Here is a 124,491-nt window from a genome sequence, read left to right on the forward strand (position 1 = left end):
ATTTTTATCCTCCTTTTACAAGTGAGGAAACTGAGGCACCAAAGGATTCTGTAAAGCCAATATTGCCATTCAGATCCACATGTCTTTATAGCCAGTGCTTTAACCACTGTGCTCTGCTCGTGGGTGACCAATGGCCTTGTTGGTGTGGCCACCATGTAGCACCTCTGTGCCCAGCACTGCCCTGGCATTGGGTCACACCGGGGACAGAGGTGGACAGAGTTGCTGCCTTTGCAGGGCTTATGCCCAAGACCAGCAAGACACAAACCAGAAGCCATCGAGCAGTCATCTTTGTTCTACATAGATTTAAAACGAAGTGATTGGCTCGATTCTGATAGGGCAGCAACTTCAGAGTGGGTGCTGCGGGGGGGTGCTCTCTGAGGAGGTGACATTTCAGCTCAGATCTGAGTGACAGAGAAGGGATGAGGGGAAAGAGCACTGCAGGCAGAAGCAGCAGCTGAGCAAAGGCCCTGTGGCTGGAACCAGGAATGAAGAAGGTGAAGGAGAGGGCTGCGAAGGTAACCCACGTCCCGCCATTTGTCCGTCTGCACGTTCTGCTCAGCACCTGAGCTCTGCGAGGGAGTGTGAGCTGTCTGAGCGACTGACAAACAAGGAAACAAAGCTACCCAGCAAGCCGGCAGTGCCCGTGGGCCTGTGCAAATATCCTGCCCAAGGCCAGGAGAGCACAGAGCCTGCAGAGCTCCTTCTATCTCAAGAGGCAGCCGCGCACAAGGTGCATGGCACTGCAGGTCCAAGAGGGGCTCGCTCTCTGGCCAGAGGGCATCCCTCCGCCAGACACCTGTGGGGGCTCCTGCTGAGCCCACTCCCAGGCCCGGGACTGGCCCGGCTCCTGCCACTCCCCAGCACCCCACCCAGGCCTCTGGTTGGCCCCCAGCAAGTGGCCCTTCCTGTCCAACTTTCTTCTGGTGGGTGGCATTGCCAGCCTCCTGGAAATTCAGGCCCCGGGACCCAGAAGGTCCGGCATGCTCCCTGCTCAGCGCCCTGACCCAGCATCCGGCTTGCACAATTATCCCCCACAAGCAGAGCCACTCAGGCCAACAGGGGCAGGCAGGATGGCACTGGTGCCCCCGATGGCCAGAAGGGGCCAGGGAGTCACCCCCCAGCTACTGTTTTCCTCACCATGAACACCAGGACTTGTTGTGGGAACAGTCTCCAGGCATGAATGAGGCCCCTGTGCCCACCTGCTCACCATCCCCCCTCAAGCTCTGTGGGCATAGGCCACGGGCCTGGGGGTCCCAGTACCAACACAGATGCCCCGTGCTGATCAGACACACATATGCTGCCCTCTCATCAAACAGGCAGGGTGGCACAGCGGGCTGGGCTCTGACCCTGACCTGAGTTAGGAGACCCCCCGTTGTCAGGTTCGACTCTTGTGGACAGACCTAAAACACGGTAAGGAAAAGTGCATCAATATGGGACGCCACTCTGGGGAACCCCTCGCTTGTGTCTTAGAAAACTAAACAAATACCTTCCCTGAGACCCACTAATTCCTCTCTTAAGAATTTACCTGAAAGAAGTAAAAACATATATCCAAAAAAAAAAGGAATTTGTATAAAAACAATCACATAGCTCCACGCGGAAGTCAGGAACATCTGTTGCGGTTCAACAGATCGGCGTGTGGACATGAGAGAGGGGCTCCCGGCTTACCCCACAGCGTGGGTGAGCCTTCGAAGGATGCAGACACAAAGACCACAAGCTGCAGGCTCCCACTGCCACAGAATTCCATGACAAACCATGGCTGCTGATACGGGAGCAGTGGCCGCGCCCACCAGGGGCTTAGGCTGTGCAGGGATTGACTCCCCCATAAGGGAGGAAATGTGCTGTGTTTCTGAGGTGGACACGTTTGTCAAATTCCCAGCGCACCCCGCAGGCACAATGGGTGCTCTTCCACCCCACACGCGCCGGTGTTGGAGACCCCTGCCCGCAGTCTCGTCGGGGGAGGCTCTGAGCTTGGCCCGGCATCAGGAGACAAAGGCAATCTCACAAAACCCTACAAAAGCAGGCATTGGTGACAACCGTGCAGTAAAATAAAAAATAAATAGCCAAAGGAACCCACTCAACAGGAAATTTAAATTTCCAACTTTGGAAGCTCTCCATATGTAGCTTAGGAACGGACCGGAGTGAGACCACCAGGATCATGCGCGGTGGGGACGCAGCCACGCCCGGCTCAGGGCGACAAGCCAGCTCCACTTAGCAGCAAACAAGCACAACTGAAAACACACGAAGGTTTACAGCTGAAGAAACTGGGAACATATAACAAAAGGACCCCAAAAAAGCTAAAGGGAGGAGTTTCATAAAACCAAACAGAAATTAGTGAAATGAAAAATAACAAATAGCACAACCAATCAGTGAGACAAAAGCTAGATCTTTGGAGAAAAAAGTTTTATTTTTTTTTTAAGATTTCTTCTTCTTCTTTTTTTTTTAATTCATTTCCACCTGCAACGTGGGGCTTGAACTCATGACCCTGAGATTAAGAGTTGCACACTCCTCCGAATGAGCCGGCCAGGCGCCCCTTAAAAGAGATGTTTCTAGCAGTAAAACAGACAGATCTTTGACAAGTCGGGTCAGACCCAAAAGGTCTGAAAAGGGCAATAAAAGCAAAACAAAGAGATCAAGATTATAAAAGAACAGTATGCACAGCATTTTCCCAATAAATGGGGAAAATACAGTGGAAATGGACATTTTTCTAGGAAAATATAAGTACTCATATCGACTCAAAAAAAGTAAAATACCATAGAAGAATGTAGAAGCTTTGAAGTTTGCACAACGAGAACGTTTTCACGTGTTACATCTGTGGGAAGGGGAGAGTGTGGATGAGGGAGTGTGGGCCGTGACCTTCTCCTGAACGGACGAGTCAGCACACACTAGGAGCTTCTCCCTCCCTGTTGATTCAGGGTCACATACTACGATGAATCTGCACTCTGGCCCCACCCCACCCCACCCCCCGGTCCAGCAGAGTGAGGGGTCCGCACGGCCAGGACGGACAGCCGGGCCAGGAAGCAAGCTGGGTCTTGTCAGCTGCGTGCGCTCACTGAGTCCTGGGCGCTGGGGCTCAAGTTATTCAGGGTTTCAGAGGAAAGAAGGATTTGTAATAAAGACATGAACAGAGGTGCTATTTATAACCAAGAAAACTGGAATCAACCCAAATCGCCCCCACAGGGACCGGCCTGGCAGATCCACAGAGGAGGGGAAGGAGATGCTGGCCACGTGACGCGTGGGGAGGGGGAGCTCAGTGGCGACAGGAGCTCCATGCGTGGGGGGAGCCAAATATAATGCAGTTTGCACACAGCGACCATAATTACGGGACACTGCGGGCTCGCACTGACTTACAGGTGTCAGGCCAAGGCTGAGCGGAAAACAGCCAGAGCAGCCCCAGGGGCAGCCCTTGGCCCACAGGGACCTTGTCCCCTCATCGCTTGGCCAACATGGACACGGAGCTCTGACGCAGAGTCAGGGGGTATGGGAGGCCGGTGGTCTGCCCTGGGCACCCCCAGCAGGGCCAGTGGGCAGGCCAGCAAGCCGTTCGCGCAGAGTGCCATCGGCCAGGGCTCCAAACGATGGAAACAGACTTAAAGATCTTGAGCCTTGGCCCAGGGAGGCAACGGCCACCTCTGAGCTCCCTGCCACCTCCACTGGCAATGGGGGTGGCGGGTCCGCAGGAGCAGGAGGGGAGGTAAGACTTGAAGCTCCCCTGAGGAGTCCTCCCCCAATACACATCCTGCTGGAACTGCCCCTCCTCTGAGGTGCTCCCCACGCTCGGAGTTCCAGCTCTGCCCATCTCCCCACAGGTACTCCCAGCTTCTGGACCCACGTCCTTCCAAGGGCCCTGAGGGCAGTGGTGGTGAAGGGGTGGCAGGAGGACCCCCGCCAAGGTGTCTCGGCCTCTGCTAGCTGCTGCCTGCAGTCAGCCTCCCCGTGGGTTTGTCGGACGCTTCCCACATGGACACGGCCCTCCTGTCCCAGTCCCCAGGCCCTGCCCCAGCTGCACCCCCCCAACCCACAGGTCCCACACAGCACTGCTGCAAAAGGAGGGACTCCCTGGAGGGTAGGACCTGAGCCAGGGGTGACCATCCTATGGGCCACCCCACCTGCCGTCACCCGCAAGCCAGCGGCCGTCGGAACACCCTGACTCCTGGGCCTGGTGGGCCTGGTCAGCCCCAGCCCCCACCACTCAGGCCCCCATCAGAGTACCTGTAGCCAGGGCTCTCTGCCAGGCCGTTGACCTCTGCGGGACCCAGGGCCTCCTGCAGGACCCAGGGCCTCCTGAACGCTCCCCCCCCCTTCCCTAACCCTCCCCTGCCTGAGAGAAACCGACAGGCGGAGGTCCCAGCCTGGAAACTGCACATACTACCCACTTCACGGTGTTGATATTAAGACTAATAACGGGGAGGGGGGCTAGAAGGATTCATCTGGAAGGGCACTTTGGAAGCAGGCCTTGGGGGCCATGCAGGTGAGCAGTGAGTGTGGGGTCCTGCTCTGCGCAGCGGGGTGGTGAGAGCAGTGAAGACGGGAACCAAAGGGACAGACAGGACCATCAGCAGGGGGCAGGAGCTACAGCAGTGAGTGCTACCAGGAGGAGAGAAAAGAGGGGGGCTCTCGGGGAAGCTGGAGTGCAGGGGAGGCCGCAGGAGGGCTGACTGGAACCACAGGAAGCTGCAAATGGAGGATGAAAGAAGCAGCAAGGACATGCACTGGGAGCCCAGGCAGAGGCGTCTCCGGCGGTGGGGCCGTTGCTGGCGTGCAGTGGGGTGCTGGGGTGCAGCACTTAGGGACAGGGGGTGGACATGGAGCACTCCCCCTCGGACACAAAGCAGACGCGTGCCTTTGGCTTACAGACATGGATTCCTGGGCAGCAGACCACCCTCTGACAGGAGGGAACCTCCACCTGGACAGAATGCAGGAGACACCCGCTCTCAGACACGAATGCCAGACGATGCCAGACTGGGGCCCTGAGGTGGGGGGTACAACTTACAAAGGCTTGGCTGCCACCTGGGGGCAGTCCCTGACGGTGGCTCGGAGCGCTGGAGGTCAGAGGTCACGTGAATGGACGAGGGGCCTCGGCAGCAGTTGAAATGTGAGAGACAGGGCGCCTGGGTGGCTCAGTGGGTTAAGCCGCTGCCTTCGGCTCAGGTCATGATCTCAGGGTCCTGGGATCGAGTCCCGCATCGGGCTCTCTGCTCAGCAGGGAGCCTGCTTCCCTCTCTCTCTCTCTACCTGCCTCTCCGACTACTTGTGATTTCTCTCTGTCAAATAAATAAATAAAAAAAACTTTTAAAAAAAAAAAAAAAAAAAAGAAATGTGAGGGACAGGACGCCAAAGAAGGGGTGGCTGTGGGTAGGGACCCGCGGGTCCTCGGCTGCCCACACACGGGGCAGGTCTGGGTTGTGCCCCATTACAGGGCCCAGGGAGCACCTCAGATTTTCCAGGACCTGTGCTAACAAAGCACAAAGCCAAGTTCAAGGTCTGAGCAAGAGTCAACATTCTTCAGAGGAAGTTAACAGAACCTTGAACTTCACATCTTAGCCACCCCAACCATCCACTGTTCAATTAAAAACAAAAACAAAAACAAAAACAAAAACACCACTTAGGAATACAAAGATAGAGGAAGATGGGAGCCCCAGGCAAGAAAAAAGTCGTCTAGAGAAACTGAGACATTAACCCAAGATGACCCAGATGTTGGACTTCGCTGAATTTAAGGTCACTGTTACAGACACATTCGAAGACTGGAGAAGCTGTAGCCTTAGTGAATGGACAGGAGTCTCAGCAACCACACAGATAGAGTGGGAATGACGCAACCTGCACTGGGACCAGCACACAGCCTGACCTTGAAAAACAAGGTCACCCGGTCCCTTGCATGGGACCCTGGAGTCTCCAGACCAAGTGTGAAATTGAGGCAGAATAAATGTTTGAAGACATCATGTCCAGAAAACATCCCCAATTTAATGGAAAATATGAATTTACGTTTCCAATAACTCCACAAGCCCCAGTGAGGATAAATATAAAAGAACAACAGTCACACAAAGTTCCGAAAACCAGAGAAGATCCTGGAGGCCGCCAGAGAGTACAGACGCATCGCTCCCAGGGGAGCCGTAGCAATCAGAACTGACTTCCCACCAGAAGCCGCCAGGGCCAGGTGGCGATGACATGGCATCTTCCCAGTGCCCCCCAAGTCCTCATCCAGTAAAAACGTCCCCCGTAAGCAAGGCTGACATAAAGGAAACTAAGAGAAAGGCACAGACCCAGCAGTGCGGTCCACACTGTGGACGGCCCTGGCTCGAGGTACACCTGTAGGAAGGAACTCCACTGGGAGCAGGACAGATGGACGTCACCACCACTGACCAGGCGGAAACACAGGGGACGTGAAACAGGACTCATTCATTAGGCAGCTGAGCTCCACCCCTCAAAGCCCGTGAGGCCCACGAGGCCGGGACAGCTGCTGACTCACAGGACAGCCGCTGGCAGCGCAGGGTACTGGGCTGCATGCTGAGCGGGTCAAGGTCACAGTGAAGGCAACAGAGATCCTGGTGTGGGGTCTGCGGAGCCAACGGTGAGAACAGAGCCAGATTTGTTCCCGATTTCGGCACTTGTACTGTGTTTATAAGGGAAGGGACCCTTGGCCCGCACGAGGGCATGAGAGAATAATGGGGCATTGTGCCCCAGCCCATCAGTCAGACGAGTCAGAGAAATGCTCACCAATAGAGACAAAGATTTGTAGGGCAAATGTGGGGAGATGTTGACAATTGGTGGGATTGTGGGAAGAACATATGAAAGCTCGTCTGCATTTGCAGCTTTTCTATATATTTGAGATTATTTCAAAAAGAAGACAGCAGCTTCCTTGGGGCAAGAAGGAAGAAGAGAAAGCAAAAGAATGGATAGGGGCCAAAGAAGGGGAAGTATTTTTGCTGAGGTCGAAGTCCCCACAGACGAGGGCACAAGTCACTGACCCTCCTCCTGCTGGTCTGGTCTGGCCGAGCTAAACCGTTGGAACTGCATTTTCCCTTCTCAAAGTTATGCTGTGATATGCAAACATGTTTCTGCGTCTAGGAGCAGCAGCATTTTTGTTGGTGTAAAGTGTCCGATCGTGTGACTATGCTCATCCGTCCGTGCTGCTGGGAACATCGTGGCTCATGGCTTAGGGAGCACACGTGTGCAAACACCTGGGAGTGGGATGTCAGGGTCACTGGGCACAAGTCTGCTCCCCTTTCAGGGACCCAGCAGAAAGTTTCCCAAGCAGCAGCATGGGGCTATGTTCCCACAACACAGTGTGGGTGTCCCAGCTGCCCCACCGCCTGACCCATGAGCCCTGGCACTGCGCCAGGTTGGGACATCCAGCCAAGTATATGTCCCATGATAGTCTCAGCTTCCATTTCCCTGATAACTCAAGGGTGAGCACCTTCTCACGGCTTTGGACCATTTGAGCCTTTTTGTGAAGTTACTACCGGCTGTTTCTCTCTCTCTCTCTCTCTCTCTTTTTTTTTTTTTTTTCTTATTTGTAAGTGGGCTCCACGCCAGCTTGAGGCCCTGAGATCAAGACCTGAACTGAGATCAAGAGTTGAACATTCACCTAATGGGCCACCCAGGCACCCATTTCCCTTTTTCTTATTGATGGGTACAAGTTATTTCTATAGTGTGGCTCAGAGACCTTTGTCTGATGTGTTTACTGCAAATGGTTCTCCCAGCTCTGTGGTTGGCCCTTTCACCAGTTTGCACACAATCGGTCGTCTTTTGACATACATCAGTTCTTCATCTCAACATGATCAAATTCACAAATGCTTTCTTCACTGGCACTGTGCTTGTATATTCTCTCTACGGACCTACTGTCTGCCCTCTAGGTCATAAAGATGCTCTCTTATGTGTTTTCCCTACCTTTTTGTTGTTTGTGCCCCCTTTTGACTTCTAAGACTGTTAGGAACGAGATGTGTGCCCGCATGTGTGTGTGCGTGGGTATGCACACACAAGTGTAGTAAGATTGGGCCTCAAGAATTGTTCCCCACATATGTACTCCTAATTTTGCAAAAAACACTTCTTCCCCCAATTATAATCAAGTGTCAACTTTGGCCATGTCTGGGTTCCATTCCAATGGTCTATTGTCTCTCCTTGACCGAGGACCAGTGCCACCTCGTGAATCACTGTGGCTTTGCTGGGTGATGCCTGCCAGCCAAAGGCCTTCAACTAAGCTGCTCTTATTCTTCCTCATCCTCCAGTTCATCTTACTTGTTCTTTGTCCCTTGCAATATCAGGTAGCTTCCAGAATCAGCTTGTCATGTAGACACATACACACACACACACACACACACACCAGTATTCTGGGGAAGTAGTATGCACTAAATCAGCTTAGGTCATACAGAATTGAAATTATTTCCGTTCTGAGTCTTCCAATCCATAAGCATGGCATGTACCCTTCCATTATTTAGGTGAACTGCACTTTACCTCAGTAAAGTTCCTAATTTCCTGTGTAGACCTTCTGCATGTCTTTGTTAGATTTATTACTCGATATGTGATGGTTTGAAAATAGTATGGTAAATAATTCCTCTTCAGTTTTTTTTACTTAAGTAAACTCCACACCAAACATGGGGCTTGAACTCATGACCCCAAGATCAAGAGCTACACACTCTTACCAACCAAGCCAGATCGGCACCCCATTATTATAAATAATTCTTAGCATATTTATAATTGTTGCTGGTACGTGTAAAACATTTTTCTCAAAAGACTGACATTATAGTCAGAGGCCTTGCTAATTTCACATGTTCTAGTAAATTGCCTAAAATTTTAGGGGATATTCCAAGTACATGTAAGTACTTGCATGTACTTACACCTGCAAGTAATGGCGATTTTATTTCTTCCTTCCTAGACTTTTACCTCTTTACTGAGGTAAAGTGCAGTTCACCTAAATAATGGAAGGGTACATGCCATGCTTATGGATCAGAAGACTCAGAACGGAAATAATTTCAATTCTGTATGACCTAAGCTGATTTAGTGCATACTACTTCCCCAGAATACTGGTGTGTGTGTGTGTGTGTATGTGTCTACATGACAAGCTGATTCTGGAAGCTACCTGATATTGCAAGGGACAAAGAACAAGTAAGATGAACTGGAGGATGAGGAAGAATAAGAGCAGCTTAGTTGAAGGCCTTTGGCTGGCAGGCATCACCCAGCAAAGCCACAGTGATTCACATTTTCTTTTGTGCTGGCTACACTCCCTAAAACAATGTTGAGTAGTCATGGTGAGAATCTCACTGTGATTCTCAGGGGGAACGTTTTCAGAATTTCACGAGACATACACGGAAGGAGCCATGGTACATGTGGCTCATGTGTCCTTCTATTTAATATGCCCCTTGTAGCAAAGCACAGTGTACTGTTCAGTTTTGTTACAATTCACTGGAAGAAATTAGTCCACTTACATTTAGTGTGGTTTCTCATACATGTGAACTTACACCCACCATGCGAGTGCTTGTTTTCTGTTTATCTCACCTGTGTTATATGATTTTAATCCTCTTTCCTGTCTCTTCTTGGATTATTTATTATCCCATCCCCCCATCTAGTAGCCTAATAGCTATCCACCCCTTTGCTATTATTTCACTATTTACTACACACTCTCCTACTGCTCACTCAGTGGTAGAATAGAACATGCCCCCTTTATTTACTAGGGTCTGCCACAAGCCAGCATGCTTTTTTTTTTTTTTAAAGATTTTATTTATTTATTTGACAGAGAGAGACACAGCAAGAGAGGGAGCACAAGCAGGGAGAGTGAGAGAGGGAGAAGCCGGCTTCCTACTGAGCAGGGAGCCCAATGCTGGACTTGATTCCAGGACCCTGGGATCATGATCTGAGCCAAAGGCAGCCGCTCAACAGACTGAGCCACCCAGGCGCCCCTGGCATACTTTTTTTTTAACCTCATCCCAGGCCCTATAACATTCTATTTGCTGCATTTCCATCCTCCTCACTTCTGTTGTTGTTACTGTCACACGTTTTATTTTTTACATATTTTCCACCACAGGCAGAATTGTTATTGTTATGGAGTCAATATTCATCTCTGTTAACCCTTTCTGTCCGTTGCTCTTTATTCACTCCTGAACTTCTGCCTCCACTTTTGAAGAATATTTTTGCTGCAGAATTCTATAGAATTCTACGTTGTCAGGGCTTTCCGCCTGTCCTTGAAGAGTGTAATTTTATTGCCTTCTGACTATGTGTTTGTGTTGGAGAGTCTGCACTGATTGTTACTGCTTTGTAGTACTTCTTGTCACTCTGGCTTGTTTGAGGCAATCTTTGTGCTTATCCTGGTGGGGATCATGGCGTTTCTTGAATCAGTGGACTCATGGCATTCTCTGATTTTCAGAATTCTCAGCCACCATGTCCTCCAACATTTCTTCTGCTTCAGGAAGAAATTTTTCTTTTCTTGCTTCTTTCTGGGACCCCAGAACTTTTTAACATGTTCCACGATCTGTCACACTCTTCTCTATATTTTCTCTCTCTTCCATCTCTATGCATCAGCTTTGAGATTTCCTCTAGTCCCATCTTAAAACGACTCATTACATTCTAAGTACAAATTATTGTGTTTTCAGCTCTAGACTATGTCATTGAAACTTTTCATATTATTGTTTTAACACATTAATAGCAATTACTTTAAAGTCTGGTAACTTCAGTATCTGTGTCATCTGAGAATTTTTTCCCTGTTTTTTTCTTGGTGTGTCTAGTAATTCATAATTGAAAGGTGGACACTGTCCATGAGAAATTACAGAGGATTTCTCCAGAAAGGGTCCACCTTATTCTCTGGGAGCAGCTGGGTGTGGAAGACTCCCTCAATCCTGGTACATGAGGCAGGACTGCTGTCCTGATGTCTGTCCATCCATGGGTCATGCTCATCCCTAATATGTAGCTGTCCCCAGGTCCCAACTCAGATCCTGAGCTCCCATTTTTCTCTTCATAACCATGAAATAGTTGAAAACACCACTGAGCTTTTCACTGCTATCTTAGCTTCTTACCATGTGCATTTGATATGCAGGTGAAGGATTTGGGGGGTAAATGCCTGAATTTGGGGCCTCCAGCGTCTTCAGTACTGGCCATTTCAGCACTCCCCCCCACACCACCCCCCCAACAAAGAACTTGCTGAAGCTCTGTTGGCTTCTTTACTTCTTAGCAGTGGTAGCTCTATGCCCAGTTTCCCACCTCTCGAAGAGTCTGTAAACACCAGGAGGGTTATAGTGTGCAAAATGTCCACTCACCAATCTCCATTTCTCTTCTAAGACTGGCCTCCTCAACTCCTGGTCGTTTGCAGCAGCAGGTTACCTAAATCAATTTTCTTTCTTTTTTTTTCTCATCTGTGTTTACTAGTTGTTCTCTGTGGAAACAGTGTTCTGCTCCACCATGCCATCAAAACTGGAAGTGGAAACTCAAGGAAGGGTCATTTTATAGATGGCACAAAATTCAATGTCTGTCCAGAGGTAAAAGTAATAAAAATAATGAGAGAGGTGCCTGGGTGGCTCAGTTGGTAGAGCATCTGACTCTTGGTTTTGGCTTAGGTTGTGATCTCAGGGTCTTGAGGTGGAGCCCTGAGTCGGGCTCCTTGTGTGTGTGTGGGGGTGTTTGCTTGAAGATTCCCTCCCTCTATGCCCCCAAAAGAAATAAATCTTTTTAAAAAAGATTTTATTTATGTATTTATTTATTTGAGAGAGAGAGACAGCACACAAGCAGGGAGAGTGGGAGAGGGAGAAGCAGACTCCCCACTGAGCAGGGAGCCGGATGCGGGGCTCGATCCCAGGACCCTGAGATCATGACCTGAGCCAAAGGCAGATGCTTAGTGGACTGAGCACCGGTCCCCCCAGGCGCTCCTGTATTTTCACTTTCTTGAACAGGCCTTTTGATGCACAAGAATTTTAATTTTAATAAAGTTTGTTTTATCTATTTGTTGCTGTGGCTTGTGCTTTTGTTGCCATACGTAAGAAGCCATTATCAAATCCAAAGTTAGGAAGAATTATGTTTCCTTTTAGGAGATTCATGGTCTAACTCTTACATTCAGGTGGTTGATCTACTTGGAGTTAATTTTTGTGTGTGGTGTGAGGTAGGGGTCTGACTTCACCCTATGAAACAGGTGGGTTCACAGGGACAGGAATTAGATTAGTGAGTGGGCCTGTAGGTATGTGGGGTGATGGGAAGTGACTGCTGATGGGTATGTGGCTTTTGGGGGGAGATGAAAATATTCTAAACTTAGTGCTGATGGTTGCATAATCTGTGAATACATTAAAAACCACCGAATTGTACACTTTAAAAGGGTGAATTTTACGCCATGTGAATTATACCTCAATAAAGCTGTTATTAAAACAAACAAAAAGAGCAGCTGGTGGCCCGTGGGAGGGGACAGGCCTGGCAGCCCCACCTCCTGCTTCCAGGGGAGTAGGCATGCTGCCCTCCCGTGGACCCCGTGGCTGCCAGCCAGCCTCCTGCCCTACACCAGACATGTGGCCCACGCCCGAGTCTTCCTTCCCTTCAGTGCAACATGTCAGGTAATAAAGGGTCTTCTTTCATAAACTTTCCTCTCACTTTGGCCCCAAGCCCAATGCTGTCAGCCCATTATCCTGGCAACTCAGTCCAGAGAGTGAGGCCACAAGCAAGCACTCCTGTGCCCGCCTTTCTTCCTGAGGCATGGACGGAGCCCCAAAGAACAGACAGGCCCCGGTGGTCCCACTGGATTCCTAGGTGAGGTGGAGGCTTGGCTGGGCCCCGTGTCCCATCTGTGGAAGGTAGGCCTGGACTCAGTCTGTCCCCTGCCGTGAACAGAGCTGGTGAGCTATCTGTCTACCTGCTGCCAGGCCAGCCTGGGACTGGGCATGGATTCAGTTTGTGACCAGGCCATCGGGGGTTCCAGACAGGATCTGAGCATTTGGAGTCGTGGGCAGCTTCTCAGGAGCCCAAAGTGGTCACTGTCAGTTGCATGAGGCCTCTTTGTGGCTGGTTTTGGGGTGGGAGTATGGATGTTCCCTCTGTGCAGAGCACAGCACGGCCCCTGGATGTCACAGCCATGGACAACACACTGTCTTCCTGCACTCGGAGGGGCAGGGGCTTGGGCAGGAGTCAACATCCTCGCCCAGCACTCAGCAGAGTCCTGGAGAGGTGACATTGGTGGCCTTCCTGGGAAGAGGATGTGTAAAAGGGCTGGAAAGGAGGAGGTAGGGCGCTGGGTGAAGACGATGGCCGAGAGACTGTGTATGGTCCCAGACACACGCTGGCCCCCTTTGTGTGGCAGAGGCTCTGGAGTGGGAGCATAGGGCCTGAGCCAGTCTGACTGGGCTCTCCACACTGGGCCCCAAGGGTACTGAATCCTCCCAGGCCCTGCCTCTCAGCAGGGTGGGGCTCAGAGGAGGCCCTAACACCGCGTCTGAAGGTGTGTGAGGTCACAACGAAGAAGCTGGGAGGGCTGCCCACGTCCTTCCCATCCCCAGCCACAGGCCCCAGGTTGGCTCTGTGGCTTTGGTCTCGAGGCACCTGCCGCTCTTCATCTGGACTCAGCAACTGCTACAGGCCTGCCTTGGCATTTTCACTGCTGTCATTAAGATGCCTCCCCTCGCTGTGGCTGGGTCAGCAGTTCCTGGCCTTTTTGTGCAGAAGCTGTGTGAGCACCTCAACCTCAGCGGCCTCCCCCAGGGCTCCCGACACGCTGCTGCACAGGGCACAGGCTGGGGTCCCCAGGCAGAGGGTCTGATGTACCTTCCCTGTCCGTGTCCACCCTGAACATCTCAGGGGTCAGGTCCTGTGCAGAGGCCATAGTGAGTGGCTGAGGGCATGAGCACTGTCTTCGAGAAGGCTCCCTGAGTGGTGTGCACCTGTCTGCCTTGTCCCTCTGACCTCAGGACCTCTGCTAGGACACACAGCCCCCAGGGGTACTCAGTGTGGTGTCCCCTGCCCCTAGCCCACCCAGCCAGTCTGGGTATGACATGTACCCGTCTGAGGATAATAACCAGGATGTCCTTTTGAAAGGTGATGAACCAAAGGCCAGTCTCCCTGTGCCCCCTCTAGGGCCTGAGCCCACAGCTGAGCGTCTGACTCCCAGGAAAACCGTTCAGCTACACTTAGCACAAAACGGCAGCTCAGGGGTTGAATTCTACCTAGCAGCAAGATTAGCAGCTGACTTTGCAAAGTGTTATTTTCATCTCTGGGACTGGCACAGCTGAAAAAAGTGGCCTCCTCTTGTGCCACCTGGGGACCACGGCCCCCCCCCCCCCCCGACACTCCTGGCCCAAGGCCTGCTCACCTCCCTTCCTAACTGGTGGGGATCTGTGAGTCCCAGGATGTGGAGCAGAGGGATCCCAAGAGTCTCCAGAGAGGAATGCCAGCCCCCCCAGTCTCCGCCCTGCTGCCCTCCCGTGTCCACACCCCAGAGGTCCTGCACTGCCCATCCCATGCTGGGTAACAATAGCCCTGGACTTTGTGCTCCACGGACAAGGGGTCTGTGGGGCTGGGGTCCCTCCCTCGCTGCAGGATGCCCTGGAGAACTTCCTCACCCACCACCTGCCTTCTTGCTGCTGAGGCAGCCTGAACTGGCCAAGCTGTCCCGCAGGAGTGATCCTGTTATGGTCCCTGCTTTTACAGAGAAAATCCTGTGAACGTCCAGCTCTAGAAGAGGGTGCTGCAGACACATCTCCCAGCTCCTCCTCCCTGGACACAATCCAACAGACACTACAAATGGACCCTGACATGGAAAAGAGAAGGCAGACAGGCCAAGGGCCTCAGGACTTGAAAACCAGGTGCCATGTGATGCTGGGCACAGAGGCCTGTGCCCCGAGCTGCCACCAGGTGTCCAGAGGACAGGAGAAGCTGCTCTGGGCGAAGTGGGGGAGGGAAGACAGCATCCAGGAGCCCCAAGCCCAGCCCAGGGGGACCTCACCCGCCCTCACAGGCAGAAGCATGGCAAGGACTCTGAGAACCAAACGGCAAGAACACAGTCCACAAAAGGAGGTCAGAAGCCACATGCAGAAGCTAAGAAGGGAGGCTGCCTTGCTAAAATAGTGAAGACTGTCCTCACTGAGCAATCGACCCATCCAGGCTACAGGAGGAAGTCCTGCACCCCACCAGAACTGGCGAAGCACAGTGAGAATGAGGAAAGACAGTGCACGGGTGCCCAGGCCAAGATAAAGCAGATGCTGGGAGGACCGGACAAGGGTTCTAAAGCAGTCATCACAAACATACCTCAACAAGCAATTATAAACTCTCTGGAAACAAATAAAGACATAAAATCTCAGCTAAGAAGTTGTATGCTTCTTCTCTCTAAAAAGAAATGTTCTATAAAGTAAAAATTAATGGAAAGGAAAAATATACTAACGAAGTTAAGCACGTTGCCAGGAGCCTCCACAGCAGAGTAGAGACCACGGAAGACAGAACCAGTACACCTGAAGACAGACCAACACAGGGCATGCGTCCTAAACAACAAAGAGAAGACAGACTGGGAAACAGAATGAACAGAGCCTCCAGGATCTGTGGGACACCACCACAAGATCCAACATTCACGTCAGTGGAGTCCCAGAAGACAGAAAAAATGGGGAGGGGGGGGCAGAAAAATAATTAAAGGAGTAACATCTGAAAATGCCCCAATTTTGACAAAAGACATAAACCTACAAATTCAAGAAGCTAAGCAAGCCCCAGCAGGGAACCCTAAAAAGATCCACACCAAGACACGTTATGATTGAAGTTCTGAAAACCAGGGGTACCTGGGTGGCTCATGTGGTTATAAGTCCAACTCTTGATTTCAGCTATAGTCATGATATCAGGGTCGTGAGATGGAGCCCAGAATCAGGCTCTCTGCTGGGTGTGGAGCCTGCTTGAGATTCCCTCTCTCTCCTCTCTGTCCCTCTTGCTCCTAAAAAAACAAACAAAAAAATCCACCACCACCAAAAACAACAAAATGAAAGAACTTCTGAAAACTGAAGACAAAGAAGAAAAACATCTTAAAAGCAGCTGGACAGAGGTGACGTATCTCTAGCAGAAGAGCAACACTGACAAGATGACAGGCTTATCCTCTGTAGTCACGGTGGGCAGACGTGAGCAGCCTGGTCTACGCCACATCACCGTGAACACACCCAGTCTCAGCCCATCTCGGAAGCTAAGCAGGGTGGGGCCTGCTTACTTGGACGGGAGAAGTGAGCAGCCCAACTCGCCTCAAGTGTCAACAGAAAGGAAATGTCACAATCACACGCTCCACAGCCAGTGAAAGTATCCCTCGGGAGTACAGGGAAACAAAGATAGTCCCAGATGAAGACACTCGGACCTGTCTTTAGAGTATGGCTGAGGAAGGGTCCCCAGACAAATCTTCTTTGGGAGATGAATGATCAAAGGGTGAAATTAAGGGCAGACATAACAGACAACTTCACATGATGAGATTCTGTCATCTGTCCTATGGCTGAAGTTCTCACGCCATCTAATGGGGCTCCTAAAAGAGAACAAAGACAACTGTAGAAGTAAAATTTTGGAGGATAAAGAGACATTAACAGAAGTAAGGTTTCTACACCTGCTCAAAGCGACAGCAGTCATATGTGTACATGGAGATGCGTACAGAAACCCCCAAATAAAAACACGAGGCGATTTACTAAAAACATGACCGATAAACCAGAAGGGAATTACGTTAGAGGCTCAGGAAATCTGCAGGAAGGCAAAGAAAACCAAACAGGAACGATGTGAAGAGAACAAACAGGAAGCAAATAATGAAGCGGAATAAAGCCCAACACAGCAATGATTACTTTAAGCACATGTGGTCTAAGCATCCCAATCAAAAGACAGGTTGGCAGGATGGATAAAAACATGCCCTAACTATGTGCCACCTTGGAGGAACTCAGTTCACAGAAAAGCTGAGGGTAAAATGTTGGGGAAATACACATGATGCAATCATTGATCACAAATACTATTTCTGTTAATGTGGCAGGAGTGGTCATGTTACGTTGAGGTAAAGCGGACTCCAGAGCAAAGAAAACTACCTGGGACAAAGAAGGACATTATGTAAGGATAAAATGACCAAACTGCCCAACAGGTAGAACAGTCCTAAATGTGTGTGCACCAAACAACAGAGCTCCCGAATCCATGAAGCAAAACCGGGACATCGGAAAGCAGAAGCTGACAAATGTGCAGTTAAAGCTGGGGACCTCCAGAAACTTGATGATACTACTAAATCAAGAATGAATCAGGATATAGCAGAACTGAATACCAACATCAATTATCAGGACTAAATGCCTATGGAACACTCTCTTCACCCAGCAGCAGAATACACAAAAGTTCTTAAGTGCCCACTGACACTCACTGACACAGACAATATCCTGGGTCCTAAAACAAACATTAACAAATTTAAAAGAACTGCAGTCACACAGGCAATAATGGAATTGAAGTAGAAACCCATTAGAGAAAGACAACAGAAAAAATCTCCAAACACTTGCTTGGAAATTTAACAACACATTTCTGAAAGAGGAAATCTCAAAGGAAATTAAGATATACATGATTGAATGAAAAAAAAAATCGAAAGTTGCTGGATGCAGCTAAAGCAGTGCTGAAAGGGAAATTTATAGCATCACGCTTACATCAGAAAAGAAGATCATAAATCAAATACCTAAGTTCCCACCTCAAGAAACTAGAAAAAGTGCAAAACAAGCCCAAATAAAGCAGAAGGAAGAAGATACAAAAGATAGAAGAAATTGATGAAACAGAAAACAGAAACTGTAGGAAAAAAAATAATGAAATGAAAAGCTAATAAAAACAAAAGGATTAAATAGCCTCTCTCAAGACTGACAAAGACAGAAAAAGAAGACACAAATCATCAGCGTTAGGAATGAACTTGGATATAATGACAGATCCTGAAGCCAATAAAAGGAGAATAAGAGGGTGGTGTGAGCAGTTTTATCCTCAGAAATTGGACAACTTAGAAGAAATAGATCAATTTCTTAAAAAAAATCACAAACCACCAAAACTCAGATCAAATAGACAACCCAAACAGACTTATAACCATTTAAAAAACTAACACACAAGAAAACCACAGAAAAATCTCTCATGAACTTCTATATGTAAACAGAATCCTCAGTAAAATATTAGCAAGTTGAATCCAACAGCAAATAAATCAAATGTGATTTATTCCAAGGATGCAAGGCAAGTTCAATATTCAAAAATCAATCATTGTAACACACCATATCAACAGGTTAAAGGGAAAAGAAATCATATCATATAAACTTATGCAGAAAAAAGTATTTGACAAAATTCACAACCCATTCATGAAAAGACTCTCAGTGCACTAGGAACAAAAATGAATTTCTTCAACCTCATAAAGAGCATCTACCAAAAATCTAAAGCTAACATCATACTTACTGGTGAAACTGGACAGTTTTCTAAGTTCTGGTATGAGGCAAGGAAGTCTGTACTCACCACCCTTAGCCAGCATAGTACTAGCCAGCACAGACAATGCAAAAAGGAAGTAAAAATAAATCAAAGGCACCCAGATTGGAAATAAATAAACAGAACTATCTTTATTTGTAGATGACTGACTACAAAGAAAATAGAATCTTAAGGAATCTACAAAAAACTCCTATAACTAATAAATGAATTTAGTAAGGTCACAGGATATAAGATTGACAAAAGTCAACTTCATTTATATGTGCTAACAACAAACAAGAATAAACCAATACTAAAGATGCAGTACAACTTACAATAGGCCCAAAGAACACAAAATACTTAGGTATAAATCTAACAGAACATGTACAGTGTCTACCTGAGGACAGTTACACAACACTCACAGAACAGATGAAAGACTGAAATGTTTGGGAGAGACATACCATGTTCATGGATTGGAAGGCTTAACATAGCAAAGGTGTTGGTTCCTCCCAAACTGATCCACAGGTTTGATGCAATTCTTACCAAAAGCCCAGGGAGATGTTTTATAGACACAGAGGGGCTTATTCTAAGCTGTTATGAAAAGGGAAACACCCCAGAATAACTGAAACAACAATGAATAAGAGTAACATACAGTGTCATGGCCGACCACTCGGCTCAAGGAATGAAGACAGGGTGGTGATGCAGGGAGCAGACATGTAGATCCACGGAGCAGAGATGAAAACCCAGGAGCAGATCCACAAAAATGTGTCCAATTAATTTATGAAAAGGGGCAAAAACAATTCAGTGGAAAAGAGAGAGTCTTTCCAATAAATGGTGCTGGAACTTAAGCTCTATTACAAAGCTGTGATCACCAAGAGAGTATGGTACTGGCACAAGAACATACACATAGATCAATGGAACATAACAGAGAGCCCAGAAATGGACCCTCAACTCTATGATCAACTAATCTTTAACAAAGCAGGAAAGAATGTCCAATGGAAAAAGACAGTCTCTTCAACAAATGATGTTGGGAAAATTGGAGAGCCACATGCAGAAGGATAAAACTGGGTCATTTCCTTACAACACACAAAAAAATAGACCCAAAATGAATGAAAGACCTCAATGTGAGAAAGGAATCCTTCAAGATCCTTGAGGAAAACACAGGCAGCAACTTCTTCCTAGACACATCGCCAAAGGCAAGGGAAGCAAAGGCAAAAATGAACTATTGGGACCTCATCAAGCTCAAAAGCTTTTGCACAGCAAAGAAAACAGTCAACAAAACCAAAAGACAACTGACAGAATAGGAGAAGATATTCACAAATGACATATCAGATAAAGGGCTAGTATCCAAAATCTATGAAGAATTCATCAAACTCAACACCCAAAGAACAAATAATCCAGTCAAGAAATGGTTAGAACATGAACAGTCATTTCTGCAAAGAAGACATCTGAATGGCCAACAGACACATGAAAAAGTGCTCCACATCACTCGGCATCAGGGAAATACACATCAAAACCACAATGAGATATCACCTCACACCAGTCAGAATGGCTAAAATTAACAAGTCAGGAAATGACAGATGCTGGCGAGGATGCGGAGAAAGGGGAACCTCCTACATTGTTGGTGGGAATGCAAGCTGGTGCAGCCACTCTGGAAACAGCATGGAGGTTCCTCAAAAAGTTGAAAATAGAGCTACCCAATTGTACTACTGGTATTTACCCTAAAGATACAAATGTAGTGATCTGAAGGGGCACAGGCACTCAAATGTTTATAGCAGCAATGTCCACAATAGCCAAACTATGGAAAGAACCTAGATGTCCATCAGCAGATGAGTGGATAAAGAAGATGTGGTTCATATATACAATGGAATACTATGCAACCATCAAAAGAAATGAAATCTTGTCATTTGTGACAATGTGGATGGAACTAGAGGGTATTAGGCTGAACGAAATAAGTCAATCAGAGAAAGACAATTATCATATGATCTCCCTGATACGAAAAATTTGAGAGGCAGGGCGGGGGGGTTGTGGGGGGTAGGGAAGGAAAAAATGAAACAAGATGGGATCAGGAGGGAGACAAACCGTAAGAGACTCTTAATCTCACAAAACAAACTGAGGGTTGCCAGGAGTAGGGGGGTTGGGAGAGGGGGGTGGGGTTATGGACATTGGGGAGGGTATGTGGCTATGGTGAGTGCTGTGAAGTGTGTAACCTGGCGATTCACAGACCTGTACCCCTGGGACTAATTATACATTATATGTTAATAAAAATAATTATAAATAAATTAAAATGGAACTTGGGAAAATAAGCAGTGCTGCAGCAACTGCTCAATCACAGGCCAACCTAATCCCAAACTTCACTCTTTACACAAAAATTAACTCAAAACAGATCGCGGACATAAGTGAAAATACGAACTATAAGACTATAAGAAAAAAATAGGAGGAATCTTTGAGATCTACATAAAGATCTACCATAAAGATACTAGAAAGCATTCAGCAGAGTTTAAGAAGCTGGACCCAAAGACATTAAAGCTTTTGTTCTGAGAAAGAGTCAGTTAAAAGGGTAAGACTGATTAGAGACTGTAGGAAACTATTTGCAAGTCACACATCTGACAAGGAGCTTTTATCTAGAATATATTTTATTTTATTTTTTAAAAAGATTTTATTTATTTGACAGGCAGAGATCACAGGTAGGCAGAGAGGCAGGCAGAGAGAGGGGGGAAGCAGGCTCCCTGCTGAGCAGAGAGCCCAATGCAGGGCTCGATCCCAGGACCCTTGAGACCATGACCTGACCCGAAGGCAGAGGCTTTAACCCACTGAGCCACCCCGGTGCCCCTAAAATATATTTTAAAGAATTAAAAGTTGACATTAAAACAATTGATCCAATTAGAAAACAGGCCAAAGATGGGGCAGACATTTCAGAGAGACACGTGGCTGACAAAGGCCATGACAAGGTTGGTCAGCTGGCCACTGGGGAAATGTAGGTCACACCCTGGCCAGGTGCCAGGACACAGGGGTCAGAAAGGTCCCCAGTATAAGGGTCCTGCTGCAGTGGTGGTCATGTGACCATCCTGGAGGGCAGGGCCTGAGACAGGTGTTGGAGGGCTAGTCAGTGTCCTCACAGCTGGCTCCTTCCAAGGCTCTGTGTGAGAATCCCTCTCCTCACCTTTCCCACCTTCCAGAGGCGCCCAAGCTCCTTGGCTCATGGCTCTGGCCATCTTCAATACCAGCCTTAGACTTGCACCTTAGGATTTAAAAGTCTTTGTGATTACACTGGTCCACCCAGGTAATCCAGATTTTTTTTTTTTTAAGATTTATTTGATAGAGATCACAAGGAGGCAGAGAGGCAGGCAGAGAGAGAGGGAAGCAGGCTCCCCGCTGAGCAGAGTCTGATGTGGGGCTCGATCCCAGGACCCCAGGATCACGAACTGAGCTGAAGGCAGAGGCTTAACCCACTGACCACCCAGGCATCCCCAAAATATTCTTATCTCAAGTCAAAGCATTCCTTCATTTCACCTGACCTTCATAGCCTCATACGGCCTATTCCTGGGTTCTGAGGACGAGGACAAGGACGTCTGCGGGGTGCTTTCTGCATGTCACAGCACCAAATGTGGGTAGGGCGCAGTGGAGCTAGAGTTCTCCCATGGCCGGTGGGAGCGTGAAAGAACACAGCCTCACTGGAAACTCGTCTGGCAGTTTCTTGTGAAGTTCAGTGTCCATTTACGTGACCCAACAACTGTGCAAGATCTTGGGCATTTACCCCCAAAGGAAAGAAAACTTACATTCACACAAAAAGCCTACTCGGGAACACTCATAGCACTTTATTTCTAGTAGACAGACTGGAGACCACCCAAGAGTCCTGGGGTGATGGGTGGCCCGTTTGCAGCCGAGGTCTGGCAGCCAGCAGGTACAAGAGTCAGCTACTGATACTTGGTGAGCTCCGGTGAACCGCCCAGTACACAAGTGAAAACCCGACGTCACAAAGACACGGACAGTGCATTCCGGGAGCATGGACTGCAGTGGCGGGGAGCCGATGAGAGTTTGCCGGGATTAGGGATGGGGTCAGCATGCCCAGGGCAGACCCCGTGGTTCCATGTCCCCATTGTGGCAGCAAGTGCACAGAGAGGGCCGTGACTCTCACATAGTGCTGCACACGCACGCACACACACCCACTGTGGGGCCTGGAGAACAGGACTCAGAATGAGTTCTGTGGGCTGTCCCAGTGATTGTCGGGCTGGCTCCAGGGGACAGGGACACTCCACAACTTCCTCGACTCTACCACTGACCGCAAACAACACAGGTCTGAATTGCGGGCGGGTCCACCTGTATGTAAATTTTTTCCGATAAATACAGCAGAAAGTGCAAATGTATGTTTTCTTCTGTATGATTCCTTAGTGCTGGCTCCCGGCCTCCCACACAGTGAGAACGCAGAACGTACTACATGACACGCAAAGTGCGTGTTCACCAATGGCTACTCTATCGACACGGCTTCGGTCAACAGCCAGGTGGTGTGGTGGCTTGAGGGGGTCCAAAGTTGTGTGGCTGGGACTCCCTGCGCTGTTGAAGCCCCAACTGTACCTCCAAATCAGAAGTTAGAAGTTGACCCAGAAGCTGCCCTGGACCCCATCTGCTCAAGTGAGGAAGACAGCCCCTGGCTGCGCGTGGAGCTCCCCCCTGCTCTCCCTCTCCCGCTGGCCAGTGCGGACAATGGGATCCTACTTTTCTGAGGCATCGGCCAGTAGGAGGGGGGTGGGGTGGTCAGAGCCCACCCTTCTGCCATCCTGGGACCTCTACACAGGCTCTGCTGTGGCCGCCCCCTCCCACACCACCCCCCTCAACACCCCCAGGCTCTCAGGACCTGACTAGACTGACAGAGGTTCTGCCAGGGCTGTGGGGCAGACGTAGGTCTGGACCTTGGTCCTGGTGCTGGGCGACCCCCGGCCGAGCCATGCCGGCTTGGGACTGGGCAAGACAGAGTACAGGGCAGAAGCCACAGCCATCAGGGACAATCCCTCCATGACCAGAGCCCTCGTGCCCAAGGCAACAGCCCGGCGCAGAGGAGTTTCTGGGGCTTCTGTAACCAACAGGCTCAGGGACCTCACACAGGTTTGGCCTTAGCTCTGGAAGAAGGACGTCTGACATCAAGGTGAGGGCACCCCCTTGCCTGCTCTGCTTAGGGACGCATCACTCCACCCCCCATTTCAAGGTCACATTCCCTTCTCCAACCATGAGCCTCCGGCCCCTTTGAAGAGGGGTTGGTGAGGACCCCTGGTCTGCCGTTACCATGTAAGGGGACACGACCCAGGTTCGGGGGCAGGGGAGACCCTCTCACAGGTCTGCCTCTCACAGCCTGCCACCTCCTACAGACTCAACGCCCCTACTGCCCTCTCGCGGGGGCCGAGATGCAGGGCCTGGTCACTTCTCCATTCTGGGTAGCCCCTCACCTGTCCTGGGTCACGGACTAGGACCAATGGCACCTGAAATGGAGCTTCAGCCTCCGTGGCCACAGAGGGGACCTGCCACTGTGTGCCTCCTGTGCCGCGTCTGGCCCAGCCCCTCCATCTGCCTGCAACCGAACCCCGGAGCCCTGTCCGCATAGCACCCAAGGCCTCTCCCACTGGCCCCTGTGCCCTGAGCACATCCCTGCCCCCGGAACCTACCTGGGCCATCCCCTAGGCCAGGGCGCCCAGCTGCGCCCCACACAGGGCCAGGCTGGTGGGGGAGAGGCCGCCCCTCCAGAGGGGGGTCACAGGCAAGCCCATGGTAAGCAGGCAGCGTGGTGGGGCCGTGGGGTCAACTCTGCCTCTGCCACAGCCACAGCTGCCGGACCCGGCTGGCTCCCAAGTTTACGCAGAAATCAGAATTTTTGGAAAAACCTCATCTTCACCACCAGCAACAAATGAAAAGACACTGTAATGGGTATGGCGTTTCCCTCTGGGAAGATGAGAAGGTTCTGGAGATGGATGGACGGTGGCGGCTGCACCAGGGGAACGTGCTCCATGCACCTGAACATAGTTATGACAGTAGGGAATGGGCCCCGAGGCACAGTATCATTAAGGGCATGGGTGCCAGGTTCCCTCTTGCCTAGAGGTCGGGGAGGAAGGCAGCCCTGAGCGAGTGGGGAGGGGTGTCCCTCTCTGAAGGGGGTGTAGTAGTGACAGCTGCCCCACACTCTGGTGGCTGGACCAGGGGTCTGTGGGGTCCAGAGGGTTCCTGGAGGCAAGGGGGCAGCATCCCACCCCCAGTGACAGTGCACCCCCCCACCCCGGGTGCTGAGGCCTCTGTGCGGGATGATCTTGCAGCCAAGAACATGGAGGAGCAGAAGGCCCCTCCACAACTCCATGGTGCCCTCTGGCTTGGGGTGGGGTCAGGAGCCACTCAGGCGCACACAGCTTCCAGGGTGGACGTCTGTGTGGTCATAGCACCCGCAGAAGGGGCCCTGGAGGGGCTGACAGGTACCCCTGCAAGACCTGCCATCCCGCACACCCGGGCGCCGGCCTGCACCTTTCTGCCAGGCAATGGCCTCTCCTCTCCAGTGCACATCAGAAGCTGCTCCCTGCCCCAGACTTCAGAAATTGGGGTCAAAGCTAAGGCCTGACCCTCGTCTTCAAGTCCTGAGCTGGTGGGACCTCTCCATCCCCACTCCTGACCCTGAGGGGGGCGGTGCCCCACGTGACCTGCTGAACCCTCCCCAGTCTCGTCACTAGCCCCGATCACCCGGAGTTCTGATGAGCCACTTACCTCACCTGTAAACACAGGGTGCGCACCATCTTGTGGCTGGCATCAGGGGCGTTGACAATCCCCGCTGAGACCAACAGGTACCCAGGGTGACCTTCATGGCCCCTGATGATGTGTCCGGTGCTCCAGAAACACCGCCTGCCTCGCCTTAACCAAGAGGATTGACACAGCCGTCTAGAGACAAAAGCAGGGACGCACCTGGCTTGTGGGGCAGTCCTGAGGCAGCCAGGTGTCCCCAAAGGAGTCTTCAAGGAAGCTGCCACTTGGAGGGGGGAGTCAGGGGCCCCAGGGGGCTGGGTTGCGTCCTACCACTTTCCCCACCAGAGGTGGTCTCCAGTGGTGTGCCCCCAAACCCTCCATCTGACATCTTGGCAGGAGGGTGGTCTGGACACAGGGTGGGCAAGGCACCCAAGTGCCTGGGGGTTTAGGCAGGGAGGTGTCTGGAGCGCCGTCTGGGGGAGGGAGGAGCCCACGGAGCTGTGTGGCAGGATGAGAGACCTCTCCCCCAGCCCTGTGGCTGCTCTCACAGCGCGGCTCAGGACAGTTTCCTCTTCCATGCTTCTGCCTCCAGCGGCCCCTCTGTGGACCGCTCAGCACTGGAGGCTGACAGGTGATCCACAAGGCCCCGCCTCATGCACAGGTGCCAGTGAAGCCCAGCATTCCTTGGGCCTGGCACACGCTGGACAGCTCCTTAGTCCCCTGCTGCGGCCCACCAGGAGACATTCCCCAGGCCACAGGACCGTCCTGGCCCCAACCCCTGGAAGGTTACCACCTGGGCAGCTTCTCAAACCCCCTGCCCTGCGGGAGAAGCCCCCAGCTGCTCGATCTCCATAGCCACACTGGGACCCCTCCTTGGGGAGGGGCGCCTGAGCCATTGGTTCACTTGGCAAATGACGCCGGGGGCTTACCCTCCACCTGCAGAGCGTCCTTCAGTGCCAGGCCTGTGCTGCACGGACGGCAGAAGCAGGGGAGTGCCTTGGGGCTGGAGCAAGGAGCAAGGAGCAAGGAGCCAGCAGGCGCCATAGGGTGTGGGGCAGGAATGGGTCCAACTAGAGTCTCAGGGCATCACTTCTCTGTGGCCATGATACAGCATTTGGAATAGAATGTCCCCAAAGGTCCATTCGCCTCTGGCAAGAAAGCGTGGGAAGCAGCAGGAGAAAGTCAGAGGCCTGCCTTGGTTTCCTCCTCCAGGGAAAGCAGTCTCGGGCCAGCCCAGCAGGACAGCACCTACCCTGGACAAGCACACCAGGCTGCCGGGGCTCCTGGCCGCAGCTGGAGCATGACTCTGTCCCACATCGGCTAGTGTCCATGAACTGGTCCTGCCCCCCAACACCGTCCAGGCAGGCAGCAGCAGCCCAGCCCAACCCCTCCAAGCATGCTGGGGGCAAGGGCTGTTGCCGTCCGCAGCGGGAGAGGACATGAGGCAGCACCCAGCTTGGCACTCGGTGGCCGAGGCCTGGGCAGCTCTGAGGCCCCGCAGCAAGCTGACATCTGACGGCAGGCCAGGTGCAAAGAGTCGAAGCAAGCAAGAAGACCACCAGGCTTGAGCAGACAGTGGGGGTGGGGGGAGATGGTTCCAGAAGCTGGGACGAGCGCCCAGCCACGTCCATGTAAGCGCCAGCCTGCCCGTGCAGCAGACCCAGGTTGGTGGCCTCGGGTCTGTCCCTAGGCAGTCAGTCCCAGGCACACATGTGGGCACCTTGGCACAGCGGTTGCCACTTCCCAGACGTATTTCCACAGGGAACACGTACTGTTCACCCTCCTACACACTTGGGAGCAAACTGTTCAAAGATGGGGCCACTCGTCCCCGATGGGTTATGCCTAGTCCTGGACATCTGCGTGCTAATGAACCATGCATCCTCCCTCCATTCATTCAAGAAGCACCACCAGGTCCTGTCCACTGAGCACAGTCCCCAGGGACAGGGGTGACATGATCCCACGGAGCCTGCCAGGGTGCAGGCAGATGAGAGCGCCCAGCACAGTGGGGCCAGCGCTGTTCCACAGGGCGCGGGAGGAGGGGTCCTCTGGTGGAGGCTTCGGGACCCTGTGCTCACCTTGAGTTTTCAGGACCTGCTGGAAACCCCTGTGAGCTCTGCAGCCGCAATCCTTTTTTCTAGAGCAAAACCTCTGATCTCCTGAAAATCACACGTCAGAGACAAGTGATGTTCAAAAGACACAGAAATCCCCCACTCTGGGGTCTGGTTTGTATGGAGCCGGGGACCTCACAGCTGGAGTTCCGGAAACATCCACATGCACACACACACAGAAGTCTCGGCAGCAAATGACACACACGGACACCACGGTGCTTAAACACAGATTTATTGCAAACCGACACTGGAGAGGGACTTCGCAGACGGGCACCCTGCTCTCCGCGGACCTCGGCTGACGGAGCTCAGTGGCTGATCGGCGGTGGCCGTGTCTGGAGAGAGAAAACACGCAGGCTGCACCGGCTCCAGGGCCCAGGCCGGCAGCAAGGGTCAGAGGACACCCGTGAGGACAGCCCGCCCTCCGCCACATGGACCAGCACCTCGGCCCGGCCCACCACTCCCAGACGCCGGGGAGCCACTGTCACGACAGGCAGGATGGGCAGAAACCAACACTGACTATAATGTCAGACAGGGGAAGACAAGGGACCACAGAGTCCACGGCTCCCCAATCTCCCAAGTAGCTGGGGTGCGGGCGCATGCCGCACCTCGTCATGCCAGAAGACCTTCACGGCGTGGTCCAGGGCCCGAGACCACCCAGAACAGTTCTAACACAAGGCGCCGGTGACGTGGGACAGGCGTGCACATTCCAGAGGCCCCGAGGACGAGTCTCAGCAGCTCCATGACTGGCCGCAGAGCCAACTACAGGAGACAGGGCTCCGCATCCCCGAAAATGCTCCCCACCAGCGACCTGGTATCTGCACTTCCCTTAACGGCACCAGAGCCACCCGAGGCTTCCCAGGGATATTGGGAAGGAGGCATTCAGGTATCCCCACCCATTTCTGGCCTCCGGGAGCCACATACCTGCCCCCACAGGACTGACGAGCCAGTTCCCACCTACTCGGGTGATGGGGGCTGTTCCCAAAAGGACCATCACCCAGAAAGGAGTCCCTGTCAGCCGGAAGGACAGAGCCACGAGGGGAGGCCCCGGGAGACACGCTGGCCGATAGCCCAACACGCCGTGGTCCCGGCTGGCGGAGCAGGGGCACAGCAGACACAGGAGAAGGGGCGCCGCACTCTGCTCTCCCGAGGACACCCAGCTGGCTCTCTGACAAGAACCGGGTCCCACGAGAAGACATGGAGAACAGTTCCTGCTGTGCCTGTGGCCACTCGGGGCTGTGTCCCCAAGTTCAGAAGCAGCGACCAGGACCCACCTTCTGCTGCTCTGCAACGGGGCTGAGCAGGCAGCGGACGCATACAAACGCCAAGCGACACCACACGCGCACAGGTGCAGGAAGAGGTCACGGCCAGGGCGCCCCCCCACCCCCCGCAGGTCAGCAGCTGGCCTGGCACCCACGCCCAGCCCCCAGCACGAGGAAAGCAAGCAGAGCGTGCGCACAGCAGCCAGAGGAGAGCGGGTGGCCGGCGTCCCGCTCGCCCCGTGCTGCTCCCAACAGTCCAGAGATGCAGCGCCCGGCACCGCGGGTCCACCCTGGAAAGGAACGACGGCGAGGGCAAACCCGCCAGCAAGTCCCTGGCAGGAGGGAGCCCGCGGCGCGCTCCCTTTCCTCTGGGCACTAGAACTGCACGGCCCCCGGGGAGATGTTGAACATGGCCGGGTCGAATCGCTGGCCTCGGAAGGGGGAGCCTTCAGCATCCCAGCCCTTCTTCAGCATCTCATGGACTTTCTACAAACAGAAAACAGACAGAGGTTAACGCACGGCCCAGAACGGGACTCGTTCCCATCCTCTACACAAGGATCTGCCGTCCCTCCTGCCCGTGCCCCCTCTCCCTCGGCATTAAGCTCAGTGGTGCAGCCACGAGCATGGCCGACAAGTCCCAAGGTTAACGGATCTCTGCCGACCTGGGGTGCATAACCACACCAAGGGCCTGGAAAGCACCCCAGCCCCTCACAGGCCCAACCACCCCTCCTCTCCAGCTCCTGCTGCCCCTTCCAAGCCCCTTCCCCACCAGCCACTCTCTGGACAGGAGCCCCACGTGAGCCCTGACCGCTGGTGAGGACTGTGTACTGGGGCCACCCAGGGTCGTCCAACTCCCGCTACCCCCCCACTGCACCCCTAGGCCCTGTCTCCTTGGGAGCCACCAGCCAGTCCTGCTGACCCCCTGCCCCCAAATTTCCTACTTCTCCCGGGGACCTGCTTCCCTCCAGTTCAAACGTCCATGGCCATATGCTTCCCCAGATCTGGCTCCCTCACCACCAGCTCCTGGCACAGTGCTCCCGCCTTCATGCTCGTGGTCCGAACCCGCTCCCCACATGATGCATCCCTCACAGCCACGTGCGAGGTCCACGTGTGCACACACCCTCCCGAAATCGCTGCTGAGCCCAGAGGAGTCCTGGACGGCAGTGCTGGTGCCAGCCATTCGAGAGTGGGTCACCTGGCCGAGGGGCACAGCAGCCCCCGGCTCCCCCATGTGGGCTCGGTGCCTGGCATGCACGTGCCCCAGGGCCGCACGCTGCCCCTGGCACACGTCAAGTCCTCGTGGGGCCCCCTTCCAACTCGAGGCACAGAGACCTGTCTGTGAGATGGCAGCACTGCTAAAGCTCTTCTTTAGATACGTCCCCATCGGGTGTCTGTCCCTGGGCCCGTCGGTGAGAGCCTCCTGCTCCCCACGCAGGTGTATGTGGGCCTGGGAGCCCGGCCACTTGCAGGTGGCGGTGCTCGGGGCCCCTCCATGGCCCCGAACTCACACGGCTTTCTTCCGGTGGCCACAGGCAGCAGTCCCATAACGGCCCAAGGCAGTTACCAATGCCCACGAGGGCAAGGCCCCCACCTGCGAGCTTGGCTGCGACAGTGGGAGATACAGGCCACCTCGGCCCCTCCAGCCCTATAGGCCCAGGTGGTCAGGGAGCCTGACCAGGGGAAGGTTCGGAGACTCGGGGCAGGAGGACTGAGGCAGCAGTCCTGAGGAGGACTGCGGGATTGGGGCCGCAGCCCTGGTGCCCGAGCCACCCGGCCACCTTGGACACAAGCTGGCACCAGCACCTGATGCTCCTCTCAGGGGCGCTGGAGTCCATGACCCAGCCAGCCCTGCCCGACCGGCGTGCAATTGTACTCCCTGAGTGACCGCCGCAGGAACGAGGCTGTCTGCATGGGGGCCCTGAGGAAAGGGCGGCAGGAGCAACACCGGGAGGAACAGTGAGGACGCCTCAATCCTGAGTGGCATGGGGGCCGTGTCCACACAGGTGGAACGAACGAGGAACCCCGCCCCCGCAACACGGGCCCTCGCCACTGCCCATCACGCTGAGAAGCGCACACAAGCCGGAGGGAAGCGACCCTTCCTCGCCTCAGCGGCCACACAAGGAAGAGCAAGCGCGCCCAGCCCACCTGCATTCCCACCCCCGGCACATGCTATGCACTGTGGACCTCTGCCTATGCGTGGTATGGACGACCTCTGCCCACGCGGACCCCTCCTGCCCCTCCTCCGACGTTGCAAGGGGACTCGGAAGGATGCTTTCTTTCATCCCGTGGGCCCTGCAGCAAGGCTGAGCCTGGCTCCCCACAACTCTGCAGAGGGTCCTCCCGGGGCTCAGGGAGAGGCTATCTGGGCACCCCCACACCCCGACCCCAGACAGCCAGCCTCGCGTGCGTGGTCCCACGTCTGTGTGGCCCAGCTGCGCGTCCCAGCCCTGCCCCCTCAGGCTCTGGAGCACAGCGGAAACGGCGCCCCGCCCCACAGCCCCGGCAAGGACCCCGCGGCAGACCCCCCCGCCCCCCGCCCAGCGGCCCCCAGCGCCCCCACCCACACGCCCCTCACCAGCTCATGGCTCTGCGGCTTGCCCTGCAGCTTTTGGTGGTAGTCGAAGGTGAGCCTGTCCAGTACGGCGTGCTCCTCCTCGTCCACCGTGGCCATGGAGCGCTCCTTGTTGATCTTGTCGATGTCGATGTGCTCCTCACCCTCCAGGACAGCGCTCCACCAGTACTCGCCCACCTTGCTCAAGCTCACCTGGGACATGCGGGCACACAGCGCTCCGTGTGGGGGAGGCTCTCGTCGCCTGCCACCCTGGATTCTCCCAGAGGCGGAGGACCCGTGGGTGTGAGCGCCCCACACCTGCTCTGCAGCCGGGACCCCAGCCTGGCCCCTACCCTGGCCTCCCTACACCACCAGGGACAGGGTCCTCCATCCACATCCTTTTCCCTTGTCCTTCTGGCTCACCCACGACATCCCCAAGGACCTCTCCTGCTTCCAGCACAACCCCAAAGCCAGGGTAGCGCACGGACAGGACCCAGACAGCATGCTTCCCTGTGGGCTGGTAGTGGAGCTCCTCAGGGGCCAAGAATGGGCTGGCGGGCGGCCCACTGTCCACGTAGTCTCCAAAAGCACGAAACCCCCAATCACACCCTGAAGGCTGGGAGGTAGGGCAGGTAAGACTGGCCTGTGCCGGGTTAGCTGTCACTCAGAGCAGCACCCCAAGGAGAGGAGGGTTCTTGGCCAGAGGACAACTGTGACACCACAGGCCCGGAACTGGCCCCTATCAGGGATGGCTGTGAGAACACCATGTGCCTGAGCCCAGCCCCCCCGAACATCGGCCCTGGCCACCAAAGCAGGGCTCCATCCCAGTCCTGCAGAAGGACTCGGGGTACAGGCACAGAGGCAGGGCAGGCCACACAACGAGAGGGTGTCCGGGTAACAGCAGGGTGTCAATGTCCGAGGATGAAATAAGCCTCTCCCGTGCCGAGTACCCCAGCAGGTGTGGGGCGTGAAGACGGGAGGATGAGGCCGTGGGCTCGGAGACGAGGGACTGCTCCCTGCCAACACCACGGCCGGCGTCTGGGGTAGACTGGATTCGCAGATGCTCTGTTTAGCGCTTCTCCCGGACTCTGCTCCTCAGTTTGTGTGCAGGGACCTGACCCAGACTTCTGAGACCCCAGAGTCGAGAATGCAGCCCCCCTCCACCAAATACAGATCTGGGTTCCAATGCACGAGAACCTTCCGGGGGAGAGGCCTCATTGTTCCTGCTGTTCCTGGACGGCACGCCGAGGCGCTTCCAGGCCGCTCTCCCTCTGGGGGACAGAGACCCTCAGGCTCTTCCCACCTGCAGGCCCCCTGTCATCACCTCTGTAGAGGTCACTGCACACACCCCAGAGTTAGCACCTCACACGCCTGACCGTGCAGGGCTAAGGGCAGAGCTGCTCTGTGGCCATCAGCCCCACCTCCCAAGGCCACGGCAGGGGTCAGCCCCGCACTGCCAGGAGCCCCGCTGCCGGCCCTTCCACATGGATGGAGAACCACATTGCAGGACAGTCCGACTCTGCAAACAAGGAGCTCCTGGGCCCTGCTACCTGCACGGGCCCTTCGTAAACCCAACAAAACCCAAGAGAAGCCCAGCATGACCTTTAAAAACACATTTCGAGATGAAACCAGCGGATGGTTCCGACACAAGCAATTCAGTGCGCTGAGCGCTCGGTGCGCAGCAAACACCGCCGCTGTCTGCTTCAGAACACCGTCCTCACCCTGAAAGGAGCCCTGCGCCACCGTGTCATCATGCTCCCCTCCCCCACCGCGCACACCAGGTGCCCTGCCCCCGGCTGCTTGCACTCAGCGGGCTATCCCCACCGTCCGTCTGCGCCACCCAGCGGCCACAGTCGCAGGCAGGAAGGGGTGCGCGGCTGTGGTGCTGGTTCATGGTTCCGTGCCCGAAGATGCCGCCATCCTTCCGCGTGCCCGTTTCCCAGTGTTTTCCTGAACAGCTGATCGGGAAGCGCCACGGTGTTGACCATCCCGAGCACCAAAGGCCTTTAGGTGGACGGGTTTCCAGGCTTCCAGCGCTCGCCAAAACACAGAGGTCCCCAAGCCCATAGCCGGAACGGATGATGCACGCTCTGTGACCTTGCTGGCCGCCGAGGAGACAAGCAACAGGACAGCACTTCTCACCAGGAGATCGAGCGGGACAGAGGAAGGTGTGTGGGCAGCCCAGCCATGGTAAGTTAGAGTTGGGCAGGAACTGGTGGCCCCACACACGGGTGCAGGAGCACATCTGCTAGCACATGGCCAAAGACTACGGTGAGCCTGTAGCTCCGCTGCCGAGAACCGATCTTGAGGGGTCGACCTAAGTCATCTGAGAATGTGGGGGCACAGCCTGCACGCACACACTTGGGGTCCACGGAAGACACACGCTTGGCAAGGGCTAAGCCGGGCAGGGACCCGCCCTAGCAGAGGGGGCCACCGGCACCACCTGGGGGGAAACAAGGACAGGGCGCCGGGGCGCCTCTGGGACAGCATGGCACGGGGGAGGCGCTGACTCCACGTCTCCGAGCTGAGAAAGGAGCCTGCTTGAGAGGCAAGGAGCCTCGTTTAACATTCCTGAGTGTGGGAGGGAGGGAGGCAAGAGCTGTCATCCGGTTTTAGCTGCCACCCCTGCCTGCTGGGAAGCCTGCCAGGCGTGTCTGATGCGCATCCACTCGGGGACGAGGGCCTCGCCCGCTGGGAGGTCAGAGGCACGGGGGCCACAGACTCTGGGTCACCCTTCGTGGTCCATGTGGCCCTCAAGGCAGTTTTGCCCCTTGGGGCCCTGTATTCTCTGAGTCCAGAGGGCGGAAGTCCAACAATGAGGTGTTGCAGAGCTGGGCTCCCTCCCGAGGTCTCCAGGGACAGGGGGCGGCTGCATCTCCCCAGCGTCTGCCTGTCTTCATGCCAGTCCTCCTGCGCGCCCTCCTCTGTCCCCAGCCTCCTTCCTGTTCTCTCGTAAGGTCCCATTCGCAGATTTCAGGCTCTGGCAAGGACACTGGAGCTCGCTGTGGCCTGCTACAGCCCTTGGCCCTTGACATGTTCCTCAGCAGACCTGGTGCCCATCACAGGGCCTGGCCCTGAACCGTCAGCAACCTAGAGATGTCAGCGGACGGACCAACCAAGGCTCTCAACCTCATCCTAACGGTCAGGAACAGAGCTCCCATGCGGCTGACGGGACTACCAAAGCCAGGCAGTGCCAAGCGGAGCTGAGGTTTGCGGCAGGTGTGGCAGCTCCACCACCCGCCCCCAAGGCCCCAGGGACGTGGCACATGCTCCCGGCAGCAAAAGCAGTGAGGGTCTTCACGAGTCAGAGCAACGTGCTTGCTCAGCTGTGGTATCATCTCAGATATGCGACCCCAAACGCCACCAACAAATGAGCCACAAAGCCCAGAATATGGCCCATGGTCGGGAGGGGAGGCAGGCAGAAGCCCCACCTCCCACGGGCAGAGCATACCAGCTCTGCCAGGGCTGTGATGACAGGCAAGCTCGGGGGGAGCACGGGCAAGTGGTGAGGCCCTTGCACACGCAGTGCCAGCTGCTGACAGTCAGGCTGCTCCAGGGCCTGCAGGAAGGAACCCGTCCAGCGCCCGTGAACCCAAGGGCTCCCACACGGTCAGCGGGGAACATTCCCAGAAGTCACATTCATGAGCAGGGCCAAGTGGCCTCTGCCCGCGGCCAGCTCCACCTAGCTGAACTTGCAAACTAGGAAGGCCAGTGGCAGCAGGACACCATGCAGGCAGACGGGAGGAAGGCCTCCCTCGGCCGCACACGCGCTCCCCCCACCCCCTCCAGGGCGCCCTGAAGCAACAGCCGGAGGCAGAGAGGGGGAGGAAGCAGGTGGGCTCTGGGGCAGGGGTCGGGCTCCGCCTCGGGCGAGTCACAACCCTGTGGTGCATCCGTGTCCCCGTTTGGGAGACGAGCTTCTGGGAAGTTAAACAGGCCCCAAGTGCGCTCAGAAGTGGCAGCGGGGTGACAAGGAGCTCACCGTCTGCCACGAGCCACAGCTGTGTCCAGGCGCTCGCACGCAGAACGCAGAAAATGGCAACACGGCCGTGACGAAGTCACAAGTCATCTCTACCAGCCGAAGGCTGGACCAGACGAGCTCAGGGATCCCACAGCGGTAACAGACAGTACGCGGGCGGCGACCCTGATGGCCACCAGGGTAGCGGCCAGGAGCCTCAAGCACCAGCGAGCGTGCAGCCAGCCCACGTGTGCAGGGCTGCTGCTTCACACATCCTGGCAGTGGTGTCACGGCAGACCGCGTGCTGCTGGCTTCCTGGACGTGCTCCTCGTGGGCCCACAGCGACCGGGTGCCCCTGGGCCTCCCTCAGGGACGCTGCCTGGGAGCCACCCCGCCCTGTCCGCGGGCAGCAGCACCCTGGATCTCAGCTCTCGTAGCTCCACTAGGATGGGTTGAGCCTTCGGCTGCTGGGAGGCTGGGGTGCGGTGCTGAGGAGACCCTGACTTTACCTCCCACAGCCCCGTGAAGCACAAGGCAGGCCAGGCCTGTGCAAGCACTGTGCAGCCGGGAGGGCCCGGAGATACGACTGGCCACAGGGCCGGAACATGGGAACAGTTCAGGTGTACCGGGGGACACGGAGGCATGGCATGATGGCGAGAGGGGCAGAGCCCCAGGACGACAACTGTCCCACTCCCCCAGAGAGGAGCAGGGGCCCGGAGGGCAGGGCTGGGCACAAAGCAAGGTTGAGAACAAGAGCAGGTGGACTTGGCCTGTGCCCATGACCTGGTGTCCTCATCACGCAGAGGGCCCTGTGAACACTCCCCAGCACCCCTGCACGGCAGACCCTTCCCCACGGGCGCCCGGCCCGTGAACGTGAAACTGAAACTTCCCTTCCCTGCTTCCAGCGCATGTGAGGAGTGGGTCTGTGTGAAACCCTGAGGTTCTGTCATGGACCTGACCTGGTCTGTCCCTGACGAACTAAACCCTCTCAGCAGACTGCATGTGAGGCTCTAAGGAGGGGCACGAGGCACCAAAGACGCCTGGAACGGGAGCACTAGAGCTCTCTGCTTGGCTTCTCCAGCCCCAAGGACGCAGGCCGCTGAGCACCCCCGTCAAATGAGCTGTCTGTGTGAACCTGCCGGCTCCGCACTCTCCGGGAGGACGTCCGTGAAATTCGATCTGCCTTCCAATTTTTCACTCATTTGGTTCTGCCTCAGATGTAACCAGGTCGCAGGCGAGCGGAAGCCTCTGGGACTGAGGGGGCATCCCACGCAGGCACAGCCACGCTCTGGGGGTGACCCCGCAGGAGCTCCGCTGTGGTCACCACGTGTGGCCACCATGGGGGGCAAGGATGGAGGACCAGGCACTTCACCTTAACATCGGCTCCACTCCAGAGAACCACCTGCTGGGGCCCCACGGGGCCGAGGCCAGCAAGGGCGCCCAGACAGCAAGAATCCAGGCCTCGCAGTGGTGCGGCCCCTACCCCCTCCCTGAGCTCCAGCACTGACACCCACACTCACCAGGACGCACTTGCCAGGCTCCAAGCTCCACAGGGAGCTCTCAGTGTTGACCTTGTGCGTGAACTTCCCTTCCATGAGGACGTGCTCCCCATCCTCCTCCAGCACAGCCACCCGGATAGAGCTGCTGCTCAGGGCCACCGAGACCTGGAACCGAGCAGAAGGGAGTCACTCTGCTGGGACAGTGGCGCCGGCACATTCTCAAGCAGAACCTGGCTGCAGACCATAGAGGAGCAGGAGGCAAGGCCATCCTGGGGCCCACGGGCATTCTGGACAACGAGCGTCCCACCCACCCAGCAGCACGGGAGCAGCCCGCACACCGCCAACTCCTTCAAGAGAATGTTACTGGAAGTTCTGTTTCAATATGCGCAATGACGATGCATGGAAAACTGCTGGTTTTCCAAGGAAATCCCTTCTCCAAAGGGGAGACCAATGCCCATGGCAGAAAGCAAGCATGGCTGGTGCAGGTGTGGGGATGCCTCCTACCCCCATCTTGCTGTCAGGCCTTGTCAGCAGGACAGCCCCGGAGGATGCCCAGGAGAGCCGAACCCCGACATGCCTGCCCGGTCTCCAGCCGTGAGCCACTGTGCCCTCCACCCGTTCTTGAAAAACCCAGCCTCTCAGTTCACCATCCTCTCACTGGGGACACTTGTCCTGGACAGTCTCTCCCCTCTTCCCCGTCATCTGTCTCCACAACCATACTGGGCCCTGCTGGGACCCTGGCTGGCAGCGTCCAAAGCTCGTGAACACCTGGAGGTCCGTCAGGTCAGTAACTGGAAGAGGAAAGAACGCAGAACTCGTCGCTACACCATTTCAATTCTTTGTGAACTCTAAAATGTGCGTCTGTACTACAGAATCTTTTCATGACAGCGTCTGCAAAATGCGTGCATTACCCGAACAGACACTGGAAGGGAGAACTCAGGCCTATGGCAGGGGGCCTCCATCTGCTTTTGTTTGGAGACGACCCTCCCACATGGCTTGGTAAGTGCTCACTGAAAGCTCGTACGGCACTGAGCAGAAACTCTCCAAGTTCTGGAGGACTGGAGCTTAGCTCCCGCAGCCTAACTGCATTGCAAATGCCCTCCCGTGGAAGACGGGCCACGGAGGGCTGAGGCTCTGGAGTCGGCACCCTCAGGCGGCTCTCTGGCAAGACAGCAGGAGCTCCTCCTGGACTGAGCGGGCAGGGACGAAAGAGCTCCTATGGAGTGGAGTGACCCACGGCCCACACTGCGCCCAAACCCGGGGCAGGGGTGTCCTGTGGGCACAGCTGCCCCCTCACCCCACCTCTGCGGGTGTCCCGTTCACTTGGCTGGCTCTGCAAAGACAGGGGCCCAACTGGCTTACTCGGCATCCCATGGCCAACTCAACAGCAGCCTGGCACACTCCCGGACGGTGTCCCTGACCATGAACTTCCATGTGCGGTGGAGGCGCCCCAGGAGCAAGCTCACTTTAATAAAATCCTCCCAGCCAACTTTACATAACACGGTAATTTCCAAATTTGGGCAAGCTTCTCACACTGCAAGGCTTGCACAACAGGGGATGAGCCAGAGCACCAAAGGGAACCCAGACAGGAGACGCTTCCAGTTCGAGATGTCACGCTGGGAAGGGTGATCGTGTGTGTCCCAGCCTCTGTGACCCACAGAAACGACAGGAACAAGGCACAAAGAGAAAACCGCCCCCAGACAATGCAAGGGAGGAAGGAGGAAGAGGAAATGAGAAGACAAGGAAAAGAGCAGGGCCGGGCGAAGGGTCTGCTGGTCTGATTCTGAGAGCCTCAGCTGCAAGGGGCTTCCGGCTGGCAGTCAGCAGGTAGGGAGGACGGGAGCAGAGCCTCTCAGGATCAGCCCTGGGACAGCTATCACAGCCCCGTTAGAAGGGACAGGACCCCCCTGTGGTATAGACCGATGGGAGCTGTGCTCCAGAGACACCGACCAGCAGTCTGAGGGGACTGTGCGGGCGGTCGGCCCCATGTGCTGTAAGTAAGGCTAGCCAGTCAACCCCTCAGCTCTCAGCAGCCGTAGAGTAGCAGACCTCAGATACATAATGGAGAAACCATCAATACCATCCCCTACTCAAAAGAATGGAGAAGATATATTTTTTAATTCGGCTCAGGTCATGATCTCGGGGTCCTGGGATCGAGTCCCGCATCGGGCTCTCTGCTCAGCAGGGAGCCTGCTTCCCTCTCTCTCTCTCTCTGCCTGCCTCTTCGACTACTTGTGATTTCTCTCTGTCAAATAAATAAATAAAATATTAAAAAAAAAAAAAAAAAAAAACTACCAGGGAATTAAGAAAGGCATTCTTGGGGCACCTGGATGGCTCGGTGGGTTAAGCCTCTGCCTTCAGCTCAGGTCATGATCTCAGGGCCCTGGGATCGAGCTCCACATTGGGCTCTCTGCTTAGCAGGGAGCCTGCTTCCCCCCTCTCTCAACCTGCCTCTCTACCTGCCTCTCTGCCTACTTGTGCTCTCTCTTTATTAAAAAAAAAAAAAGAAAGAAAGAAAGAAAGAAAGAAAGGCATCTTAAACCAGCAACATTAAAAAACAAAGACTTAAAAAAAAAAAAAAAAAAAAGACTACAGGATGAAGAGGAAAAAAGGAAATTCTAAACTATTTCCAGTATATATCCTCAGGGAGGTGTGAGAGGTGTGACTATGGAACTAAAATGAAATATGAAACTAGAACAATCACATACACACACCACTTAGAATTAAATACACAGAGGCTAAAACAGAATCTCAAAAAATAAAAAAGACTGGAAAACAAAGTCAAAAAACATGAAGATAGAGACAAGGACCAATCCGGGCAGAGAGGGTGGGGAGGGTGGCAGGAAACCATCCAGCAAGACAACGCTCCCGAGTGGAGGAAAACGTGCCTTCGGACAAAAGCGCACCAAGAGCTTGGCAGAAGGACCGAAACACGACGCACACAAGCGCATGCGCTCAGAACACCAAGAATCCGAACTACGGCCCTAAAAATTCCAAAGACCAGGGATAAAAGTTTACTCACAAGAACCTGAACAGGAGAGATCTCTAGAAACACCTGACACAGGACGACAGGCAGGCAATGCTTTCGATCTGCTAAGGGGAGAATTTTTTTGAAGTTAGATTTACATTCACACCCAAACCATGAAATATGGGGAAGTTTAAAATAACTACAATTTAAGACATTCAAGAATCCCTTACTTACAACGTACCTTGAAAAAGTTCCTTGAGGCAAAAGCCCAACAAAATGAGGGAAAAAACCAAACCAGAGGAAGACCTGGGGAGAAAAAGGCCAAAGGCACAAACACCCATTAAGAAGGTCAGTGGGGCCTAGACCTCCTGCACAGCATGGTGACAGCAGCTCACAACATGGTACCATGCATGCAGAAGCTGCTAAGAAAGAAGAACTCCGACACTCTCATCGCACACACACAAAACTCTCCATACAGTCACAAGTGTAACAAATCCTACCGTGGGGACCATTCTGCAATACAGGTATCAAAGCCTTATGTTATACCCCAAAGCTAATACAGTGTTATAGGTCAATTATATCTTAATAAAACTGGGTGTGAAAGGAAGATCCAAAAGGGATCCAAAACACTGAATTTAATTTAGAAGTACAGTGAATGGAAGCTCCAGGATGGGAGCGATACAGCAGAACTGAAACACAACTGGTCCAGACTGGAATCAGAGGTGACAGGACTTCAGGACAAGCGATTCTAGACAAATACACTATACTAGTGAGTCTGGATGATTTGGACATTAAGACGAAAGGATACTATTTTTTACAAGTTAAAAAAGAAAGCAAGAAACACCAGGAAAACAAAAAGCTACCCAAGAAATTCCTGATCCAAAAATGAAAATAGTAGAGTAACACCTTCAAAAAAGCTCTCTTTCAAAAAAGCAACAAGAACATTGGCAAAAACTGTCAATATGTACTTTTTCTGAACTTTGGAAACTAACCAAAGGTTTGCAGGAACCTAGAGAGCATTTATTCATGAAAAACAAGCTTTATGACATTTTAACTTACCCCTAGATCCATTCTCACTCTCTAGCCCCTTGGTAATCCACATTCCCAGTACAGCCTGGCAGCCATAAGAGAGAGCACAAAGAACCTAGAGCTCCTTCAAAGCTTCATTCCCAAAGAACTGATTACTTGAGCTGTGGGATGGTTCCCTAGAAGACCCCACTTGTTAGGCTATTTTTAAATGGACTCAGAAAAGCCTTTTTCCCCATGCAGTGTTTGTTGAAAACAATTAGAGGCAAGTATTTTAACTTCATAGCTGACTGAAATAGTGAATAACAGCTGAGGCAAATAAAAGGAAAAGCTGTGGAATATCAGGTCCATGGAGATTTTGAAAACTTGGGACAAATGAATGTGCAGACCATGTGTAGGCTTAGAAAAAGCCCTTCGATGAGGTCCTAACCTCTCACCACCGGCCAACTTTGAGACTCAGCATACGCAAGTGGAGGCTAAGGCAAAATTTTCAACTGCCAGGCTAAGTGTTAAAGGCAGGCCCTAATATGTACGTGGAGTCCCTTAGGAGAGAAATTCTAAGTGTTAGGTTCTAAGGTTCTAAGTGTTTAAACAAAGTCTGTCCAATCATTTGCTGATCACTAAGTTCACCAAGTAGAGACTTCACTGACCACACACAATAAAGAATACAGACTTTGGAAAATTAGTTCAGAACAGTCATCAAAGAAACCAAGAACAATCACATCAAGTACCAACAGCAACAAACCATGAGGAAAAGGGAGAATCTGAGTTCCAGAGTTGCCACGTTGTTATTTAAAACGCTAATTTTCAACAAAAAATGACAAGAGTCACTAAAATAAGAAAAGATAGCCCATACACATGAAACAAAAGCAAACAATAAAATCTGTCCCCAAGGAAGTCTAGCTCTGGACTTAGTAGAAAGTCTATAAATCAGCTATTGTAAATATACTCAAGAAACTAAAGAAAACCATGTGTAAATAACTAAAAGAAAATAAGAGAATAGCATCTCATGAAGAATATCAATAAAGCAAGAGACACTACTTTTTTTAGAAAAACCAAATATAAATTCTGGAATTTAAAAGCAACTGGGTAAAAAAACTGAAGCAGAAGTTCTACATGAGGGTCTCAAAAGTAAATCACAGCAGTCAGAAGAAAGAAATCGGGAAATCAGAAGTTCAGACAAATGAGATTACTCCATCTGAGGAACAGAAAAAATGAACAGAGCCTCAGAGACCTGAGGGACACACTAGGCACAATGCACACAACAGAGCCACAGAAAGGAAAGAGAAAGGGTAGAAAGAATATATGAAAAAAATGACTGAAAACACACATTCATGAAGCTCAATGAATGCCAAGCAGGATAAATTCAAAGAGATCAAGACCTAGATGATCAAAATCAAACTGTCAAAAAAGCTAAAGACAAGGAAAGAATCTTTGAAGTAGGATGAAAAGCAACTTCTCACACAGGAGGGCTCCTCAACAGGGTAACAGCGGATCTGGCCTGAGAAAGCACACGGGCCAGGGCACCTGGGTGGCTCAGCTGGTGAAGCATCCGCCTTTGGCTCAGGTCATGACCCCATGTGGGGCTCCCTACTCAGCGGGGAGACTGCTCCCTCTCCCTCTGTGCACCCCTGCCCCCCTCTCATGTTCTCCCTTTTTCTCTCTCAAATACATAAATAAAATCTTGAAAGAAAGAGAGAGAGAGAGAGAAAAAAAGAATGAAAAAAAAAAAAAAAGGAAGGAGTGAGCCAGGCAGGATAGAAAGCAGCAGGCGGAGCAGTCAAAGGATGACAGGAAGGCACGTCAGCAAAGAATTCTGTATCAGGCAACACTATCCTTCAAAGATGAAGGAAAAGTTGAGTACTGCAGATTTAAAAAACAAACAACAACAACAACAAAACCCTGAAAGAATTCATTCCTAACAAGCCTATCTTTTCTTACATAACCCCTGCAAGAAACTAGAGAAAGTTCTTCAGACTGAAATGAAAGGACGCTAGATAGTAACTTGAATCCATATGAAGAACTAGAGTGTGCTGGTGAAGATAAATATAAAAGACAGGGTAAGTATACCTTGTGTTAACTCATTCTCTCCTATTTAATTTAAAACAACTGTACCCCAGAAACAGAGAACAGAAGTTATCATATAAAAGCCAATTCCGGGTACACATTAAAATTAAATCGTATTGATCTGAAACATGAAACAGATTGTAATCCCAGAGAAAACATTAAGACAATAACCAAAAAATATAGTTAAAAAAAAAAAAAAAAGATGAGAGAATTAAAATACTATCCAGGGTGCCTGGGTGCCTCAACCGGTTGGGACCTGGGTAGCTCAGTGGGTTAGAGCCTCTGCCTTAGGCTCAGGTCATGGCCCCGGGGTCCTGTATCAGGCTCCCTGTTCAGCGGGGAGGCTGCTTCCCTCTCTCTCCGCCTGCCTCTCTGCCTACTTGTGATCTCTGTCTGTCAAATAAATAAAATCTCCTAAAAAAAAAAAAAAAAAAAAAAAAAGTGCCTAACTCTTGATTTCAGTTCAAAGCATGACCTCAGGGTCCCGGGCCTGAGCCCCACTTGGGCTCCACACTCGCAGGGAATCTGCTGGAGATGCTCTCTCTCCCTCTGCCCCTCCCTGGCATGCTCTCTCTCTCACTCTAAAAAAAAGAAAAGAATCTTAAAAATCTTAAAAAAGTAATAATAAAAATCAATAAAATACTACACTAGAAAACTGTTATTTAGCATAAAAGAAAGGGGGGGGGAGAACAAAAATTTCAAGACTTACTACAAAGAAACAATCATCAAAACAGTGTGGCACCGGCATAAAGGCAGACGTACAGATCAACGGAACAGAATTTAAAATTCAGTAATAACCCTACAGATTCGCAGTCAGTTGATTCTAAACAAGGGTGGCAAGACAACTCAGTGAGGGCAAGACTATCCTTTCTAATACATGCATCGGTGACAAATGGATACTGACATGCAAAGAATGAGGTTAGACAATTCCGTCAAACTCTGTCTAAAACTGAACTCAAAATTAATCAAAAATCTGTATGTAAGAGCTAAAACTATAAGACTCTTAGAAGAAAACAAAAATGTAAACATCCATGTCCTTGGATTAGCCAATGGTTTCTTAGATAAGCATGAGCAACCAAAAATAAATGAATAAATAAATTATAGACCCTATCAAAACTAAAGATTCTCTTGTGCTTCAAAAAACACCATCTCTGGGACGCCTGGGTGGCTCAGTGGGTTAAAGCCTCCGCTTTCAGCTCAGGTCATGATCCCAGGGTCCTGGGATCGAGTCCCGCATCAGGCTCTCTGCTTTGGCAGGGAGCCTGCTTCCTCTTCTCTCTCTCTCTGCCTGCATCTCTCCTACTTGTGATCTCTGTCTGTCAAATAAATAAATAAAATCTTTAAAAAAAAAAAAAAAAAAAAACCAAAAAACCCACCATCTCTTAAGAAAGTAAAAAGAGGGGCACCTGGGGGGCCCAGTCAGTGAAGCGTCCACCTTTGGCTCAGGTCAGTGATCCTGGGGTCCTGGGATCGAGCCCCATGTTGGGCTCCCTGCTCAGCAGGGAGCCTGCTTCTCCCTCTGCCCCCCACTTGGGCATGCTCTCCCTCTCTCTAAGTAAGTGAATAAATAAGTAAATAAATAAATAAATAAATAAATAAAATCCTTTAAAAAGAAGTAAAAACACAACTCATGGAGACGGAGAAAATACTTGTAAATTATCTAACAACAGTACAGTATTTATACTTAAAAAGAACTCTTAAAATTCAACAAAAAGACAATCCAATTTCTTAAAAAGTCAAAGGACTTGGGGCACCTGGGTGGCTCAGTGGATTAAAGCCTCTGCCTTCGGCCCAGGTCATGATCCCGGGGTCCTGGGATCGAGCCCCACATCGGGCTGTCTGCTCAGCAGGGAGCCTGCTTCCTCCTCTCTCTCTGCCTGCCTCTCTGCCTACTTGTAATCTGTCTGTCAAATAAATAAGTAAAATCTTTAAAAAAAAAAAAAGTCAAAGGACTTGAACAGACCTATTTTTTTAAAAGAAGATTTATTTATGGGGTGATGGGTGGCTCAGTCAGAGAAGCGTCTGCCTTCAGCTCAGGTCATGATCCTAGAATCCCGGGATTGAGTCCTGCATCAGGCTCCCTGCTCAGCACGGAGTCTGCTTCTCCCCCTCTTTCCCTCACTCCACTTGCGCTCTCTCTCTCTCAAATAAATAAATAAAATCTTAAAAAAAAATAGAAATACAAATAAAGATTTGTTTTAGAGAAAGAATGCAAGAAAGTGTGCATGTGTGAGTTGGGGGGAAGGGGGTAGAGAAAGAGGGAGGAAGAATCTCAGGCAGACCCCACTGGGTGCAGAGCCCGACCAGGGCTCGACCCCACGACTCTGAGATCACGAGCTGAGCTGAAACCAAGAGTCAGACACTTAACAAACTGATACACACAGGAGCCCCCCAAATAAAATTCATTAAAGGGCATTCATCGTGTTGTTGCCTATAATGGCGGATGGAGGAAACAGCCTCAGTGCCAATCACCAGGGGACTCAGTCTGTGCCCAGCTTGCTGCCAGAAGGGACAGAGGCAGATGGGAGCCTGGGTGTGAGGGGCTGTGGGCTCAGGGCACCCGCGGGGTTCTGGCAGCCTGAGCAGGCCTGCTTCAAGCATGGGGACGTGGCAGCCGGTGCCAGAGCCCGGAGCCGCCCAGCATGGCCCGCACTGGGAACGGGGGCAGAAACATGTGATCGTGCTGGGGGCGGGGAGTGTGTGACAGCAGACGCTCCTACTTGGTCGCATGCATGTCATTTGCCAGAACGTCCGGGCAGCTCACACGTGATGCTGGGGTCTGGGCAGGCACTGGGAGAGGATAAGAGGGTGGGCGCAAGGGAGACACGCTCGGCTACCCGTGCCGGCGCTCTGCAGAGATGAACGTCCTGGGCGCCGGGTGCCACACGCAGCAGACGGGAGCCCGGAGCCTCCGCGCCCAAGGCCGGCTCTCCCGACACCCTCCAGGATGGGAACTGGGGTTCGGAGCTTCCAGACAAACCCCACCCGCTGCCCCGAGCTCAGGGGAAAAGCAGTGCCGTCCAAGACATGCCAGAAGCCTGGGCGCTGTTCTGGAAGGTTCCTGCGAAGACACAGACGGCGTGAGGCACAGCTGTGAGCCCCCCGGCTGGCAGGACGTCGCCCACTGGCGAAGACCAGCCCCACCGCAGCAGGAAGCAGCGCGCTGAGGAGGACAGGATCTGCCTGTCATTCGGCTACTCAGCCAGGACTCTGTAGCAACGCCATGACACTGTCCCCCGAAAGGCCGCAGGTGGACAGGCAGGGTCCCGGTCCCCACTCTGCCACTGTTCTACCAGACGGTCTGCGGTCTTGGCACCAGCCAGACAGGTTTAGAACCCCAGTCTCTGGGCTCCGGCGTCCTGGCACTGCAATGCTAGGACTTGGTGCCAGACCAGGGTCCCACCCGGCCCCAGCTGACACGGGCGACACGGTGACTCCTGTGGTGACCACGCAGCTCCTTCTCCCCGCTCTGCACTGAGGACAGGGATGCCATTTTCTTCAGCAGAGCTGACCGCATCTCTCTCCCACACGAGACCAGTTTCACTGTGAGCTCTTCCCCGGATCGCCAGCCGACGGGCTGCAGGACGCCTCCCACACATGCTCTCTCCTATCCGCCGCTGCCCCAGAACCCAGCCCGGAGAGGCGATGCTCTGCAGCTGCGGGGACGGGTGCAGCGGCCCTTCCTGAGCACATGGTCTGCCCCCTGCCGCCCCCACCCACCAGGGGGACTTCATCCCCAAACAGCCGCGACCACAGCTGCTGTCACAATGACATCTGACAGGTGCCACAGACAAAACCCAAAAATAAACACTGCTCCCAGGTAGCTGTGACAGGCACCTCAGGGGAGAGTGGGAAGGCAGCCAGTCTGGAAGAATGCCGCGACTCAGAGGGAAAAACCCTGAGACCAGCAAAAGCCAAGACACACAAACGTATTCCCAAGTTTAAAGTGAGTCAAGGCAAAAGCGCCCAGATCAGGGGCACCTGGGTGGCTCAGTGGGTGAAGCCTCTGCCTTCAGCTCAGGTCATGATTCCAGGGTGCTGGGATCGAGCCCCACATCGGACTCTGCTCTGCAGGGAGCCTGCTTCCTCCTCTCTCCCTGTCTCTCTCTGCCTGCCTCTCTGCCCACTTGTGATCTCTGTCAAATAAATAAATAAAATCTTTAAAAAAAAAAAAAGCTCAGATCACTGAAACAATGAGAGACCACAGAGTTTTAGGAGCAGGCTGCCACATGGGAGTAACTCAGAGACGAGATCCCGAGCGTCCTGGTCACAGGAGAGACTCCGCGCCCGTGCAAGGCGACAGGCGTCCGCCAGACTGGGATCAAATTGCTGAGCGGCATGTCTGACCCCAGCGCGTCAGCCGCATCCCGGCTAAGAAGACCAGACGCAACGCTGACCTGACAGGATGGCCCTGAAGGAGCTGGTCTCCCGCACGTCAGACAGGGGGCCACCAGAGAGGCTGGCAGCGGGCATCGCACGGATGCGGCCCCTCCGTGTGCCACCGTCAGCACCAGGAGCGCGGCCGGCCCACGACACCTTCGCTGGGTCACTGTCCACCATGGCCTCCAGGGCGCACCCCAGGTGCCATTGGCAGGAAGGGGTCTGGCCCTGAGCCAGAGCGGACCACCCAGCTGCCAACAATCACCGCCTGAGCCCCACGGCCGTCAGCTGCAGAGTGGCCATCTCGTCCGAGTCCTGGGGGCCACCACGGGCCCTGTCAATGTCTCCTGCAGGAACAAGCAAAGCCCAGGGCTGCCCTTGGTGAGAGTGAGGGTGCATCATCCCAGAGCTCAGGCCACCGGCATGGCAGGAAGGGTGGATGTGACCCCCGGGTACAATGGCCTGTCCCTTGGGCGACGTGGTGAAGGGCAGCAGGAACCCTGCGATACACGGCTTGTGGCAGAGCAGAGTCAGGAAGACACACTGCCATCACCAGCAAGTTCACCTCCTGGGCAGAAAGGACAGTGGGAGAGGTCAGGTCCCCTGAGTCTCCAGAGCCAACAGAAAATCACTAGTTTTGGGCTAGGTCTGACAAAAGTTCTTTTGGAGAAGCTCCAGAGGCTCATGGATCGGTCAGGAGACAGGAAGTCAGCGAAGTCAGTAGCACATTTCATAGTTCCTTCACCTATGCACTAAGCAACCCCACCAAAAAATGAGCCCTGAATCAAAACCTGCCCCCATAAACCCTCAGAAAATGCCAGGCAAAGTGCTCCCCCAGGAAGGCCACCTGCACCAGCTGGCGTGACCTACCAGCACCAGAGGGGACAGGGTCAGCAGAGCCAGATCCTGTGCAGGTGACGCACAGTCGCCAGGTCTTGCTTTGGATCCCAAAGTCCACCTGATCGGGGTCACTGACCCTGGTGAGAGCTCCTCGGACAGGGTGGGAAGAGGGCTGAAGGGGGAAACGAGGGACAGTGCCATGACCGCCAGCCACATCTACACAGAGCCACGAAGCTCGTGCAGCAGAACCGGCTGCCTTCACCAGACGCTGGCGGGAGGCAGACTCCCGCACGCAGGGCGGGCCCATTCCAGGTAGAGCCTGGCAGTCCGGGGTCGGCACGCAGAGATGGGGAACTGGAGGGCCGCGCACCGCCCAGCCTGGTTCACACATATCCAGACCAGCAGAGGCCAGTGCCACTTCACGTGGCAGTTGTTTCCAGAAAACATACACGCAACTCACGCAGGAGCTCCGCTTCACATGCTCTGGGACCTTCCCTTGGAAAGAAGCCAATGGGGCTGCTTGGACATGTAGGAAAGCAGCATGAGCTTCGGAAGCTGACACCCCCTCGCCAACCACGGCCTCACACAGGCCACGGCCACCCAGACACGCTCCAGCGCGCTCAGTGTCCGGGCCCGACCAGAGTGGCAGACACGGTAAGCTCGCAATGTCAACTCGGGAGGTTGAGCGGGCCCTCGGCCTCACTGTCCCACCTACGGAACATGGCAGGCGCCGCTCCCCTCACAGGCCGCAGGCTCGTGCGATGCCTGCAGCAAGGATGCACCCCAGCCGACGGGCGTGAGAACGCTCTCTGCTCACCCCGCTCCACAGACCACGTGGGGCTGTTCCCTTTAAAGTGAAGCCCATCTACTTAAAACGAGTAAACGCGTCTCCTGCTGAAAGATCATGTTTCTACTCACGCTTGCGGAGGTGGGGAGACCACCTTGAGCTGTGAGCGCCACCGGTCCATGGGGGAACCCCGCAGAGCCAGGACTGGGCGGCCACATGCCACTGCAGAGCCCAGGGGTCCCTGCTTGGGACATCACCTTCTCCCCGTGAGATGGGCCTAACGACCACCCTGCGTCCTCTGTAGCGCTTCCCACGAAGACACCGTGCAATGAATGACCCACGGTACAGCAGTGGCCCTGAACTGCCCGCCACCAGGTACACCCACGCAGCATGGCAGGGCTGGCGGGCGCGTCTGGAAGACAGGGTGGCCACCCCCGACGCCTGTGCCCAAAGAAAGAGGCCGTGCGGAGAAGCCAGAGGAACCCCGTGGTTACCTGCCTGCCCTTCACCACGTGCTTGGGCACGGGCACCTTGAGCTCCAGGTCGGTGTAGTCCTGCGACCAGGTGTAGTTCTCGCGCACGGCTCCGTTGTAGCTGTCAGGGTTTCTCTGGAACTGCTCCTGCCTCCTGCGGAAGAGTGACAGGTGAGATGCGCCCGGCCTCCGCCCCATGCCAGCGGCCCCAGCTGCACGCCTACCGCGGGAGCGCCGCAGGCACCGACCGCACACCGTCTCCAGCTCCCGAGACGCTTCGCCTGAGAGGCACAGTTCCTGACCCTCCTACTCGGGCTTCCCAGAAAACCACGGGGAACAAGAGACACCGCAAAGAAGCCCCTGAGGGCAGCACCCTAGGGCTGGGGACAGCATCCGCAGCCACGGCCCACAGCATGCCGCGCCTGCCGGGCTTCCCAAAGCTCCCCGACCAGGCCCGTCGCTCACCAAAGGGCAGCAGTAACCAGTCCGGGCTCCTGCTTTCGCACCACCTGCTCAGCAGGGCCTCTCTTCACAGCACAGCACAACCACCTCAGCCCGCGGCTGCTCAGCTCCCACCCTAACCCACCACAGCCCTGGCTTTCTCCTGGGAAAGAGCACGCAGCGAGGGCAACATACGGAGCCACAGACTGCCCAGAAACCCACCCGCTGCACCCCTGGATCTGCCGGGCCGGCCCAGTATACGCGCACATGGGCCTGGCCAAGGTGCAACAAAATACAGTACAGCCTGCCGTGAAACCAAACGGCGCTAAGCACAGCAAAAACAGCATGTTCACAGTACGTGTGGACTCATGAGCTCACGACGGCGAGTTTAACGCCTCAACGAAAGACAGAAGCCCAGTCACGGAGGCAACCATCCCGACGACCAGTGCAGCTCAGCCACCATCCCCAGCCCTCTGGAAGGAAGCCCGGCCAGCAGCCCCGTGAAGAGACACGGCATCGCGAGGGTCTCAGGGGTGCACGTGCACACATGTGGAAAAGGCTCGGAGCGCACGCACCCAGGCCCTCACCTCGGCCAGGTGGCGGTTCACAGGGATGCACTTTTTCAGGCCGAAGCTGTAGGACAAGAACGTGTTTACCTCCTGTGGGTATGCCTCACATGCCTTACACACGAGCCTGGGCATCCAACACGGCCCAGCCCGTGGGGTTGCTAGCTGGCTCCCATTAGGAGCTGAAATGTGACCCCCTCAAATCCAACGCTGTCCTAAGTTCCAGCACCTCAGGATGCGCCTCACTTCCAAGTGACAATGAGGTCAGTGGGGCCCTGAGCTGACCTGTGCCTCACCAGGACACGAAGATGCGCACAGAGGGACGATGGCAGGAATGCGGCTGTGCGGCTACAGGCCACAGGGCTGAAAGACGCCAGGACGACCCTCCTCAGAGCCTGGAAGGAAGCTCGGAAAGGAGCCGTAGAGAGCAAGGTGGAAGAGGCACCACAGGTCACGGCCACGCACGCTGGGCATGGAGGCCATGAGCACTCCGCCTTTCTTCTCTGTACCTTTAGGCCTCACTCAAGCTCCTGGCAACACAGATGTCTAATTGAGAGAAAAACAGCTCTCTTAGAGGGCAGGCAGCCGCCTGCCCTGCAGCCCACTACCAGGCAGCTCTCGCACCAGCCTGCTGGCGTCCCTGCAGCTGGGACGGGGCCAAGGAGACAGCACCTGCACCCCAACCCGCTTTCATCAGGCAGACGTGCTCGAGTGTACAGAGAACAGCTCCAGCACACCCGGCCAGGATGGCGCCAGGAGACATCCTCCCCACACGGCCTTTTCAATTGCATGTACTAATAATGAAATCAGCAACGCTACTAAAACATATACCGAAGATACACACAAAATAAAGGCTAACATGGCTTTGCACTTGGCAGAAATCCAGACATAAACCCTGGGACCTCTCAGTGGAGAGCAAGCTCCATCCCACACCCAGCACAGAGCCCGCACCGGCTGGGGTCCCCACGACCCCTCAACTGTAAGGCACAGCAGACGCTGCCAGAGACATCACAGGGCCACACCTGCTCAAGCGGCCCCCTGCCCGTGGGGCTGTGCCGAAAGCGTGGACCCAGAGGCGGGCTCCCACACAGGGGCTCTGGCCACGCAGCACTGCAGGCCGGGCAGCTAGGCGGGCCCCTGGCCGGCTCACCCCGAGCAGACCTGCAGCCTCCTCCCCATGGAGCCAGGCACACGGCTGGGTGCTTTTTTTAACACTTGGAATCCACATTCTCTTTAAATAAAGTTGATTATTTCCAGCCAACGATGAGTAAAAATAAGCCTCCTGTCATGTGCAGGTGCTCTGGGCCCCTCTCGCCTTGTCATCCCTGCTGGGCCTGCAGCCACACCCCTGCAGCTGCCTCTGAGTACACTGGGGGTGGGGAGAGGGGAGGGGAAGAGTGAGTCAGCAGCCAGGGTGCAGACAGCAGGCAGGCCTCCCCGCAGCGCCCACGTCCGAGGAGCCCATCAGCCCCATGACAGGCTTCTGACCGGGTGTTAAAGGAAACGTGAGGCCAGGCTCCCTGGCCTGCACACGTGGGAGCTCTGCTCAGCCCCTCCCTCCACGTGGGCTCCGGTGCGTGGCAGGCACCCAGGGGCCTCCTTCCTCCCGCAGGCAGGAACAGCAGTGGCCAGGAGGAGACATGGTGGGGAAAGGGGCCACAGGCCCAGCATGAAGGCGTCTGAGCAGAGGCTCGAGTGAGCACAGAGAACGGGGACCGCTGTATAACGGGACACCCGGGGGCCATCCTCACGTCCCTCCCCAGCTTGTGGGAGTGCAGGTGACTCCCTGGAGTGCACCTAGTGGGAGGGACCGGGACCTGAGCATGTGCATGTGCACACACGTGTGGGGGGCATGGGGAGCGTGTGCATGTTTAAGCAGTGAGATCTCTCCCTTCCCCCATAGCTCCATCTCTCCCACCACATCCAGCGCCCAGACAGGAGCCACAGCACCTGAGAACACAGGGATTCTTCTCTGGGTGTCTGCGTTCCGCAAGCTGGAAGAGGTGAGCCCACCCTTGCAGGCCAAGGCCCTGCTGCAGGACCCTTTGCCAGCCGCGCCCTCCTGCAAGTGGCACCAAGACTGGACCTCCAGGCTCACCGTGCAGCTTGGAAAGGAAAGGTCTGACAGACACAGCGAGAGAGGGAACACAAGCAGGGGGCGTGGGAAAGCGAGAAACAGGCTTCCCGCCGATCAGGGAAGCACAAGACATGTGTGCAATGTGTGCAGCGACCCACCTGGGGGCTCCAGGGAGGCCCACCATGCTCACAGCCTCCCTTCCCAGCAGCAGCTGCATGCCCTCCTCCCCCCACCCTCACAGGTGACTCTCCAGCCGCCACCTCTTCCCAGCTCCTGGGGCAAGAGAGCCCACAGCGTGGGGTGCCCTACTCCAGGCCCAGCTTCATGAAGTCCAGGAGCCTCCCTGACATCCACTGTCCCTTCTTGCAAGGGTCACCAGGGCATCACACTGTCGCCATCCTCTCAGCACACTCCTGCCTGGACAGGACAGGAGCCTGGACAGTCTGGCCAGCCACTTTCACAAGAAAGGGAGGCTTCCTGGCCCTCTAGGGCACTTGGGGAGACATACTGCACATCCTAAGATGTTCATGCTTTACCCTTTCCCTCTCAACAATCCAGCCTCAGTTCTGTTCTCTCCACTTGGCGTCACCAGGTCAGCATCCAGCACCAGTCTTCCCAGCTGGAGCAACCCGTGTCCTACCGGGACCAGAGCCTGAGCAAGGACACCATGCAAGACGAGGAGGCCCCGAGAAAGGGACACATGAGCCCCCAAGGGGCTCCTGCTGGCAAAGATGAGACCATTTGAAAATCCAAAGAGAACAATGTCAGCGCGCCTGAGTGCTGCGAGCCGAGCCCCACAGCGGGCTCCGTGCTGGACATGGAGCCTGCTGAAGGTTCTCTGCTCCCCTGCCAAAACACAAAGTCCACAGAAGACTGAAACGTGATGTCTCCAAAGCTCCATAAGCTCATGAAACAAAAGCCCATCAGCCCCCTTGACATCCAGAATACAGCACCATCTGAAAATTAATAAAACTGTTCTACAGAAGCCAGAATTTCAGAAAGCCTCGTCCCTCTATAAGGACTCCAGACAGCAAATGAAGGCGGCAGACCAGCATGAGAAAGTCATCATTTCGTCGCCTGCACTAGAAACCTGACTCTGGGCAGCAGTGCTCGGGGGGCCATCGGCTGAAGAGCTGATGAGGGGGGTGGGGGTCTGCCCAAAGAAGGGTCCAGAACACCCATGTCCACAATGCCAGACCCCAGGTGCTTCCTGCGATGTCCCCACCTTTGTGACAGTCCCCAGCGCCGGGCCTAAACCCAATACCCCTGGCAGGGTACGAGGGCAGGAGCAGAGAACAAGGTCATCAGAACCATGAATGCAATGGCGGCCCAGTCCAGAACGTAGGAAATCTAAGAAAAGTTCCAAGTTTCTTTATTTTTTTTTTTTAAGATTTTATTTATTTATCTGACAGACACAGCGAGAGAGGGAACACAAGCAGGGGGCATGGGAAAGCGAGAAACACGCTTCCCGCCGATCAGGGAACCCAATGTGGGTCTCGATCCCAGGACCCTGAGATCATGACCTGTGCTAAAGGCAGACGCTTAACGACTGAGCCACCTGGGCGCTCCAAGCTCCAAGTTTCTTTACAAGCAAACAGCAAGACATTAAAGAGGGAGGGGAAGTATTCTAAACCCAGAGGCTCAGAAGACGCAGCAAGCGGAACAGCATGCTGGGGCTGCCTGAAGGCGCATCTGAGAAGAGCCACTGATGAGGCACCGTGCAGCAGCGGGACACTGGACACAGTCTAGCAGTGGGCGACCAACAGAAGGTCACAGCAAGTACATTAAGCTTCAGTCCTACTTTACTGAAGTCTGGATGGGTGAAGTTTCACGATTTCTGGATTTGTCCTATCAAAACCAAAACCAAAACAAAGTCGGGGCAGATAACGATGGACGAGGTATGAAGAATGCCAGGTGAGGAAGCAGAAGGAAGCTTCGTGGGCGCGGACGGTGTGGCTGTCTCCTTTCACGGAATTGTGAAAGTCGGGGGCAGGGGGAGGGTCTGTCCTGGCTGTGCACCCAGTGGGGGACCCACAGACCTGGGCGGTGGGGGAAGCATCCCGCCAAAAGACCTCACCTATGGATTTCCAAGGCTGCCCCATGAGCCAGCCCCTGCAGTGTGCCTGCGTGGAATCCCACCGACCCAACGCCTCTGCCCACCGAGTGCACAGGACAGAGTGTCTCAGGGCAACCTGCACTCACGTTCCTGTGTGTGCCCAGGCTTCCTGGCCATGTCCTCTCACGTCTGTGACACTCCTGCACGGCTTCTGTTGGCGCTGTCCCTGGTTTGCACCAGGACTCTATAATCATGGGAGGGGAACTCTGTCGGCTTCACAGCTCACAAACATCTTCTCCTGGTGGGTAAGCACTCCTCACACGTTCCTCATGATGTCCGTTTAACACAAGCCCCATCTCTGGAATAAACGGCTCCTGGGCCCTCCCTTGCTGGGGGCCCTCCCATGGCCTACCAGGGCCCCCTCCTGGGCTCTGATCCCTATGGTCCTCCAGTCACCAGCCTGTGCCTATCCTTGCTCATGTGTGTTCACACTTCGGCCCTGACCAGGCGTACCAAAAGCCCATGTGAAGACAGAGTGTAAGGCCAAGACGTCCAGAAGAACTGGCAGGGACTCTGCCCACCACTGTCAGGACTTGATAGAAAATTCTAGTAACAAGTATATTTCGATAATCTGCTTTTAACATTTTAATTTTGCAGCACAATTTAAAAATCCCAGATGATTCTCTACCTAAGAGAAATGAGGCAAGGTAGGTGACGTTCGCCATAATATGACCATGACCGATCTGATAGGTTTCACTGCAAGTCACGGGAGCACCTGGGACCATGTGCGCAGCTGTCGCCAAACAAACCTCGTCGGTATTTACTGCACGCTGTGCTCATTCACCAGAAGGGGAAGCTTGTTAGGTGAGACTTTTTCTAAAATCACGTTAATTACCTGAACAAGGGAAAGAGCGTTCCAAACGTTTTACGAGCACATGCGTGTAAAACTCCTACCTCCCAACAAAACGAGGTAACACACGCCAGGAGCGCGTCAGGTGCAGAACGCTCAACTCTTACCCGTTAGAAGCTCAGACGAGCCCAACCAGCCTTCCCATTGCAATGCTCGACGGAACACAATGCCCATCCGAGAAGCAGTCACACACGGGGGACACCACCGGATCCCACATCCCCTGCCGGAGGGACGCAGCCCACAGCACAGCCCTGGGGCCAAATGCACACAGCACATGCAGAGAAGCCCCAGTGGCAGGAGGCCCGGTCAGGGTGACACGCAAACCAGAGAGCCCCAGCATGAGAGCCGGCACTGCCCCAAAACCCCCAAGACGCCTGAGCTGAGCGGGGCACCTCAGCTCCGTCCCCGGCCTCCCTTGCCTTCCGACAGCAGCATCCCCAGAGCCATCCAGTCTCCCTCGGATGTAAGCTGAACGCGGTTCGTAGCCTCCAAACCGCTCCTCGCACCGGGAGCCCCGCGGCGCCCAGCCCCAGGCGGGCCCCCAGCCCACACTGCCATCTGGAAGGCCTCTGGGAAGGCGAGCTGCAGCCAGACGTGTCAGGCCAGCGGGGCACGCGGCGGTTTCTGGGGCCACCACATGCCAGCACACGAGGTACACACACATGCACGCACGCGGACGGACACGGCAGGGCGCCGACCCCCCCAGCCTGCTGCAGATGGGCCAAGCTTTGAGAACCGCAAAGTGCCACACTGGCAGAACCAGGGGAGGCATCACTTCCACAACAGGTAAAGCGAAGACGCTGGGCAAAGGACTCTGCAGAGGCTGGAAAGGGCAGTGGGTCTTCCGAGGTCCAGGCCTTGGCGGGAGGGAAGACGTGAGAGCCGGGGGACGAGGTGGGGTCACAGGGCTCCAGGGGTCGCAGAAAGGCTGCCACCAGCAAGTCTGAGCCACGCAGGCGAGCAAGACCTCGGCACAGGCCCCGGCACGTCGTGTTGCCCCACTGGACTTCTGTCCGTCGCACCTCCCACACACAGGGCACAACTCCCCGCGGGTCAGGTCTGCAGCAGCCCTGCCTCCAGCCATCACCACACACCTGACACCAAGCTCTCCTGCCCGACATACGTGAAGAGCTGTCCTCCTTGGCGTGTCTGTCCCCCATGTCGCACGATGCACGTCCCCGTGCTTCCCGCCTGGCCCTTACCACGTGCGTCAAAACTACAGTTTTTGCACCCTGGGGCCAGCTCCCCCCCAGCCTTGCAGGCTCAGCAGCCAAGTACCCCGAAGACAGATGCATCCTACCAACAGCGGCCCTGGTGGAGGGCTCTGGACAGACTGGATCTCAGCACAGCAGGCCGGGGACGGGAGACCTGGGGACCCAAGCACTTGGGATGAAGAGGGTGTCCGTGCCGATCGGTGTCCCCAGGAAGCCTCCATGCTCTCCAAGCAGCTTTGTCACCTGGTCCTTGTCTGCACGAGCCCCATAACCTGGAATGATCAGCGCAAGCAGCGCGGGACTGGACTGGCTCTCCACCTGGACCCAGGCACACACCTCCCTCACCGCACACACACGCCTGCCATCACCATTCTGGAAGCACATGAGGAACTACAAGGTTTCTTTCTATTAAATGAACTTTTCTCCAGAATCAGCACAAGGTAACAACCACTGTATTTAGTGGTAGAGAAACCTCTTTCATACACAATCCCACAAAGATGAAAAAGAATCAATTATCCTGAAATAAGTTCTACTGCTTTTAAATTTGCCTGGATTTGATCTTGTTCTGTAAACAACACGTGTTCTCAACACATAAGCATTAGAAACAAATATAGAAACGAGACCCACTCAAGAGTAGGAAAAAGGTTTAATTCAGGCTTTAAAATTTAAAAAAAATTAAGTCAAGAATTCTTAGTTCAAATTCTGTTACCACAAAGTGAAAACAAAGATAAGTTTCAAAAACTCTTTTCTAAATTGAAAAACAGACTTAAAAAGCAACCAATTTATACCACAGAACCCCCAAAGGCTGCTGAATCGGGACACGAACCCCCTCAAGAGAAGAAAGGTGGGCTGAGTGCGGGGAGGGAGCGAGCCTGTGTCCAGGAAGGAGGGGCCCGTCCCACTCCATACTAGCAAGGGCACTGGAGGTAGAGACGCATCTGCAGGTGTCCACGCTCTCACAGCAAGACGACACCAAGCTCAGAAACAAGAACAGCGTGGTACTTGAAGATCCGCGGCAACAATCCCTCTCAAAAACAACGAGCTTGTGTAAATGAGTAATGACAGCAAAGACAAAAACCAACTCAACACGAGGACCAGCAGATGCAGCTGAAGAAAGACGCGTGCACCTCCCCGGAAACGGAACAGAACGAGAGGGAGCACAGAAGGAGGTGGCTGGGACGCTGGAAGCGGGAGGCGAGAATCAGAAAGAACCGCAGCAACGTCCATGGACGTGCAGGACAGGCGTCCAAGCGGCAGCCACACCGGCATGCCCTCCCAGAGCCAGGGCCACTGCACGAGGGGTCCCCGCTGCACACAGGCATCCTGGGTCCCGGGCTTTCCTCCAGGCAGCACCAGAGGCCCATCAGGTCACGAGCAGACTGCGCAAGTCCTCATCCCACGATCCCCCAAAACCGGGATCTCAGAGGGGCTCCTCTCAGGGTCACTTCCTCTGCAAGGCGCCAGAGGACGTTCCTGACAGGGACGGGACACCCTAGCTGCCACCCCACCTGCCTGCGCGCTTAGGGGTGGGTCTGAGCCCTGGCCCGGGACTAGGGGCCAGACAAGGGGCCCACTCTCCGCACCTCTGCTCAGTGAGAGGATCCAGGCCGGGCAACCAAGCAGGAGAATAAACGAGTAAAAGGCACTCGCCAGAGGGAAGAAGCAAAACTCTGTCTACGGATGGTACGACCTGGTGTACACACACAATCCTCAACAATCTATTAAATGTTTAACTGAAGTTAATGCGGGAGTTAAGCAAAGCTGCAGCTTACAAAACCAATGTAGTACTCAACCGTGTCTCTCTGCCGTCGCTACAAACGACCTGAGAAGATCACACCAACCATTCCGCCTGCGGCTACAACCAGGGCACCTGTGGCTCAGCCCATGCAGTGTGCAGGCTCGCTCTCGAGGCCCTGGGTTCAAGCCCCATGCTGGGTGCACAGGTTACCGACATAAATAAAGCTTACTATTAAAAAATAAATAAATAAAATAAAATACTGAGGAACAAATTTAATGGCCAAAAATAACCCCACAAAACTGAGTCTCCAAAAACAATAAAACATGGCAGAAAGAACTAAAGAAGAGCAAATAAAACAGGCACCTCAAGGTCACGGACAGGAAGACAAGCAATAATAAGGCAGCAATGCGCCCCAGACAAGTCCACGGCCAGCGCAGCATGTGTCAGGACTGCAACTGGCTTCTGGGCAGGAACAGACAAGCTGACTCCGAAACCTACGCAGACATGCAAGGACAGAACAGCCAAAACAGGGGATCCTGGGTGGCGCAGTCAGGTACACATCCCAACTCTTTCATTTTGCTCAGGCCATCATCTCAGGTGCTGGGATCGAGCCCCGCAGCGGGCTCTGTGCTCCATGGAGAGTCTGCTGGAGAGTCTGCCTCTGCCTCCGCCCCTGCTACCATGTTCATGCTCTCTTAAGACAAAAAAAGAAAAGCCCAAACAATCTTGAAAAAGGAAGGCCAATTAGAAGACTCACACATCCCAATTTCACAGCGTCCTGACCCCCACAGTAGTCGCGACAGCACGGCATTAGCACAGAACAGGCACAGGATTCAGCAGAATAAAACTGAGGGTCCAAAAGAAATGTGGAGGTTCATGGCCAATGGCTTCTCAACAAGGAAACCAGGTCCACTGGACAAGGAAATGACATGTCTTTCAACAACCGATGCTGGGACAACCGGATATCCATATGGAACATGACCTCACACACACAGAAAAAAATTCAGCAGGTTACATAAAACTCTAGGAAAAAATACAAGAGTAAATCATGGTGATCTTGGGCTACCACAAGTACATAGAACCAAAAAAAACTGAGATAAATCAGACCTCATCAAAATTAAGATTTTTGTGCATCTTGTCAATGTCAAGAAAGAAAAAAGGGAACCCACAGAATGGGAGAGAAAATACTGGCAAATCATTTATCTGAAAAGGGTCTCACATCCAGAATATATAAAGAACTCTTCTATTTACGGATTAAAATGAAACCCAATTAAAAAGTGAGTGACAGGTCCAAACAGGCATTTCTCCAACGAAGATGTACAAATGGTCAATAAGTACATGAAAAAAATATGCGACATTTTCAGTCATTGGGTAATGCCGATCTAAACCAGGAGTATGGTTATGACCAAAAAGACAGACAGTAACAAGTGTTTGACAAGGCTGTAGAGAAACCGGCACCCCACCGGGCGCTAGTGCACAGGGGCAGCTGCTCTGGAGAAGTCTCATGGTGTCTTCAAAAGGCTAAACACAGAGCTAGTGTCGGATTCCGCCAGGCACTGCCAGGGCTGCGCCCGAGGAAACAGAGCCGTGTGTTCACACAGACACAAATACTTATAGCCCTGTTCCTCGTACAGACAAGCCGGATGTCCGTGAAGCAGGCCTTCATCATGCCAGTTGCGTGTCCACACAGCGGAGTAGGACTCAGCATGAGGAACGAGGTGCTGACACCTCCCACTAATACGGGCGAACTGGCAGAGGCTGTGCGGAGCCAAAGCAGCCAGACCCCTGCCCACAGCTGGCGTGACTCCAATGCCACTATTTTGTCGAAAATGGCAAAACTACAGACACTCAAAGTAGACTGGAGGTTCCCTAGAGCTGGGAAGTTAGGCGTGAGATAATGGGGAGGGAAGCTCTTTTGGGGGTACTAACGATGCATAGGACTGACCTGGGCAGTGACGGCTGTGCATCCTGTAACGACGCTCAGAACGTCACCGCACCTGCTGAAGGGCCCTGCGGCACGGGCTCTGGGGTCCGATTTCATTCATCTGCGCGCAATGCGAGCGTGAGAAAGGCGCTGTCTGTGAACAGGTTCCCGTATTAACCACCGTCAGCTATGGAATTGGAGGAAGAATTTATTTTTACACATACGTTATTTGTGACTCACCTGTTACAGTGGCCAAAGATTTCTAACGTTAAAACGATCTAACAAATTGTAAATGGTAGTTTTTAAACTGGAAATTCGACAAGATACTAATTATGATGAAACCTGAACAATTTTGTTTCCCCAAATTTTCTCGGCCTTGCTTTTATTACTCTTATAATTAAGTAACCGCTTCCCTTCCACGAGCTGTAGCACACAGCGGGAGAAATGCCTTTCCTAAACGCAACACACATAATCAATACCTGCTTGTCCACTGATCTCGGGACACACGGAATCGTGTCCAACTCTCCAGGATGACTTTCCATGCGTGAATACAGCGGGAGAGAAGTGGAAGCTGCGATTAACGCGACCACACCAGCTTCCCGCAGCACAGTTCATGAGAGGGAACCAGCAATAACCCTCCAGTTACACGCAGTTTCACCGTGACATCAGCTGAAGATCACAAGGGTATAAGGCAGAAGCTACCCATGTCAAGTGATGTTCATTTAAAGGAATCAAACATCAAAGGGCAGTCTTGTCCCTTTCACAGACGATGGTGCATCCACACTGTGGCATGAAGGGAGACAGAACTTTCCTAAAATCCAACAGGGGAAATCACACAGAGACAAGACACATGATCAAAATCCCTGGCGGGATCAACCAGAAAGAGGAAAGCAGTGCACAAGAAGAAACACGAATCTATTTACAAACCCAAGAGAAGGGCATGTGGCCAGAATCCAGGCGCTGGAGCAACGAACAGAGGCAAACGCCGTGGGTAAATCACAGTGTGGGAAACTTCGTGTCTCTTCTCACCACAGTGGCACAACCTAAGCGAAGGTAATATCACCACCAAAACCCACTCTCCAGGACAGGCGGTCCAGGACGTGGCCCCCCGGCCCACAGGCTGTCGGCGGAGCACACCACCCTCAGCCACAAGCCCTTTCCGACACCCAGCGGTACACGTAATGTCACCAACACCCAAAGCTAGATGACCCGAGGAAAAAAAACCAAAACACACACAAAAACAGCTTTCAGCCCTGACGCCTAGTGACCCTTGTCCTCTCCCGAAGGACGTTAGAGAATCAGCCTCCTCAAACGAGGAGAGGAGAGAGCAGGAGGGCCGCATGGACATAAAGGACAGAAGGACCCAGTGCTTCAACTCTGTGGGGAAAAGAAAGATCTAGAGTTTTAAGTGCTGGCTGCAGAGGAAACTCCAATTTGCACTTTGCACTACATTCACACAAGGCACAGTACACTCCCTGGGAACTGACTCCACCACCCAACGGTGGCCACCCAGCCTTCCCCACAAGCCCTGCATTGAGGGCTTTCAGCTTTCCTCTGCTGGAAGAACTCTGTCTCTCTTCAAAGCTGCTTGAACTGTGCCCCTAACTCTTTCCCAGCAGCACATTCCCTAGGTGCCCCCTGCCAACGCTCCTTCCAGACTCCAACCCCCCCAGGGAGGGCCCTCCTGCCTACCGGCCCCCACACCGGTCCATGGGCCTGCTCCAGCACACCTTCTGCAGAAGAGAAGCATGCTGGGTTGTCCTGGGTGCTGGGATGCAGCTATCCATCCGTAGTTCGCACACGGCCAGCCCCTCAAACATCACTCGTGGAGCCCTCAGTGCCTATATAAGAGAGACGGAGAAGAAGCTGGGAGCCAAGCCCAGACCAGACGGGACACGGCAGCTCCTGGGCCTTCGAGGGAAAGTGCCCACACCTGGGATGGGCACGTGATGCCGGGGCTCATACAGCAAATGGCACAGGCTCTGACCTGCCGGTGAGCAGGCGGGTCTCCCAGGCAGATGCTCTCAGCACGGCGAAGCACGAACACGGGCTAGTGCAGGTACTCAGAGAGTTCTTCCATGGCCCAGAGCCAGTAGTCTTGCACAGACCTATGTGCACACACGGGGAGGAGGAGACACGAACGGTACAGTGCCCGTGTCCTAGAGGACCATGTCCAGCAACTTCACAAAGACCTGGACATATTTTGCTTTGCAAACAACATATTCCAGGGGTTGCCTGGTGGCTCAGCAGATTAAGCCGTCAGCCTTGCGCTCAGGTCATGATTCCAGGGTCCTGGGATCGAGCCCCGCATCGGGCTCTCCTGCTCAGCGGGGGAACCTGCTTCCTCCTCTCTCTCTGCCTGCCTCTCTGCCTACTTGTGATCTGTGTGTCAAATAAATAAATAAAATCTTTAAAAAAAAAACATATTCCATAAACTGCTGTTGAAATTTCATATAAAAATGTTAACATGAGGACAGAAATGACCCTCCCAAGCGTCCTCAGTACGCCCGCGGCTAGGTCACCTGCAGAGCAGCACACACGCTGCTCCTGCACCATCACCAGACAGCTGTGTCTCCAGGAAAATCCCCAGCCCAAGTTCATCCAGATACGACCTTAACACTCCATGGGTTAAAGAAACCCTGAAGCAGGTCACCCCACCCTTGCAAAAAGGAAATTTCCAGCTGAGGGGCTGCTCTCAGAGGCAGGGGTGCTGCCCAGCATGGGAGGCTTGGTGGGGACTGGTGGTTCCAGGCCCCACACCCTCCACACACCCCACCAGGCGCCAGCAGGTGGAAGCCTGGAGCCCAGCTCTAGTGTAGACAGAAACTCCATTTTTCACCTGGTCTCCTTACAACGTGCATTTCCCAAGCACACAACTCTGTAAGCGTGTTTGATTCTGAGCTCTATGGCAAGTTCCCCACCTTCCTGAAACTCGCAGCCCCTGCAGCACTGCTCAGGTGACCACGCCAGGAGCCTCTACCTCAAGGTAGTGCTGGGCAGGGCCGCAAAACACTTATAAAGAGGGAGCGAGCGCCGGTCGGGCAGGGTTTAGAGAACAGCTTATAAGGAAACCTAGTTTTCACATTTTATATAAATGGACACCAAGCTGCTCTCCGGCAGAGAGACGTCTCTCCTGGAGACATCTCTGCAGATAAACGTAAGGGTCTGAAGAGTGAAACCAGACACGAGGCAGGACACTGCCACCTGCCAGCAGGGGCGTCCGCAGGGCTCTGCCTGGCTCCGGGGGACGCGGTGGGCTCGTAAAGGCCCAGCCCTGTCCTCGCGCGGCTTCACAGAGCTCCAGACTAAGATGGTCCGATGGGGAGCATGACGCTCCGTGAACCCGAGCAGTGCGCTGGTCCACATGCATACGGGTTCTGCCCGCTGCCCCAGCCCCAACAGAGGGGCACATGAGCTGGGCCTGTCCTGAGAGGTCCCACAGCTTGCTGACGCCAACAACTGACTCTCTTCCTGAACCAGCCCCTGCGTTTTTGTAACAAATGCCAGGGGGACCAGGGGGACCGTGGCTCACGCACACAGATGCAGCAGATGGACTAAGGCACGAACATGGCGAGGATGCCACAGATCGCACCCATGGAATTACAAAGTGTACAAACGAGGAAACGGCGAAATCCTTCATAACCTCATTGTAGGGAGGGCTTTCTAACTCAAAATCCCAATGCAAAAAATAAATAAAAAATATAAACGTGAAATATAATATAAATAAAAATAAAAGACTAATGCATTTTATAACAAACATTTTAAATATTAAACACCTTTGCTTGGGAAAAAATTATAAGCAACGTCAAAAACAAAAAAAGACAAATAAATTGGAAAAAATATATTACAAATAAAGACCTAATTTTCCCAGTATACATAGGGAGCTCTGAAAAACCGAAGGACAAAACAACAAGGTCTCACGGTCTCACAGAAAACGGGCAGAAGACACAGAGAGCGTTCTCAGAAAACGATATGGTGTGGAACTACAATGTCACACGTCATCCAGGTAAGCACTAAGATGTCAGCGCACCCCTCTTCCGGGCAAGCTCGACTCCAGAGTGTAGCGCGTCCCCAGCCCAGCTGTAGGGACAGGCTGTCACATGTTGTGCAGAGCCGTCCACACAGGCTGGGGTGCCCTACCTAACAACAGGGAACGGGGGAAATGGGGGGGGGGTCCTGGGGAAGCTTCCAGTTCTCTCCCATCTGAGAAGAGCTCGTTCTGGGTGGCGACTTAGGGCAATGTGCAGTTCGCAGAACACGCCAGGCTGTACCTGAAGCTACACCCACAGCAGACGTGGGCGGCATGTCATCTTGGCTGCGGGGGCCCGTCTTCCAGCACCCCCTTCCCGCACAGCTCTGAGTCAGAAGACGCCCGAGGACAACGTGAAACGCTCAACAGGGCCACAGCCTCGGCCGGCAGGCACACAACAGACACGGGCTGGAGCCCAGCGCTCACAGGCCGCGCGGGGCCTGAAGAGAAGGCAGAACGACCCCCACACACAAGGCAGGGCTGTGGGGCTCACACGTGTATTCTCATGTGTGCACACGTACGCACGGGGCAGCCTGTTTGCACGCTCAGGCGAACGAGCAGTCACGGGGTGGGGGGGCGACGACTCAAAGCCCAGCTCTGTGCGCATACCCCCTCTGCACACACGGGCGTGCACGCACACCCAAACGGGCAGCACACAGTCCAGAGCACAGCTGGGAGGCAGACACCAGGGCTCCGCTCCCGCAGTGCGGCAGCCGGCTTGGAGCCCAGGCCGTACCCCAGGGCTGGAGTGCACAGCCATGGAAAGGTGACAGACTTCGCTGGGCGATGGGAACCTGGAATGCACAGCCGCGGCTCAGCAGAGCCCGAGGAAAGCCAGCTTCCTGGAGAGGCTGAGGCCACGGGATGCCAAGCAGGTGCGCTCACGTCCCCAAGACAGGCCGGGGACAGATACAGACTCCAACGCCACAGCCGCTGTCTGCGCACGGGCCGGCCGCGCTCGCTGAAAGGGAACAGCGCCGCTCCAAAGCTGAACTCGGGGAGTCATTTCCGGTGGCTCTGCGGCTCCTCACAAGGGTCTTGCCACTGCTCCAAAGCATAAGGAGACACTGCAAGAAAACACACTCTCCAGATGAAATGGGGAGAATCTGGGTCTTTACGACCTTTCAGGCTCCTCCAGAAAACCGTCCCGCAGGACGACAGCAGGCTAACTGGCAAAAGCGAGGCCACACGATCTAGTTCCCGTGGGAAATAGGGCTCACCTCACGCAGGGCTGGACTGCAGCTGCGGGGCAGCGGCCCCTTGGAGGGGAGGGTCCTGGCCACCTGCACCGCGGGCCTGCCCAGACATGGGCGCCGACCCTCACCGCCCTGCCTGCACGCCCACCGGCGTTGGGAAGGACTCACAGCCGCCCTCAGACCTCAGGCTGCTCCCCCTGCTCCGCGCCCATTTGCTGGGAACAGGCGGACCCACCCCTGCCAGCAGGGCATGCATCCGCCACGGTAGCTGACTCACACTATCTATGCGGGAAGGTGGGCTCTAGGCGTCTGCAGGACAAGAGGGGCCCAGACTCAGTGGGGGCCCAGCAGGGCAGGACTTGGTGACCACAGGACACACAACGGTCATTCCCTCAGTGTCAGGACACATACTTGTTTATTTTAGCGAGAACTCATGAAAGCATGGGGGGAAGGCAAAGGGAAAGAGAGTCTCGAGCCTGATGAGCAAGGTGCCTGACGTGGGGCTCGATCCCACAGCCCTGAGATCATGACCTAGGCCAAAAACCAAGAGCTGGACTAAGCCACGGGGTGGCCCTCGGGGGACACTCCTACTCCTTTCATCTTGGTTGAACGTGTACTTCCTAGTTTTCCTCAATGAACAAGTGCCCCTTTTGCAGACCTCACGGTCAAGTGCTTCATCCACGCTGAGCTCTGATTCCAGAACAAAGCCAGCAGAGCAGACACCAAGCCGTGGGCAGAGCTGAGCAACGCACCCCAGGCAGCTGGCCCAGAGAATCCGCAGCACTGGCGAGGCCGGTGTGGATGCGTGGGCACGGAACCACCGTGCGAAACCGACCGTGGGCGGCAGGGGGTGTGGGCAGCATGTGGGGGAGGTCCTGAGTGCGGACCAGTGTGTGACAACCATGCCCGCTCACTTGGCTGGGAGCCCGAGGCAGCCAGGATCCTCCTGCCTGCACAATTCTCCCAAAAGGGCTCCCCGTTGAGACACGGAGGCAGGGGTCCCGGTCAAGGAAACAGAAGATCCACCGCACCCTCTTTTCCACTGCCACGATCTCTTCAAATATCTGCAGGCGGCAGTCCAAAATGCCAGGAAAAAAACATTTGGGGGGAAGGAAGCTCCAAGGCAGGAGGGCTACCATGGAAACCGATCTAAATACAGGCGAAACCCAAGGCGCCCAAGCAGACACGGCGCGGGGACGAGAGCTGGCGCAGAGAGGCAGTGCGGCAGTGACCGCTGGACCCGCGGGGGGCAGCTGCTGGACATAGCCAGGACAGGCCGCCAGGCCCACTGAGCGCATCGTCCAGGGGCCCCCTCAGCGTCCCCATCATCAAGCAGATGCAGCCTCAACCTGAAATGCGTGGCAAGCTACAGCTAGCTCTCCCCAGCTGCAAAGGGGCGTGTGTGGGCCCTTGTGGGGGGCTGCGCCCCGCCTTCCTGTGAGGTGGGGGTCTGCTGCTTCCGCTCTCTGAGGATTCTGGGGCTTATTTTCCTGGGGGTACAGCAGGGTTCTCTCTCTTCTCTTACGCAGGACCCAAGAGAGGGGGCAGGATAGGCAGGCAGCCCCGGAGCAAGTCAGGGAGTCAGTCGCCCCCATGCCCACCCCGTACACCCTGCCCCCTCCAGCTGGGGCGCAGGCAGCAGGTCATGGCGTCAGCAGCACCGCCTTCCGCAGCAAGAGGAAACAAGGACCTGGAAGAGTGTTCTCCTGGGCGGACACGAACATCTGAAATGACATCCCTCCTACTGTACTCCGCTTCCCCGGGGACTCCTGGAACGCGCTCGAGTGTTTTTAGGTCACAGCTCGTCCTACCACCCACTTACTGTGGAGCTCAAGCAGCAGCGAACAGAAGGCTCTCGGGGGCCTGCCTGCACTGGGATGCCGTGCACGGGGAAGGATAGCCCCAGGGGATGGGGGGAGAGGCCGGAACCCACTGTGCCCATCCCCCCCAGAGAGAAGATGCTGTCTGAGAGCACGGGGACCCCTCCTGTGGACCCCTGAAGGGCGCAGGCTGCCTTCCTGCCAACGGCCCCCTGCCACCCCCCAGGCTGGGCCTGCGGTAAGCCACAGCTGCCCCACAGAGGGGAGAAGCTCCTTCCAACCCCATAAGGCGACAGTGCGGCCGCAGGAAGCAGCACGGCTCGCATCCTTGGTGATGGAGGAGCGCCCAGCCCTCCATCCCCACGGCCTCCCGTCAGAGGCCCATGCAGGCTGGCAACCCTGCCCACCAGCCGCCCAGGTCCCGAGACAAAGGACCCACACACTCACGCCCCAGGCCCCACCAAGTGGAAGCAGAGGCCCCACGCTCAGCTCCAGACGACACGCTCCCCGCACCGCCGCGCACAGCCCTGCCAGGCCTGGAAGCCTGGAGCCTCCCCTGTTCCCAGGCAGGCAACAGCGGCCCCAAGGCCAGAGGCTGAGTGACTCAGAGCCGGCACGTGAATGCAGAGGGCATTCTCCCATCTGTACTCTACTCCCATCTGTACCCCACGCTTCAAAGGCTCTACTCCCATCTGTACCCCACATTTCAAAGAAGGGAAGTGAGGGCTGCAGTCAGGAGGGGAAAAGCCGAGCAGGAGGGTTTCAGAGGGTAACGAGAAACACACCAGGAAAGACATCAAACACCAGGCCTGGAGCCCAGCCCCAAACCCTGGTTCTCCGGTCCAAGGCCCAGGCTGCCGATGGGCCTACGGGAGGACCCACATATCACGTGGTGCAGGGACACAGAGCCAGGCTGAGAGACAACGTCCACACGTGAAAAGGACGCATCCCCTGGAAGGGACACCGCGAGCAGCAAAACCAGGGAGGGGACATCATCAGTGAGCACAATGCACACACATAATCGCACCCAAGACTGAGCGAGGGAGGAGAGAGAGCAGCCTCTCCTCCTAGGATGACAGCAGAAGCAAGGACAGGAGCAGAGTCACAACCTAGCGGCCACCTCAGCGATCACAGCGTCAGGCGACAACGGTTGACAGCTGTTTGTGGGGAAAACTACCTGGGGAAACAAGATGCACACTGCATCACAACACAGCTCTGACAACACACCTCAGGAGTGACACAGGGGGCAGAGGAAGGCCTCAGCAGAGAAATGTGGCGGCCACTGCCACCACCTCAGCTGGTCGCAGGGAGCAAGACAAAGCCACGCTGAGGGACACCCTGCCAGGAGAAAGAGACGCCAGCCCTCCCGAAAAGTGTCCAGGTCCTGAGAGACAAGATGGAGGAACTGGGCCCCAAACGCAGTGATGACCATGGGCCACCTCCTGGGCTGGGATAAGAGACACTACTGGAAAAACGGCAACATGGAACAAGGTTCAGGGGAGCTCTCAGCCGCCCGCAGTTACGGAAGACACTGACGCCAGGAGACGCAGGAATTCTCAGTACGACCTTGGCAACGTTTTTCTTCGCAGACCCGAGTTAGGTGCAAACGCGAAGTTTTTAAGAGCGCGCAGACAGGCAGAAGCTGAGAGGCACGGACGGAGCATGCGCTGGCCCTGCTCGGCCGTCAAACCCGGCTCCAGGGCCGGCTCCTCTGCTGGCAGAGGACGGGACACGCCCGATGCACACGGTCACGTGACCCCCAGGGGCCTCACGGAAGCTTCCAGACGAGGCTGCCTGTACACCCAGGCCCTGCTTGAGGCCCCGACCCTCCAACGGGCAGGTGCCCAAACTCCGCCTGTCGTACTACACCAAGGGTGTCCCAGGTTCCACTTGCAGGCGTGAGGCGTGTAGCCTGGGGTCTGGCTCACAAGCCTGAGGCCTGTGTGGAGTAGGCCCCCAGCACACCGTCCTGGCTCCCTCCCATGGGGACTCATGTCGCCAGGGAGGCTGAGCACCTGACCTCTCAGGGAAAGGCCACAGCAGCCTCAGGACCCGGCTAGGGAGTCTGAAGAACACCAAGTTGCCTTAAAAGGCATGAGGGACAAGCGGAACAGATGCCGGTGTGAAGGGTGGTACTCGAAAACTCAAGAGACACAGAAAGCTACTAGGTCACGACTTTCACTAGATGCGCTCAAGCTCAAAGGGTTGTTTTTTGACCTGACTTTAAACTTGAACCATTCATGCACTCATCTGGTACCGAGGGCCAACTACGTGCCAGGCACGTTCCAGGTGCTGGGATGGAGGGTCACAAGTAAACAGGGTCAACAGCATTGCCCTGATACCAAATCCAGACAAAGACTCCACTAAAAAAGAGGACCAGCCAGTACCACTGATGAGCAAGGGCAGAAAATTTCTCAATAAAACATTAGCAAACCAAAGCCAGCAACACATTAGAAGCATCATTCACCATGATCAAGAGGGACTTATTCCCAGGATGCAAGGATGATTCAATGTATGCCACTCAATCAGTGTGACTCATCACATCAGTGACAGAAAGGATAAAGACCGTATGATTATTTCAGCGGATGCAGAAAAAGCAACTGACAAAGTACAACATCAGTTCACAGTAAGGACCCTCAACAAAGTGGGTCTGGAGCAAACACACCTCAACAGAACAAAGGCCTTACATGAAAAACCTACAATGCCCTCCCTACTCGACGGGGAAAAACAGAGAGCTCTCTCCCTAACATCAGGAACAAGACAGGGACGTCCACTCCCACCACTTTTATTCAACGTAGTACTGGAGATTGTAGCCACAGCGATCAGACAAGAAAAAGGAAAAAAAGGGCATTCACACCTGGTAAGGAAGAAATAAAACCTCTACTTTAGGCACACGACATGACACTAGATTTTGAAAACGCTAAAGACGCCACCAAAAAAGCTACTAGAAATGACCAATTCAGGGACAGTCGCACAACACAAAATCCACATACAGGAATCCATTACATTTCTATACACTAACAATGAAGCAGCAGAAAGAGAAATTAAGAACAATCCCATCTACAACCGCAGCAAAAATAAAATACCCACAAAAAAGTTTAACCAAAAAGGTGAAAGACCTGTGCTCTGAAAACTGTACAACACTCATGAAAGAACTTGAAGAGGACCATAAATGGGAGGACACTCCATGCTCACAGGCTGGAAGAACAAATGTTGTTAAAATCTCTACACTATCCAAAACAGTCTACAGATTTAATGGAATCCCTATCAAAATACCAACAGCATTTTTCACAGAGCTAGAACAAACAATCCTAAATTTGTACAGAACCAGAAGACCCCAAATACCCAGAAAAATCTTAAAAAAGGAAAGCACAGTGGTAGCATCATGATTCTGGACTTCACACTGTATTATAAAGATATAGTGATTAAAACATTATGGTTCTGGCATAAAAACTGACACACAGATCGATGGAACAGAATACAGAGCCCGGTAACAAACCCTCAATTCTATGGTCAGCTAATCTTCGAGAAAGCAGGAAAGAATAACCAATGGGAAAAAGTCTCTTCCACAAATGATGCTGGGAAAACTAGACAGCCACATGCAGAAGAATAGAACCGGACCAGTCTCTTACACCACACACAATATCAAACCCAAAATGGATGAAAGATCTACATGTGAGACCTAAAACCATAAAAATCCTCAAAGAGAACAAAGGCAGTAATGTCTGACATCAGCTATAGCAACATTTTTCTAGATAGGTCTCTGGAGGCGAGGGAAATGAAACCAAAATAAACTATTGGGGCTTCATCAAAGTAAAAAGCTTCTGCACATGGGGCGCCTGGGTGGCTCAGTGGGTTAGGCCTCTGCCTTCAGCTCAGGTCCTGGTCTCAGGGTCCTGGGATCGAGACCCGCATAGGGCTCTCTGCTCAGTGGGGAGCCTGCTTCCCCCCTCTCTCTGCCTCCCTCTCTGCTTACTTGTGATCTGTCAAATAAATAAAATCTTAAAAAAAAAAAAAAAAAAGCTTCTGCACAGTGGTGGAAACAATGAACAAAACTAAAAGGCAACCTACAGAATGGGAGAAGGTATTTGCAAATGACATATCCAACAAAGGATCAGTGTCCAAAATCTATAAAGAACTTATACAAGTCAACATCCAAATACCAAGTAATCCTATTAAAAAATGGGCAGGAGACATGAACAGACGTTTCTCCAAAGATGACATCCAGATGGCCAACGGACACATGAAAAGTTGCTCCACATCACGTGGCATCAGCCAAATACAAGTCAAAACCACAATGAGACACCACCTCACACCAGTCAGAATGGCTGAAATGGAAAAGAAAAGAAATGTGATAAGAATATGGGGGAAAAGGAACCCCCATACACTGCTGGAATATTACTCAGCCACAAAACGAATGAAATCTTACTATTTACAACAACACGGATATCTCAAGAATGTAACATGAAGCGAAGTAAGAGAAAAATGAGTAGCATGATTTCACTCGTATGTGGATTTTAAGAAACAAAACAAACAAGCAAAAGGAAAAAGAGAGAGAGAATACCAAGAAACGGACTCTTAACTATAAGAACACAATGAAGGTGACGGGGGAGCTGGGAAACAAGTGATGGGGATGAAGGCGTACACCTGTCGTGCTGAGCACTGAGTGATACACAGAATTCCGGAAATCAGCACATCCAAGCCTGGGCTCCACACACACACCTCTCAGCTCCTCAGACGCAAGGCAGCCAAGGCCAAATCCAAGGCCCCAAAGAACCAGCCCCTTGCTTGCTCCTGCCTCCTCAGCTAACATCAGCCCCACAGTTCCAGCTGCTCTGGACAAATTTGAGAGGCAGAAAAAACGCAGGTACCTTGAAAATTCTCAATGTTAAAAATATTTCAAATGTATTAAGCAGTTACTAAAATACTATAGTAAGTACTAGATATGACCCCTGAACAACGAAGACATTAAGGGCACCAGCCGCCCCCTGCATTAGAAAATCCAGATGTGATTTCTGACTCCCTAAAGACTAACAGCCGACTGCTGACTGGAAGCCTCAGCAGGAACACAATGAGCTTGTTTTGTACGTCACATGTCGTACCTGCTGTATTCTTTCAACAAAGTAATAAAGTACTATGCCGGTGAAATTCTAGAAGAGTGTAAAACAGGACAAGTAACTAAGACCTAGCCTGTTCTTAAACAAAGAGACTCAATAATGTAAACATGCCAATTACCTCTAATTTTAAACATATATCTGATATATCCCAATGAAGATTTCAAAAGAATTTTCATATGGAAAATTTTTCCAGAAAAGTTGTGGGGTGGATACAGGGGACAGCGAGATGAAACACTAGTCCTACCAAGTGTAAAAACACATTACAATAGGGGCGCCTGGGTGGCTCAGTTCTTAAGCATCTGCCTTCAGCTCAGGTCATGATCTCAGGGTTCCAGGATCGAGCCCTGCATCGGGCTCCTTAATCAGCGGGGAGCCTGCTTCTCCCTTTCCGTCTGCCCCCCCCCCTGCCCGAGCCCATGCTCTCTCTCCTCTCTCCCAAATAAATAAAATCTTTTAAGAAAACCAACCATATTACAATAAAGCCCTGGTGAACCAAAGAGCCCAGTACAGGCAAACCAAGAGGACAAAGGATTCGGTATCTGAGAATAAGCAGAACACGAAAGGAAAACACAGAAGCATACACAAAGCCAATCAGAATCCAACATAAGTCACAGGGAATGGCATTTCAAATCGAACTGGTGCAGCAAAGGTTAAGAGAAGCCAAGAAATGGGCCCAGGGCCACCAGCTGGCACCTGGGCTGGGTCAGACACCACGGTCAGACACCCCAGCAGTGAGAAAGCTGGTACACCCCCTGGGGCCGATCTAGCAACACATCACAATTACACACGCTGCACCCTCTGACCCAGTCGCTCCTGCCCCAGGAATTTGCTCCGTGGACACTCATACACTGTCCCCAGGCGCGCATACAGCACACTCAGTGCAGCACCCTTCGCGACAGCAGCACACCCGAAACAACCTAGCTACCCTCCCTGCAGGGACTCTAAGCCACGGCACGACGCCACACAGTGGGGGAGCTGGAGGCGCCGGGAGAAGGAATCTCAGCTACAGTCAGAGGAGCCTGCAAAGCTTCTGGAAATCGCAACACAGGGCCCACCCAAGGAATTTCAGATCGCTGCGGGCTGGCCCAGTAATCAGCATTCTGAAGCCCCAGCAATTTCAAGGCCAACCCAGGTTCCATGGCTCATCTCCAACGTTCCCTGGGTCCTTCACTGCAGCACAGGGACCTAATCTGGGGCGCCTGCGCCAGGAGAGCGGGGAGACCCCAGCACTCTCGGGGGGTAGGAGGAAGTCCACACACAGCGTACAGACGGGGGCCAGGAGACAGGCAGACGTATATACCTACAAACACGACACACGGGAACTGTATAAAACAGAAACATTTACAAAAGAAAGCACACACAACGGTCCCCTTAGGGAGAGCGCACTTCCACTACACACTCCTACTGTATGTAACTCGCCCAACACATGCACTGTAAACGTAACTGCCGATTTCCTTCACTGTGCGACGGTCAGACAGCGGGAAACTGCACGCACCACAGTCTGATGTGCGTTCAGACGAGCTATATGCCCAATGTGGGGCCTGAACTCAAGACCCCAAGATGGTGAGTCACGTGCTCCACGGCCAGACACCCGGGCTCTTTTTTTAACAAATAAAGTGTAGGAAAAGAAAAGAGAAATAAACGGCATGTGGCTGAAGCCTTATTTGTAGATTCCAACAGAACTTTATCATTAAGTAAGCTATAGAAAAACCTGGAAGCTTCAAGGGTTTCGGAGTACGTACAGATGAAATGATGAGGCAGATGCTTCACGGCGCAGGAGGGGTCAGGCGCTAAGGCTGACCTGAGCACCCCACACGTGCACACACGGGGTCCCGGAGCACACATGGGCGGATTCCCTGCTGTCTGCTCTCCTTTGTATTTAAATTCTACCTAACGCATTTTCAGCAAGGGGCATATATGCTGTTTCCAATGAAAAAAAAAAGCTAGCATACAAAATTACATTCTTTAATGTTCTAGAAAAACATTTAACTAGAAACCGGTTGTTTTACTTCTGAAAAGGATCTGTCAGATTATTCCGTTAATAGTCGCCTTTTTCTTAACACAATGAAGCAAACATATCCGAGTTCAGGCCTCTGCGTGCACGGACTCTTACTTGAGTCCCCCAACCCTATCTTCTAACCGCATGATTTTAAGCAGACCTCTTCACCTGTAAAAAGCAAGCACACCAGGTCCTCCGTCTCCACACACACTTCAGACGGACGAGCTCCCCAGGTTCCCCACATGCCTCCCCGCTGACGCACACATGCGCTCCCCACAGCCCTCCACCCTGAACGTTAGGGCACCCGGTCGTTGTGCCCAGACACTTCCAGTACTGAAAACAGTCAAGAGAAGTCACTGTCGTAAGATGTGCAGGCCAAACTCTTCTAAGAACGAAGCCTGTCAGCTATCAGCGCATTGCAAAATAAAGATGAAACGCAGCTTCTAGAAAGAAATAAGTACTCGTAACAAACAACCAAAATCAGATCTCCTGCCTCAGGATCTAGATACATCCTGCGGAGGGCTCGGCGTCCCAGGTTCATAGAGGAGGGGCAGTTTCAGAGAGAGGGGTCAGAGGGCCAGGCAGCAGCTGCTGCCCCGGAGGTCACAGGACATGGACCCCGAGGCCACTCACCCAGGCACAGCCCTGAGTAGGCACAAATGAATCCACAGGGAAGGCCGGCAGACACCCCCCTAGGCACAGCTTCTGTCCACGGCTCTCTGCGCACGGGATGACAGCCAACACCCCTATGTGAGCACAAGAGCTCAAGGCACACAGCCCTCCGCAGTGGGCGACGTGGGTTCAAAGTCAGCAACAGGGAGGCAGGAGAGACTCGGCGAAACAGAAACCACAGCGTAACGCGACTAGAAAAACTTCTGCGTGCACATGTGTGTACACCAGCACACACGCGTTCACATACAGAGAAGGTAGAAAATCCAGAAAATCTCCCAGAACACCGGAAACGGCAGAATGTTCTTATTCTTTAGACACATCTTCATGTTCCAAATAATCTATGTTGTGCGTAACTAGAAAGAAAAATGGACAGCTTGTTTTTAAGAGAAGTAACATTGCTAACAGCAGCCGGGACCTAGAGGAGTGCTCCCTGCACAGCCCTCCAGTCAATCCTCTCTCTTCAGAGGACACAGCGGGCATCAGGGGTGCCATTCAAGTATGTTCACATGTTTCCGCCAAGGGGCCCCCTGCCACAGGCACCTGAAAAGGCCAGGACCAACAAGCAAAGGAACCGCTGAGCAACAAACCCAAGCAGGGAGCTGCACCTTCTGCTCCCATGGCAGCCTCCCCAAGGCCAAGTAGGGCTCAGAACCAAGGGAGAGGTGCTGAGCACGCATCGGGGGCTCCCCTCACCCAGGGCAGCGCAGCTCTCGGCCCTAGCACTGAAACACGGGGGAACAAGCAGTGTAAGCAGACAGTGAGATGAGACATGGGCTCTGAGAAGGCACAGTGACGTGCAGAAGGGAGGGAGAGAGGTGCTGCAAGGCTCTGCTGAGGGGTGGGCACAGATGGGCGCACCAAGGAACAGGGCGGCACCTGGCTCTGGGGGCAGCCGAACCCAGAGGAGAAGCAGGACAAGGACAAAGCCTCTGCCGAGGGTATGAGCAGGAAGGCTGAAACCTTTCCTCCAAGCTAGGCCATCCCCTGCCCAGGCAGCACCCCGACCCAACCCCTCCAGCAGCTGCACACGAAGGCCACGCCACTGAAGCCAGAGAGAGCACCGAGCAGCTGCCCAGCACTGCGTGCTCTCCCAGGCCTCCGGGAGGCAGGTCAGCACGCCGGGGTTTCCCTGCCACCCCTTCCCACGCAGGGAACAGGCGGCCTCGGTGCTCCCCACGCACATGGCTGCACAACCTCGGCAGAACGGAGCACCCGTCCTCCATCCAGGCACAGCTCCCGGGCAGACACCATTTCCACGTCATTATTTACTCTCTGCTTATCTCTCCTTTCCCTTTCTTCTCTTTTAAAGAATTCTGTTTGTGACTTACGAAGGCAAAAGCCAGCGTTTGTGGATTCTGGCCGGTATGCCAGCACCAGCAAATGCAGGGATCAGTGCGGCAGCGGCAGCGACACCTGCGGGCCTCTAGAGGGGGCTGCAGGATCCACGGCAGGCCGGCGGCAGAGGGATGCCAGGCCAGGGAGGACCCTTGATGCTGCCACCGCCTGCCCACCCCCGCCACAACCACCGTGCAGAACAAGACCGCAAGCACAAAACGCAAAACCGGAGCCCCACCGAGCTCTGAGAGGGGCCCAAAGCCTGTCCCCCTCTCCTTCCACAGTACAGTGATGCTGGGCTGCAGTTTCTAAAGCTTCCCAGCACCCCGGGAGTCAAGCCCGCTGTGAACACTGGGACAGAGGGATGTGTGCTGTGGACGACTCTGTGCAGACACAGACACGTTCTCAAACACCACCCTGCGTGCACAGGAACTCTGTGAACTGGAACTCAATCTCCTCTCTAAGGAACAAAACCAAGCACTTGAAGCTGCAGGGCAGGCCCCGTTCCCGATTTTCCCTGGAAAATCCCTACTGACAATGACAGCAGAGCAGGACAAAGAATGAAATTCACAGCAATGGGAAAACTAGACCCAATTCAAGTTTCCCTCAAACATCCCCTCAGTGACCCCCAAAATACCATTCATGTGGCTTTACTATAAAAATCAGTATGTAACTGTATACAAAAGAAAGTATACCCTGCACCATCTCTGGGGCAGAAAACAGATCTGTGGCTGGCAAGGCCTGGATTGGGGACAGGGTGACTCCACAGAGGCAGCCAGGACCCGGGCAGACAGAGCCTCGTCTGTCTGGAGACGAGCCGCCACGTTCTAGTAAGTGTGTCTCAGCCCGCGCCGCACATGACAGACAGCCGAGGACATGTGTGCGTGCGGAGGACGCAGGAGCCCGCGCCTGCGCTGTCTTCCTTCGTTCCCCAGTGCCCAGGCTCCTGTTCAATTCAAGGAGCACACATGTGACCCTACCGGCCAACAGGGCAGGACCACTGGCAGGGGGTGGCAAATAGGAGCAGCAGAAATCACCCAACCAGCCCAGACCGTGGTAAGTGGCTGCCAGACGGGGGGCCCAGAACAGGCATGCTTCTGCGTGCCCACGGCCAGAGCCCCCACCTTGTGTCACCCCGTCAAGGGAGGCGCGGAGAGCTACAGTTACGGGACACGAGGTCTTTGGCACCGACGGGAGGCACGAGGGGTGCCACTAAAGGGAGAACGAGGAAAAGGCTGGCTTCCACACTGCCCTTCCAACCGTCCACAACACTGCCCTCCCGCTGCAATAAGACAGGGGGAGCCACAACTTCCTGCTTTGTTCATGGGAAGCCAATGAGTACCCCAAGGCCAAGAAGACTCCCGCACAGGGAAGGGCCAGCCCTGCGGCACCGGCTCTCCCAGAACACGCCCCACCGCCACGCTGGACCCACACCAGCACAAAACTCCAGCAACTCGCTCTCATTCTGGCCCAGGACACAACTTGTGGGTTCAAGAATAGAAAAACGGGGCACCTGGGTGGCTCAGTGGGTGAAGCCTTGGCCTTGGGCTCAGGTCATGATCTCAGGGTCCTGGGATCAAGCCCCGCGTCAGGCTCTCTGCTCGGCAGGGAGTCCACTTCCCTCTCTCTCTGCCTGCCTCTCTGCCTACTTATGATATGTCAAATAAATAAATAAAATCTTAAAAAAAAAAAAAAGAAAAGAAAAAAAAAAGGCACCTGGCAGCTCAGTTAAGCATCTGTCTTCCGCTCAGGTCATAATCCCAGGGTCTTGGAATCGAGTCCCATATCGGGCTCCCTGCTCAGTGGTGAGCCTGCTTCTCTGCATCTCTGCCTGCCGCTCCCCCTGGCTCATGCTTGCTCTCCCCACTCCCTGCAACAAATAGATAAAATCTTAAAAATAAAATAATATAATAAAATAATATAAAAATAATAAAATAATATAAAAAGTAAGATAATAAAAATAATAACAATAGAACCTGGGATCCTGGGATCAAGCCCCGCATAGGGCACTCTGCTCAGCAGGGAGCCTGCCTCCCCCTCTCTCTGCCTGCCTCTCTGCCTACTTGTGATCTCTGTCTGTCAAATAAATAAAATCTTTTAAAAAATAATAATAATAAAATAAAACAAAATGCAAAAAAAAAAAAACATTTAATAAAACAAAATGTATGTTCACTGCAGGAAAATTAGGGAACAGAGGACAATGAGAACCGAATCCACCAGTCCTGACAGCCACTGCTCGTCACTGGTCTCCTGCCAGCCTGCTCCTCTGCATGTCTACAGCCTCAAACGTTTTCAAATTTATTACCACTCTGAAAACCACTGTTGTCATACAACATTCCAGGACAAGAGTATCTGCGAACATCAGGGTTCACCCAGAGACAGAACCAGCAGGACCCCCGCACACACGTTCAGAAAGTTATGCCAGAGACCGACTCAGGCAGCCTTGGCGGCCAGCTGGGCCGCGCCCAAATCCACAGGCAAGCCACAGCGGAGCTCTCCAGGAAGGGGGTGAAACCGCCTCCATGGCATCAATTTCTTCTGCTTCAGGGAAGCCCCGGCTCTGCTGTCAGTGCCCTTCAACTGATGGGTAAGACCCATTCAGTCACCTAGGACGATGTCCCTTACCTGAAGCCACCGGGTCACAGACGCCGAGCACCTCCAGCAAACACCCTCACAGCAACACCCAAGTCAGTGTCTCCATGATACCCAGGGATGGGGCCCGGCCAGGCTGCCACAGAAAATGGACTGTCACATCCCCACATTGGTCAGCTTTTAAAATAGTTTATAAATGTCCATAACCGTTCCCCAAATGCAAATGTGGCACTCTTCCAAAATTTTGCTGAAACGAGTAATACCAGAATAAATAAAACTAAAGTGAGTAAGTATATGCTCAGCCTTCATTCTGATACCCAAATATTTTATGCAAAGAGCCCTGGAAGAGGGCAGCTACACACAGAGAGAGCTCAGAAAACTGCAGTATCTCTGAGTCTTTGCCGTCAACCACCCCCACGTGCGATGTAACACGGAGGACAGACATTCCTGGGAACTAGCCCGCATGACCCCAAAACTAACAAAGCGGTGGGAGGTGTTCCTGTTTCAAGCAGCAACAACAGAACATTCTGGAGAGCCCAAGAGGGCCATGTTCTAAAACAAGGAGAACTAGCCATAGAATCAAAGGTGCTCCGGACATACTACCCCAAGAAGCTCAGAAACAAGTTTCTGAAAGGTCATACTGATCTGCGAATAACACCTTCAAGATCAAAACTCGACACTCTTGGGGCGCCTGGGTGGCTCAGTGGGTTAAAGCCTCTGCCTTCGGCTCGGGTCATGATCTCAGGGTCCTGGGATCGAGTCCCGCATCGGGCTTTCTGCTCAGCAGGGAGCCTGCTTCCTCCTTTCTCTCTCTCTGCCTGCCTCTCTGCCTACTTGTGATCTGTCTCTGTCAAATAAATAAATAAAATATTTAAAAAAAAAAAAAAAAAAAAAAAACCTCGACACTCTTTAAAGGAAAAAATAAAATCCAGAGATGGAGCAACATAACACCCACCACGGCAGGCATCCCATAAAAAATCACCAGATATGGGGCGCCTGGGTAGCTCAGTCGGTTAAGTGTCTGACTCTTTATTTCAGCTCAGGTTGTGATTTCAGGGTCCTGAGATCAAGCCCGAAATCAAGGGATCCACGCTCAGCACAGAGTCTGCCTGAGCTCCTCTCTCTTGCTCTCCCCCTCACTTGCACATGCACTCTGGGTCTCTCAGATTAATAAAATCTTTAAAAAACAATTACCAGATATGTAAAGGAGAAGGAAAATATGACCCAAAATCAGGAGAAAACCGCCAATAAAACAAAAAATTACAGAAATGATGGAATTAGCAGATGAAGACGATAAAAAGCTATTATAAACATATTAAACAACTTTAAGAGAAACAATAAGGGTACTAGAAATCAAAGCCGTAAAAGAGAATCAACAGGAAATGCAAAGCCGAAAAATACCTTAAAAGAAATAGGGGCACCTGGGTGGCTCAGTGGGTTAAAGCCTCTGCCTTCAGCTCGGGTCATGATCCCAGGGTCCTGGGATCGAGCCCCACGTCGGGCTCTCTGCTCAGCAGGGAGCCTGCTTCCTCCTCTCTCTGCCTGCCTCTCTGCCTACTTGTAATTTCTGTCATAAATAAATAAATAAATAAATAAAATCAGTGATGAATTTAACTAAGGATCAGACGCTAAAGAAGAAAAGACAATAAAGTTGACGACAGGGCAATAAAAGGCTCCCAAGGACGCACAAAGAGCATCTTAGAAGGGGGTTCACAACACAGAGGCGGAACAAAGTGCAGAAACCCCAGTGGCACAAACTCAGAGATCCCACCGTGAAGCAGGTGGTCACCAGATTGCTGAGACTTATCATAAATATCTCACAAGCATGCGGGGACTTACAGAGGGGAACAAAAGAACACTCACTTCTTATCAGAAGACAACAGAATAGGGCATGACATTCTTTAAAGTGCTGAAAAAAAAGCAGCATCTATCAGGAACCCTACAGACAGCAAACACATGTTCAGAAATGAACCTCCAATAAAGATTTTCAGAAAACTGAAAATCTTTCAGAAAGCTGAAAGACTGCCCAGCAGCAGACCCGCACCACACTACAGGAAATGCTGCAGAAAGCTCTTTGGGGGGTGCCTGGGGGGCTCAGTGGGTTAAGCCGCTGCCTTCGGCTCATGTCATGATCTCAGGGTCCTGGGATCGAGTCCCGCATCGGGCTCTCTGCTCAGCGGGGAGCCTGCTTCCCTCTCTCTCTGCCTGCCTCGCCATCTACTTGTGATTTCTCTCTGTCAAATAAATAAATAAAATCTTAAAAAAAAGAAAGAAAGAAAGCTCTTTGGGCTCCAAGAAACTATCCGAGCTCTGCTCTCTGATCGAGTCCCCACCCACAACCAGGCCCCAGACCCTATTTTGCCCCTTCTCCACCCGAGCTCCATATCCAAGCCCTGCTCTTCCCCAGTGGTCTCTGAGCCGCACTGTTCAGCCTGGCCTTTCCGCCTCTGCACTCCTGCCCCACATCAGCATCACAAAGTGTATCCCACCACTCCCGCGTTTTATGACCCCACAGCTTGTCAGCTTTGCCTCACTGTCTAGGAACCACAGAGACACTAAAACAGGTCAGAGAGCACGCAGAGAACCGCAGGGAAGCCAAGTCAGAGGAGGGACCACAGCAGGATCGGGAAGATGGCAGACTGTGCCAGAATGGAGCAGGCTGACAGCATCGGGCTGCCTTTCAGACACCACCACAGCTCGCACACGGGAGCAAGCAGATCTTCGCACCCACATGGGGCAGCGAAGGACGGGGCATAGCACCGGGAGGCAGGAGCCCTGCAGGGCCGGATGCAAGGCCAGCCGGCAGCAGCCAAGCCCCAGCCGCAGGGCCCCAGGCTCACAGACCGACCCCAGGGCACACAGACTGACCCCGGGCGCACGGACCACCGCAACAGCCTGAGGCAGGGGCCAGCAAGCTCACCTTCGCTTTGCAGAGGTGAAAACTGAGCCACTGCGTGCCAAGAAGTCCGTTTACAAAGTAGCAGTCTCCAAGGGGACTCTGGGGCCACGGTCCCCCATCCCACCTGAAGGTCTGGGGCCCGCACCCCAGCAGCGCGCCCATGATAAGAATGGAGCCAAGCCCCCGAGTCCCAGCCGCACACGGAGGGCAGGTCACAGGGAGAGCGTCCCGGCACCCGCGCTCTCGCTCACTCTGGCTCTGAACTGGCCATACGACAGGCAGTTCATTACTTTGCCGTCAAGGGAGGAAAAAAAGACCACAGCCAAGTGACCTCCCACCCCTTGTATCCAAAGCACAGTTTGTGCCATAAATGCAGAGACAGAGTGGGCGGGGTACCGCGGACTCCTGAAGCCAGCAGATACCGAGCACGAGAGCAACTGTGAAGGAGAAACTCTTACTTGGGAAGGGCCGGGGGTTCCTCTGGAAGTTCGGCGGCCCCCGCCTGAGCTCCTGGTGGCTCTGCCTCCTCTGAGCCAGGGGCTACCTCCAGTCCGGCACCCCGTGGCCCCGGAAGCCCGCCTGAGTCTGCCCCGGGGCCGACCTCCACCTCCTGTCCCGGGGCCGGGACTGGCTCCTGCTCAGCAGCCGTGGCCACGGCCTCCTCTGCCTCCTTCCTCCTGGCCTTCTCCTCCAGCTCCTTCCTCCTCTTCTCGTCGTCCTGCCGGGCCATGTGCTCGAAGGCTGTGAACACCTAAAACCAAACAGCAACCCAACAGTGAGTCCGCCTGCCCAGGACCAAACCACGCGCGCCACAGGAAGGTCCCAAACTCTGGCTCAGAGCAGAGCGACTGAACAGGAAACTGTGATGCATTCCCACGAGCAAAACACAGACGCTTCAACTTGACCAGGAGCCACCACAAAGCAATCTCTGACAGGCGTTCTGAGAGCAACAGAAGCGAAACCCTGTAAGCCACGGTATCCACACGCCCACGAGCCGGACACTGGGGTCTAAAGGAGGCGTCACCACGTGGCCTCCCTCTCCTTTCTGTCATAGTGCCCAGCAAGACTCGTCTGCCAGGGAAAGAACACACTGTCCTGGTACCAAGAGCTGCAAAGGTGCCAGCAATTCAAACTCGAGAAGAGAAGATGGGAATTGAGTTGAACACAAAGTGTAAGCAGCATAACCAAGCTGCCGCTGCCTTCCTACACGGCACAGGTGTGGCTCTCAGAAAACCTGGCAGTGGGGGCCCCTGGGGGCTCAGCCGGCAAAGCCTCTACCTTCGGCTCAGGTCAGGATCCCGGGGTCCTGGGCTCAAGCCCTGTGTTGGGCTCCCTGCTCAGAGCCTGCTTCTCCCTCTGCTTTTACCCATCCCCCTGCTTGTGCTCACTGTGTCTAACAAATAAATATGTAATCTTTAAAAAAGAAAGAAAAAAGGGCGCCTGGGTGGCTCAGTGGGTTAAAGCCTCTGCCTTCGGCTCAGGTCATGATCCCAGGGTCCTGGGATCGAGCCCTGCATCGGGCTCTCTGCTCGGCGGGGAGCCTGCTTCCTCCTCTCTCTCTGCCTGCCTCTCTGCCTACTCGTGATCTCTGTCTGTCAAATAAATAGATAAATAAATCTTTAAAAAAAAAAAAAGAAAGAAAGAGAACGTGGCAATCAATTCCACAAACCTCTGCATATCCCTACGATGAGTGAGGAACACAAAAAAATCCCACCCTCTAAGAACTCGACATTGCGGTGTGAGGACCAGCCCTCCCCGGGACACAGTGACACCCATACACACCCTGGGACTCTCCACCCACAAGGAAACGGGAAACACACGTTCTGTGTGCAGTTTTCAAGGGCACAGACCCTCTCACAGCAGCACCAACGGGAGGGGCCGTGAGGAGGAAGAGCGCGCAGACGCTCGCTCCAGTCCCGGAAATCTAAGGAAGTTCCTTGTGAGGAAGGGCTCTGTGGCAGACCCCAAAGGAAAGCTCACGCTGGCCAGCAGACCACCAGGGGGAAGACCGCGGCGCTGAGAAGTAGGGCCGTCTGCAGGAGCTGGAGAGGGAAGACTGGGAGAGCCTCCCTGAGGGCTGCGTGGGGGGACGGGGGCTGTCACAGTCCATTCAGCAAGCCTGCTCCCTGCTATCCACCCAGAGGAATTGAAGACGCATCCGTACAGACACCTGCCCCCGGGTACCGCAGCAGCACTGCTCATAAATGCCACGGAAGCAACCGAGCTGTCTGCCAGCGGGTGAACCATCCATCCAGACCACGGCATCCTTATCACTCGGCACCGAAAAGAAACGAGCAATCACGCCATGAAAAGACCTAAAGGAAACTGAAATCATGCCACAAAGTCAAAGAAGCCCACAGAAAAGCCTATACATGTTCTGCATGATTCCAATTCCAGGATATTCTGGAAAAGGCAAAACTACAGACACGCTGAAGATCGGCGGTTGCCGGGGCGGAGTGGGGAATGAGCAGGGGAGCACCGGAGATTTCTCCAGCAGCGAACAGACTCCCCGTGGTAGACACCTGTCTTCAGGTGTTTGTCCAAACCCCGGAAAATGAGCACCACTAACACTGAACCCTAATGCCAACTAAGGTGCGGGTGTCTGGGGTGGAATGTGGACGGGTTCGTGGACACAGCAAAGGGCCCCTCTGTGGAGATGCTGCCAGCAGGAAGGGCCGGCAAGACAGAAGGCGCTCGGGAACCCTGGACCTGCCCCTCCGCTGGGCCCTGAACATAAAGCTGCTTTCAGAAAGTGCTGGCAGGTCGGGAGCAGCCCTGTTCCAAGCAGCCAGAATACACCTGTCTATCAAACCATCCAGTTCCCTGCACGGAGCAGGACAACAAACAGGAAGGTCGTTAACTACTGAACTACACCACGTGCTTTCACACTCTCACAACCTTCAGGAGATGCTGGGAGGAAGGCAGCACTGGCACTTCAAAGATGAGGAAGAACTACGCCCAGAGAAGCTAAGGGACTCGCCGGCGGTCCTGCCCGCGAAGAGGCAAGCGAGCGGTCGTCCAAGTGGCGCTCCGCTTGGAAGCGGCCACGCACGCAGAGGAAGACACAGGCCACGCTAAGGCGGAACTCTTTTCTACTCCCATTTCTACTCCCTCTGGGAACCCGAGCCCCTGGCCGCACCTCTCACGCTGGTGTTGAGGACACCTTACTCTGTCCTCAGAGCCACTCATCCTCCTGACGTCCCAGCCCTTCATCCTGACTCCACATAAAAAATCGACAGCAAGGACTCTGTCCCCTCAGCCCCGGGACCTCCCAGACGCAGGGCCCGACGTTCCTCGCAGAGTCCACAGCCTCTGCCGACACTGCCCCCTCCACACATGCCACTGCTCCGCCCACCCAGCCCTCGCTCTGCAACCGCAGCATGTGGGGAGGGCGGAGACGTCGGTGATCTCCTGCCAGCCCCTCTGCTGACACGGAGGAGACTCTCCTGGCAGGTTCAGCGAGGCCCAGGAGGAGCCGGCCTTCCTGATGCTCGGGCAACAGGCCTGACCGGCTTCTGAGACTGGACCCAGGACGAGCGCTGGGCCCCTGGCAGAGAACAGCAGCTCAGGACCCGCCCTCAGCGGCCCGACAAAAGACCCCGGGAACACCTGCTTTCTCAAAGGTCCTCCGGCACCGCAGACTGCTGGGAGCCAACTGCAGAAACGCTGGGAAGCGGCCCCTGGGTTTCTATGAAACCTTCCGCTCTGCCCACTCCCTTCACCCCCAACCGCACGTGCAGCCCCCCGCCTCTCCCGTCCCTCCACTGGGGTCTGCCCGCAAGGTGCTGCCCTCCACTGTCAGCTCTTCCTCCCCTCACAGCGCTCTGGCTCCTCATCTCCGCAACACCCTGTCCCGCGCTTCCAACAGCGCCAGAGCGGGGACTCGTCTGCAATTCGGGCTTGCCTAAACCTAAGCTTCTCGCCCTCAACGCAGGGCCAGTTCAGGGACGACGGCACTATCCTTACTCCCGTCACCCAGGTTTGAAACCACTGGCGGTCTCCCACCCACCCCTCCCTGTCTGCGGCGCCCAAACCGGTCTATCCTACACTGCGACCACATCACCCGTCAAACAAGGGCAAAGACCAACCTTCCGGCTCCCTGGGATTAAACAGAGGAACAGCAAAGACGGCAAGGGCTGCCCCCCAGGTACTCAGCAAACCCCCTTCCTGCAAGCCCCGGAGGCTCTCCCACTCTGCAGCGGAAAGAGCCGGAAGGCGACCGCAGAGCCCGGGGGCCAGCTCCAGGAGTGCGGTGAGATCACCTACGCCCGCTGAACAGACCCCTGGGCGGCCACCCTCGCCTGACCGCGGCTCCTCCACCCGCACCTCCCTCGTGGCCTTTGAGAAGCCATCCCGCAGCCTTCCCGCCACTCGGCTGGCGATGGCCCCAGGACGGAGGGGCCTTTCTGCCTTTCTGGCGGGCCCCGCGACACCCAGCTTCTGCTTCTCCACACGGGCACCGCGGAGCAGGACAGCCGGCCGCGCGGCTTGCGGGACTCCAGGAGACACCATCTGCCAGCGCCCCGCAAACCGCAAAGTGCCGCGGGAGATATGGGAGGCGCGGCAGCAGCTCCCCCCTCTCCGGGCCCGCCGGCACCTGCACCCCGCCTGCGCCGCAAGACAGTCCTCTGACTTCCGAACCGCCGCCTGCCCCGTGCCCGGCAAGGGCTCTGGCCCCGCGCCGCCCCGCACGGCTCTGTCAGCGCCCGGACGGCGGCGAGCGCGTCCCAGTCAGAGCCCGGCCCCGCCCGGCCAGGTGCTCCGCGGACGACGCACGCTCGGTCGGTAACACCTGCTCCGGCGCCAGCCCCGCCCCGGCTCCCGCGCCCAGCGCGGAGGAGACCCCGGCCCGCGCCGCAGCGGGACGCCCGGCCTCCCAGCCCCGCTACGGCTCCCGCCCACACCCGACCCGCGAGCGCCGGCCGCTCGGCTCCCGCGCCCAGCGGCGTCCCGGCAAGCTCGCGGGCGCTGCCGCTGGGGGCGGGGCCGGGGAAGCACCCGAGGGGAACCGAGGCCGGGAGCGGGGGCCTCCCCCCGCCAGGCCGCCCGCCGCCCGCCGCGCGCTACCTGCAGCACCAGGGCCTGCGCCGCGCCGGGCGGGAAGCCCATGCGGTCGGACGGGTGGCGCAGCAACCGGTAGAAGTCGGTCTTGCGGTAGAGGAAGCCGAAGAGCACGCGCAGAAAGTCCTGGACATTGCCCACGTGCTGCAGGATGCCCAGCAGGGCCTGGTCGTACAGCTCGGCCGCCCCGGGCTCCATGGCGTCGCCGGCCGCGGAGACGCTGCTCACTGCGGGCGCGGCCCGGACGCCGGCCCACAGCCACTTCCGGCACGCTGCGGTAACGGCTCCGCCGCCGGCGCCACTTCCGGTCCGCGCCCGCCCGGCCCCCGCTGGTCGGGATGGGCCGCGGCGCACCGGGCGTCCCCGCCGCGAGCCCCGCCCCCGCAGCCCGGCCGGCCTTCCGGGGCAGCCTCGCGGAGAACCACACGCGAGCCCCGAAGTGGCTCCTAGGCGCGAGAAGGCCCGGGACGGCGGGACCGAGAGCGCCTAGCGGCCATGCTGAAAACGGGCGGAAGGGGTGTGGCTCAGGCCGCGTCACGTGAGCCCGCTGTTGTCACGTGGTGGGCGGGGCACCGCCACTGTCTCGGGAGAGCGCGGGTCCCGGGCTGCCCGAGTCCCCGCCGGGGGCGCGTGGCGTTAGCGGCCCCGGGAGTGAGCGCGCGGAGACGAGCGTGCGCGAGTGCGCCGTGGAGGGAGCTCGGAGCGGGGCGCACACTGCAGTGCTCTCGTCGTGCGATGCCCGTACAGCGCGTCGTCTGCGCCGGACGGCGAGTCCTCAGGGTCCGCCTGAGTGCGGCCTCGGCGAGCTCCGACCGCGACGCGGGTCAGTCGCGGGACGAGCACCTGCCGGGAATGCCCTCCGACTGCCGAACCCTGCGGGAAACAGCGCAGGGTAGGACTGGTTCCAGGAGCGTGCGCAGGAGCTGGGCGTTTATGAGCGCTTTGAGAAACAGCGAGATCGTCAGCTTGGGCGCAGAGCTGGCTGTGGCCCGCCTGAGGACGCGACCGTGGCTTAGCTACTCCAGCGGGCAGAAACTCTTTGCATCTCTGCTGGACTAAAATCTCCAAATGAACGTGCATCTTCATAGCCTGCGGGCTCTAATTAATTGCAAATACAGCCAGAACCAGGAGAATTGCCCTCGGGCAGTGATTCTGAAACTTCTCCGAGTCATTTACACTCTTAACATTTATTGAAGACCCCAAAGACCTTGTTTGTGTCTCATTCTTATAGATAGGTACCATCTCAGATATTAAAACTGACAAATTTTAAATATTTATTCGTTTTTAAATAACCACAAAAAGGACATGACATGCTAACATTTTTATGAAGAAATAATATTCTTCAAACAATTAGGATTACTGAGAAGTGTAGCATGGTTTACATTTTCACAAATCCATTTAATCTCAGGCTTCATCGAAGGCAGCAAGATATTCGGAATTTTTGCATTCACTGCATTGCAATATGTTGTTTTGATGGAAATACATGAAGAAATCGCATCTTACATAGATTGTAGTTGGAAAGGAGCATTTTCATTGTCTTTTCAAATAAAAACATTATTTTGTTTAAATCGAAATTGCACAGGGAATAGTTTCTTAACAGTGGTAATATGGAATCTGAAACACCAATGTTTGCTAATTGTCACATTAACACCTATCGGTCTGTCCTGAACCTTGACTGGATCTCTTACAGGCATGATTTCCTAACACCAGATCGGAATGCGGACTGTTGCATCACAGATGTGTGAAGCACACTCAACTGACAGGGCTGGGAGAAAAAGATGCTGACCTAAGTACCTCTGGAAATGAGCAGAGTCTCTTGCTAAAGGCAAAGGGAACTAAAAAGAGGAGTTTCACCCTAAAGTTGTTTCCTGGGGGGGTGTGGGCTGTCATCTCTGAAAACATGACTCACGTACAGCAGAGGTGAACAATGAAGCATATTGTGCGGGTGGTGAACTGAGGCGTCTCACTGCTGGCATGGGAGCTCACGGAGAAGCCAGGAAGGAGCCTAGAATGATTTGTGTGGCGGCGAATTAGAGCTGGAGGCGTCAGCATGAACTGAGTTTAGCTTTGTCTAGCTGCAGATGGCTGCATGTAGAATTATTTATAGAAATGGGCACATACATGTGTCAGTTTACACACACAGATTTCGTTGCTCTCTCGACTGAGCAACAATGCCCCAGCAGCAAAGTGCATACAGAGCACCAGATCCTGGGTTTGAATCCCATCTCCAACCAAAGGGCCAAGACTCCCTGGAGAAATGGCTGATTCTGGGACTGGGGCAGAAAGTATACGAGCTGAACCTGGACCAACTTGCTAGTCGTGCCAGGCAGCAAGGAAAAAGGAAAAACCCTTCATGATAGGGGTATGGCAAAGGGACGTAGGAGCCCACAGAGAGACCTCCCAAAACGAATATCCATGAGTCCATAGAGTATATATCATAATGAATACACCTATGGAAGGAAATAGACAATGTTCCTGTTGGGAAGAATTCCAAATAATTTATGTAAGTACTCTGCTCTCCAGGGCATGGAACATAGCACCCCTCTCCCTGAGTGTAGGCTGTGCACAGCGACTTAGCACTGTATAACCAGACTGGAAGGGGGAAGGGTAACTGTACCGAGATGCCTGACAGACACGACCTTGGCCAGGCGACGAGAGTCAATGCCAGCAGTGGGAAGTCACAGGGATACCAGGCACCCTTCATACAATCTGCTGAGAAGGGCACTCCACCTCTGTGGTCTCACAGCCAAAGACCTGTAACTTCAGTCTAATTAGGAGAAAAACGCCAGACAAGCCCCATTTGAGGGACATTCTACCAAACTCCTGACCAGTGCTCCTTAACTGTCAAGGTCATCACAAACAAGGAAAGTCTGACAAACTATCACAGCCAAGAGCCTAAGTAGACATAACAAGTAAATGTCATGTGCTGTCCTGCATGGGATCCTGGGGCAGAAAGAGGGACACCAGGTAGACTTAGCCGTTATTAATACTGGTTTATGAATTGTACACTGATAAAGGTACTATGCTAGTATGATATATTAATCAGGTAAAATGGGTGTGAGGCCTATAGGAACTCTCTCTACTATCTTTGCAATTTTTCTGTAAATCGAAAACTATTTTAAAAATGTTAAGTTTGTGGGGTGCCTGAGTGGCCCAGTGGGTTAAAGCCTCTGCCTTCGGATCAGGTCATGATCCCAGGGTCCTGGGATCGAGCCCTGCGTCGGGCTCTCCGCTCAGCAGGGAGCCTGCTTCCCTTCCTCTCTCTCTCTGCCTGCTTCTCTGCCTACTTGTGATTTCTGTCAAATAAATAAATAAAGTCTTTAAAAAAATTTTTAAGTTTGCTTTCAAAAACTGTATTTTAAAAAATTATAATCAGGGGTGCCTGGGTGGCTCAGTGGGTTAAGCCTCTGCCTTCAGCTCAGGTCATGATCTCAGGGTCGTGGGATCAAGCCCCACATCAGGCTCTCTGCTCAGCAGGGAGCCTGCTTCCTCCTCTCTCTCTCTCTGCCTGCCTCTATGCCTACTTGTGATCTCTCTCAAAAAAAATAAATATTTTTTTTAAATGATAATCATCCATAATCCTACCCTTCCCCCCACCAAGAGCAAGTGAGATGTGCTGCATTGGTGTGGGTCTAGGGAGAGAGGCTCCCTTATCTGCTGCTGGTGGGAGTGTGAAGAGAGCAGCCGCTCTGGGCACGTTTCATCTGTACCCGTTCCTTAGCTCGGCAACACCACCTCCAGGTAACCCTCCCATGTATGCACAAGGAGACGTACAAATCCATGCTCAGCCTCATAGAGGTTCCTGCTCTGTACCTGAAATCCCACAGGTGCAATGAATTTCAGGATTTAGGTTTCTAGAAAAGTAACATGATGCTCACCTTGCCTTAGGTATTACCCCGCACCAGGGCCTGTGGCTATACACATTGGAACCAGGCTCGCTGTGTGCCCGATACCTGACTACGCCCATCAAGGACACCAAAGGGTATAACACCCCATTCGTGAAGAGTATAAATAGACACACTAGACATACCTTGTCTGGTCTTGTGACCAAATGAGTTTGCCCCAAACTTACAAAAGAGAAGGAAAATAAACTAGATTTCCAGAGATTTGGGGATTTGGGAATTCTGCATAAGTGATTATGGAGCTGGAGTGGAAAAGTAATTGGGAGCAATGTGCCCACCAGCAAGGTGACGGGAGGAAACCACTAGTTCACACAGGGGAACCCAGTGGGGCCACTGCCACGAGGACTCGGCAGGTCTGCACAGCCCCCGTGAATAGATCTAACTTGTGTAGCCTGGGAAACTCGCGAAAGCAGACGTCAAGCATGATTCCATTTACGAAACATTTTTAAACCTGAGATAATACTATATATTGTTTACATATAGACACATGGAATTAAAGTTTCAAAACTTGCACGAAGAAGACACACGCCAAGTTCGAAGGACAGGAACAGGTCACACCCACGCTGCCACATGCCGCCTTCTGTGTAATCATGTCCTTACCAGTCCGACCTGATGGCCAGAGGAGATCCCACTACAGGCACCCCCATGGGAACAGCCTCTCCCAGACCTGAGTGGGAGGACCTGCCAGGGACCCCTATCAGGAAACCCGCATGGCCCTGGGATCATCAGAACTAGTGTCCACTGCGGGGCAGAGAGCTGTGAAGGCCACTCTTGGAGGAATGTTCAAAGCCGTAGTTGACGTAGGTACTGCTGGAGGTGGATGTCGGGCCTGGGTGGCTCGGGCAGGATGCCATCCTGAGCCTGGTGGCCTCTTCCATCTGCTTCTGCTCCAGCACTAGAGCTGCGTTGACGTCAGGCCCTGCAGGGAACAGCCACAGAGGACCACGGTCAGGGGGGCCATGTGCTGAGCAGGAGGCTCCTCGCTGCCCTGAGTAGGTCAACGGGAGGAGGAACAGCTTTTCTCTTAGCAAGCAGGCCTTGCTGGGTACAGCTACAGGACGTTCCAGGAAGAAAGGACACAGCGGTGCACAGGGAGGCTGGGATGTGCTCTGCGAGATAGAGCGATAGGACTGGTGGGGTCGACTGCGTAGGAGAGGACCTGCGGGGCTGGGAGTGCTGAGTGCGGGGTGGGGGAGGCCCCATTCGGTGCAGGGGGCGGGGCTGATGTGTGGGCGGGGCCCTGATGGGAGGGAAGGATGGAGCGGGGGCGGGGCCGCTGGGTGGGCGGGGTCCTGCTGGGCGGGGTCCTGCTGGGCTGGGACTGCAGGGGCGGGGGCAGGGCCGCTGGGTGGACGGGGTCCTGCTAGGCTGGGACTGCAGGGGCGGCGGGGCGGGAGGGCCTGCCCTGCGCGCAGGCGCCTGGGCGCTCACCCAGGTAACTGAGGACCACTGGCAGCAAGACCAGGCCGTGCAGCAGGCCCAGCACAGTGATGAGGAGGTTGAGGCGGAAGAAGAAGATCTGGATGAGCTGCGCCTTCGCCAGGCCCAGCACGAGGATGCCAGGCAGGTTGGTCATGGCCACGCCAGCGAACACCTGGGGGTCACAGGCAGGCGTGAGGCCAAGCAGGCGGTGGGGGGCGGAGGGGGGAATGGGAGGCGGTGGGCCCACTCACAGCACTGCCCATGAAGACGGTGGCCTCCTTGGCCCTTTCCAGCCGGGTGGGCCGGGTGCTGACCGCAAAGGCGCGGGTGATGTGGGACACGAACTCCACGGAGATGCCCACTGCCTAGGGGCAGAGAGGGGCGTTAGGCGAGCGAGGGCCAGGGCGCAGGGTCTCTGGAAGGCAGCGGAGTGTCGGGCGAGGGCGGGTTACCGTGACCAGGTTGATAAGGGACACAGCATTGTAGCTGATGCCCCACAGGGCCATGAAGCCCACGGTGTCCACGAGGATCATGACGATGGAGAACAAGTTGAGGAGGCCCGAACGCAGGTCCATGCCCAGCAGCAGGCAGCAGACGATGAAGGTGGGCAGCAGGCAGATGGCGAGCATGAAGAGGCCCTCGGGGACCACGTTCAGGTACTGCTCGTAGAACACGTTGGTGATCCTGCAGGCGGCGGGGCGCTGTCACCGCTGGGGCTCGTAGCTTCCTGCGTGGGCCACGTCCACCCCTTGCCACCCCCTTCCCCTCGCTGGCCCCTTCCCCCCCTCCCTCTCCCCTCCCAGCCTCACGTGTAGGGGAAGACCTCGAAGGCCGGGTCGGTGCCAGGCACCTGCCGCAGGTAGGCGGTGATGTTGGCCGCCAGCGCGCGCGATGCCCTCAGAGCCTCCGTGTAATCCTGCGAGTTCCGTAGCGGCTTGTGGTAGGCCATAAACCGCGAGGCTACGCCCGAAGGGGACAGGGGGCAGAGGAAGGGCAAGGTCAGAACCCGCTGCAGGTGCCCTCAGACCCTGGGGCACATCCGGGCGCAATCAGGGTTCGGAGGCCACCACAGTGGAACATTCTTCCATAGTGAGCAAGGGGCCCAGCCTTCGGGTTTCCAACCGCAGCCCTGCAGTCGGTCCTACCCCCCAGGGAGCCCCAGGCCCAGCCTGCCTCTGCCCAGTGCACCCTAAAGATGCCTCCCAGATATACCCATATGCTGTGCTCTAGGGCTTCAAAACATGCCTTGGGTTTTTCAGACTAAGTCAATTACTTTTCCAGCATGCATCCTTCCAGAGGGAAGATCCGGAAGGGGAGACAGAAAGGCGAGAGCCGTTCCGCTGACAGGGTGAGGGCAGGCGGTGCAATGGTCATCCGTTTAGCCCGCTGCCCATATCGGCCGTGGTTTGTGCATGTGAGTGAGGGGTGTGGCTGACCCCCCAGCGCTCGAGGAGTCCCGGAATGTCCCGCTGACTGAGGATTTGGGGGAGGGGAGAGGGGAACAGGGCACACAGGGGTGCAGTCAGAGAATGGGGACCACGGCCTCTGAGGACAGGGCCAGTGGAAGGCTCCCCAGGAAGGAGGAAGGGGAGACCATCCCAGATCAAGAGGCCCTTCCCAGGGGCTTGCGGTGACCCCCCAGGGCCGCTGCTTCTGGCCGTCCCCACCAAGTGAGGCCAGGCTTACCTAAAATCTGGCCGTCTTGTCCCAAATGCACAGAGGTGTTATACGCAGCCAGTCCCCTGCAAGGCCAGAGCAAGGGCTTCATCAGGGACCTGGCCACCCTCGAGGGCCAGCTGTGCTCCCCACCCTAGGCTTACCCTTTGGGACATTTGATGTTCGGGGGATCGCTCAGGAACCAGGGAAGGTACTTCTGGAACTGCTCCTCCGAGGGCCTCACAGGGCCAAGCGTCAGGCTAATGCAGTTCTTCAAGCAGGCCAGGGAGTCTGCAAAGATGGGGGGACTCTGGGCAACGGCCCCCCAGCCCAGGCCAGGCGGCCCCCCATTCCCTTGCAGGTCCCCGGGCACTGCTGCCACCGAAACACACAACACACGTGTAACAGGTGTGCTCTGGCAGAGGAGGGGCTCCCCTCTCGGTCACGGAAGCTGCCTGCAAGTCTAGCAGGTGGGAGAGCCAAGCAGGAGGCTGAGAAATGACCCCCCACGGCCTCCCCTCTCCGCTGACAGATGAGACTCCTCTGAGGCCAAGGCCGAATGCTAGGTGCGGCTCTCCCTCCCACCCGCGTGACTGCAGCTTGGGGTGCACTCACCCCCGCATGTGCTCCAAGCCCATACCCCCACCCTGACTGACCCTGCGAGAGCACGGAAGGGGTGAAGAGGGCCTAGCCATGCTCCTTCCCTTGCCGCAGCTTCCCAAGTGCTGGAAGGCCAGGCGTCCCCAGAGACCCCATACTCACTGACGGTTGAGGGGCAGAATTCGCCTTTATTAGGGCCGTAGATGTAGAGGCGGCAGCAGGAGGACGGGGTCAGCCAGTCGATGAAGTCATCCACCCAGGAGGAGGCGGGGATGGCCAGGTAAGACCTGAGGGCCAGGAGAGAGGACGCTGGGTGGGGGCAGGACCCGGCGGGCGGGCAGTGAGTCCTTTCTGCAGTGTCCCCCTCCCCCGCAGGCACGGGGCAGCGGGAGGACAACTGCGTGGGGTCAAGGAATCCGCAAGCGGGGCGGGGGGCACAGACAGGGCTTGGCAGGGGCACTCACTCCTCGGGGAACTCGGTGGCATATTGTATCTTCTGGGTTAAGGAATAGCTGTCACATCCTGCGCTGGAGCAAATGGCGTTCATACCCGCCTCACTGGAGAAGTTGTAGCCCCCTGTGGTGACAAAGTAGACTGGGGCCCCCACCTCGAAGTAGCGGTTCAGGCTGAAGAAGTAGTCCAGCAGGTATGAGTCCTAGAACAGAAGATAGTCCCGGGGCTGGGGCCTGACTCACCTGCAGGGGCTCACGGAGGCACGTGCACACTCACGGAAGCACATACACATAGAGGCACATATAGAGGTACATACACACTCACAGACACACATATACACACACTCATGAGATACATATTCCCGGAGGTATATACACGGTCAAAGAGGCACACACTCACAGAAGACATGCAAGAGGTACATCCTAACAGATACACGTGAGAGGTACCCGCACAGACGCCCACGCCCACACAGACCCGCTCCCGCAGATGCCCGCGCCCACAGAAGTACACTCGCAGTCACCTCGCAGAGGGGTTCGGTCGGAACTGTACCCACAGAGTACACACTCAAAGGCAGTCACATCCCTGCGTGATCACAGGGACACACACAGAGCACACCCACGTAGGTGTAAAGCACAGGAAGCGCGCGTGAGCACACTCTGACACACCCACACTCAGGTCCTGCCGCCCCTTCCCATTATCTCTTTTCTACCACAGCGACAGTCTAATGAGTTGCTCTGTGACCAAAGCCCACACGCGTGTGCACCTGTGAACGTCTGCCTGCACACCTGCAAGGCCGTGTGTCAGGCAGCTACCTGATCTATTCCCTTCCCCTGAGTGGTGTCAGAGAAGATGGCATAGAAGTACCAGGCATCTGTCCCCTGACCTGGGCAGCCCTGGGCGGGCAGCACCTGTCTGATAGAGCTTGGCGCTCTGGGGTCTGCTAAGGGCTCGCAGCTCCCTGGAGGAGGCCCGGAAGCTGAATCATGATCCATGGCAGCAGCCTTTAGCTCTCAACATGGTAGTGGCCAGCCGGCCACGTGCAGGCACTTTGCACACAGCTTGTGGGGTCCAGTGTGGGACATGAAGACCCCGGCCCCCAAAGATCACGTATTTGCATTCTGACCACTGGCCACTGCTCTGACCTCAGTGGTGCAGAGTCAGGCTGCCGCTGTCAGCTCCCCTTCTCGAGCTGGCGTGATTGTCGAGGTGTCTAATTGACTAGTTACGGGTTTATTAAGTTGCCTCTTCATGTTTTCCCTTTTCCCCCTTTTGGCAGCCAGACATATAAAGAATGGGACATTCAAAGGCAATCACAAATACAAGTGAAGTCACCACACATTACCCGGGCAAGGCTTGGGCTCAGAAAATACCTGATAAGACTTTAATTTTACAGCTCAGTCTAATCTCCAGGACAGGGACACCGGCAACAATCACATTTTTTTAAAGCAAACCCCCAGGGAAAGGGGAGAATCTGATCTTTAGAGTTAGCATACGGTAAGACTCAACTGTCCATTTCTCAACAACCGTCACAGACACACAATCAATCAGGGAAGTATGGCCCGTACCTAGGAACCAGCACTCACTAACAGGTGATCTCGAGAAAGACCAGATAGTGGATGCATCAGACAGACACTTCAAACTCCTGTTTTAGGGATGCTCAGAGGGCAGCCGGACAAAGCCAGGAGAAACAAGTGTGAGCACACAGGAGCACTTAACCAACAGAAAACATGAAATAGAACCCAGAAAGGAATTTCTGAGCTGGAAAGTACGAGGATTACATGAAAAATCCTGGTCATAGATTATATGATCTTATGTACATGAAACTCTAAAATTCCACTCCAAACCCCTTTTAAATAAATCCAGCAAGGTTGCAAGTTACGAGATTGACGCACAAAAAAAAATCAGTCTCATCTCTGTACAGGAGCACTGACTAGCCCAAACAGAACTAGGGAAAGCCTAATTATAATAGCATGAAAAGAATAAAGTACTTAGGAATTAATGGTCACACAAGGGGTGAATGGCTACACGCTGACAGCCACACAGCATTGCTGAAAGTAACTAAAGGACACACCAGTGGGAAGATATCTGCGTCTGTGGGGTGGAAAACTGACTATTGTTCAAGCCGCTAGAGAGTCTCCACATTCAATGCAATTGGTCCAGAACCCAATGACCTTTCTTGCAGAAACAGAAAAATCCACCCTAAAATTCACAAGGGACTCCAAATAGCGCAGACAATCTTTAAAAGAACAAAGTTGGAGGACTCAGGGCGCCTGGGTGGCTCAGTCAGTTGGGAGTCCGACTCTTGATTTTGGCCCAGGTCGTGGAATCCAGCCCTCCTTAGGCTCCACACTCGATGGGCAGTCTGTGTGGGATTCTCTCTTCCTCTGCCCCTCCCCATGCTTGCTCGCTCTCCCTCAATAAATAAATCTTTAAAAACAATGTTGGAGTGCTCACATCTCCTGGTTTCAAAACTTGCCACAAAAATACAGTAATCAAATCAGTGAGGTGTTGGCATGGAGAAAGACACACAGACCAACCGAATGGAGGAGCAAGCCCAGACACAAACCTTGGCATATATGGTGACATGGAATTTGACAAAGGAGTGAAGGCCATTCAGTGGGGAAAAGGAGTCTCTTCAGCAGATGGTTCTGGGACAACGGGGCATCCACACACAAAAGAATGAAGTTGGACCTTCAAAAATATACACAACTATAGCAGCCATGTCCACAAGTGCCAAAATGTCCATCGACAGATGAAAGGATAAAGAAGATGTGGTCTATACACACAGTGGAGTATTACTGAGCCATCAAAAAGAATGAAATTCTACCACTTGCAATGACATCAATGGAACTAGAGGTATTATGCTAAATGAAATAAGTCAGAGAAAGATGATTACCATATGATCTGACTCCTGGATTATAAGATACAAAACAGGATCACAGGGGAAGGGAGGGAAGAATAAAACAAGATGAGATCAGAGAAGGGGGCAAACCATAAGAGACTCTCAACTCTAGGAAACAGACTGGAGGTTGCTGGAGAGGAGGTGGGTGGGGGGAAGTGGTAACAGTGATGGGCCTTAAGGAGGGCACGTGATGTGATGAGCACGCAGTGTCATATGTGACTGATGAATCACTCACCTCTATCTCTGAAACTAGTAATACACTGCATGTTAACCAAATTGAGCTTAAATTTTAAAAAATAATATATATGTTATATATATATACATATAATTACATATAATTTTGGTTATATGCTATTAAACAATTATCAAAATATCTGTATCTCTTTACAAATTTTATACAAAGATTTATACTCTTTCTCTAATGTGTTATCTCTTTTATATAAGGACATTTTCTTCTGTTATTAGCTTTTAATAATGTAAACTTGCTTTGATTTCTGTGTGCCTCATCCTAGTCAGATAATGAAGTGACTATGCAATCTATAAGAAAACAATTATATAAGGAAGTGTTTGTGACACAGGTATGATAATTTTTTACATTAATAAAGTAATCACAATAAAAAATTATACACAACTTTGGGGCACCTAAGTGGCTTGGTCAGTTGAGCGTCTGACTCTTGACCTCAGCTCAGGTCTTGATCTCGGAGTTGTGAGTTCAAGTCCCATATTGGGTTCCACACTGGGTATGGAGCATACTTAAAAAAAAAAAAAAGGAAAAAATATATATAACTATGTACAAAAATTAACTCAAAATGGATCCAACACTTAAGAGTTGAATTTTTAATACCCTTAGCAGAAACATAGGAGAAAGGCTTCAAGATCCTGGATTTGGTGATTATTGCTTGAATGACACCAAAAGCCCAGTGAACAAACAGAAAAATAGGCAAATTGTACTTTATGAAAATGAAAAACTTTTTTAAGGTTTTATTTTTAAGTCATTGCTATACCCAGCATGGGGCCTGAACTCACGACCCTGAGATCAAGAGTCACAGTCTCCTCTAACTGATCCAACCAGGCACCACGACAATTAAAAACTTTCATTCAGGGCGCCTGGGTGGCTCAGTGGGTTAAGCCTCTGCCTTTGGCTCAGGTCATGGTCTCAGGGTCCTGGGATCAAGCCCCACATTGGGCTCTCTGCTCAGCAGGGAGCCTGCTTCCCCCACTCTCTCTCTTCGCCTGCCTCCCTGCCTACTTGTGATCTCTCTCTCTGTCAAATAAATAAATAAAATCTTCAAAAAAAAAAACCTTTCATTCATCAGAGGACACTACAAATAGAGTAGAAAGGCAACAGATATGAATGAAGGAAGCATCTGCAAACCATGTATCTGATAAGGGATTCTACCCAGAATATCTAGAGAATTCCCCAAATTCAACAAAGAAACAAAACAACAACAAAAAAAGGAAGTTGTTTCAAAAATGGGCAAAACACTTGAACAGACATTTCTCCAAAGAAGACACACAAATGGCCAATGAGTGCATGAAAAGGTGTCCAGCATCACTGATCATCAGGGAAAGCAGATCAAAACCTCACTGAGATACCCCTTCACACCAGGATGGCTGCCATCAAAGCAGAAAAAGAAAAAAGCCAGAAACAGCAAGTGTTGGCATGGACGTGGAGACCTCATGCCCCTGGAGCGCCATGGCGGGGTTGTAAAACAGAACAGCTGTGTGGGAAACAGTATGGCGGTCCTCAACAAATTAAAATTAGGATTATCATCCGATCCAGCGGTCCCACCTATGGGAACACATCCAGAAGAATGGGAAGCCCGTTCTGGAAGAGACAGCTCTGCATGCTTGTTCATAGCAGCCTCAGTCCTACCTGCTCGAACATGGAAAGAACCCGTGTCATAGCAGACACATGATGGATAAACAAAATGTGGTGTGTGTGTGTGCGTGAAAATCCCCAGCCTGGAAGAGAAAGGAGCCCCCGACCCGCTCCCGCGTGGCTGAACCTGGAGGATGCCATGCTGAGTGGGAGCCGCGCACAGAAGGACACGCTGTAGGGTCCTGGCTCCGGGAGGTGCTGGGAGGCGTCCAACCCACGCTGACTCAGCACCACCTGCCAAGCCCCCGCCCCCCAGCCCTGTCCCTGACTCTCCTGAACCCCAGGGGAGTGAGGCCACCAAGCAGGCTCACCTTGGGCAGAGCCAGCTCCTGATCCAGCCCCACGCTGATGTGGCACATGAAGTAGAGCCCCACTCCAAACAGGCCCGTGAACAGCAGCAGCTGGGGAGAGGGGGAATATTCTGGAGCTGGGTGGACGTGAATCCCAGCCATCCAGGGCGTGAGCCCCAGCGGGCCCGGGCAAGCCATCAACCTCTCCATGGACTGCAGGACCAGGCGCCAGGCTAGCAGACCCTCCCGTCCCCCCTGCCGCACCTCCCGCCCCACTCACCACGACCCCGCGCATGACCCGGTGCAGCAGGAGTGGGACATAGAACTTGCGAAAGAACCAGAGCAGGAGCCCCTCACTTTGGTCAGATGGGGGCAGCTTCGGAGCGCCCACGCAGCAGCAGACATCCAACCGGGAAGCCTGAAAAGAGACAGACCCTTGGGATGGTCCCAAAGCAGCCCCCGGAACTGCCTCCCTCCTGTGGAAGTGCCTCCCCAGGGGACGTCCCAGAGTGCTTTGTTGTTTGTTTTTCTGTCTTGATTAAACACCTCTAAACTTTGCACTGTCGCAGAAACGCTAGCTCCCTCATCTCATTTACGTTTTTTTACTCGACCTTTCGTACTTTGCAGGTTTGATAGTATTCCCCTAAACCACCTTTTCTCTGGGGCCCTGGGGGCTTCATGCCCACACAGCGCAGCACCTGTCCCTGCACCCAGCCCCTCTCTCTGAGCCTGCTCTGTGAAGGCATGAGGCTCCCCCACCCCTGCAGAGATGAGCCTGGGCAGGTCCCTGGGTCCTGCACCACCCCTACCTCCTGCCTCCTGCTGTCCAGAGAAAGCAGGGCCACAAAGGCTGACACCTGGAGCAGGAAGTCAAGAACGATCGCAAAGCCGGAGGTCAAGGCGAAGGTTCTCACAGCTGGCATGGGGGTCAGGGCCCCTGGAAGGTGCAGGGGTGAGTCTCAGGGCATGGTGTCTGCTCAGAGGAGCGCAGGGAAGGGGGCTGCCCACCCCCAGTGCCCCCAGCCCCCCTGGCCACCCAGGCTCACCGAGAAAGAAGCAGATGGCCTCAGACAGGCTGCAGAGCAGCATACTGGGGGCCACTCTGCCCAGCGCGCGGCCAATGTGGGCCTCTCGCCGCTCCTCAGGCTTCCGAGGCAACCTCTGCATGGGGACATCAGGGCCAGTGTCCAGAGCCAGCCATGGGCAGGGAGCTGGCCTGTCTGTGCCTGCAGTCTGCCCGTCAGGAGCAGAGCCCACCAATGCTCTCTGCCTCGACCTCTTCTTAGGGTCTGGCCCAGACACATGCTTGGCGCACGCACTTCGGGACTCGTTCCAGCACGCCCCTGGGTCCCTCAACGTCCGCCCACAGGAAAGGCAGATCAACTCGGACTGCCCATCCGTGGCATGCCATGGGGGAGGCTGTGTGGTGCCACGTGATGCCCCACAGAGGGCATGGCGGCCCGAGGGAGAGTAAGTGCAGGGGACAGCGCATCACAAAGATGACACGAAACCGTCTGTGGTCTATGTGCCCGTGTCTGCCCACGCACGAACAGAGTTGGCCTGGCCCCGGGGGCTGCAGGAGCCCCCCGCCCTCTCACCTGGTACTCCAGAACGAAGATGAAGATATTGTCGGCCCCCACGGCCAGCACCAGGAAAGGCACCACCTGAAGGATCACCAGGGAGGAGGGCACCCCCAAGTAGGAGAAGAAGCCCATGGCCGCCGTGACTGCTCCCAGCACCACCGCCACCCCGCCCAGGCCCAGCGTCACCTTGGAGTCCACCTGCAAGGGAATCAGGCTCAGCTCTGGGCTGCCTTGCGTCGCGGGGTGTTCTAAGGGTCAGCTTTGTGTCTGCTCCGGGGGCCTGTCCGAGAGCAGCGCACCTCCAAGAAGCGTTACCCCTTGGGGAGCCCCTGTGGGGAAGGTTCCGGATATCCTGACAAGCCAAGCCACCCCACCTTGCCCTCCCACCCGCCCCAAAGTCTCACCAGCACTCGGCGCCAGCTGGAGTAGCTGCCCAGGGCCAGGGAGATGTACAAGAAGATGACAATGTAGCTGACCCCAAAGATGGGCAGGTCCTGGGCCGTGGTGCGGTTGATCTCGTCCTCCAGGGAGCGCTGTGGACACACCCCGCCAGCCCCACTCACCCAGGGGCTCCTGGAGCCCCAGCAGGGCTGTGGTCCGGCCTCCCAGATGAGCAAGCCCAGGGCTGCTCAGGAGGGGAGGAACCCACCTGAGCCCCGTCCCGGGTCCCCTCCCCACAAAGCCAGGGACCCCGAAACCTACCTCCGCCATGAATGTGACCTGGAACCTGCCAGCTGTCTGCCGCTGGAAGGCTTTCATCTCCTCTAAGAAGGCTGCCTCCCAGAGCTTAACATGGGCCAGCCGGGGGTCCCCAGGTTCATAGTTGTTGAGGGAGAAGGTCATGATCAGGGCCTCCGCCTCAGAGTAGTCCTTCCCTGGGATGCAAAATGCTCAGCTACCCTCCTTCCTCACCTCTGCTCCCCTCCTCACGCAGCCTCCTCTCCCCCACGCCAGCCCATCCCTGTCTCCCCTCCCCTCTCCAGCCTCACACCTACTCCCCTCCCTATCCAAATCATGGTCTAACCCCTCCACCCGACCTCCCTCTTTTAGTCAAGGGCCAGATCTGTGAACCCAGGCACAGACCAGAGGACCTGAGCGAGCAGGGGAAAGCTGAAGGAGGTGGCAGGCCCACGGTCCCCTCCAGCCCCTGCTAGGACCGGCTACCCCCAAGCAGCAAGATCCCATCACTATTCCCTCCCACCACTGCCCCTGCCCTATACGGCCCCCTCGCTGGCCTCCCCCAGGGCCACCTGGCTTACCTTTGTAGCCTCCCACGGCAAGGAAGGGGAAGACCGGACCTCCATAGTCAGCCATGCAGCTCAGGGCCAGGGCTGTGCCATCCTTGAAGGTGAGTGGGGCACTGGGGGCAGAAGGAAGGACCTTTCCTGGCCCTGTGCCTATTGCCAGGTCTGGTGCCAGCCCCAGGCTGCCAGCACCGGCACCTGACCCCATGGTCAGAACCGTTTCTCCCAGTAAGATTTCATGCAACCCAACTCACAGAGGACCCTCTCCCCGCACAGCCGCCCAAGGTTCTGGGCTAAGGGCTGCACCCAGACAAGGTGGGTGGGCCTCACACACACAGCTCCCTGGGGGACACCAGGAATTCTCCCCTGGGGTCAGCACAAGTAGCTACATGGACCTCGCACCGCTCAGCCTCCTCCCTCGCCAGCCTGGAGCCCTCCAGGCCTGAGTTCAGATTCTTCTTTCTGCGGACAGGTGAGTAGCCCAGGGCCTCGGGCACGTCTCTACTGAGCCTTCCTGCAAACACATCCTGGGCACAGGGATGAAGCGTTCTTTGTGAGTACGTCCGTCACCAGCTGTCTTGGGCATGCTGGCTGCCTGGGACCTGGAGAGGCTCACGACACCCCTGGGCCTGTTTTCCCATCTCTGGAATGGGCATCATCAGCCACCGGAGAGCTGTTGTGAGCTTCCAAAATCAAAATCAAGCCGGCGTGAGCTTTGGACCCAGGGCCAGAGCTTCCTTCCCAGCCCGCCAGCCAGGGCCAAGCACAGACTCTGGGAAGCGGCCCAGAGTGTGGGCTTCCCCGAGGGGCAGGGCCCTGGGTCTCCCTCCACTAATCCAGTGGTTCTCAGTGTGGCGTCAGGGCCCAGGGTCTGCAAGGCCAGAACTATTATAACCACTAAGATGCTGTTTGCCTTCCCCCTTATTTGACAATTTAAGGGGTACAGACGGTTCACCAAGACAGCCTCAGGCTCTGTATTGCAACTGACAGCTAAGACAAACCCCTGTTGACTCCGGTGCAGTAGCAAAGCTAACCCCAAGCCCGTGGAAGGCTGTTGCAACCTCTCTCCCTTGTCTGGCGCATAGGGGTGAGGCCGCGCATTCTCAATGGGCTCCGGACCAGGGCCCGGCTGGACTCTATCTAGCGGACACTGTGCCACCTCTGTGGACTTGCGATGGGCTCGGTACTGTTGTTTGTAAAGAACTAACACAGATGTTTTCTTTTATGTTCTGCTTTCTCATGTGGGAGAGGTTGGGGGACCTGGGTCTCTCCAGATGCTGGGGACCTCTGTCCACTGCAGCCTCAGACAGCCTCAGCCACTGCCTGCCCACGCGCCGCCCTCCAGGCTGGGGTGGCCCGGGAGCCTTCACTCCCAGCCCCAAGGCCTGGAAGCCTCCTTAGCTTCCTGGTTTGCCCTGTGGCAAAGAGGAGGCAGCTGGGACTGAGCCCCAGAAGCTCCAGGCTGTGTGGCCGTCTCCTGCCCAGGGGACACCCAGCCCAGGAGTGCAGAACCTGATCTGAGCCCCAGCCCCTGCCCTGGCCCAAGGGCACCTTGCGGGGGACCCTGCTGGCCTCCAGGGCCTGTGCGGAAGCCCATGCACGTGTGGGGCCGTCACATCACTCTGTAACACACAAAGCAAGGACGTGCAAGGATGCCACTGCTCTGTCCGAGTGGAGTGGAAGCCGGGAGGCCCAGATGGCCCCATGCAAATCTGCAATAGCCAGTGAGAGCTCACGGAGAGAGCGGGCCCTTGGGGGAGACGTGGAGAGAAAGGGGGTGGTCTGGGTCTAGATCTGAGACCCAGACATAGAGCCACCTGGGAGCCTAGTGGCCACGAGGCCCTGGCGCGTACAGCAGCCCCGGCTGGGGCAGGCTGTGGGGGACTCACTTGACGCAGTAGAGGAAGTGGTCCCTCCAGTCCACCTGGGAGGTCTGCCCCGTGAGTGTCTGGTTGGCCGTGAGCAGCAGGTGCGAGCGATTGCTCTGGAAGTACTGCAGGAGGCTGTTGACGCAGCAGTCGGAGAGACTGGCATTGTGCGGGTTGAGGGGCGCAAAGCAGACGTCCCGCAGTGAGATGTTGCGCTTCTCGTTGGGCGACCACACCTGTAGGTTGCGCAGCCTCTCCTGCAGCTCGAGCAGCTCCAGCAGGACGTCTAAGGCCAGGATCCCGCTGAAGTTCTTGGGCCCGAGCAGCAGGGAGTCGTAGTGGTAGCTGGGCTGCCCAGGGGCCGTCAGGATCACCTGGTTGGTCCGGAGGAAGGGGCCGAAATGCTGGTCGTGGAAGGCCTTCTCGCTGCGGGCTTGGCTGCTGGGGGCCGACCACAGCTCCACGGGGTCCGTGGTCAGCTGCAGAAAGGCTAGGCCCCCCGACAAGGCCACCACCATGGCAATGGACAGGAGGAGGACGGTCAGTGGCCACGAGGCCACCCACGTGCCCCAGGCCTGGAAGCACCGGCTGAGGACAGTGTGGGTGGAGAGGCTGAGTCTGTCGGACAGGCTTGTGCCTGCTTTGGGGTCCGGTGTCTTGTGCCGGCGGCGGGACGTGACCAGGCGGGTCGCCACCAGGAAGGTGGTGAGCAGGACAAACGCGGAGCAGAGGAGGATGACGAGGACCAGCCCGCCCGCCATCCGGCCCAGGTAGAAGGTGGCATCCAGGGCCTGGGGCCGGGCGATGACAGGGCAGGATGCGGCGCAGTCCTGGCAGGAGCAGGCGGCCGTGCCGTTGCCGTGGGACACATTGCATGGCTGGACCTCCCCGTTCAGAGGCTGTATCCCACTGCCGGGATCATGGCCAGGCTCCAGCAGGTGGAAGGTGATGTCCAGAGGAGCCAGGCCATTCCCCGTGTCCCCCTGGAAGTTGAGCCAGCGCTGAGCAGTGCAGAGGGCGGAGCCATACACACCGCACATGGCGCCCACCGCCAGCGTGGCGGCCGCGGGGATGCGTACCCGGCTGCACGAGTCGTAGGTCCGCTGCGCGAAGTCGTGCTGGTAGAAAGCCTCGTAGGCCACCACAGCCGGGGCCCGGCCACCCCCACCCCCCGCCACGCGGGTCACGTTGATGAAGAGGCTCTGGTCGGGGCTGCAGGTGTTGTGGCAGTGCAGGTTCACGAAGTTGTCGGAGCAGGCGGGGCAGCGGGTGAGCAGGGCCTTGGTGACTGCCAGGCTGGCCTCGAGGGACACCAGCTGCTTGGAGGAGCAGCAGGCATACGTGGAGTTGGGCCCCGCGTAGAGGCGGGGGCAGATGCGCCGGAGGAGGGTCAGGTGGTCGCCGGAGACGAGCACAGCACGTGTGTTGGACAGGCAGGACACATTGGACAGCGGGGCCAGGCCCCCGGACAGCTCCGGGTTCCTCCCACACTCATCGTAGAAAGCGCAGTAGCCGGGCTGGTGGATGGGGGTGAGCAGCTCGCCCTGGGCCTACGGGCAGGGCGACGTCAGCACGGTCCCCCACCGGGCAGCATCTCGGGAGGCTGACGGGCAGCAGGGGCCGAAGGACCCGGAGCAGGGGCAGGCGTGGGGGGCACTGCTGGGAGACCCAGGGAGAGGTAGGGCCCCTCCCACAGTGTCTGGAGGACACCTCTGCCAGGCCACAGTGGTGGGGTCTCTGGAGAGGGAGGTGGCCGGACAGACCTGCATTTCACAAGGTCACAGTAGAGGGCAAGGGGACAGGTGGGGAGAATGGGGTGGGCTGGGGGACCCCCAGAGGCTGCTGCGTGGTCCCGCTGGGACCCAGTGGCCTCTGACAGGTCAGGGGCTGAGACCAAGTGGCCTTGCCCTCGAGGCATGGTTGCTTCAAAGGTGGCTGCCGTCTGCCTGAGCCGCGGCCCGTACACAGAGGCCCGGGGCCCCTCTTGGAGATTCTTGGGGCCCAAAGCCTTCGCCCATCCGCCCAGATGTGCGAGTGATGGAGAAACTTGAGGCAAGCACCCCGGAACTACCCGGCCTCCAGATGCTAAATCCTCGTCAGGTGATCCCCCACAGCACCCCGGGATGGGAGCCTCCCTCAACCCTCTGCTCCCACCTCAGGCCAGGACGTCCACGCACACCACAGATGGGAGGCACTCCGCCACCCCGGTCCCCAGGACCCCCACCTGCACCCCTCCCGGGGCTTCCTGGGATCCCTCATCCATCCAGGCCCTCCTCACTGTGGCCACGCAGCCACCAGCACAGTACTCCCCCAGGGCGGCGGTGGCAGAGTGGCTATGGCCGCCCACACCCAGACTCACCAAGTGCAGGAGCAGCGCCCACAGCAGCCAGCCCCTCGGGCCAGCCTCTGCCATCCCAGCACGGGAAGGGGTCCCAGGGCAGTGGGGCTAGGCCACGGGGACAGCCGGGGACAGCCAAGGGCTGGCTCTTGGAGACTCACAGTGCTTGTCGAGGTAGCTCATGTACTGAAACTCGGGGTGCACAGTGAGGCGGGCTCCCCGTCAGGGACAGCCTGGCCTGACTTGGCCAGGACCAATGGGGCTGAGCCCCACACCTCCCTCGGCTCCCCGCTGGTTAATGATCCACTTCTCCTCCCTCCTGCCCTTGTCCCCGTCTCTCCATAAGCCTCCCAGTGAGGTGCTGGGGTCTCCCCTGGGTCCACTTCCCAAAGCAAGAGCAGGCCATCCGAACCCCACTCAACACTCGCCCCCGACCTGTCCAGCCTCAGCGCCCCCTCTACCCAGCCCCCTCTTGAGACCAAGCCAGCTGGGGCCGGGACACACCCTTGCACTGTCAGCCTTAGCAACAGTTGTTAATTAATATTAACAACCTGATAACAGAGGGGACAGTTAGGGGTGGAGTGACCAGTGACAAATGTCCTCCTCTGGGTGGAGGGGGAAGATCGGCTCCCCTGACGGCACACAGAGTTCCCAGACGTGAGAGCCCAGGCCCTCCTCTGCCCGCCCCCTCCGTCCCATCCCGGCCAGGCCAGGCCTGTCCCCGCCAGCCCTGGAGGGACAGTGTCACCACGCAAACAGCGCAGGTGCACAGACTCACCTTCTGCTCCCTCCCTCGGGCTCTCCCTATCACCAGCGGTCCAGACCTTGGCCCCCGCGCGGAGGCTGGGCTGATAAGGGAGCCTGTGAGAGCACCTTCTGCGTGGCCGCCCACCCCAGGCAGCTGCAGGAAGAAGCCTGCTATCTCTAACCTCCCATGGCTCAAGGACCCTGGTCTGACTCAGAGGAGCCACCCCAGCCGTGCCGGGAAGACAGAAGCCGAGGGGGGCTCAGGCCCACCCTGAGTCAGCTCTGAGTCACCTCACGTAGAGAGGAGTCAAGGGCCCGGCCGTCCATGTGCAGTGGCTGTGGAGCCTCCAGCCCCCCCTCAGGGCTTCTGTCCCTGCTCCTGGATCTTCCCCCCAGAAGCAAAGCCTGAGATGGGGATGTCACGGCACACAGTTTATCACAGGTGACCCAGATGGCCCCAGCAGGGGCGCAGGGACGAGCCAGGGAGTGGAAGGAAGCCTGCGTGGTCTCCGGGGTCTCAGCTGACACACGCCCAGTCCAGAACAGAAGATGATCATGCTCCCCACAATCTGTGCGCGCCCAGGCTGTGTCCCGCAGAGCGACAGATCCAGCTCCTGGGCCGGTGCCTGCGTGTGTCGTATCATGCCTTAGTTTTCGGTTCGTGACTTTGTGCCCAACTGTTAGCTCCTCCATCTCGCACTGATTCAGACCGAGATCCTGGAGATCAGATTAGGGGGCCAAAAGGCGCCAGGCTTCTGTCCTGCGTGCCGGGCCCGCGGGCGCTTCCCTGGGCTAATCTGGAGCACGGTGATTAGCAGATCTCCTGGGCACTGGCGGGGGAAGGGCTCAAACGGCCGACACCCCAGTGCCGAAAGGCTTTCTGCTGACACCGGTGATACCCAAGCGCCCGGGACAGCAGCCTCGCCGTCACCGCGTGCCATCTCTGCTGTCAGGCCGGATGCCTCCTTTCCCAGTTTCCTTTGAGACAAGGGACATGGGGTCATGGGCCTGCTCTGGCCCAGAGAGGGGTGAGTGGGAGCGGGTCTCCTGGCTCAGAAGATGGCGCAGGGGAGAAGCCTGCCGGGGTCCGGCTGACAGATGCTGGACAGCGCGCCCCAGGCCTTCGGAGAGTCCGCGGTCTGGGCTGAGATGCAGGGGTCAGGCTGCAACACTCGGCCAGCCTGGCACGACCCTGGGCTGGGTGTGCGGGTGACGCTCTGACCAGCCCAGGTGCGCTGTGGGGACTCCCTGGGCGGCTGGCCTGGAAGGGGAGATGTAGGGTCTTGGCACCTCAGGGCAGCCTTCGTCTTCTCTGTTGTCAGAGCCCCAATGCTGTGTGCAGAAGGACTGTGTCTGCCGTGCGGGGGAGAGACGCTTCCCTGTCCTCCCTGCCTCCTTTGCAGCGGGCCGTGGTCCTGTGGTCCTGTTCTGGCCAGTGTGAAGACTTTTTTTCTCATGTGTCATATTTTTGGACTGGTCCCCTGTTTGCAGGAGATCTCACCCGCCCCACCACGGGCCACAGCCGGTTACTAACTGCGTGCGTTAGTGGGGTACCTTTGCTGCTGTCTATGACCCAGGAGGGACAGGTTACTATTAAGGCAAGTCCACGGTTTACGTTGGAGCTCACCCTTGGGGAGCTGTGGGATTTTACATCGTACAGAACAGTCTCTCTGCCTAAAACTCCCACACTCCACCTTTACCCATCCTGCCTTCCCAAAGCCCCGACCGCCACAGCTTTTCGTGCAGACGTTTGTTGGCGAGGCAAAACACACACCACAAAACTTACCGTGTCCACCATCTGAAATTCAATACCTGCGCACTGTGGTGCCGACATAACCACCGTCCCTCTTGTAAATAGGAGTTCTGTGCCTGCTAAACCCCACCTCCCCGGCCCCCCGAGACCCCCGCTCTGCTTTCTGTCTGCAAGATTCTGAGCACTCCAAGTGCCTCACGTAAGTGCGACCAGACCGTCCTTGTCTTTCCTGTGACTGGCGTATTGCACGGAACAGAAGGTCCCCACTCTTCATGCCCAGTGGAGCGGGCGTCAGCAGTTCTTTTTCTAAGGCTGAATGCTGTGCCATGGCGTGGACAGACCAGGGGCTGCTGAAGGACGCCCGGGGCTTCCACTGTTGGTTACTGTGAATAATGTCATGACCATGGGTGTGCTGCTTGCCTCCCAGACCCTGTTGCAAATCTTTGGGGTACGTATCTAGCCATGGAATTGCCAGACCACTAGGCAACTTTATTTTTAACTTTCTGAGGAGCTAGCCTATGGTGTCCCACAGTGGCTGCATCCTTCCACACCCCCACTTTTTCACACCCTCTGCATGGGGTTTGCCGCTGTTTCAACGGCAGCACTCCTGACGTTCTCATCTGCAGATCCCTGGAGAAGGGTCTCTCCGAGATCCGTGTCTAGCCTGCAGTCAGACGGGTGTCTTGTTTGGTTGTTTCTTGTTGCATATTTGATGCTTTATCAGAGATGTGGTTTGCAAATATTTTCTCCTGTTCTGTAGGTTGCCTTTTTACGTGGTTGACAGCAACCTTCAAGGCACCAAAGTTTTAAATTTTCACCGAGTCAGATTTGCCGATTTGCTAACGGTGCCTTTGAAGTCATAGCCAATGACTCACTGATAAATCCCATGTCACAAAGCTTTTGTCCTGGTTTCTTCTAAGAGTTTATACTCTAAACCCTCCCTTTTTAAAAGGGGGTCCCATGCCCAATGTGCGGCTTGAACTCATGATCCTAGATTGAGAGGGGCATTCTCCACTGATGGAGCCAGGCAGGCACCCCCACAATCTATGACCTCAAAATAATCTTTGAGGTCATTTTTGTATATGGTGTTAATAAGGGCTCAACTTCATTATTTCACACAATGGATATTCACTTTTCCAAACATTTCATGAAAAGACTGTCCTCTCTCCATTGAAAGGTCTTGGCACGTTTCCCAAAACTCATTCCACCATATACGCAAGGGTTTGCTTAGGAGCTGTTCATTTGGTGCCATCCCATTTGTCCATATGACTGTCTTACGCCAGCACCACTGTGTTCATTACTGTACATTTTTAGAGAGGGAGAGAGCAGGGAGAGGGGCAGAGGGAGAGAGAGAATCTTAAGCAGATTCCACACGCAGCACTGAGCCAAACATGGGGCTCTATCTCAAGACCCTGAGATCATGACCAGAGCCAAAATCAAGCGTCGGATGCTTCACGGACTGACTCCTGATGACTCTTTTTTTAATGTTAAGTTTTGAACTCAGGAAATGTGATGTCTTCCAACTTCATTCTCTTTTCAAGATTTTTTTTTTAAATCTATGTGAGGTCCCTTGAAATTCCAATATGAAATTCCAATATGATAGATTTTTCCATTTCTGCAAAAAATGACATTGGGATTTTGATAAGGATAGCATTAAATCAGTAGCTCGCTTCAGATAACAATATCAACTATTCCAACCTGTCCATGAATACAGGGTTCTATTCCAGTTCCATCTCCTTTAGTCTCTTTCAGCAATGTTTTCTCATTATTGGTCTAGAGAACTTTCACTTCCTCCGTGAATGTAATTCCTAAGGATTTTACTCAGTTTGATGCTATTGCAAAAGGAATTTTCCCCTCAGTTTCCAGAACAGTTTGTTCATTGTTCTTGTATAGAAATGCAACTGATTTTTCTGCGTAGACTTTGAAACTTTGCTGAATACCTTGTCTATTTGTTCTAACAGGTGTTTTTGTGAAGTCTTGAGGCTTTTTTACATATAAGACCATATCGTCTGCAAACAGAGATCATTTAACTTTTTCCTTTACAAGTTGGATGCCTTGTATTTCCTCTTCTCCCCTAACTGATCTGGCTGGGATTCCCTGTCGTATGCCGGGTGGGGTTGTGATTTGGGCATACTTGTCTCATTCTTGATCTTAGAGGAAAATCTCTCCATCTTGCATTGTGGGTAGGATGTTTGCTGTGGCTTGGTCATAGATGACTTTTACTATGTCGAGATATTCTTTCTACTCATAGTCTTTTGAGCGTTTTAATCATGAAAGTATGTTGGATTTTGTCATATGCTTTTTCTCCATCAATTGAGATGATGTAAATGGGAAATTTATTGGGATTTCCCCCTACATTTTGTTGATGTGGCGTAACACACCGAAATCATACTTAGTCATGGTGTTTAATCCTGCCAATATGCGCTAAACTCTGCTCACTAGAATTTTGTTGACTTTTGCATCAATATTCACAAGGGATATTAGTCCATCATTTCCTTTCTTGAATGGTTTCTTTGTCTGGGTTTGGCATCGGGAATGATGGCCTTTTCAAATAAGTTAAAAGCATTCCCGCCTCTTAATTTTTTAAAAAATATTTTATTTATTAATTTGACAGAAAGAGAGAGAGAGACAAGCAGGGGGAGCAGCAGAGGGAGAGGGAGAAATAGCAGGGTGTGGTCAGAGAAGACAAAGCATATGGTACCTACCTTTTCAAATGTTGGGATTTAATTTGGGGCTCAACCCCAGGACCCTGGGACCATGACCCAGGCGCCCCCATCCCTTTTTTTTTAATGTCATTGAACTGTACACTTTATTTATTTTTAAAGATTTTATTTATTTATTTGACAGAGATCACAAGTAGGCAGAGAGGCAGGCAGAGAGAGAGGGGGAAGCAGGGTCCCCGCTGAGCAGAGCGCCTGATGCAGGGCTCAATCCCAGGACCCTGAGATCATGACCTGAGCCGAAAGCAGAGGCTTAACCCACTGAGCCCCCCAGTTGCCCCCATCCTTTTCAATTTTTAGGGCAAGTTTGAGGAGAATGGGCGCTAGTGGCTCTTCAAATGTTTGGTAGAAGTCACTCCCAAAGTAATCGGGACCAGGGCTCCCCTTTGTTGGCGCCGTTTCTGATTGTTTCAATCCCCTCACTCATGTAGCTCTGTTCGGGTTGTCTGTTCTCTCCTGATTTGGTCTGGACAGGTTTTGTTGCTAGGAGTTTGTTCATTTTATCTGGGTTATTCAGTTGCTTGTCACACAACTGTCCACTGTGCTCTCTTACAACACTTTATGTCTATAGGGCTGGCAGTAATTTTCCCCATTTTCATTTATGATTTAGGCATTGGAGGCCCCTCTCTTCTTTTTTCTTAGTCAACCTAGCTACAGGTTTGTCAATTTTGTTGATCTTTTCAAAGAACCAACTTTAGGGTTCATTATTTTCTAGACTGTTTTCCTTCTCTCAATTCCATTGATCTCTGCTCTCATCTTTAGTATTTCCTTCCCCCTACTATCTTTGGGTTTAGTCTGTTCCTCTTTTTCCAGTTCCTTAAGCTGTAAAGTTAGGATGATGATTTCCGATCTTTTTTTTTTTTCTAACATAAACATTAATGGTTACAAATTTCTGCCTTAGTAACTGCTTTCATTGTATACCCTAGGTTTTGGTGTGCTGTGTTTTCATTTATCTTAAAGTATTTTCTTCTTCTTCTTCTCCTTCTTCTTCTTCTTTTTTGAGAGGGAGGACAGAGGTGCAGAGGGAGAAGGAGAGAGAGAATCTCAAGCAGAGTCCCCACTAAGCACAGAGCCTGACATGGGGCTTGATCCCATGACCAGAGTCATGACCCGAGCCAAAATCAAGAGTTAGATGCTTAACTGACTCACCCAGGTGACCCAGGCTTTGAGTATTTTCTGACTTTGTGATTTGTTCCTGGGGCCCTTGGTTGTTTTTGAGTGTGAGGTATGGTCTCCACAAGTTTGAATTTTCCAGTTTTCCTTCTGTTTCTGATTTTTATCTTTACTCAGATGTGGTCAGAGAAAATGTATCACATGATAGTTACCTTTTTAAAGATTTTATTATTATTATTATTTATTTGACAGACAGAGATCACAAGCAGGCAGAGAGGTAGGCAGAGATACAGGGAAGCAAACTCCCCGCTGAGCAGAGAGCCTGATGTGGGGCTCGATCCCAGGACCCTGGGATCATGACCTGAGCTGAAGGCAGAGGCTTAACACACTGAGCCACTCAGGCGCCCTGATATCTACCTTTTTATTTTATTTTTATTTTTTTAAAGATTTTATTTATTTATTTGACAGAGACAGATCACAAGTAGGCAGAGAGGCAGGCAGAGAGAGAGAGAGAGGGAAGCAGGCTCCCTGCTGTGCAGAGAGCCCGACGAGGGACTCGATCCCAGGACCCTGAGATCATGACCTGAGCCGAAGGCAGCGGCTTAACCCACTGAGCCACCCAGGTGCCCCTGATATCTACCTTTTTAAATGTTGGGATTTAATGTGTGGACTGACTGCATGTATATTTTGAAAAGAAAGTGGTTTTTTTTTTTTTTTTGCTGGTGGGCCGAGTGCTTTGTATTTGTCTGTTAGATCTGGTTGGTTTATTGTGTTGTTCATGTCCTCTATTTCCATACTTATGTCTGCACATCCTACCCATTATTAACAGGGGTCCTGGACTCTCCTACTATCACTGTAGGACTTTCTGTTTCTCCCTTCCAGTCTGTTCATTTTTGCTTGATAAATTTTGATGGTCTGTCATTAGATGCGTAAATGTTTATACACACTAATCTTCTCTGTACTGAACCTTGTACTAATATATAATGTCCTTCCTTGTCTCTTGTAATTTTTTTTTTTAGATTGTATTTATTTGTCAGAGGGAGAGAAAGAGAGCATGCAGGAGTGAGCAGAGGGGCAGAGACAGAGGGAGAAGCAGACTCCCTGCTGAGCAGGGAGCCTGATGCGGGGCTCGATCCCAAGACCCTGAGATCAACACCTGAGCCGAAGGCAGAGGCTTAACCCACTGAGCTGCCCAAGTGTCCCTCTTATAATCTTTTTTATTTAAAGTCTATCTTGTCCAATATTAGTATGGCTACCCCTCATCTCTTTTGGTAACATTTGCATAGAATATCTTTCTCCATGCTTTCACTATCGACCTGTGGGTTTATATGGCTCTCAAATGAGTCTCTTGTAGACAGCAGAGTTCGGATGTTTTCTTATCCATTCTGTCAACTTTTGACTTTTTATTGGATGGTTTAATTCATTTACATTTAAAGTAACTACTTTAAATTTAGTAACTTAAAAAAGAGGAACTGGGCATCAGGGTGGTGCAGTGGGTTAAGCGTCTAACTCTTGGTTTCAGCTCAGGTCCTAATCTCAGGGTCATGAGATCAAGCCCCGTGTCTGGCTCTAGGGTCCGCATGGAGTCTGCTTGGGATTCTTTCCCTCCCTCTCCTTCTGTCCCTCCAGCTCACGCTCTCTCTCTCCCCCTCAAATAAATAAATAAATAAATAAATAAATAAATAAATTTGAGGGAGAGAGAAAATATATATATATATATTTTATATATATATATATTTTTTTTTTAAAGAAAAGGAGGGACTTAACTTCTGTCACTGTGCATTCTGACTCCGTGTCCTTTGTTTTCCATATACCCTATAGCTTGTTGAACTCATTTTCTGTCTTCTTTTGTGTTTACCTTTTATTTTATAGTGACATGTTTAAAGTCCTCCCTCATTTCCTTTGGTGTATATTCGATAGCTGTTTGCTTTGTGGTTGCCATGGGGATCACATTTAACATTCTAAAGTTACAACACTCTCATTTGAATTTATACCAGATTAATTTCAATAATATACAAAATCTTTGCTTCTTTGTAGCTCTACCCCACCTCTCTACCCCACCTCTTTCAGTTGCTGATATCACAAAATTACACCTTTATACCTCAGGTGCCCCAAAACATAAGCTTACCTTTCTTTAAAATGCCTTAGTTTCTTCATTTATGCAGAAATAAGATTTGGGGTGACAAGATAGTCTAACTTTTTATTGTTAACAATTATTCATTGATAATGAATAATTGTCTTTTAATTTAAATTTATTAGTTAAAATTAAATCATGCAGAAAACAAAAAGTGAAGGTACGGACCCGTTACAATGAAATAGCTTTTATAATTACCATGTGTTTATTTTTCTTGAGGTCTTGAGTTCTCTGCGTGGCTTTAAGTTACAGCCTAGGGACATCACTTCACTCTGCAGAACTCTACTGAGCACTTCTCAGAGGGAAGGTCCAGTGGCTACAAGTTTCATCAGGGTTTGTTTCACTGAGGTCTTAACTTCTCCCTCACTTCTGAAGGACCGTTTTTCTGGATGTGACTCTCATTCTACTTGGTTTGGTTTTCTTCTACATCCTGAATATATTGGCTCGCTGTCTTCTGGCCTCCAAAGTTTCTGATGAGAAATTTACTGATAATCTTATTGAGGATATCTTGTATGAGAAAATTTGCTTCTCTCTTGCTGCTTTCAAGATTATCTCTTTGGCTTTTGTAAATTTGATTGTAATGTGTCCCGGTGTGTGTCACTTTGAGTTTATCTTTCTTGGAGATCACTGGGTTTCTTAGATGTTTATATTCATGCCTTTCGTTATGTTTGGGACATTTTTGACCATTATTCAATAGATATCCTCTCTGTGCCCCTCTCTCCTCTCCTTTTGGCACTCCTGTGACGGGTGTGTTGGTAGCTTGCTGGTGTCCTACGGGTCCTTTAGGCTCCAACTGCTTTTCTTTCCTTTTTCTTTCTCTTTCTCAGACATGGTGTGTTCCATTGTCTTGTCTTCAAGTTCACGGATTCTTTCTTCTGCCTGCTCAAATCTGCCTTGAATTCCAATAGTGAATTTTTCATTCCAATTACTGTACCTCTTAGCTCCAGAATTATTTTTTAGGTTCTCTATTATTGGCATTTCATATAATATTTTCTTGACTTTCTCTACATCTCCCTTTAGTTCTTTAAGACAGTTATTTTAAAGTATTTTCTTAGTATGTCTGCCATTACTTCTTTTTCAGACAGTTTCTATTGATTTTTTTCCTTTGAATGGGTCATACTTTCCCACAGCTTTGTATGCCTTGTGATTTTTGTCATAGTTGCACATTGGGCATTTGAATCGAATAATGAGATAACTCTGGAAACCTTTCCCTTCCTTCCCAGAGTTTGCTTGGTTGTTATCATTTTTATTGGGGTTTGTTTGATTGTTGTAGGCTGTCTCTGTGCCAAGGATCAGCCAAAGGTATGAATGCAATATCTGCTGAGGTATTTTCTTTTCTGAGCCTTTCCCTGGGCGTGGGCACAGTCCCTTTCTAATTTCCCTGTATATGCACTTGTTTTTGAATGTCCTAATTCTTAATGTCTAGATCCTGAAAGGGGATACAGCAGAAAATGAAGTGGAGGAATAAAGGTGCCCTGATCCTCTACATCTCCTGGAAGTCACTTCAAGAAGAAGCTTTTAATGATGGGGGGAGGGGTGAGAACAATAACTGGCCGCCTGCCTGTGTCTGCACCTCCATGATCAGAAGCACCAACAGCCATCAGAGCAGAGATCCTTGATATTTGGAGGACAGGGCTCTTTCTTGCCCACAGTGGCTCCCACGAGCTATGTGTGAGCTGCGCCAGGACTGTGTGCCTAATGCTTGCCAGGGTCTCAGAGTGCAAGATGGGTAGATATTACTGTGCTGAGAGATGAAATCGACCAAATTAACTGCAAATTTCCCCTGGAAGCTGCAATCCTTCAACCAGAGTTACAGAACAGTTACATCAGAAAGATTCTCCCTGTGCAATTGTCCAGGTTGGGAGACATTCCTGGTGCTTCCAACTGTACCATCTTTCCAGAGTCCTCCTTTTCCAACGTGAAGGCTTTTGTTTTCCTCACTAAAGGGTATGTATGCTGCTGGCACAGTACTCTAGCCTTCTTCCCTTTTCACAGCCCTACACAGAGATGGGATATCCGGAGCTCTCTTGTAGTTCTGAGGCATCAAACATGAAAAAAATGGCAAGATATATTAGAATGCAGAGGGAGTGACATCAGCAAAGTGGTGGACTAGGAAGCTCCAAGCTCTGGTGTCCCCACAGAAATATTGAAAAAAAGAAGAAGAAAAGTAGAGCTGGGGCGTCTGGGTAACCTAGTCAGTTAAGCATCAGACTCTGGGTTTCAGCTCAGGCCACAATGTCTGGGCAGTGAGAGCGAGCACATGCTCCACGTGGGGCTTGTTGAAGATGCTCTCTCCACCTCCCTCTGCCCTCATCCCCCCGAAAGAATAATGAGCACAACAGTCAGAAACAACCTCACAGGAGCTCTGGGAAATGACCAAAGGCGCTACCAAGAAAAATCCGTCTTCAAAACAGTGGGAAAGTTCGGTAGTGCTTTCACTCACCCTTGCCCGATTCCGTCCCACGCTCGGTGGAGGTCTCAGTTTTGATGGCAGCACAATCACCTCACTCCCACCCTCGAATCAGAGGGAGCAGAGCCAGCCTTCTTTGCACGTGTCTATGTACATATGTTCTCCCCTGTGTCAGGACCTAAAGGACCGATGCAAGGCACTTGTCTCTCTTTCACCTGATGCACGACTTGGGAGGGCAAAGCGGCAGTCACTGTTCATAAAAGATGCCTGGGGCAAGGGATTACGGGTGGCGACATACAGTAGGTTATCCAGGCCCCGAGAAGCTTGGAAAGTCAGCTTCATATACAGAGGTACTTAGAAAGGCCCGCACATACGCAGCAAGAGACAAGTAATCGGAAAGACCGGCAAAGACCTAAAGCCTTCACCCTGGCTGATGCTGAGACTCAGCAAGCCTTGCTGAACATTAAAGGAGAGGTTGGGCGTGGAGCCAATCCAAGAGGATGGGAAAGAGGGTTGGTTGGTTTGCTTTCCTGCATGTGCGTGTGCATGTGTGCCTGCACACATGTTCCATTCGTTCAGCTCCTGGTATTGAAGGCAATGTCTGCCGAGTATTGGCTGAATGTGAGTTACATGAGTGGGGACCACAGTGAGCACACGGGGGGCAGTCCTTGCACATGTAATTTGGAAAAGCATCAGAATTACTGGACTAAGACAGCCTTCCACAATAAAAACAAATAAACACAAACCAAATGCTGGGGAAGAATAATCTTATTTCCAGAGTAACCACATCATAACAGTCAAATGTCCAGGTCTCAACCAAAAAATGACAGTGTACAAAGAAATAAAGAAAATATGTCAAGCCAAAGGAACAAAAATCCTGATACAAACTTCTCCCAAGGAAGCCCGCAGACAAAGACTTAAAACAACCATCTAAAATATGCTCAATGAGGCAAAGGAAAAAGGCGCAAAGACTAAAGGAAGCTAAGAAAACCACGTATCAGTGAAATGATGTTATCAACAAAAAATAGAAAACCTGCAGAGAAACCAAAGACAGTCCAGAGCTGAGATATACAGTACCCGGAATGAAAGCCTCGCCAAAGGGTTCAAGAGCACGCATGAGCAGGCAGAGCAAAGAACCCATGAGCTCAAGACGGAACAACTGAAACGATCAAGTCGTGAGGAGCAGAAATTGGAAAAAAAAAAAAAGCATGAAGAAAACGATCACAGTCTAAGGGACTTCAGAAGAGCATCAAGTAAAGTAACAGATAAATCATGGGAGTCGAGCAAGGAGAAGGGGGTAAAAAGGTTATTCAAAGGAATAATGACTGAAAACTCCCAAATTTGATAAAAGATATGAGTGTATAAATCAAAGCCGCTCAATCAATTTCAAGGAGGATAGATACAGAGACCCACATTGTGAAAACACAATATACCAAAACTCATGGGAAACTGTTGTTGACAGAAAATCTTATAGCTGTAAAGGCATACCTTAAAAAAAAGATCTCAAACAGGGCGCCTGCGTGGCTCAGTGGGTTAAGCCGCTGCCTTCGGCTCAGGTCATGATCTCAGGGTCCTGGGATCGAGTCCCGCATCAGGCTCTCTGCTCAGCAGGGAGCCTGCTTCCCTCTCTCTCTCTCTCTGCCTGCCTCTCTCTCCGTCTACTTGTGATCTCTCTCTGTCAAATAAATAAATAAAACCTTTAAAAAAAAAAAAGATCTCAAACAAACAAACAAAAGTCTCAAAATAATAGCTTAGTTGTGTATCTTACGGAACTAGAAAAACAAAGACAAACTAAACCTAAAACTGGCAGAAGGAAGGAAATAATAAAGCTTAGAGCAGAAACAGACAAGATCGAGAACAGAAAACAGTAGAGAAAACCAATGAAACTAAGTTAGGTCTTCAAAAAGAACAACTTTAGGTAGACTAAGAAAAAAGGAGAAGACAATTAATTCAATCAAAGATGAGAGAAAACAGTACAGCAAGTTTTAGGGAAATAAAAGGTAACACAAGCATGCTACCAACAACAGATTAAATGACCTCCAAATAAATTCACAGAAACACACAGCCCGCCACACTGAATCATGAAGAGAAAATCTGAGCAAAGTTACAACCAGTTAAGAGATTAAGCCGGTGATCAGAGCCTTTCTAACAGATAAAAGTCCAGGACCAGATGGCTTTGCTGCTGAATTTTAACTGATATGTAAAGAAGAACCATCGCCAGTCCTTCTTAAGCTCTCCCAGCAAGCAGAAGAGGAGCAACACTGCCAAAAGCATTCTGTGAGGCAGCATTGCCTTGATAATGAAGCCAAACAAGGACATCACAAGGAAAGAACATGAGGCCAATATCCCTTATAAATACAGAAGCAAAAGTCAGCAACACGCACAAGCAAACAAAATCCAAACAGTGCACTGAGACGGACTGCTACATCACGTCCAAGGGGCGTCTATCCCGTGAGCGCACAGGTTGCTCAACCTAAGAGACTCAATCGGTATAACATCCGACATTAATAGAATAAAGGGGGAAAGCCACTGTTATTTCAATTGATGCACTCAAGGTATTAGAACCAAAGACCCTTTCACCATCAAAAACACTAAGAAATAGGGGACACCTGGGTGGCTCAGTCAGTTAAGTGTCTGACTCTTGATTTCAGCTCAGGTCATGATCTCAGGGTCATAAGATCAAGCCTTGCTTGCGCTGGGCTCTGCGCCTAGAGGGAAAGACTACCTCTTGAAATTCTTTCCTCCTCCCTCTCCCCTCCTCTCCCTACTCTCTCTCAAATAAATAAAATCTTTAAAAAAAAAAAAAACCACAACCCCACACACTAGAAAGAGAAGGGAACTTCCTCAACATGATAAAGGACATCTAGGAAAATCCCACAGCAAATGTCATACTCAGTGGTGAGAAGCTAGGAGTTTCCCTCTAAGATCAGGAATAAGACAAGGATGCCTTGTTCAGTGCCGCTATTTGACATTGCACTGGATGTTCCAGCCAGATCAGGTAGATAAGAAAACAGAAGGCATCCAAACTGGAGAAGACAAAGTAAAACTATCTCTGTTTACAGATGACATGATCCTATATATATAGGAAATCTCAAAGAATCTACAGGAAAGTTACCAGAGCCGAGAAACAAATTCAGCGAACTTGTACTGAAAATATCAGTCACACAAAAGTCAGCTGGATTTTTATACACTAACAATAAACAACCTGAAAAGAAAATCAAGAATTCCATTTGCAATAGCATCAAAAAGAAACAAATACTTAGGAATAAATTCAAGGAGGTAAATGACTTATATACCAAAACTACCAAACATTGCTGAAAGAAATTAAAGAAGGCACAAGGGATGGAAAGACACCTCACATTCCTGACCGGAAGACCGATTGTTAAGATGTCCCAACCACCCGAAGTGATCTACAGACTCAATGGTGCTTTTGTAGGAGTGCAAATGGAAACTCGAGCAGCCCCAAATATTCAAGAGCCATCTTAACAAAGAAGAACAAAGTTGGAAAGCTCATGCTTCCTGTTTCAACAGTGACTACAAAGTCACGGTTCTCAAAACGGGTTTGGTACTGGAAAGACAGAGACCAGTGATGGCCTTTTCGATGCAGGGAGAACTTAATGTTTGCACACGGAAGAACGAAGCTGGATGGTTACCGCTCGGCACACACGAAAACCAGCTCCAACAAGATCTAAATGAAAGAGGTGAAACTGTAAAACTCTGAGAAGAAAACAGAGGAGACAGTCTTCACAACGCTGGATTTAGTGATGGTTTTTATGCTAGGACCCTGGAAAGCACGGGCAAAAGGGAAAATAAATTAGAATGTGTCAAAGTGGACGTGCTTCGTGCGTCAGAGGACATGGGCAAGGGTAACCCACAAAATGGGAGAAAACATTTGCAAAATGCGCACCAGACAAGGAATTAATACCCAGAATACACAAAGAGGACCTGCAACTCAGTGGCCAAACCACCCACCGCATTTCAAAGCAGGCAAGAGCGGAACAGGCGTCTTGCTGGAGAAGACACACGTGGAGCCCGTGAGCACAAGGATGTTCAGCACCATCCGTCCACGCGGCGTGGATCACGCCGTTGGGCCACTGGCCTCACACCCAACAGGCCGGCGGTCACCAAAACAATGGAAACTAGCAAGCGTTGTCCACGACGCAGAGGCACAGCTGCTGGCGCTGCTGGGGGGACGCAGGGTGAGGTCCCTGAGAGCCAAACATGGAATGCAGCAGCGGCGACACGGTTCACAACAGCCGGAAGCTGGCACAAGCCGGGTGCCCATCCGTGGACCAGGGGACACCGCGGACCATCCCGCAGCCTCAGCCCAGAAGGAAGCTCTGACCCAGGCTACTGCACGGACAGACAGACGCTGAGTGGGGAGAGCCAGTACACAAGGACACACCGCGTGACCCCATGTGCACGTGGTCGAGTCCACAGAAGAGAAAGCAGAGTGGGGGGCGCCAGAGACAGGCCGGGGAGCTGGTGTTCCATGGGGACAGAGCTCCTGTTACAGGAGATGAGAACGTTCTGGACATGGGCAGTGAGCATGCTTAATGCCACTGAATCGGACACTTAAAATGATTAAGGTGAGACATTTTTTTAATACATATTTTACCACTTAAAAAAGAAAAGATGGCAAGACGGAATAACTTGGGTCTCTGAGGTGTAGTGACAGTCTGCAGCCTTCCTGACACCTGAGAGAAGCCACCCATCGAATCAGCTCGCCCTTCGCTTTCTCCAAATGCAGCTGAACGCACTCCAAAGCCACGAGTGGTTAGACCGCGCCCCTCTGCCCAGCTTCCCCTGCACCCGCCACCATTGCTCTGTGGGGCCCTCAACCTCCCTGGCCAGGTGACTCTGTGTGGGGCTTGTTCTGGGCATTAAGAGGGTTTCAGCAGCATCCCTGGCTTCTAGCCAGGGCACACTGGCAACACTGCCCTCCAGACCTTCTAAACTGTCTCCACTCCTTACCAGATCCCTTGCAAGCACATATCATCCCTGTTGAGAACCACTGTCTCCCCATCACCTTTTTCTTTTTTTTTTTTTAAGACTTTATTCAATTATTTGACAGAGATCACAAGCAGGCAGGGGGTGGGTGGGAAGCAGGCTTCCTGCTGAGCAGAGAGCCCAAAGCAAGACTTGAACCCAGGACCCCGGGATCATGAACTTAGTCAAGAGCAAAGGCTTAACAGACTGAGGCCCCAGGTGTTCTGAGAACCACAGGGTCTGCTGAACCACCCCCCCCCCCCGGCTCACTGCTTGCTACAGGCATGGGTGCCCTCCTCCCAGCTCGGCTGGGACCCCCCCAAGGCCCCTCTTGGCTTCCCAAATTCTGCCTGTCCTTTACCGCTCACACCAAATCCTCCATCAGTGGGGGGATGGTGGGGACTGCAACCAACACCCCAGACCCCCAATGGCTCCCCCTGCTCCAGCCATCACAGCACTCGGCCTGCGGCCTTCTGTGTGTGTCTTTTGCTCCTGGAGGCTAAGTTTGTGGTTCCAGGGGGCAGGGATCCTTAACACATGTAAGGGTCCGATCTACACATCTAGGTGAACACCGGAGACTGTCCTTGAGGCTCAGCAGCAGACCAGCTGTCTGGCTTTATTCCTGCTTCCCGGTGCGGCAGCCAGGAGCACCTTGGGAGGCTGCTTCTCCAGGCCCCTGCTGCAGTGCGGAAGGGCCCGCAGGCCCATGGAGAGGGTGACCCTGGCCTGAGGCCAGCAGAAGCCAGAGTCAGCTTTATAGAACCCCCCCCACGGACAAGACCCCAGATCCCTCCCAAGGGCGCCCTTGGGGCAGGTGGGCAGCCCAGACAATCTGTTCCTCACTGCTGTCTCCCTAAGCACCTCAGGCCCACCTCCAGGACCCACCAGAGACCTTAGCTCTCAACACACCAAGATGTGGGCAGGGCTAAGAACACAGAAGCCAGGCCACCGAGCAGGGGCTGTCGGGATTGGAGCCAGTCATCCGGGCCAAGTGGGGACAGGTCTGCAAAGCTGAGCCTGGATGCTTGCTCTCTACCTAACAAGCACCGTGTGGCTCCCACGTTCCTCCCAGCCCTGGCAGCTGGGGGGCTGTCTTCACGGGGGCCCATCTGTGGCAGTCCGCCCGCAGGTGCCATAGCTTCTGGACTTCTGAATCGGGGGGTCAGTGAGTCAGACAGTGAGCTGCAGGACCCCAACGAGCCTGGAGAAGGTCTGAAGCAGGGTCCCCAGGCGGGGGACCGCCCTGTCCAGGAGCAGATGAGGGTAGGAAGGGATGGGCCTCTGACTTCACCAGAAACCAAACTGCCTTGGCAACCAGACACAGCCTGGGGCAGCCCCAGTCTCTGCCCTGAGTCACAGAGGTGACACAGAGGGTGTGTCCAGGCTGCTGCTTCAGGGGGCAGAGTCCAGCCTGGTCAGTACATCCTTTCCTTCCACTTTGAACTGGAAACAGTCAAGAGCCTCGGGGAACAGGGATGGTCTCAGGGAAGAGCTTGACCCTGTTAGGAGTCCCAGCTGGGCCAGCAACGCCACTTGGCTCAGCCCTGCCTCTGCAGGCCTCACAGGCCAGCGGGGAGAGCAGGCCCCAGAGAACAGCTTTGTGGGACCAAGGCAGTATTAGGGACACAAAGAGGGTGCCCAGCCCAGGCAGGGTGTCAGGAAGATTTGGAGAAAGCCATGGGCCAGCAAGAGTGTATCCAAATTTACACAAGGAGGTCACCCATCCAGATCTCAATTTCAGACAACGAATAATTTTTTAGTGTATCGCAAGTATTGCATGAGACATACTTGGGCTAAAAAGGGACACTCTTGGGGCACCTGGGTGGCTCAGTGGGTTAAGTGGCTGCCTCTAGCTCA

At 53.7% G+C, this 124,491-nt stretch overlaps 2 protein-coding genes and 1 long non-coding RNA gene across 17 annotated transcripts; all 3 read right to left on the reverse strand.

Annotated features, from left to right (window-relative positions):
- Positions 1–27,389: 27,389 nt before the first annotated feature.
- NUDCD3 (NudC domain containing 3) lies at positions 27,390–86,964 on the reverse strand. Of its 14 annotated transcripts, XR_004276949.1 has the most exons (8): positions 86,635–86,955; positions 82,026–82,318; positions 49,003–49,135; positions 39,463–39,714; positions 36,462–36,605; positions 31,008–31,196; positions 27,779–28,918; positions 27,390–27,505 (listed from the first exon to the last, which is right to left on the reverse strand). XR_004276949.1 is itself a non-coding variant. In XM_032305424.1 (7 exons), exons 1-6 carry the CDS (start codon positions 86,824–86,826, stop codon positions 36,502–36,504), a joined length of 858 nt encoding a protein of 285 aa, XP_032161315.1. In that variant the 5' UTR covers positions 86,827–86,958; the 3' UTR covers positions 27,390–27,505; positions 36,462–36,501. The 14 variants fall into 14 exon arrangements, 13 of the variants coding, with proteins under 13 accessions (XP_032161315.1, XP_032161306.1, XP_032161307.1 ...); XM_032305424.1 differs by lacking the exons at positions 27,779–28,918; positions 31,008–31,196 and having other exon boundaries at positions 39,463–39,533; positions 39,650–39,714; positions 86,635–86,958; XM_032305415.1 differs by lacking the exon at positions 27,779–28,918 and having other exon boundaries at positions 86,635–86,958.
- On the reverse strand, positions 59,271–62,185 carry LOC116569283. Of its 2 annotated transcripts, none has more exons than XR_004276950.1 (3): positions 61,638–62,185; positions 60,387–60,950; positions 59,271–60,094 (listed from the first exon to the last, which is right to left on the reverse strand). It is a non-coding gene; the product is annotated as an uncharacterized LOC116569283 (long non-coding RNA). The 2 variants fall into 2 exon arrangements; XR_004276951.1 differs by having other exon boundaries at positions 60,387–60,718; positions 60,835–62,185.
- A 3,225-nt stretch (positions 86,965–90,189) lies between the features above and the next one.
- On the reverse strand, positions 90,190–111,777 carry NPC1L1 (NPC1 like intracellular cholesterol transporter 1). The gene is made up of 19 exons (XM_032305548.1): positions 106,790–111,777; positions 104,452–105,980; positions 102,578–102,678; positions 102,021–102,193; positions 101,723–101,851; positions 101,334–101,516; positions 100,782–100,896; positions 100,545–100,672; positions 100,016–100,153; positions 99,757–99,846; positions 94,673–94,863; positions 94,371–94,495; positions 93,773–93,899; positions 93,639–93,694; positions 92,762–92,912; positions 92,405–92,636; positions 92,204–92,317; positions 91,962–92,124; positions 90,190–91,449 (listed from the first exon to the last, which is right to left on the reverse strand). Exons 1-19 carry the CDS (start codon positions 106,841–106,843, stop codon positions 91,262–91,264), a joined length of 3,987 nt encoding a protein of 1,328 aa, XP_032161439.1. The 5' UTR covers positions 106,844–111,777; the 3' UTR covers positions 90,190–91,261.
- Positions 111,778–124,491: the final 12,714 nt, after the last annotated feature.

The sequence above is a fragment of the Mustela erminea genome, chromosome 11 (assembly GCF_009829155.1).
Source record: "Mustela erminea isolate mMusErm1 chromosome 11, mMusErm1.Pri, whole genome shotgun sequence".
Taxonomy (NCBI): domain Eukaryota; kingdom Metazoa; phylum Chordata; class Mammalia; order Carnivora; family Mustelidae; genus Mustela; species Mustela erminea.

Excerpts from the sequence above, each read along its gene's own strand:
- NPC1L1 (XM_032305548.1), bottom strand. The coding sequence starts at position 106,843 with ATGGCAGAGGCTGGCCCGAGGGGCTGGCTGCTGTGGGCGCTGCTCCTG. Across the intron at positions 101,852-102,020 it reads AGGTCACATTCATGGCGGAG|CGCTCCCTGGAGGACGAGAT; the intron begins GTAGGTTTCGGG and ends GTGTGTCCACAG. Across the intron at positions 92,637-92,761 it reads TTCGAGGTCTTCCCCTACAC|GATCACCAACGTGTTCTACG; the intron begins GTGAGGCTGGGA and ends CGCCGCCTGCAG.
- NUDCD3 (XM_032305414.1), bottom strand. The coding sequence starts at position 86,826 with ATGGAGCCCGGGGCGGCCGAGCTGTACGACCAGGCCCTGCTGGGCATC. Across the intron at positions 39,715-49,002 it reads ACGTGGTGAAGGGCAGGCAG|GTCTTCCTCTGGTTTGGTTT; the intron begins GTAACCACGGGG and ends TTTTCTCCCCAG. Across the intron at positions 36,606-39,462 it reads TCTCTCCTGTTCAGGTTCTT|GTCTCGGTGGCCCTGAGCAG; the intron begins GTGAGTAAACTT and ends GCTCGGTTCCAG.